This window comes from Ovis aries, chromosome 12, assembly GCF_016772045.2.
Source record: "Ovis aries strain OAR_USU_Benz2616 breed Rambouillet chromosome 12, ARS-UI_Ramb_v3.0, whole genome shotgun sequence".
Classification (NCBI taxonomy): Eukaryota; Metazoa; Chordata; class Mammalia; order Artiodactyla; family Bovidae; genus Ovis; species Ovis aries.
The window spans coordinates 39,263,472-39,395,269 of NC_056065.1; the positions used below are offsets into that span (position 1 = coordinate 39,263,472).

The window sequence follows — 131,798 nt, forward strand, 5'->3', positions numbered from 1 at the left end:
ATTGCCAACGTCTGCTGGATCATGGAAAAAGCAAGAGAGTTCCAGAAAAACATCTACTTCTGCTTTATTGACTATGCCAAAGCCTTTGACTGTGTGGATCACAATAACCTGTGGAAAATTCTGAAAGAGATGGGAATACCAGACCACCTGACCTGTCTCTTGAGAAACCTATATGCAGGTCAGGAAGCAACAGTTAGAACTGGACATGGAACAGCAGACTGGTTCCAAATAGGAAAAGGAGTATGTCAAGGCTGTATATTGTCACCCTGCTTATTTAACTTATATGCAGAGTACATGGTGAGAAACGCTGGGCTGGAAGAAGCACGAGCTGGAATCAAGATTGCCGGGAGAAATATCAATAACCTCAGATATGCAGATGACACCACCCTTATGGCAGAAAGTGAAGAGGAACTAAAAAGCCTCTTGATGAGAGTGAAAGAGGAGAGTGAAAAAGTTGGCTTAAAGCTCACCATTTAGAAAACGAAGATTATAGCATTTGTTCACTTCATGGGAAATAGATGGGGAAACAGTAGAAACAGTGTCAGACTTTATTCTTGAGGGCTCCAAAATCACTTCAGATGGTGACTGCAGCCATTAAATTAAAAGATGCTTACTCCTTGGAAGGAAAGTTATGACCAACCTAGATAGCATATTCAAAAGCAGAGGCATTACTTTGCCAACAAAGGTCCATCTAGTCAAGGCTATGGTTTTTCCTGTGGTCATGTATGGATGTGAGAGTTGGACTGTGAAGAAGGCTGCGTGCCTAAGAATTGATGCTTTTGAACTGAGTGGTTGGAGAAGACTCTTGAGAGTCCCTTGGACTGCAAGGAGATCCAACCAGTCCATTCTAAAGGAGATCAGTCCTGGGTGTTCTTTGGAAGGACTGATGCTAAAGCTGAAACTCCAGTACTTGGGCCACCTCATGGGAAGAGTTGACTCATTGGAAAAGACTCTGATGCTGGGAGGGATTGGGGGCAGGAGAAGGGGACGACAGAGGATGAGATGGCTGGATGGCATCATCAACTTGATGGACATGAGTTTGAGTGAACTCTGGGAGTTGGTGATGGACAGGGAAGCCTGGCGTGCTGCGATTCATGGGGTCGCAAAGAGTCGGACACGACTGAGTGACTGAACTGCAATGCCAAAAGGGCAGCACAGTGTATCAGGAAGAATGTGATCTCTGGAGTCCTGCTGGGTTTCCGGTTTTGCGGCATCTACTGGCTTCTCACTGTGGACTTGGCCTTTAGATGACCCTCTTTGAATCTCAGTACACTGCTTTAGTCTTTCCCTTCAGTGCCTAGCAGAGACCTAGACTCAAAGTACATCCAGGTGAGTTCTGGTCCATTTGATGTAACTGGCCTGCCTATAACATTGTAGCAAGCTTAAAGCTTCTCCTTCTCCCAAGCTGTAGCTCAGTCAAGGTCATCAAAGAGCTAAAGAGACACTGGCCATTGGAATGGTTTCTGCAGCAGCTGAACACTGCTTGATACTTTCTTTCCTCTTCTTTCTCTCAGGACTTTTTCCTACCTGTTGGAGCACTCTCTGCTCTGGTGTTGGAGGGGGGGTCACACTCTCAGGGAAACTCCCGAAGTTTATACCAGAGGCCGACTCCTTCCTATGACCTCAACAGCAAATGGAGTAGGAAGAAATGGAAAACTGAAAGAAGCACTATTATCTCTGAAGCTAAGACCAAGTGAGAATGCCCCTAGGGGACATGGTACCATCAGGTACTTATATGGGAGCAACGATGCAAAAGCAGCAAGAATGCTGTAAGAATGATGACATGTCCGACCCCCACCCCTGACCTCACTAACTCTCCCACAGCTTCCCCACATATGTGCCAAGATCCAGACATACTGGACTACGTGTAATTTCCTGAAATTGCCTGCTTTTTTTTGGCCTCTAGGCTTTTCTTTATGTTATTATTCTGTCTTCCTAGGTGCTCTTCCCAGTCCTTCCCATAAGTAGGACTTCCTCCTACTTATCCTTCTGGGTGTGACTAGGTATCAGTTTCCCTCCTCTTGTTCACCTTCTGCCTCATCACCATCCCAGACTATGCTTTTACAAGATTTTCTTCCTGTCTCCATACATCACAAGTGATATTGTAATTGTTGATTTATAATCACCCTTCAACATTTCCAGAATGATGACAGCAATGAAATCATAGATGCTATGTGCTGAGCACTGCCTATGTTCCGAGTACTATATTTTATGCCGTTAATTCTCACATCAACCTCGTGTGTAGGACTGTTATTCCCACTTTGTTGTTGTTATTGTTTAGTTGCTAAGTCGAGCTCAACTCTTTTGTGACGCTATGGACTGTAGCTCACCAGATTCCTCTGTCCATGGGATTTTCCAGGTAAGAATACCGGAGTAGGTTGCCATTTCCTTCTCCAGGGCATCTTCCCAATCCAGGGATCCAATCCTAGTCTCCTGTATTGGTAGGTGGATTCTTTACAGCCAAGCCACCAGGGTAGCCCTATTCCCACATTAGAGACGGGGAAAATGAAGCTTTAAAAGGCTTCCTCTGCACTAACACAGTTAATAAGAAGCAGGGTCAGGATGAGAACAGAGGTCTAGTTTTCACCCATTGGGCTGTGCACAACCTCAAAGCAGAGTGACATCTTTCATGACTGTAGCCTCAGCGTCTAGCACAGTGCCTGGAATGAAGAGCAGATGTGTTGCTCAATAATGTGTCTGATAAATCAGTAAATGAATGGTGATGAATTACTGTCACAGTCAGCCTTGATAATCTCAATATATATTTCCTGGTCCTGGATAACCATTTTAGAGGAACAGTTAAGTCTAAAATGGAGAAGGAAATGGCAACCCACTCCAGTACTCTTGCCTGGAAAATCCCATGGATGGAGGAGCTTGGTGCAGCCTACTGTCCATGGGGTTGCAAACAGTCGGGCATGACTGAGCGACTTCACTTCACTTAAGTCTAAAATAAAAAGATACTTCAAGGACAGCAGCAAGGAGTATTTTGTAACCTGACTTTGAGTACATTAGACGTGACTGAACTGAACTGAATTAACTGGGATAGACTGCTATACAAAACAGGTCAAGGGACTTTCCTGGTGGCCCAGTGAATAGGAGTCCACCTGCCAAAGCAGGGGACACATGTTTGTTTCCTGGTCCTGGAAGCTTTCACATGCCTAGGAGCAACTAAACCTGTACACCGGAGCTACTGAACCATTGCTCTGAAGGCCAGGGTCTGCAACTACTGAGCATGCATGCTGCAACTACTGAAGCCCACATGCCTAGAGTCTGTGCTCCGCAACAAAGAGTAGCCCCCATTCACTGCAACTAGAGAAAGCAAAGAAGAGCTAGTGAACTACAAATGAATAAACAAAATAGGTTAAGTATCCAATGAGGAAATGGATATAGATAAATTGTATTTACTCCCAGGAACTACTGCTGCTGCTGCTGCTAAGTCGCTTTAGTCATGTCCAACTCTGTGTGTCCCCATAGACGGCAGCCCACCAGGCTCTGCTGTCCCTGGGATTCTCCAGGCAAGAACACTGGAGTGGGGTGCCATTTCCTTCTCCAATGCATGAAAGTGAAAAGTGAGAGTGAAGTCACTGAGTCGTGTCCAACTCTCAGCGACCCCATGGACTGCAACCTACCAGGCTCCTCCATCCATGGGATTTTCCAGGCAAGAGTATTGGAGTGGGGTGCCATTGCCTTCTCCACCCAGGAACTACTACAAAGGGTTTAACAGAGTCTAACATTCTGCTGAGGCAGGGCCTTGAGCAAATAGCTAGGCTTTATTTGCACAATAAACAAATGGTCCCCAGTATGAGCTAAATTTCTCAGGAAGGCTGCTTGAAAAGCAGATCTGGGCTTAGAACAAGTCTGAAGCAGTTTTCTCTGTTGTAGGAGAATGAAAGAACAGATCATTTTTGGTGGAAATAATAAACCTGAAGAGAAGAGGCTTTGTCCTTAAACAAGTTCTCCCAGACTTGTAAAAGTAGGTAATTCCTGGAGATCTAATGCACAGTCATTATAGACAATACTGTATTTTAAACTTCAAAGTTGCTAAAAGGCTAGATTCCACTTGTTCCCACCTCAAAAGAAGTGATAATTATGTGACACAATAGAGATAATAACTGCTGCTAAGGTGGTGATCACACTGTAATATATATCTGTGTCAAATCAACACATTGAACACTTTAAACTCTTACAATGTTATATGTAAATCATATTTCAACTTTTAAAAAAGCCCTTTGGTTTCATTTCAAAGTAGAATACATTCCACCACTGAGGTTGCCTCCTTAGAGGATCAAATTGCTGCTATGGAGTTTAGATTTGAATATACTTATTCTAATTTTTTAAATCTCCTAAAACTTTAGGAAATTATAAAACAGTTACTGAGATGCAGAATGAATACATCACGTAAGCATGTCTATTTACTAGGAAAATCAATTCCTGAGCGATAGAGCTGATGGCAAGGAATCATGATAGTTTATTCCAGTTTTGACAGTTGATAATATATATGAAAGCACTTTTACATTTGTAAAGGGAAAATATAACTGTTGTAGTCACACAGTACTCTAAAAATCCATGACAATGGGATTTCATGTGATTGGATGTGAGTCTGGAAACCTGACCAATCAGCGACTAAGAATAGTATTATAGGATTTTTTTTAAAAAGTTATCTTTTTAAGCTTTAGACTTCTTTGCTTATGAAATATGGTTATGTTTAATCTACCTACCTCACTGGGTGGGATGTATGATCAAATGAGATCATGAGGATTGAAAATGTAGACACCGTCTTTCCCCCTTAACCAACAATCAACATCTTGTCTACTTCCAAGGGAGGAAAGTAAAGTAAAGGATACTGCTAATCTTCCTGTGAATCCCTTTGAAGAGAGAGGAGAAGTAGATAATGTGGTATCTTGGCTCACCATCCTCCCCGCCCCCAGTATGAGTCTCAGTGAATCATTAGCCTTTGATACAATAGAAACAGGTTTTTCAGAAACTTTGTAGCATATTTCCCTGCTTCTGCCTGCCCCTGCTAAGTCGCTTCAGTTGCGACCGACTCTGTGCAACCCCATAGATGGCAGCCCACACCAGGCTCCTCCACCCCTGGGATTCCCCAGGCAAGAATACTGGAGTGGGTTGCCATTTCCTTCTCCAATGCATGCATGCATGCTAAGTCGCTTCAGTTGTGTCTGACTCTGTGTGAGCCCACAAGGCTCCTGAGCCCACAAGGCTCCTCTGTCCACAGGATTCTCCAGGCAAGAATACTGGGGTGGGTTGCCATTTCCTTCTCCATTCTGCCCAGAACATCAAACATTTATTCTATCTACCTCATGAAAGACAATGGGCTTTAAAGGTGAAAAATCACAGTTCCTGCTCAGGAGTAAAATTGCACGGGGAAGTGACCCCTAGAAGTTTCAGACAAGAATAGTTCACAAGGCAGGCAATGGGAAGGAAGATCTTTCCAAGCTAATTGTATCAGGGTCAAGATTAATTCAGAAACTTTAGAAGATATGTTTAAACTAAGGTTGAATGATTGTTCTCATCACTGGACAAGATGCATGAGATCTCATTTTTTTATGAAGTAAAACAACAGATCCCCCAGAATGATGGAGCATCTTGCTTGCTTTGGAGATAACGTGGATTTCATTCCCAAGTTTTCTCAGATGTGAGGTTTCAATACTAAAGGTTCAGCAAGACACAGTGTTCATGCTCAGTCGCTCACTTGTGTCTAACTCTTTGTGACCCCATGGACTGTAGTTCGCTGGGCTCCTCTGTCCATGGAATTTTCTAGGCAAGAATACTGGAACAGATTGCCATTTCCTACTCCAGGGGACCCTCCCAACCCAGGGATCAAAACTGAGTCTCCTACGTCTCCTTCACTGGCAGGCAGATTCTTTAACACGGCGTCATGTGGGAAGACCCACTAAGACACAGAAAAGCAACAAAATGATAGAACTGGAAAATAACAGAAATGGGTAGGCGACTTCAGGGGAATTGAAATGGAAGAGGGATGGCAGATCATGGCATTAAATCCGCGAATAGACTATGTATTTACTTTGCATCAGTTACCTTACTAATTAGTGTGAAGGTAATCTAAATGAAAGATTTAAAAAAGTTAATGTCTAGATTCAAGTTTTTTATTAATGTGCTATTTAGTTTATTTAAATCTCCTTTTATAGTGTCTGATCGAAAGGTGCACCAAGACTTAAATCTTGTAACGTTGAATATTGAATGGATGAAGATTTGTCCTTGATCTTCTTCTTCTTTTAATCCTTTACTTTGGGCACCAAACAAAACCTGCCTACGTTGATGAGAACCCTGTGGTCCAGACCTCTCCCTGACCTGTATACTTCATCAGCATTTGGGTTCTGAATCAAATTTCAACATGACCCTGCTCTCCACTGAGAACAGAACCAGTTAGTCAACAGCAGTAGAACCTCCATTAAAGGAGAAAATAGAACTGGGAGATGATTTAGGAGAGATGATTTAGGGAGCTAGGAAGAGAAGCAGAGAAGCCAAAGGAGAAATGAGGTTAAAAAAGGAGATGGTGAAGAGCAGTCTTGGACAACTGAGAAGAATTGTATTTAATGATTTAGTGATTAGAATTGCTGAACTGAGTGAAATGAGAGGAGAAAAGAGAGAATGTAACATGTTAAGGAAAGAAATCAGCCCATGAAGAAGTGGAGACAAGGTTATAATAATGATGATAACCAGTGTTTATTTAGGAGCTTAGCTGTGTGTCTAGTAGTCCACTAAACACTTGGCACATATTATCTCCTTACAGAGACCCTATTAAGTAGGTACTCTCATTATCCTCATTTTAGATGAATATTTCAATACAGAGTAAACAGTAATTTATGTAAGTGGGCTTCCTTGATGACTCAGTGGGTAGAATATCTGCCTGCAGTGCAGGAGGCATAGGAGACGCAGGTTCAATCCCTGGGTTGGGAAAAAGCTCTGGAGAAGGAACTGGCAACCCACTCCAGTATTCTTGCCTGAAAAATCGCATGGACAGAGGAGCCTGGTGGGCTACCGTCCAAAGAGTCGGACACAACTGAGTGACTTAGCACTCATGAATTCACTACATTGTGTTACTGATAATCTGGAGCTGATGAAGCTCAGATTCAGACTCAGAACTGTTCAACTCTTGACTGCCAGGCTATTGTGCCTCTCTCTCTAGGTTTGGTTGATTCAGGGGAAAGAAATAATTTCATCTGTATCTCACGAGGAGAATGTGGTTTGGGGGAAGTTTCTGTCAAGATAAGGAGGATACAAGGATCTATGTGAGCAGATGGGAAAGGAGCAGTGGAGATGGAGGTCAAAGATACAAAGAGCTGAGTCTCCTAGATGGAAACTTGCAACTGATGGGATAAAATTTCCCCAGGATAGAAAGGACTCTGATTACAAACACAGCTAAATGAATTAAGACATAAGAAAAGGAAGAAAAGGCTTGCTGGGTTTGATGATTAGGAAATAATTTTGTTTGAAATAGCTTTAAAACTCAGATTTCACAGAGGAAGTCAGTTGTTAAGAAATATTCAGTTATTTCTCAGATGAGTTATGTACCCTGTCAAGTAGAGTCAACAACAGTACTGCTTGTCATTTCTAATTATTTTCTAGACATTGATTATAATGATGAAAAACAGTTTATCATTACTCTGCCACATAAAATATTTGTGTTGCTCCATTCATCTGAGAAATTATATTCTTCAGGTAATCTCTGGATAGATAGGGCATGTCAATTAGAATTCTTCTAATTGTAAGGATCAGGAACACAACTGGAGCTAGCTTAGGTAAAAGGATTGCCATGTCTCACACAACCAGACCCAGGAAGGCCAGGGTTGTAGCCAGCCTTGGGAGAACTGGAGCTGGGACTTGGTTATCAGCAGGGTTCTCTCTTCTCCCTGTTTCTCTGTACTGCTGACTTCATGTGCTCCTACTCCGGGCTACAGTCTCCATTCCTTCCCTACCAGAAAGAAAGGCATTTCTCCCAAACTCCAGTATGAAAATCTCAGGGAAACCCTCAGAGTGCACTATAACCCAGGTCACATGCCCAGTGATGTGGCTAATGACTGACCAGGGGAGTGGGGTCAGCTCCCATCCGAACCACGTGGGGCCAGGTGCAAGGTGAGGAGGTTCAGGTCTTCTAAAATAAGGAGATGCCGTTCCCAGAAGAAAGAAAGGGTGACATTCAGAAACAGATAAAACAGATCCACCGCCTGAGTGTGGTCAGCTCTTTTACTGATGGGGAAAGGGAAGCACAGAGGCATTAGAAAATCCACTCAAGAGTCCTTGAGTCAGAGCTGGCAATAGATGTGGTTCTTTTTCTTTTTAATTAGTTTATTTTTTATTGAAGGGTAATTGCTTTACAGAATTTTGTTGTTTTCTGTCAAATCTCAGCATGAATCAGCCATGGGTAAACACACATCCCCTCCTTTTGGAACCTTCCTCCCATCTCCCTCCCCAACCCCACCCCTCTAGGTTGATCTACTCATCTTCCTCATCTTCCTTCTGGCTACTGTGCTAAACGTTGGGTTCCGTTTTTTTTTTTTTTTTTTTAAATTTTTTTATTTTTTAAATTTTAAAATCTTTAATTCTTACATGCATTCCCAAACATGAACCCCCCTCCCACCTCCCTCCCCATAACATCTTTCTGGGTCATCCCCATGCACCAGCCCCAAGCATGCTGCATCCTGCGTCAGACATAGACTGGCGATTCAATTCACATGATAGTATACATGTTAGAATGTCATTCTCCCAAATCATCCCACCCTCTCCCTCTCCCTCTCCCTCCCTCTTCTCCAAAGAAAATAGTAGGAAAAGATTCATTACAAATTTCTCCTGGGTCAGCAAGACTCTGCTTGCTTCAGGCCTGTCTTCACCTGACTTATTCACAGTGATTTCAGAGAGAGCCCCACCTGCAGAGTCATAATGAGTGAGCTAAGAAATAGGCAACTTCAGCTCCACCCCTTCTGCTGACACAAGCCTTTGAGCTCCCATTTCACCTTTCACAGTTCATTTAGAGTGAGGATGTTTCCTTCCCAGTCCTAAGAATATAGACATTTAGGCCCTCTAGAGCATGGTCATCTTATGTCCAATTTGTGTCTTTTAACTTTAAATATTCTTAAGGAATTGGCATATTTTGCAAAGCTAAAGAATATTTTTTTCTCCACATTAATGAAAGGAATTTGCAAAAGCAATGATTGGATACTCATAAGTAGAGCAGAACACAAGGATTATCATTGTAGGCAGGGCTCTTGGAAATATACATACATGAAAAGAAGGCAACGTGGAATTGAATAATGCTTATGTCTCCTTAATAGTATGCAGATCTTAGACTGGAATGCTGAAAAGATTCATTGAGAAAAACCCAATTCATTGCTTCATTGTTGAGAAAATAAAAGGAACTTTTCTATTAACCTCCAGATTAGTAAGTATAGGCTTCCCGGGTGGCGCAGTGGTAAAGAATCTATCTGCCAATGCAGGAGATGCAAGAGACCTGGGTTCGATCCCTGGGTTGGGAAGATCCCCTGGAGGAGGAGGAAAGGGCAATCCACTCCAGTATTCTTGCCTGGAGAATTCCATGGACAGAGGAACCTGGCAGGCTATGGTTCATAGGGACACTACTGAGCAATTAGTAAATACAACGCAGAAAACATGGTCCTTGACTAGCAGAACGGCTTTTAAGACTAAAAATAGTCCCAATGGGTATTTTTCAAGTATTTGGTATTCTCTGCCACCACTGACTCAGACTCAGCTGATGTTTGTGACGGACTGCCCTGTTGTGGCACTTTGCTGTTTGCCTATGTTACCTCATTTGATTCCTGCTTCAACTTCAGAGGAGTATCAGCATTCTCATTGTACAGAGACTTAGGGAAATTCTGAGCCTAAGTAAGACCTCTTCATTGTGGAGTGAGGAGTTGGGGTTCTGGCATCAGAATCTGGTGTTTCCTGATACTACAACTCTGACCCATGTCTCCATTTTATCAGAGTCTGTGAGGTGTATCGACATGAAGACATCAAATAGAAATAGGAGTAGGAGTGAGCAGAAAAGTATTCTTTCTTTGCTAATCTTAATTTTATGAACAAAAAGTTAGTGATTTGCACAGAAATAGCAAAGAATAGAGCAAGCATAATTTGAGCAGTCATGAGGCATGATCTGAAACCATCTGTTCTTTCCCATGTCTTTGTGTGTGTGTGTTTGCTTTTTGTAGTGTCAACAAGTTCTGTGTGTGGCAGAAAGGCATGAAAGATGAAACAGCAGGTTTGAATCACAGAGTTGTATGGGTCTGGCCTGTCCCCCCACTCAGGGAATTTTATTTACTCATTGAAAGCCTTGTGCAACATGTGTTCAAAGACAGCTGGGTCTTGAACGAAGCGATATCACACCGGTGATATCAGAGGGTCACGGAGCCATGTGGGACCTTAAGATAAAAACACTCCTGCACAGCCTGTCCCAATCAATACACAATGTGCCAACTTCACATGAAATGTCCTTTGGCAAATAAAAAGGTTCTCTTAGAGAAATACAGGATGGATACATGCTGGGTTTTACCTCCAATTAAAATAAAGTTATCAAGTAGACTGTTAAGGAACAGAGGTCAATTATTCCTAAACACATCACCCTAATACTATAGCTGATTTCACCTCTGTATATTCCCTTCCGAGGGACATCACTGTCTTTAGGACGCATCGCTTTAGCTCCCATGATCTCTTTTGATAAATGACAGTTTGCTAGAGATGGAATGCCTGACCTTGTGGTTTATTTTGCAAGCCTGTGGCCCTCAGCAGCATGATTGCATGGTGTTTCTTTTCTTTCTTTTTTTTTTTTTATTCCCTGGTGGTATCTAGATGTTCAAACCCACATCCTAAGAACAAAGCGAGTGTGCTAAGTAACAACCATTTCTCTGTAGCCCAGCTCTGCCCAGTTATTTCTGGTACAAAAGGCAGATCCCGGCGAACTGCTTCCTGATCAAGCATTTTTAGTTTCTTAAGCAACTGCAACAGGAAGGTGTGAGACAAGGCCTTATTTCCTAAGAGGCATTATTTTTGTCAGCCCATTGCTCCTATCAGTATTCAGCTCTTAATTTTTACATTTTTAAATAAACCCCTTATTTTTTTCTTAAAAGAATCATACTCTAAACTGCACACTCATTGCTGCCAGTAAAAGCAATGAAAGAGGACAAAGGTATAGGAGCTTCCTTCGACAGTAGGTCAACACTTCCAAGCTTGTTTTTCTGGAAACACACAGGAGGAGAGAGAGATTGTTTCACAAAGGGGATCTTAATGCACGCAAAGTTGCAGTACTCACCCCCTTATATTTTTTTAAAATTATTTATTTATTCATTTGGCTGTAACATGTCGTAGGGGCAGTATGCAGAATCTTTGATCTTCATTGTAGCATGCAAGATCTTTAGTTGCAGCATGAGGGATCTAGTTCCCTGACCAGGAATCAAACCTGAGCCCCCCGCATTGGGAACACAGAGTCTTAATCACTGTACCACCAGGGAAGTCTCTTGCCCCCTTCTTAATCACTCCTTTCTCCTCTCTCCCAGCTTCCTCCCTCTTTGTCTGTTTTTCTTTCTCCCTGTCCTTGACCGTATTCTCCCTTCTCCCCTCTTTCCCTTGTATGTTTCTATCTGAACAGGTTTTTAATACTGTAAGAATGTTAAGATTAATGAAATAATATTTGACTGTTCTGATGCTCTCAGAGGAAGGTTCTTTGGATTTCCTTGTTCTCTCATAACTAATATCTTCTCTGGGAGTGAACTGTTCATCCATCAAGAATATTAGCTCTTCTCCAGCCAGATAACCATCTGCTGGTCTTTGAGAAGTAAGACATTCATTAGGTGATTTTTTTTTTAAGACTAAGGCCAAGGATCTGTATTGGCACCTCATTGGAAGGAAATGGGAACAGTTCCACCCAGGACTGCTGTCCAATGGGAAAAGAGGAGAACAGGACTATTGGAAGATTGAAGAGGCATTCAAGGCCTTCTATAATATGCCCCAAACTACCTTTACAGCCTATCACCTGTAGTCCCCTGACACACCTGTAGCCTTCTCTCAAGGTAGACTGAACTTCTTTCTTTTCCCTTAGTCTATGAGGCAGGCCCAGACCTTAGCTTATATGCTCTTCCCACTGCCTGGAAAACACCATCCCATTCCTCAAACACGACAGGCACACACATGGGACCTCATGTGCTCCTTCTGCCGGGGAAAGTGCATCTATCCATGAAGGCCCCATCCTAGGCCCACCTCTTCCTCTGCCTCCCTCGAGTATCTCACCTCGCTCCTTCTCTTCTTTTCTTCTCTGAACACCTGTGGCACTTACTTGTGTCAGGCAAAATCTCATCTCCATGAAGAAAGCATACTGACAGTGAACCTAAAGATGATGCTCTTGGTAAAATGTAGCATGCTTTAAAAAAGTGGCATGCGTGTGTCTTAGTGAAGAGAGGGTGAGGAAAGTAGATGATGGAAACAGACTAACTAGAGAGAAGTGATGAAAGTAAAACATCACCTTCTGGCCCTGACTGTGTACCTTACAGAACCCTTTTTCACTAGTCCTCTCGCATAGCCGTGCTAATTGTCTCTCTCTCTTTCTTCACTTTGGCCTTCATCCTGCAACTGTCAGTCGTACTGATGGTAGAAACTCAACAAGGCTTCTCAAACTCCAGTTCAAAATATTAGAAACATCTTTTCCATTAGGAGACACCACTATACATACCACACACACACACACACACACACATGCACACACACTCTATATCACACACACACACACACACACACACACACACACACTGTATATCCCAGTTGGCCAGATGTCCACTAAATTGCACTTAACTTCCTAAATGGTGCTGCTGATGTTGCTTTTGGCGCCTTCTGCATCCTCTTGGCCAAAACTAAAACCTGAATAGTTTATATTCTTCTCCCTTCCCTTCTCTAGCCTTTTCCTGAAAGTTCTAACTTGGTGTCAGAACAGCTTCAGGCAGTCTCCGTCTTGTCCTGCAATCTAGTCTGCACATACGCTGACGGCTTTGACGCATCAGACAAAACCACCTGGCACTTTTGTTCTCTAGTGTGTATGTACCCATATCCTTACAATTTGGGATCACATACTCTCAATAAGTTGTGAAAAATAAATTGTTAAAAAGCATTTTTCAATACCCTATTTTGCTTCTAGAGTAAAGACATATTTGTGAAAGATAATGGAAACTTTGTAGACCTTCAGATAAAATCCTAAAAAGCATTTATATATATATATTCATAGCCATACACATGTCAAACATGATCATTATAACTCATGTGGTTTACTTATTTTAATTGGAGGATAATTACTTTATAATATCGTTATGATTTTGCTATGCATCAATATGGGCTTCTCTGGTAGCTCAGATGGTTACAAATCTGCCTGCAGTGCAGGGGACTTGGCTTTGGTCCCTGAGTTGGGAAGGTCTTCTGGAGAAGAGAATGGCAACCCACTCCAGTATTTTTGCTTGGAGAATTCCATGGACAGACCATGGGGTCCCAATCGGACATGACTGAGTGACTAACACACTTCATAGGTATACATGTGTCCCCTCCATCCTAAATTGCCCTCCCACCTGCCTCCCCACCCTATCCCTCCAAGTTGTCCCAGAGCGCCAGTTTGAGTACCCTGTGTCATGCATCAAACTTCCACTGGTTATCTGTTTTACATATGGTAATATACATGTTTCAATGCTATCCTCTAAGATCATCCCGCCTTTGCCTTCTCCCACTAAGTCCAAATGTTTGTTATTCATGTAGTTTTGAGATGAAAGAACAATGAAACAAATATGTAAAATATCAGGAATAAATCTTTCCTTCCCTGGTGGCTCAGAGGTTAAAGTGTCTACCTGGAATGCGGGAGACCCGGGTCTGATCCCTGGGTCGGGAAGATCCTCTGGAGAAGAAAATGGCAACCCACTCCAGTACTCTTGCCTGGAGAATCCCATGGAGGGAGGAGCGTGGTAGGCTACTAGTCCATGGGGTCGCAAACAGTCGGACAGACTGAGCGACTTCACTTTCACTTTCCTTGCTTCCCACTTTTCCTTTCTTTCAACAAATATTTAATACCTACTGTGTATAATATCTAAGCTTTCCAGGTAGTACCATGGTAAAGAATCCACCTGCCAATGCAGGAGATGCAAGACACATGGGTTTGATCTCTGGGTCAGGAAGATCCCCTGGAGAAGGAAATGGCAACGCACTCCAGTATTCTTGCCTGGGAAACCCATGGACAGAGGAGCCTGGCGGACTACAGTCCATGGGGCTGCAGAATCGGACAAGACTGAGCTCAGCAGTACATACATACATGTATTTGCTGCTACAGGGAATGCTTATGCTCAGTGTCAGTCGCTCAGTTGTGTTCAACTCTTGCTTTCCTTTGGACTGTAGCCCACCAGGCTCCTCTGTGTGTGGTATTTTCAGGTAAGAAGCAGCTATATATGTATTCAGTACTATAGGGAATAGAAAGATTAAAATACTCATCTCTGTCCTAAAGTCACTTTTCAGTCTTGTTAGGAAGATAAGGAATGATGGAAAAGATTATATGATACAGATATTAAAAGATTAATACATAAAGTGTCATGAAGTAATATGTGATTGTGTAACAAATAAGTGTCATGGGAATTAGTACTATGATTTTGAGGTAGACATCTTTGTGGGTTAGGTGGTCCCAGCAGGCTTCCTAGACAAGGAAAAGTTTTAGCTGGGCAGAAAAGAGAAGTGCAGGACCATTTTGATGGTGGGAACTAAACTAAGTAGTGGAATAAAAGACTGTATGTGGGATTAAAATGTTGTATCAATAATGCGGTCTCAATGAGATTTTAAAAACAGATACTTAGAAAAAGGAAGGACAAGGAATACAGAAAAATTACTAGCTGGTTGACTTTGAGCAGTGAAACGATTGTTTTCTTGGTAGTATCTGTATTTTCCAAATTAACTGTCGTGAAACTTAAAAAAATAAGATGTGATGAAACGTTGGAAAATCATGCATCAACCTTTGTTGACTTTTTGATCATAGATCTTCTAGTGACAATACAGGAGTATCTCTCCTAGCTCATGTTTGCAATAGGCCACTCAATTGTTTTTCTCACAGAAATGTGTGTGTGTGTAGATTTCCATGACTGATGTTTAGTTTGATATGTTAGGTAACTTTTGTGTTCTCTTCCTTTAGCCATTGTTCCAGTTATCTTCTGAGTAATAAAATCATCTCCATACCTAGAGGAGTAAACAGGGCTTTATTGTGCTCATGGGTTCCATGAATCAGACATAAGTGTATGCAGGGAGGATTCATCTTTGCACCATGATGTCTGGGCCCTCTGCTGGAAGATGAAATCTTTGGGGTGACAACAGCTGAAGTCTGGAATTATCCGAAGGCTCCTTCACTCAGACGTCTGGCAGAGGATGCTGACTGTTGACTGGAATGTCAACATTCCAATAGCTGAGACTATCAGCCAGAACATCTCCATGTGACCTCTCTGTGTCTCCTGGGCTTCCTTATAATAGGAAGTCATTTTCTGAGGGTGTTTCCAAGTAAGAGAACTAGGCAGAATCCATAGCTCCTTATTTATTTATTTGCAAGAGGTATTAACTGTGGCATGTAGGTTCTAGTTCCTTGACTGGGGATCAAACCCAGGCCCCCAACATAGGGAGCACGGAATCTCAAAACTGGACCACCAGGGAATTCCCTGTGTCTTCTTTTCAGATCCTCGATGACACAACCCTGGAAATCACACTTTCACCACAGTGTATTGGTCCAGGCAGTCACAAAGCCCACCTCCTCCTCTAGTTTCAAGGGGAGGAGAGAGAGTCTCTGCCTCTTAATGGAGGAGTGACAAGGTTCCAGAAAAACATGGGGAACTAGATAAGTTTATGTGACAATTTTCAGTTCAGTTCAGTTCAGTTCAATCGCTTAGTTGTCTCTGATATTCATGACCCCATGGACTGCAGCACGCCACGCTTTCCTGTCCATCACCAGCTCCCAAAGCTTGCTCAAACTCATGTCCATCGAGTCAGTGATGCCATCCAACCATCTCATCCTCTGTTGTTCCCTCTTCCTCCTGTCCTCCTTCTAACAAGGACAATTTTGGGAAGATAAAATCTACTACAGCTGTTGTCATGCTTTTTCTTGCAGTTAAGTCAGTTGTACCCAATTGCTGCTGAAAAAGCCAGATGAGCCAGATTTTCAGGCCCAGATCTTTTTTTTGATAGCTGAGAGATCCCTTAGTGCAGTGATATCAAGTATCTGCTGCAAGTTGCTTTCCCGCTAAAGAAAGGCCTCACTTTCATCACTGAAATGGTTTGGTTTCTAGTCTGGGAACTGCTGCTTATTAATATGTTGACCAAGGCCAGAAAGTTCTGTTGAGAGATACCCTGTCTTATTGAAATTTATGTTCTGTGTTATGTTTATGTCAGATTTTTTGTTTTCTTTTGGCTATGCTGCATAGTACATAGGATCTTCGTTCCCCAGTCAGGGATCAAACCCTGTGCCCTCTTCATTGGAAGCTCAGAGTCTTCACCACTGAGGGACCACGGGAAGTCCCTTATGTTATATTTGTAAATACAGATATAAAGCCATTACTTGAGTATGGAAGGACAAAACAGACCCAGCAGAGGGAGCAGGGAAAGAAGGAAAGTTGAGTACGTGGGAGAGAGGATGAGCGGAAGGAGCTTTTTAAAAAAATATCATTGCCAAGTAGGAGATATAGGTTGATAGCAGTTGGGGCCTGGTCAGCAGAAGATTAGCAGAATGATCTCCAAACCATTCTGCTTAGGTCTGGGAGATGTAGAGGTAAAATTAAAAAATGGGACTCCAGCCTTAGGATGTTTACCTGTCTCAATGAGCGCGGCGAAGAGGAGGGCAAAGGAAACTCTCATCCATATATACTTCACTTGTTCACTCTACAGAGAGAATGGGAGTTGGCCACTAATCAGAGTGGTGGAACAACTCAGAAATGGACTGAAATTAGAATCAAGTCTATCACATTTCCCCACAGCCACACTTGTAGTCCAAAACAATGGAGATCCTTATAGACTCCTGTACAAATAATGGCTCAAGGAGATGAGGGAAGAATGTCTTAGAATAGTGTTTCCAAACTTATTTGACAGCAATAATCACCTCTTATGTATGGATTTCAGGGACTGTCTTCTGGAGATTCTGATTTTGTGTTTGTAGGGTGGGCTTAAGAAACTATACTTTTTACAGAGGATTCCATTACAAGGAAAATTTAGAAAATTGAGATCTAGGAGAAATTGCAGTTGACCAAAGAGGAGTGAAACCCAAAGGACTGCTTGTGCAAATAAAAAAACAGAAGCACAGCTCATTTCATGCTTTGTGCACCTTTCACAAGCTGACTGAATCTACATCAGCAGGATTGCAGATAAATATAGTAAAAATAAATTAATTCAAAATACATCTGTCAAGATATTTCCAACAAATATGAGTCTCTGACTAAAAAGTACATAGTTACTCACAACTGTGCAAATAAATGCATCACGTTAATTTTCTTAGCCTATAAGTAGTTTCTGAAGAAAGGTAAAATCAAAACCATACAATGTTTAAATTTAATCAAAGTCATTTTAAAGGATTCAAAATTTAAATTCTCCTCAGATGATCAAAAATCCCTTTCATCTTCATCCTTATTCTTTAGGAATAACCTTTCTTTTTTTCTCTCTTTTCAAATTTCTTAGAGTATTTTTTGTTTTCAATTGTATCTTGGAAGATGGGACTTTAACTACTGACAGTCCTAATAAAGTCCTATAAAGAATGAATATTTCTAAGCATTCTAAAAACATGAGACTTATGTTCTGTCTTATATAAGTAATAAAAGGAGGGTCATATTGCTTCACTGTAGCTTGAATTTTTTTTTAACATAGTTGTAATTTTAAATGAAAGAACACACACAAAAGCTCTAACTCTGAATATAAAAGATGCCCAATAAATTTAAGTGTCCCACTTTTCAGTCATTGTCAGCATCACCAGTGTCTTCCTCATAGTTCGACTCGTTTCAATGGCTCCTTTGTACCAAGACTCATGCTACGTGCTGTGGCAGTGACAGAGGTGAAATAAGATACTTCCCATCCCTCCAGTGAAGGACATACTAACTGTAGTGTATGTCAGAATGTAATAATCCACACTACGATGTTCACAAAGTGGAGGGATTGCGCAGCAAGATTCTGCCATACTTTATAAAGTGGCTTTTTAGCCTGTCTACAAAAAGTTTCTATATAAATGGAATAATCTCAACAACTTTCCCTAGAAGCATCCTTGTTACTCTTCATTAATTATTTGGCGATGTGGAATGATGAATGTATAATGCTTTCCTATGGAACAGACTTTCCCAATGAGTTCAATTAAATGGTTTGAGTCATTTCAGGGTCACGTATTGAAAGTTGTTTTGTGGAAGGACACTGCAAAGGCTCTTCAACGCTAGTTTACCTTGAGTATCGTTTCATGCAGATCCTTTAAATGTTTACTGACTGACATGCCTTAATATCCCATTATCTCCCTATGCAAAATGAAGAGGTGAAATTACTCGATCTATATAACAATCTTCACAGTTTAGGCCTCAAAACAGGATAATGACTGAACAAGGAGGCAAAGTAAGTATGCCTCAATTATCCAAGTAGTTGCTTCACTTCATGGGACAGTAGAAAGATGGTTTAAAAATAGGTGCAGATAACAGAGGGAAGCAGAACTTTTTAGGCCTGGAAAAAGTTACATTTTAAACACTAAATAGGTGGTTCTGAAAGCAGAAGTAGCCAGAACAGTTCTAATAACTGGCTTTCTTATTCTAAAGAGAAAAATAATCAATAGGAAAGTGTTCATTTGCTCCACATCTCCACTTATTGTCTTCTTATATTTGACTCAGATTTTTAAGTCTAGGCCCTGAATGAACAATTGTGAAATCTACACATCATAGCAGGTAGCTTACTTTGTTCCACAGATCCAGTACAGACAAATGGAGAAGGAGAAGAATATGAATACATGAAAAATAGGAACTTATTTTGCCACAAATCACAAACATTATAATAAAATATCTTAATTTGGGGGAGTACCCTCAGGGGAACTAGGATGGATCCTAGTGGCCAGCATTCCAAGCCTTTGTTTCTGTGGCCCAGGTTCAATCCCTGGTCAGGGAACTGAGATCCCACAAACCACGCAACATGGCCGAAAAAAGAGAAAAGAAATTAATTTTTTAAAAATCCGAAGTTTACATGCGTATAAGAATCAAACAATTGTAACAAAGTTCTGAAAAAAATCAATTCCCTACTGCTCGCCTTCTATTTCTTCCTGTTCAAAAATCAACTGCTTCTACTACTTATTGTCAGCTATTTTCATATTTGCCTTCATATCCTAAAAACCGTATTGTTATTTTTTGTTTCTACTTTTCCAAGTTTTAGGCATTATTGATTGACTTTCATTTATGGAAGCTGAGGATTTTGCTCTTGTTTCTTTTTCCTGACCAAGAACTCCTACCAGAAACCTATAATCTTTCCAATCCTCCCATCCTTCTCATGCAGTTATAATTTTGTTTGGATTTAATTTTACTGTTTGTTATTAAGATCATATAAATGTTCATCGCAGATGAAACTTCCTGCATGGCTGTTTTCTAAATTGTTATGTTTTAGTTTTCTAAGTGCTTCTCACTCATCAACTCTTTATTTCATGGACATCTAAGTTCCCACCAAATCACTCAGCTCCAGTAGATGTTCTACAGGTGCCATCTTCTCACCGAGGTCTCTCTCAGGGCCGCTGACCTGCGCCAGTCTGCATGGCTGCCTCCTTCCTATGTCTGGTTCTCAGCTGTCCTGCTGGGCTCTTTCTTCACTGTCACCCTGGGGATCCCTTTCACCTCTTTCCTCTGTACTGAATTTCCTGTTTCCTGTATCAAATGTCTTCTTCTTTTTGGTGTCCTCCCTGTTTTGGTAGAGCAAAATCTCTTTTCATGAGAAATTCTCAACAGGTAAATTTATTGAGATCTTGCCTGTCTCAAAATGTCTTTATTCCCCCTGGCACTTGGGGATTGATTAATGGCTTGAATGAGCAAAGAATCCTTGGTTGGAAATAACCTTCCTTCAGTATTTTGAACATGCTGCTCCACTGCCTTTCAGCTTTCCATGTAAACGTAGACAAGTCTGAAACTAGTATTAATTCCTGATTCTTTGTGCATGGTCTATTTTTCCCTCCTGTCTCTAAAACTTCTGTGATCTTCTCTTTGCCTGCATTGTTCTCAAATTTCACAGTGGGGCACCTTAGTGTTGGCCATTTTTATCCAGTATGCTGGTCACTTTGACTAGGGAACTTTCAATACAGAAACTCTGAACTCTAGGAAAATGTCTTGAAAATTGTTTATTATCTCATCTATGTCTTCTCTCTTCCTCTATTACAGATACATGTCTGGACTTCCTGGATGAGTCCTTTATCTTTTTGTCTACTTTCTAGATGATTTCCACAACTTTATCTTCCAGTTTTTTTCTGTAGGGTTTTTTTTTTTTTTTATTTCATAGCTTTACTTCCTAAGAGTTCTTGGAAGATGTTGACAGGTTCCTTCTTTTTAGTATCCTGCTCCTGTTTTATGGTGGCAATATCTGGCAATGTTAGAATTTCTTTCTTTTGTTTAAGATTTTTTCTCACTTCAGAGTCTCATTTCTTCTCACTTCAAGTTAACAGTTGCTCCTATTTGTTCTCCCTCTCTCTGAATCTTTGAAAGTAAGGTGCCGTCTGTTTATAATAGCCAGGACACGGAAGCAACCTAGATGTCCATCAGCAGACGAATGGATAAGAAAGCTGTGTACATATACACAATGGAGTATAATTCAACCATTAAAAAGAAGACATTTGAATCAGTTCTAATGAGGTGGATGAAACTGGAGCCTAATATACAGAGTGAAGTAAGCCAGAAAGAAGAACACCAATACAGTATACTAATGCCTTTGACTGTGTGGATCACAATCAACTGTGGAAAATTCTGAAAGAGATGGGAATACCAGACCACTTGACCTGTCTCTTGAGAAACCTATATGCAGGACAGGAAGCAACAGTTTGAACTGGACATGGAACAACAGACTGGTTCCAAATAGGAAAAGGAGTACGTCAAGGCTATATATTGTCACCCTGCTTATTTAACTTATATGCAGAGGACATCATGAGAAATGCTGGGCTGGAAGAAACACAAGCTGGAATCAAGATTGCCGGGAGAAATATCAATAACCTCAGATATGCAGATGACACCACCCTTATGGCAGAAAGTGAAGAGGAACTAAAAAGCCTCTTGATGAAAGTGAAAGAGGAGAGTGAAAAAGTTGGCTTAAAGCTCAACATTCAGAAAACGAAGATCATGGCATCTGGTCCCATCACTTCATGGGAAATAATGGGGAAACAGTAGAAACAGTGTCAGACTTTATTTTTTGGGACTCCAAAATCACTGCAAATGGTGATTGCAGCCATGAAGTTAAAAGATGCTTACTCCTTGGAAGAAAAGTTATGCCCAACCTAGACAGCATATTCAAAAGCAGAGACATTACTTTGCCAACAAAGGTCCATCTAGTCAAGGCTATGGTTTTTCCTGTGGTCATGTATGGATGTAAGAGTTGGACTGTGAAGAAGGCTCAGCACCAAAGAATTGATGCTTTTAAACTGTGGTGGAGAAGACCCTTGAAAGTCCCCTGGACTGCAAGGAGATCCAACCAGTCCATTGTAAAGGAGATCAGTCCTGGGTGTTCTTTGGAAGGAATGATGCTGAAGTTGAAACTCCAATACTTTGGCCACCTCATGCGAAGAGTTGACTCATTGGAAAAGACTCCGATTCTGGGAGGAATTGGGGGCAGGAGGAGAAGGGGATGATAGAGGATGAGATGGCTGGATGGCATCACCGACTCGATGGACGTGAGTCTGAGTGAACTCCGAGAGTTGGTGATGGATAGGGAGGCCTGGCGTGCTGCAATTCTTGGGGTTGCAAAGAGTTGGACACGACTGAGCAACTGAACTGAACTGACCTGAATGCATATATATGGAATTTAGAAAGATGGTAACGATAACCCTGTATGTGAGACAGCAAAAGAGACACAGATGTATAGAACAGTCTTATGGACTCTGGGAGAAGGCGAGGGTGGGATGATTTGGGAGAATGGCATTGAAACATGTATAATATCATATGTGAAATGAATTGCCAGTCTAGGTTCAATGCATGATGCAGGATGCTTGGGGCTGGTGCCCTGGGATGATCCAGAGGGATGGAACGGGGAGGGAGGTGGGAGGGGGGTTCAGGATGGGGAACACGTGTACACCTGTGGTGGATTCATGTTGATGTATGGCAAAACCAATACAATATTGTAATTAGCCTCCAATTAAAATAAATAAATTCATATTAAAAAATAGATAAATAAAATAAAAATAAAAAGTAAGGTGCTGTCACTATGACATTTCACTCTTTAATATTTCAGCATCTGTCTCCTTAATGTGAGGACATTTCCTACATAATGGCATTATCATATCTAAGAAAAAATAATGTATTAATTAATGACCAGTCCTCATTCAAGTTTTCCCAACTGACTGTCACAAAAAATACTCTTCTTTTTTTTGATTGTTTGCATGGTATTTTTGCTTTAAACTATGCTCAGTTCAGTTGCTCAGTTGTGTCCGACTCTGTGACCCCATGTACTGTAGCATGCCAGGCTTCCCTGTCCATCACCAACTCCTGGAGCTTGCTTAAACTATGATGGATGTTCCCAAATCCAAGCTTTACCTTCATCTTCCCCTGATAATAAATCTATAGGGTTTTTTTTCTTCCTTGCTGGTGGTAGGGGAAGGGCACTCATCTAGCCATGTAGAGCAGTGGAGCAGTCTCTATTTTTTAATTTGCAACCCCTTTCTACTACCACACTACCAAACACACAAACTATTAACCTTACTTCCCATGGTAGTTCGTGTATTGTTTCCTGAATGGGCTTTCTGGGGATTCTGTGTCACAAATCGAGTCAGTTTTTGCTATTTCCTGTTGCTAAATTAGGGTTCAGTTTTTTCATGTCTGCTATGTTGAACATTATTATTTATTGTTCAAACCAGAACATATTTGAAAGTAAAAGTTCCCACTATTATTAATTATGCCAGGACCATCAATAAGGGTAAACCAGAATTGTCCTTGGAAGGTCAAATTAGGAAGTTGTTTCCTTACCAATATAATTTTCAGCTTCAAAGTTTTGTTCTTTTGATTCTCTCACCTGACCTCTCCATCCTTGTGACTTTATGTACAAAGAACAAATAAAACTTTCCTGTTGTTTTATGGAGTTTTGTGAGTAAAGGTAATTGTGTGTGTTCAACTGTATTATTTTCACCCAGCTTAATGATCTTGAACTCACTGTGATCACTTTGTACTTGGCATCACTTTTTGGTATTTTAATGTTCTTGAATGTCTTGTTTCTTGTTCTTGAAGGCTATCAAAGGGTATAGCATCTCTAATACTTAGTCTTTAAAGTTATTGTATGACCTAACGTGAATTATTTTATGTAGATATTCAACAAATACCCGTTTCTTTATTTTTTGTTTAGAATTCACTATCACTGATTATGTCAAACACAGAGTACCAAATAAATGTCAGGCAAACCAAAATTATAAGGTACATGGTAAAAATTGTTAAGGTAGTTTTTAATTAAATTATAGAGTTTACTGTTCTCTCTACCTGAAATAGGTTCTCCTCACATCTCTATCTATTCAAATACTACTCATCTTTCAAAGCTCACCTTAAATCTACTACATTTTCAGGTCTTCCCTGATGATTTCCTTGAAAGAAAAAAATTTATCTTCTAAAATCTGTGACACATATGATTTGTATTGTTTATTGCATTTATTCCATAGGGCTTCCCTGGTGGCTCAGACGGTAAAGCGTCTGCCTACAATGTGGGGGACCCAGGTTCGATCCCTGGGTCAGGAAGATCCCCTGGAGAAGGAAATGGCAATCCACTCCAGTACTCTTGCCTGGAAAATCCCACGGACAGAGGAGCCTGGTAGGCCCCAGTCTACAGGGTCGCAAAGAGTCAGACAGGACTGAGCGACTTCACTTTCACTTTCACTTTATGTATCTTATTTCCCCTAGTGCAATGGCTTTCACTTGGCTTTTACTGCAGCCCACATTAAGACATATGTTTTACATTGCAACTCAATATGCATATACATATATAACAGAACACACGTAAATATACACACATGCACATGTGCATATATATACGACATTTATACCACTGAAACAGGAGTAACTGAGATATTACCCCTTACTGAGACACTGCTATTTTATAAATTATTACTTTTTGCTTTTTAAAAAGTTCTACTGATGTCCCTGAAAATTGATTACTTGACTCTCTAATGAGTTGTGACTCACAATTTAAAAAATAATGCCCAACTGCAGGGATTCTTGACTTAGAATCCAAATATAAATTCACTGGTCCATGAACTTGGACAAAAAATAATTATGTCTTTACTTTCACTAACCTTTTACTGAAATTTAGAATTCTCTCTTATTGCGAATAGAGGTAACTATCTCAGAAATTTGTCACTAATAGAAGGCTCCATGTCACATGATACATATTGTAGATATCTTAAAATACATTTTAAACTCATCACTCTTTTGATGATTGAAAATCACCACTAGCCATGGTGGTTTAGTCACTAAGTCGTGTCCAACCCTTGCGACCCCATGGACGGTAGCCACCAGGTTCCTCTGTCCATGGGAGTTTTCAGGCAGGAATACTGGAATGGGTTGCTGTTTACTTTTCCAAAGGATCTTCCTAATCCAAGGATAGAACCCACACCTCCTGCACCTCCTTCTTGGCAGGTAGATTCAATTACTAATCACAAATTTGCTTTGAAATATTTTCACAACTGTATTTCAGTTTAATTGGTTTCCTTTGTAATCTATTATTTTATTTTATTCCCTTACAAATACTCTGAGGGCTTCCCTGGTGATTCAGATGGTGAAGAAGCTGCCTGAAAACACTCTGAGAAGGGACTCATGTGTATCATGAGCCTGCCAAAAGGGTGCAGTCTGGAAGAAGATTAAGAAACTACAACACTGAGTTTCCTGGAGACAAATAATCTACTGCAGCACCTTTCATATAAAAAAAGCTCAATAAATATTTGTTGAACACATTATTTCTCCAGATTACTCAAGGATAATTTAAACCCAGAAAAGTTTGGTCACATACACGTCAAACAGTGTTATGCTAAAAAGCTAATTCGGCTACTTGTAGTGGAAGAGATAATCGGCTAGTATCTCTGCTGCTGCTAAGTCGCTTCAGTCGTGTCCGACTCTGTGCAACCCCATAGATGGCAGCCCACTAGGCTCCTCTGTCCCTGGGATTCTCCAGGCAAGAACACTGGAGTGGGTTGCCATTTCCTTCTCCAATGCATGAAAGTGAGAAGTGAAAGGGAAGTCGCTCAGTTTTGCCCGACTCTTAGCGACCCCATGGACTGGAGCCTATCAGGCTCCTCCGTCCATGGGATTTTCCAGGCAAGAGTACTGGAGTGGGGTGCCGTTGCCTTCTCCTAGTATCTCTAGTCAGTTGCTAAAATTTAGGGATTTGCTATTCCTGGGAATTGAAAATATTGGGCAGCTTGTAATTTGGCATGATTAGACAAATGAAATCGTAACTAAGTAAAAAATCATTTTTTTGGCTCCTGTAACAAAAAACACATTGTGTTTTGCATATATAACACATGACCTCTTTGCATAAGGAATTGATACACTGCTTGGGGAGATAGACATTACAAGAACTGAGAACACAGGAGTTTCAGAACTTGGCAAGCAGCATGGTCTGTGAGAAGGTTGAGTCCTGAAAGGAAACAGTGGAGGATATGTCTTATACTGTCAGCTGAGTTGGATCTTGAGAAGCTTTAAAAGCAGGACTTTATTCAACAAATATTTAAGTGCTATTGGAGATTTTCTTTCCTTTTTTTTTGCATCAAAGAAAGGATGTGATGGGCAAAGATGTTTGTGTTTGCAGGAGCTCTTTCCTTGGCCTGGAATTCTCCTTCCCTGAATCCCTGGGGAGACCTGCCCTGACCCTTGCCCACCCAAGACATCCACCCATCAGCACCCTCCACACCCCTCAGTCTATGCATCTTCTTCCTGGCATCTTCTCCTCTATGGGAGGTTCCTTGCCATCCTGAGGGCAGGCACTCTGGGCCTCGGATGTGCCTGGCCAGTGGCAGGTGGCCACGTGGACAGTACCATCCCCCATGTAGCTGCCAGTACTGCCACCCACAGGTCTTGAGAAAGCAGGTGGTGTGTTCCTCCCATAGGACGTGGGCACCATTAGGACCCATTATATCCTAGGTTCACATCCGAACTTTGATGCTTGGGTGACCTTGAAGAAGTTATTTAGTGTGCTCCTGCCCCAGTTTCTTTATCTGTACAATGGGGACAAGGCTGGTACCTATCACATAGCATTACAAGGATTAAATTAATTAATATGTGAAAACACTTAGCACAGCCCCAGCACATGGTAATACCACCATGAAGGGCCCTGCGGGGTTCCTGGGCACAAGGCCTCTCTGTGTCCCCCATTTCTTTGATTATAGGAAATAGCCTTCATTCAACCTCCATGAACTTCCATGAATTCCAATGGGCAGAGGCAAACAAGTAGTTGTTAATTACGGAAGAGAGACCAGGTAGAACAAACTGTTAAGAGCAGTGTTGGGCAAGGTCCTATTTCCCCATAAAAGGATACACACAACAATATCTTTGAATTATTTTGTAGATACTGAAACCCCTTCTAGATGCGAGAAGTTAACAATTAATGATGGTAGGCTGCCCACAAGCATGTAGACCCCAGACCAGTTGGACCTGAAGGTCAATGATGCTGACTCCTACTTCAGTTCAGTTCAGTTCAGTCGCTCAGTTGTGCCCGACTCCTTGCGACCCCATGAATTGCAGCATGCCAGGCCTCCCCATCACCAACTCCCGGAGTTCACTCAAACTCACGTCCATCGAGTCAGTGATGCCATCCAGCCATCTCATCCTCCGTCGTCCCCTTCTCCTCTTGCCCCCAATCCCTCCCAGCATGAGTCTTTTCCAATGAGTCAACTCTTCACATGAGGTGGCCCAAGTACTGGAGTTTCAGCTTTAGCATCATTCCTTCCAAAGAACACCCAGGGCTGATCTCCTTCAGAATGGACTGGTTGGATCTCCTTGCAGTCCAAGGGACTCTCAAGAGTCTTCTCCAACCACTCAGTTCAAAAGCATCAATTCTTTGGTGCTCAGCTTTCTTCATAGTCCAACTCTCACATCCATACATGACCGCTGGAAAAACCATGGCCTTGACTAGACGGATCTTTGTTGACAAAGTAATGTCTCTGCTTTTGAATATGCTCTCTAGGTTGGTCATAACTCTCCTTCCAGGGAGTAAGCGTCTTTCAATTTCATGGCTGCAATCACCATCTGCATTGATTTTGGAGCCCCCAAAATAAAGTCTGACACTGTTTCCACTTAGCTCACTGCTAACACATCAGAAGAATGTCCACGAGCTGATCCTGCCCTCTTTGGACAATTGATATAAAACTTTTCACTCTTTTCCATAAGTTAGGACCCACGGTTTTGAGGACATGAGCCCGTTGTGGCCCCCTTTGCCTGGCAAAGCAATAAAGCTATCCTTTTCTACTTCATCCAAAAAAAAAAAAAACGATGTGAATGAGGTAATATTTTAGGACATGTTTAGGACATGGACTTCCCTGGTGGCTCAGATAGTTAAGAATCTGCCTGCAATTCTGGAGACCTGGGCTCGATCCCCGGGTGGGGAAGATCTCCTGATGAAGGGAATGGTAACCCATTCCAGTATTCTTGCCTGAAGAATCCCATGGACTGAGGAGACTGGTGGGCTACAGTCCATGGAGTTGCATAGAATTGGACACAACTAAACTACTAGCACCCCGAAGGACATAGCAGTTAGAACTCTTAACACGTCATCATCAGTTGCTGTTTCTCTCCCTTTGGGGAAATATATGTTTGTAAATGCTTGCCAGATGCTTCCACCAGAACCTAAAGCTCAATACTACACTTCTAAAATCAAACTAATCTTCCCTATAAACCTGCACGTCCTGACTTTTCTATTCATGTCAAGACCACATGCCTTCTCAGAAATCCTCTTAGATTTCTCCCTCTCCATCACCCACTTCCTGAGTAATCCTTTCTCTGGCTGATTTCATTACTGCTAAACTCATGAACTTTCAAAGTAGACATTGAAAAGCCAATGTACCCAGTTGAGAAACCATGTTATAGCATGGTAAACCTTTTAAGAACAGGAGAACTCCTGTTCACCATGTGTCTTGTCCTTGGTGACTTCCTAAATAACCAAGGATCTGCAAGGCACATAAGTTATATGTGTGTAGTTTGTGCTTTATAGATTTTATAGAATTGGGTGATTCTGTTATAGGAGGGTTTCCCAAGCTGGGCACTTTTGACTTTTCAGGCCAAATCATTTTTTGTTGTGTAAGGCTGTCTTCTGCATTGTAGGATGTAGCATCCCTGGTCTCTACCTATTAGATATAGCACTTCCTCAGTTGTGATGACCAAAAACGTTTTTAGACATTGCCAATTTACCCTCAAGGGAAACAATTGCTGCTGGTTGACAATCACTGTAGCACAGTTAAGAGGTGGTAGATGGTGGTTAGTTAGCTTGTACTAAGATTAAATACACATTTTTCTTGCCATTTTCTGGCATATGGTATATAGTTGAGTATGAAAGCAGTTATCTATACTCAATTTATTCTATATGATACTTACTTATTTTATCACATTTATTGTGTTATAATAAAATTTCTTCCATTATTTTTTCTCATATTTAACAGCCATGCAGAAAAACATCTACTAGTTTTTCAAAGGTTAGCTCCATGGAACTCCTCTTATCCTCACTATCTGAGGCCTTAAAACAAAGAAGAATTAATGCAAATAAAAACTCAAGTGAAGAACTTAATTTATGGGGAAATTGAATTTATGCAGAAGCAAGTTTTATTTTATGTAGTGATGGTAGAATAAGTGTTATGTCCAGCCACTATTCGAAGAGAGGCTGGGATCTAGAGCTGACCTGGGAGTCAACTGTATAGCTGAGAACTGAAATTATGAAAAATCCTAGAGAAAAATGAAAAGCTAAAGGGACTGAAGATTAAACCTTAACATGAAGCTATGGACATGAAACTAGCAAAAAGAGAAAAGGATATTTATTGCTTGAAACAATAGCAGCCAGTGATTCATTAATAATAAGGGAATGACAACCCTACCACAGCAGCACCCTAAAGCCTCAACTGTAAGAAAAATGGAGAAAGAAAGGAAAGTAGGGAGGGAGGAAAAAAGGATGAAAAATTCTATCTATTAGTTGTATGTGGACTTGTGGGTTTGGAGTGAGAAGGACAGGATACAAGACTGGCACCTGATAACTTGTCAGGCTTGAGACGAGCATGTATTCTAACAGAACTTTTTGTTGGCTGTGATCTATGGAGAACCAGCTCAGGAACACCTGCTCTTCGTCCTGAATAACCTAGTTCCTGGAGTGAAAGGAAAAGGGTGCCCAACACGGTAAAGAATGTAAAATAATCCCCATACTTCTTTTGTCCCTACCTTCCTTTAAATTTACATATTAATCATTTGATACTGCTCTTGGGCTAGTTAAGTGCTTGCCTACTGCAGTGAGAGAGATAAAGAGACTTTGTTGTCATATGCCAAAAGGGCCATGAACAGATCATTCTAGATTTTGCAAGAAAAATTAGTTTAGGATGAATTCTTCTAAAACCAAATCATGCTTTGCAGAATTTTTTTAAATATCCAGTTGACTTATAGCAAGACTTTTAGAATGAGTCAAAACATTCAGTTTCCTGGAAATACAATTAACAAACAATTCAACCTAGAAGGTTTACAAGGAAATTACATGGCTCAAAATTAGATGGACATTTTATGGAGTCTTTTTTCCTTTAATCACATAAGCAATAAGTGCCTCATACTTTAATAACACTTGCTTTGACCATTGGACAAATCGGACAGTTGGAGTCTCCTTTCTCCCATTTGTCTGGATGCTTTCTGGAGAAGGTAGTTTCGAGTTTCTGATAGCCAAGACAAAAAGGGAAACACCATTGAGTTATATTTCTTATTTTATAAAAGAAAATAAGCGACTCGGTAGCGACTAACTTCCTTGGTAGTGTCAAGAGTCTGAAACAAACGTATCACCAGGGATAGAAGAAGGAACACGTTAGGCCAGAGACCAGATGTCTTCTTCCCAGATCAGAAGCTAATGCCTCTTCCCCTATACAATCTACAAGAAGAGAACTACGTTAAGAGGCGCTTGGGAAGAAGCTGCTGCTGCTGCTAAGTCGCTTCAGTCGGGTCCGACTCTGTGCGACCCCAGAGACGGCAGCCCACCAGGCTCCGCGTCACTGGGACTCTACAAGCAAGAACACTGGAGTGGGTTGCCATTTCCTTCTCCAATACATGAAAGTGAAAAGCGAAAGCGAAGTCGCTCAGTCATGTCCAACTCCTAGAGACCCCATGGACTGCCGCCTACCAGGCTCCTCCGTCCATGGGATTTTCCAGGCAAGAGTACTGGAGTGGGGTGCCATTGCCTTCTCCAGGGTGGTTAAGAATTGCGGACTTTCAGGCAGACGGTCCCTAATCTAGTTTCTGAGAGATCTTTAGAAGCCTCAGGAGCATAAACATCTCGGGTGGGTACATTGCTCGTTTTACAGATTGAGAAGGGGTAACTTTTTGGTCTCAGACGGTAACGAAAGACGTGTGAAGACGACCAATTCCCCCGCTTTCGGTGAACCCCAGAACTTGAAACTCCCCCAGAAGGAGCCGCAGTTTTCCTTTCTGGCCCCACCATAGCGAACCAAAGCATGAATCCAAAAGAATAGAGATGAATCGAGCCGATTCCAACAGAGGAATCTAGCCGGCTGCGAAATTCTCCCTGAGGCGGAAAAGATGAGAAAGTTGTCCCACTTCAACCAATCAGGTTAGAGGAAATCTTGACACACACACCCCTTTCCGCCAGCCAATCAGCATCTAGTTCGATGGGCCCGCCCACTGACACAGGGAAACTCCTTTTAAATTTTATTAGTATAGCTTCCCCCCTACCCCTCCACCGTCATTCTAGGCCTTTCCACAAATTGCGGTCAAAAAAGGAAAACTGCCTGTAATACTTCCAAAGCTGGTCAGTCTTGCGGTGAAAAGCGAAACCACAGATCTCTTAAAACAGTGATACTAAGAGGGACAGGGACAGGGAAACGAGGGTTCTGGAGAGAAAACTACAACTCCCAAGGGCCTTTGCGCGGACTACGCGCGCCCCGAGCAAGAGGGCGGGCCAGCGTAGGAAGGAGGCTGAGGGTCACGAGGCTGCTCTAGGACTTCCTGAAGTGGGCGGGACTTGAGGTGGGCGGGGCGGTGGCCACCTCGGCTCTCCGGCTTTGTGTCCTCCTCCCTCGGCGCCAGCCGCCAGAGACGTCGGAGGGGGCGTGGCTGGCGCGGAGGCTGGTGGGGGTGCGAACGCCGCGGGACGTGGGTGACGCGTCTTCTTCCAGCTCAGCGGTGTGTGAGGTGTCGCGGCTCCGCTGGCGATTGGCTGTTGAGAGGCGAGTGCGCAGCGGCCGTTGGTCGCCGGCAGCACGGAGCGAGAGCCGGGGCGGGCGGGGGGGATATGGGGCGGCAGCGGAGGTGGCGGCTGGAGAAGGCGGGCGCGGACGAGCCGGCGGCCGCGGCAGCAGCGGCGCTCCCCGGAGTCGTCCTGTGAAGCGCTCGGGTCGGCGCCGCCGTGGGCCCCTGGGAGAGGGCAGCCAGCGCGCGAGCCGCTCAGGAGCCGGTCCTCCAGCGCCGCAGCCCTTCGGACTCTCGGTCCCATCCTCACTCTCCAGCTCCGGCTCCTCCATCTTGGCCTCGGCAGTGGCAGCTGCAGGGAGGATGTGCCGCCTTCTGGCAGGGGGAAGAAGGAGGAGAAGATGAAGAAGTACCGGCGGGCCTTGGCCCTGGTCTCGTGCCTCTCTCTATGTTCCCTGGTCTGGTGAGTAGCCGCGACCATACGGGAGTTTCCCGTAAGGGGAGACGGGGCAGGGAGCGGCCCAGGTCACACCCCCAAATTATCCTGGCTTTTGGGGTGCGGGTCTCCGAGGCGCCTGTGAAGCAACAAATACATTATTCCGTGACTTCCCGGCGGACTGTCCTGGCAGCACTCTGTATGGAGGTTTTCATGGTGCGTTTTGGAATTTACAGTCTTAAGTAGCAGAGGAAGCGCCCGGGTGCCTTTGTACCCAGTTACCCTGGCCCTTGGCGATGGAGGGGTGTTTGGGTAGTGTTCAGATAGAGACTGGCTAAGTTGTTCGGGCTTAGTACCAGCCACTTGGTTTCATGGTTGTGCGAAGGGCAGAAAGCTTGTCGGATGTGGCGTGTTCCCGACAGGCGATTTTAAAAACGTGACTTCTGAAGGTGAAATGTACAAACAGTAGTTCTGGCCCTTTTCTCGCCTGGTCTTTGCCTCGGATACTCTTGGGGTTGCTGTTGTTGGAAACTTTGGGGGGCGTTATGTAGCCCTTTTTCAAGGGGTAGATGATAAGCTGTTCAGTAGAGTGTGTCTTAGGTGTAGTGTGCACGGGGGTTTCTGATAGTGTGCCTTGGATAATGTCCCTTAGTAATGGAAGGATAAGCCCTGCATTTTGAAGGCGGGAAGAGTGCTTTGTCTATAAGTTTATGTATGGAGCTTCTGTTAATCCCTGGCACATTTGGGTTTTTGGGGAGGAACAGAGAAAGCCAGCTTATCAATCAAAGGATCATTACCATTGCACTTGAAAATTCCCTTCTGTACTCCGAGGGGATTTCTTCAGAGCTGTGTGATGTTTGCTGATTGAACAGATGCTTCTTCGGTCAAAGTGATTTGCTGTTACATTAAAATCTAGGTAAACTAAGTTTCTTGTTTAGCTTATTTCTGCAAAACACCAACATTTTTCTTTTTCATTAATGTGGGGTGTCTGACGGATTCCAAAGACACTGAAGTTGTACCAGAAAATAATAGATAAATAAGAAGACACTTGCCTGGCTGAAGAATTTTGAGTGGTAGGTTGGTAGACGTTTTAGAGAACAAGAAATTTGACCTTTTTGACATTTACTCTCAACCCTTTAGTAAGACCAGTGTTACCTCACCTTAATACTTATCAGCATCACGTTGGGTACAAAAAGTGCTTGTAGGAAGTGAGTACACTCATCTCATTTTAAATTTAAATTTGTACGTGAGAGAGGGAAACCTTGTATTCATAACCATTTCTTTCTATTGGCTGTTTAGTTGTAGGTTATGTATCTTTTCTCTTTCTCCCTGATCTTGCCCATCTTTAGACCATGTTATTATTATTCATTACTGTCTGAAATGGTTTAAGGCAAAGAGGTTACACTTTTCATTCACATTTAAAACACACCAGAATCTCTGATTTTTGTTCTTTTTTAAGTTGAAATATACCCAAGTGAAGAGGAACTAAAAAGCCTCTTGAGGAAAGTGAAAGAGGAGTGAAAAAGTTGGCTTAAAGCTCAACATTCAGAAAACGAAGATCATGGCATCCGGTCCAATCACTTCATGGGAAATAGATGGGGAAACAGTGAAAACAGTGTCAGACTTTATTTTTCTGGGCTCCAAAATCACTGTAGATGGTGACTGCAGCCATGAAATTGAAAGACGCTTACTCCTTAGAAGAAAAGTTATGACCAACCTAGATAGCATATTCAAAAGCAGAGACATTACTTTGCCAACAAAGGTCCGTCTAGTCAAGGCTATGGTTTTCCAGTGGTCATGTATGGATGTGAGAGTTGGACTGTGAAGAAGGCTGAGCGCCGAAGAATTGATGCTTTTGAACTGAGTGGTTGGAGAAGACTCTTGAGAGTCCCTTGGACTGCAAGGAGATCCAACCAGCCCATTCTGAAGGAGATCAGCCCTGGGATTTCTTTGGAAGGAATGATGCTAAAGCTGAAACTCCAGTACTTTGGCCACCAGATGCGAAGAGTTGACTCATTGGGAAAGACTCTGTTGCTGGGAGGGATTGGGGGCAGGAGGAGAAGGGGACAACCGAGGATGAGATGGCTGGATGGCATCACTGACTCGATGGATGTGAGTTTGAGTGAACTCCGTGAATTGGTGATTGACAGGGAGGCCTGGCATGCTGCGATTCATGGGGTCACAAAGAGTTGGACATGACTGAGTGACTGAACTGAACTGTCTGACATATAACATTGTGTAAATTTCAGAACATATTGTGTAAATTGTAGAACATATTGATTTAATACATTTATATATTGTAATATGATTACCATTGTTGGAGTAGTTAAGCACCTGTATCATATTACATAGCCATTCCTTCTTGTGCTGGTAATAGTTAAGATCTAGTCTCAGCAAGTTTATAATTATCATAAAATAGTGTTGTTTATACTAACTATACAGTGGTCTTCAAGACTAACTTATCTACCAGTTCCAAGTTTCTACCCTCAAATGGAATTGAAAAAAATTTAATTGGTTGGTGGCAGTGAAATCAAGCATTTCAGTGTAGTTTTAAAAATCATTTCTGGATTTAAATTAACTGTGCTTCTATTACTTTGTTTAATTTCTGGCTGTCTTTTGCTTAAGCTAATCTCAGAATGGTTTCTCAACTTGATTCATTAGAAATAGTGATGAGCTCATAATTGGTTGTTCAGTTGCTCAGTTGTGTTTGATTCTTTGTGACCCCATGGACTGCCAGCACATCAGGCTTCTGTGCTTCACTGTCTCCTGGAATTTCCTCAGATTCAAGTCCATTGAGTCGATGATGCCGTGACCTGTTAGGGGAAAAGAAATCAGTTGGCCTATTGAAAATAATAGTCATAAAGTTCTGTAAAGTTTGTTGATTTTCACAATGAAAAGATGCAAAATTTAAGAAGTTTTTGTTTAAGAAACAGTTGGGTTAGTTTGTTTTGAGATTTGTTTGCACTGCCAAATTCAGAGAGATTTTAATTGCCCTCTACTGAAGCAGTGGGAAGGCATTAAAGTAGAATATTAAGGCTTGAGAATATTTTGGAAGGGTCATGATGAGATCAGGAAGAGGAGTGGTGTATGGTGTGATTGGTAAAGAGACACTTCTTCCTTGGGAAATTGGAATAATGAAATTTAGTTACTGACTCACCTGGCGATCTGGTCCTAACAGAGCTGCAGTCTGCTCTGTTAGGTCATTTCTCAACATCTCTGTTCTCCCTTAGCCTAATGCCATTTTAGGGTTCAGCAGGTTTGGCAAAAGAGTCATTTTTGTCTTTGTCATTCGTAAGGTGTTCCAAGATTTTGTGATTCATTTCTAAGTTGTATCATTTTGTCGATTTTTGAGTGCTATATGTTTATACTATAATACTCTAGTTTCTAAATTTCCAGCCTCCTCATCCTACCAATATTACTGCATTTTGTAACCACCTCATTTATATTGTCACATATTTACAGATCTTGATTATGTCTCCCCTCTCCTTTTGTCTTTCCAGCCTGGAGTCCTAACCTTAGATTACTTTCACAGAAGACCCATCCAATCTTTATTATTCATTCTGGTTGCTATTTTTTTCCTTTTTTCATACTTTTATGTGATTATCAAGTAGCATAGTATTTTAGGCATAAATGTACTATAGCTAACAGCAAGAATAATTATGATAGCTATTATTTATTGTTAGCTACATCTTTGCCAAACCTGTGGTGTGTGCTTTTTACATTTTAGCACCTTTAATCTTCAGCACCTTTAATCTTCACAACAACACTATGTGCATATGATAAATTAATTTTACATTTTACAGTTGAGGAAGTAGAGAAGAAACTTGGCTAAGGCAAAGCAGCTATTAAGCTCTGAAGCTTGGATTTGAACCTAGGCTGCCTGATTCATAGGATCCTGATTGCTGTAATCCTTTTGATTATGGGCCAGAAAGCCTATATTGTAGTTATGGCTCCATCACTTAGTAGATCTGTGTCCTTGGACATGTTTTGTGGTGTCTTGGAATCTTATTTCTTATATCCTAAAAGTGGGAAAACTAATTCATTCACAGCCCGCAGGGTTTTAGGATGATAATACAAGAGAGAATATATATGATAGATCTTTGTAACATAGTAAGGGTACATTATCTATATATTTCACCATAAACTCATTCAACAAAGGTTTTTTGCATGCTCATTGTGTACCAGATGTTGTTACTGTCATTGAAAACCTGAAAATAGGGTGACCAACTTATCCTGGTTTTAGCAGTAAAAGCCCCAAGTCCCAGGAGTCCTCTTTGTTAGTTTTCTATTGCTGCTGTAACAAGTTACCAAAAATTTAGTGACTTAAAACAACATACATTTATTATCAGTTTTGTGGGTCGAAAGTCCAAAATAAGTTTTAACTGGGCTAAAGTCAAGGTGTCAGCAGGCCTGGTTCCTTGAGACTCTAAGGGGAAGAATCTGCTTCTTGACTTTTTCAGCTTCTTTGGGGCTGCTTGCATTCTGTTGATCGCCATTCAAAAAAGGAAAAAAAAAAACCAAAAACCACTTGCCTTAAGTAGTAGACATTCAGATTTTTTTGTGTCCTCCCCTCATCAGAAATTAAAAGATGCTTACTCCTTGGAAGGAAAGTGATGACCACCTAGACAGCATATTAAAAAGCAGAGACATTACTTTGTCAACAAAGGTCTGTCTAGTCAAGGCTATGGTTTTTCCAGTGGTCATGTATGGATGTGAGAGTTGGACGATAAAGAAAGCTGAGCGCCGAAGAATTGATGCTTTTGAACTGTGGTGTTGGAAAAGACTCTTGACAGTCAAAGGAGATCAGTCCTGGGATTTCTTTGGAAGGATTGATGTTGAAGCTGAAACTCCCATACTTTGGCCACCTGATGCGAAGAGCTGACTCATTGGAAAAGACCCTGATGCTGGGAAAGATTGAGGGCAGGAGGAGAAGGGGACGACAGAGGATGAGATGGTTGGACGGCATCACCGAGTCAATGGACATGGGTTTGGCTGGACTCCAGGAGTTGGTGATGGACAGGAAGGCCTGGTGTGCTGCGATTGATGGGGTAGGAAAGAGTCGGACACAACTGAGCATCTGAACTGAGCTCATCAGAAAAACATTGTGTATGTAGCTTTATTATGTACTTAATTGTTTATAAGATTTATACATGTGCAAATGTGGTATTGGTGTATTTATATACTAATCACAGTGTATATAGTAAGTGACACAAATTAGGTAATTAAGAAAAGTAAGAAAGAAAATAATCTAATACTTTGTTAACACTTTTTGTTCTTATTTAAAAAGTAATAATTTGGTGAGAGGTGTGTAATTGACTAGATTATTTTACATTATAATGGGGATGAATAATAGCTTGTTCTTAGCCCTGCGATTTTATTGTTGGCTTTAGCTTTCCTTATTGTTATCTTTGTGGGAATTTTTTCAGAGCCACTTCTCCATGTTGTGAGAGTCAGTTTAGTTAAAACTAAATAAGTTAATCCCTGAATCTGCTTCATTGGGCACATGTAAATGATATTGTATCACAATATGCTGGAAGTAAAATATATTTTATGATTTACTGTTTATGGAACTTTCATTCTTTCCTTGACTTTCAGCCTGTATAGTCTCTGCTGTTATGACTGGCTGACCTTTAGATGGAGTGTGAATCCTTATATTAATCTTGGTAAAGCTAAATGAATGAAAAGTTAACTTTTTTTTAGAGTATTTTTAGGTTCATAGCAAGATTGAGCAGAAGGTACAGAGATTACCTTCAATACTTGATCTCTGCCTCCACCACATGCAAAAATTCTTCCATTATCAGCATCTCCCACAGAGTGGTTTAGTTTATTTAAGACTAAAAAAGTCTATTTTTTCTTTTTTGCACCGAAAAGGATCATCTTAGAGGAGCTCATATTTAGAGCTAATGAGAGAGGAGCCTGACATTTAAATGATTCTCATACATTTGAGAGATAGTTACTAAAAATAGTTTAAAAGGTCTTTAGGAACTCGAAGGGAAGACTTTGTATTCTATAATAGATATGGTCTATCTCTAGCTGTGTGTCCTGGGACAAGTTACCTCTGTGAGCTTCAGTTCTCATCCACAAAATGGTTTGAGAATGGTGAAGCGGCAGTCACACTAGGGGAGAGTTTGATAGATAACCTAATTCAGGGTAATCTGTTTTGTTGGCCTTTTTGGCCTTAGTATTAATAGTAATTTTTCTGAGGATATGTCACCTAGTTTTCATTGATTTAAGAGGTTTATTTCTTGGTTTGTAATTTTGTCTCTGTACCCTTTATTTTGCGTTTTCTCTGACAGTTTTGCTGGTATCTTGCTCATTTGTTAATATGCCTAAGTGAGCAGAAAAATAAGAAACTTGATTTTTTTTTTTTTTGCTTATATTTTTATAAGCAGTTCCCTCCCCCCACCCCCGCCCCCCCTTTTAAAGATAATGATTAGAAATTTCCTTGGGGGAAAAATTTTTCCTTGAAAAATCTCAACTCTATCTTTGATCTGGAGATTTTTTTCCCTATGTTTTGTTTCTATAACTTTTTAAAGACTCTAAATCTACTTCTTTTCTGAATCAAATAATATTCAAAATAAGTAAAATAATAAAATAACCCTTTTTCTCCAAATTATTTGATGACTTTAAAAAAAAGTCTGTGTTGTTATGGGAATGTAATGTTCAGCATGGCGAGTGTACATAACAATAGTGTATTGTATGTTTGAAAGTTGCTAAGAGAGTAGATCTTAAGAATTCTCATCACAAGAAAAAGCATTTGTACTGGTGATGGTGGATGTCAGCTAAACTTTTGTGGCAGTCGTATTGCAATAAATACTAATATTGAATCGTATTGTACACCTGAAACCAATAAAATGTTATATATCAATTATATCTCAGTAGAAAAAATTAAACACTTTCTTATGGAACTTTATGTGAGTTTGGGAAGAAAGTTTATTTTTAGTCTGGGATATACATTCCATAGACAATGTCTGGTACTTAAAAGAGGTTTTGGATTGTTAAAAACAGTGTCAGATCCTTCAGACAAATGAGATGAAACCAGATTGCCTAAATAGGAAAAAGTCTGTGAGAGAAGGTGTATGATGTCTTTGTGTAAAAGCTGAACACGTGTCTTCAGTAAAAAATGATAAATAATTTACTTATAATATCCTTTGGAATTATTTTTTAAAGAACTGGATGTATTTCAAAATAGCCTCTTTAGGTTATTAAACATTTGGGGATGTATTGGAATAGATGCAAGTAGTAGACAGTAAGAAATGTCTTGGCAGACATTGAGAAAAACAAGAGATGTCAGCTCCAAACTTACCTTTGGATGTTGGCTATTTCATTTTTCAACTGTTCATGAACTCTTTAAGTATTCTTTCACTTTTCTCAACAATCTGAATAGAGAAATGAATCTACATGTATACCTAATAGTCTAGTGCTTTTTAATGAAAGGAAAGAGATGTTTACTGAAAGTTTAAGTGCTATTCTCTCAAGTCATCTTTATGTAGAAACATTTGTGTATTTGAAATACGTTAGTGAGAAACTAAATACTCTTTGTTGGGAACATGTACATGTTGCAGCTGGTACTTCAGTGCCAAGTGTATGTTCACCTGTTTTGTTTTCAAGGCTGTATTTTAAGTAGTTTCAGAAAATAAAATTGTACATGTCTCAAGGGAATGAAAATTGCTTTTAAGTATTTGCAGTGTGTCAGTCCTTTGGTATATATTTGTTTTATAAATGCTAAGTTTTTTGAAATAAAATTTGATTTTATTTTTAGGACTTCGTTTTTGTAATGACTCAGTTAAAAATTATTTTATATTTTTCGTAAAAGTAACACTTCATTAGAAAATGTTTTGTAGCATTGACATAGCTCATAAATACTAAGTTTATGTTGTATTTCTTATTATGGAGTATCTGAAATCAGTAACAGGAGAAAATGTGTCAAGTGCTTAAAACAGTGCTTTGCTCTTAGTAAGCCCTGTTAGGTAAGTTCTTATTATTCACTCAGTCTGGATACTTGGGCAGAAGTTGGATCCTAGGCTGAGGTATCAGAGTTCAGAAACAGGAATCCATATGTTTGTTCTAAATATTATTTGGTGGCCAACAATATATTGGGTGTGGTGGGGGTTGCTGAAGAAGCAGGAGACTTGAGCTCTGCCCTGAGGAGTATACAAGTTGATGTCAGAATATACAAAGATACTGGTGTAGTGAAAATGGCAGGAAACCAAGTTAGACTTGATTGTAATCCTTTCTTTCCTGTATTAACAGTGAACCTTTTGGGTACTTATTTTTGTTCTAAGTGCTTTATACACACTAACTCATTTTGACTTTATTAAACTGTTTTTGAGATAGTCACATTTTAAAGAGACTACGAAAGGCACAGAAAAATTAACCAACTTGCCAAAATTATCAGTAAGCAATGAACTGGAATTCAAGTAGCCTTTGAATCTGAGCCTGTGCTCTTAACCACTACCCTGTGCTACCTTAGGCTGATAGGTGGCCTTAGGCAAGTTTCTCTACCTTTTCTTGGTCAGTTTTCTTATCTAGAAAATGAGGTTGACCGGATTGACTCAATGAGGAATGAATATTGGAATTATTCATTCATGAAGCTTAAAAAAAAACCGCCTAAGCCACTTACCTTGTAGGTTTGCTAAGTTTGGAATATTTTTTTGTGTGTTCCAGTAGTTACTACCAAATTAAATGAGTTCTGAGATTTTTCTTTCGCACTGTTAACATTCTAAGATACCTGATTTGAGCATTAGTGAACAGTACAAAAGGCTGAGTTGCTTAGAAGATGCTTGAAGAGAAAAACTGGACAGGAGTTGTCAGGTAAGACTTGGTTGTAAGAGAAATGATGTCTGTGGTTCATAAAACTTTGCTTCTGCGGAATACAGGCGCTTCACAGACTGAAAGAAGATATACTGGTGCTGCTAATATGAGTAGTGGCCTTTCCCTAGTTTGCATGTGTGTGTGTTTCTGCTTGCCTGCCTGCAGTGGGCAGACAGTACTTAATTGTCAGGAGAAATGAGAAAGAGTTACGGGTAAAGGAGACAGTGTACTGGATACGGGTGGAAATGATAGTAAGCAGACAAATCTGAGTAGGAAGTAAAGTCATTCCTTGGTATTTGTGGGGGATTGCTTCCAGCACCCCACCTCGATGTTTAAGTCTGCTTTGTAAAATGGCATAGTCACTTTGCCCTCTGTATAAATGGATTTGGAACATCTCCAAATGTTTTCTGGAGATTATGATGGGTTTTGCATGTTAAACCAGGGAGTTAGGCAGCCAAGATCCAGCAAGAGAAGTGGTGTTTGGAGACTATTATTTTGACATCATTGTACTAGATATTTCTCAGAGAAGAACGGCTGGAGGGATGAATACTAAATGAAAAGCAATTGGAATAGTTAAAGTTTGTCTTAACAAGGACTTTACTTGGCAGCAGAAATGAAGAGGGTGTGTTGAACAGAGGTTTTGAGCAAGTCAATGATAGGTTTGGTGATAGGTTGGCAGGTTGGCAGTGCAGTAGAAACAGCACTGGGCTGTGATTGAAAGGAACTGGGTTTTGGTTTGCCTCTGACCAGCTCTTGGTCTTTGACGTTGCCTTTCTGTCATCTATCTCAGTGTTTAAAGATGTTTACTGAGGCTTCTGTTTGCTATGTTCTATGCAGGATTCTGGTGGACAAAACAAAGTAGCTGCTTTCTTGGAGCTGATGATGGTTGAGAAAATAAATTCTAGGGTCTAAAATTAGGAATCTGAAATAAAGTTCAGAGAGGAGTGAACTTTTTTCTTTTAACTTGGGCAACTAGAGGAATTGGAGGTGTTAAAAAAGAATTAGAAGAGTTGCAAAGAGTGTTAAAAGAGAAGGAGCTTTTGGTTCAGTTGAGTAGAATATCTTGGTGGAGACGTTGTATGAGTGAAAGTTGCTCAGTCGTGTCTGACTCTTTGCGGGCCCATGGACGATACAGTCCATGGAATTCTCCAGGCCAGAATACTAGAGTGGGTAGTCTTTACTTTCTCCAGGGGATCTTCCCAACCCAGGGATCTAACTCAGGTCTCCTGCAGTGCAGGCGGATTCTTTACCAGCTGAGCCACAAAGGAAGCTACAAGGGAAATTTTATATAGGCACTTAAATGCAGACTTCAGTAAAGATGACACTTTGGCTGGAGCTGTTCTTGTAGAGGGGATCATTTAGGAAACAAAATCTTTTGACTGAACATGGAGTTGCTGCAGATACTTAGAACAAAGAAAGGTGACAAGCAAACTAAGGCTCTGAAGAGAAGGAAGAAACTAGGGAAAGAAGTTTAATGAGGTCAGAAATAGAAAAGTCTCAGATAGCCTGAGAAGCTTGAAAATTGAGAAAAGGACCTTGTTTTCAAAAGAGAGGTGATTGATAAACTTTTGTGAGCGGAAATAGAAAATATTTGGAGAGTGGTAGGTGTGAGTTCATACACATTTGTTTGGCAGCCAGAAGGAATGTAAGAGGTTGGAGTAGCCTCCTGTATGCTTCAAATTATCCAACCCATTTCCATCTGAGGTTGATTGAATCCAAAGATGCTGAGGGCCTTCTGCAAGGGATGTAAGCATCCATGGATTTTGGCTTCTAAAGAGGGTTGTGGAACCAATATACTTAGAAACAACTGTTGTCACTACTTTGGAATTCGATAAATCAAAGACGGTGAGAAGGACAGCAGCTGATAGCAACTGCTGCAATTTGAGTGCATATTCTATGCCAGACTAAGCATTGCACAAATAGATTCAAGGGATGAGGTTTGATAGACAGAGTGCCTGAAGAACTGTGGATGGAGGTTCATGACATTGTACAGGAGGCAGTGATCAAGACCATCCCCAAGAAAAAGAAATTCAAAAAGGCAAAATGGTTGTCTGAGGAGGTCTTACAAATAGCTGAGAAAAGAGAAGCGAAAGCCAAAGGAGAAAAAGAAAGATATACCCATTTGAATGCAGAGTTCCAAAGAATAGTGAGGAGAGATAAGAAAGCCTTCCTCAGCAATCAATGCAAAAAATAGAGGAAAACAATAGAATGGTAAAGACTAGAGATCTCTTCAAGAAAATCAGAGATACCAAGGGAACATTTCATGCAAAGATGGGCTCAATAAAGGACAGAAATGGTATGGATCTAACAGAAGCAGAAGGTATTAAGAAGAGGTGGCAAGGATACACAGAACTATACAAAAAAGATCTTCATGACCCAGATAACCACAATGGTGTGATCACTCACCTAGAGGCAGACATCCTGGAGTGCGAAGTCAAGTGAGCCTTGGGAAGCATCACTACGAACAAAGCTAGTGGAGGTGATGGAATTCCAGTTGAGCTATTTTAAATCCTAAAAGATGCTGCTGTGAAAGTGCTGTGTTCAATATGCCAGCAAATCTGGAAAACTCAGAAGTGGCCACAGGATTGGAAAAGGTCAATTTTCATTCCAATCACAAAGAAAGACAATACCAAAGAATGCTCAAACTACTACATAGTTGCACTCAACTCATGCTAGCAAAGTAACAGCGCTCAGAATTCTCCAAGCCAGGCTTCAACAGTACGTGAACTGAGAACTTTCAGATGTTCAAGCTGGATTTAGAAAAGGCAGAGGAACCAGAGATCAAATTGCAAACATCCGCTGGATCATAGAAAAACCAAGAGAATTCCAGAAAAACATCTACTTCTGCTTCATTGACTACGCTAAAGCCTTTTACTGTGGATCATGAGAAACTGTGGAAAATTCTTCAAGAGGTGGAAATTCCAGACCAACTTAGCTGTCTCCTGAGAAATCTGTATGGAGGTCAAGAAGCAACAGTTAAAACCGGATATGGAACAATGGACTGGTTCCAGATTGGGAAAGGAGTATACATCAAGGCTGTATATTGTCACCCTGCTTATTTAACTTATATGCAGAATAGAAAGTGAAAATGAAGTCACTCAGTCGTGTCTGACTCTTTGCGACCCCATGGACTGTAACCCACCAGGCTCCTCAGTCCATGGAATTTTCCAGGCAAGAGTACTGGAGTGGGTTGCCATTTCCTTCTCCAGGGGATCTTCCCAACCCAGGGATCGAACCCAGGTCTCCCACATGGCAGGCAGATGCTTTACCGTCTGAGCCACCAGGGAAGCAGAAGACATCATGTAAAATTCTGGGCTGGATGAAGCACAGGCTGGAATCAAGATTGCCAGGAGAAATATCAATAACCTCAGATATGCAGATGACACCACTTAATGGCAGAAAGCAAAGAGGAACTGAAGAGTCTCTTGATGAAAATGAAAGAGGAAAGTGAAAAAGCTGGCATAAACTCAACATTCAAAAAATGAAGATCATGGCATCCAGTCCCATCACTTAATGGCAAATAGATGGGCAAATTTATTTTCTCGGGCTCCAAAAATCACTGCAAATGGTGACTGTAGCCATGAAATTAAAAGACGCTTGCTTCTTGGAAGAAAAGCTATAAACCTAGACAGCATATTAAAAAGCAGAGACACTGCTTTGTCGGCAAGAGTTCATCTAATGAAAGCTATGTTTTTTCCATTAGTTGTGTATGCATGTGAGAGTTGGACTATGAAGAAAACTGAGCGCTGAAGAATTGATGCTTTTGAATTGTGGCGTTGGAGAAGACTTGAGAGTCCCTTGGACTGCAAGATCAAACCAGTCAGTCAATCCCAAAGGGAATCAGTCCTGAATATTCATTGGAAGGACTGATGCTGAAGCTCCATTAGGACTTTGGCCACCTGGTGTGAAGAACTGACTCATTAGAAAAGACCCTGATGCTGGGAAAGATTGAAGGGAGGAGAAGGGTCAACAAAGGATGAGATGGTTGGATGGCATGACCAACTCAGTGGATGTGAGTTTGAGTAAGCTCTGGGAGTTGGTGATGGACTGGGAAGCCTGGTGTGCTACAGTCCATGAGGTTGCAAAGAGTCGGACACAGCTGAGTAGCTGAACTGAAGCATTGCACGTGCATTATTTCATTTTCCTGTTTTACAGTGTTTATGTTGAGACTTACAGCTTTTGTAATTAGTTTGTTCAAGAGAATGCACATAATAAAAGGGGGAACCCAGGATGTAAGATTTGGTTTATAAAGAAGGCTGAGCACCAAAGAATCGATGCTTTTGAATTGTGGTGCTAGAGAAGGCTCTTGAGTCCCCAGGACTGCAAGGATATCAAGCCAGTAAATCCTAAAGGAAATTAACCCTGAATATGCCTTGGAAGGACTATTGCTAAAGCTCCAATACTTTGGCTACCTGATGCGAAGAACTGACTCTGGAAAAGACCGTGATGCTGGAAAAGACTGAAGGAAATGAAGGGGGTGGCAGAGGATGAGATGGTTAGATAGCATCACCATTTCAATGGGCATGAATTTGAACAAACTCTGGTAAATAGTAAAGGACAGGGAAGCCTGGAGTGCTGCAGTCCATGGGGTTGCAAAAAGTTGGACAGGCCTTAGTGACTGAACAATAACAAGTTTTGACTCTGAAGTCCATGCCCTAGTCACTACACTATAAAATTTGTCTCTTGGGGCTGGCATCTAAATCAAGGGGTAAACATTGCCCCTCCTTTATGATAGTTCTTATATTTGTATCTGCAGTAACTAGTCTTAATAACATGATCAGTTCTTAAGAGAATGGATGAATGTTATTTTCTCACCTTTCTTTTCATTTATCTGTTGACTAGAGAATATGCCATGGGAAATGTAGCAGGACAGAAAGATGATAGGCTTTGGAGAGATCTAGATTGGTTGAGTGACTTTTGACCAATTAACTTCTGAGGTTAATTTTCTTTATTTGTAAAAGTTAAATTAATATTTTAATGTAAACAGCTTGACACATTAAAGAGAGACTGTGTTCTCTTCTAGAGACATCAGATACTTAGAATCAGATTGGTCATACTCAGTTAATGCTACATTCTTTATCAGTTCAGTCGCTCAGTTGTGTCCGACTCTTTGCGACCCCATGAATCACAACATGCCCGGCCTCCCTGTCCATCACCAACTCCCGGAGTTCACTCAAACTCATGTCCATTGAGTCGGTGATGCCATCCAGCCATCTCATCCTCTGTTGTCCCCTTTTCCTCCTGCCCCCAATCCCTCCCAGCATAGGTCCCCCTTTTTCCCTCCACTTTACATCATTACTCTTTTATATTCTATCTTCATTTTCGCTTCTATCTCCCCCATGTTGGGCATTTGCCCTGGAGTATATTTGATGTGTTTTTCCAGTTAATCTTCATGTATTTACTTAGATTTCTGATTTCTTCCAAAAATAAGGTTTTGTTTATATGTTTTAAAATTTGCGTAAATGGTATAATGCTATTAATCTCATTCTTTTTCCTATTTCCTTCTACCTAACACTTAAAAAAAAAACAAAAACACTAACTTGTTTTAGTTACTGGAATCAATGTTGTTTGAATTCTGAGTAGTGTGACAGATGCCTCAGGAAGGGCTGTTGTCATGTATTCACTGAGTATTTATTGAGCCCTTTGCATGTATGCTGCTTCTAAAGAGAGACTTTATACCAACAAATGCATTTGGGAGTATTCTGTTCCATTTGTTTATCTTTTGCTGTCCTAATACTATAGGCTAATTAGAGTGGTTTTGCGATAAATCTTAATTATCTGGCAAGGTGAACCACTTGCCTTTGCTTTTTTTGTTAATATAGTTTTTCTTAGATCAGTTTTTCCATATTTAGAACATCCTTCAGGTTTTTTTCTCTAGGATTTTCTTTAAAAAATTTTTTTTAGTTTATATTGGAGTATATAGTAAATTCACAGTGTTGTGTCGGTTGCAGGCATACAGCAGAGTGATTGTTATATATATACATATATCTGTTCTTTCTCATTTTCTTTTCCCACATAGATTATTACAGTGTATTGAGTAGAGTTCCCTGTGCTATATGGTAAGGATCCTTCAGGTATTTTGATATTGGAGTGCTGAATTAGTTCGGGGAGAACTGCTGTCTTTACTTTGCTGTCAGCAGCACTCCATCCATGAACATACTAGATCTTCAGTTGTCTCTTCATTTTATGGTCTTTATTAGAGTTAACATTTTTTCCTCTGTAAATGGTTGTGTAGTTTTTAAGGTTAATTTCTAAATTATTTTAAAAAATTGTTACTGCTAATGGTTTATTTTCTATCTTGTTATTGCTGGGGAGGAAAATATTGACTTTTTTGCTTATTTTTTAAATTGAAATAATTTACATACAGCTAAGTGCATATGTTGTCAGCTGTATAGTTGGATCAGTTTTGACAAATGCATACATCTGTGTAACTCACACCCATCAAGATGTAGAGCATTTCTATCACTCCAGAGTGTTTTCTCATGTCACATTCTACAGAATTCCCTGAAGCAACTGGAGATTTGATTTCTATCACCATGGATTAGTTTTGCTACTTCTGGAAACCTATTTAAATAGAATTAATACAGTATTTATTCTTGTGTCTGACTTCTTTCACTCAGTGTAATGTTTCCAACATTTATCCGTCTTATTTCATTCATTTGTAATTCATTCCTTTTGATTGTGAGAACTAGTATAACACATTGTATGAGTATACAACAGTTTATTTATATTCTCCTGTTGTTGAGCATCTGGACAACTTTCAGGTTTTGGCTATTAGGAGTAAAAGCTATTGTGGGCATTTTTGTACACATAGTTTTCATTTCTCTTAAGAAGTATGTAAAAGTGGAATTGCAAGTACTGAAACAGATGGATATCCGATGCTTCTGGAGATGGTACCCTGAGAAAGACACATTGCTTAGGAAGGATTCCAGCTAGGAATATATAACCTGAATCTGGTCGTGATAAAACATAAGACAAACCTCAAAAAAAGGACCATGGTATTTAAAAATAAAAGGATTATGTCCTTCAAAAGTGTCAGTACCATATAAGATAAAGGCCAAGAACTGTTCCAGGTTAAAGGAGGCTAAAGACACAGGACATGGTCTTAGACTTGATTCTGTGCTTGGGGTTGAGGAGGGGAGGGGGAATGCTGATAGGACACCTCTGGGGACATAGATTATTGTGTCAATGTACCATTTACTCAGATTGTTAATTGTAGTGTGGTTGTGTAAGAAAATATCCTTTTTTCTGAGGAAACACGTACAGAGATACTTTGAGATAGATTACATGGAGTGGGGAAAGAGAGAGGGCCATGAACTTGCTGTGAGAATGGCAAATGATGGGACAAACGGTTCACAGCAGGTAGAGAGGGTTTGCAGTTGTTCTTTGTACTATGTTGGCATTTCTTCTGAAAGCTTCAAATTATTTCCAAATAAAAAGTAGGGGGAAAAAAGATTGGGATTTCCTTTTCTCTAGATAAGGTGTTGATTAATCCATTCAAAATTTTTACATTATTGTCAGTGAATTCCAATTTTTGTATACTTTGTCCCAATTTTGTTATTTTTCTAGAAACATCCATGTCTTCTGAGTTTTCAAATATATTAGTATATATAGCTGTTAATATTTTATAATTAAAAAAATATGTCTTGCCTGTGGTTATTTCATGCTTTTAGAACATATTTTGTTAATTCATATCACCAACTCTCCTTTACCAGTTTTTCCAGAGGTTTGTCTTTTTAATATTTTCCTTGGAGAACCAACTTTTGGTTTTAATCTTTTGGTTTGGTTTTTCTTTCAGTGATTTCTGTCCTTAAGAGTCCTTTTTCCCTTAGATTTAAACTGTCCTTTATCTTCTTGAGTTGAAAGAGTGGCTCTTTTGTATTCAATTTGTCTCCAGATGGGCTCAGAAGGATAGTTTTCCTGCTGCTGTTTTACCTGCATCCTACCTACCAGTTTTGACCTGTGGTCTTCTGCTCTAATATTTTGTAATGTGCCCTATATTTTCCTCTTTAATAAAAAAATTATTCTGCTTTATAACTTAGTTTACAGGTTTTAGAAGATGGTTAGCTTTTTGTATCCTAAATGACACTCAAATGCAAATTTTACAAGACTTTTAATTACACCTACTCTAAAAGTTGATACCTTTCCATGTGAATGGTGAATCCATGCCACATTAGTGGGGTGGCAGTGGAGAGGGGTGACAACAAGACACAAGTGTCCTCTTATTTTCCAGATTCTATGTTTTGTGTTTGTGTGAGGGGGTGGTGGATGGGTGGTTGAGTTGGGGAGGTGGTGGTAGTGGTCCAGGCAGGAGGTGGGGCTGATGGGAAGAGGAATGAAAAGTGATTGGATTTTGTTTCTGCTGTGTGCTACAAAACAGTTCCCCTAAGAACCCTCTTTAGTAAGTATTTGTTAAACACCTGATGTTTGCAGGTTTTGGCTATATGGGGAGGGGCTAAAGTAGTTAGGGATATGAAATTGATTCTCAAAGAGTTTAAGTGTAAGAGGATATACTTGGCTCACAATCGATTTAATCAATAGTAATAGAGTCTGAGGGGAGAGTGTCAGGGGCTCCATTTATCTTGCTTGTTGTGATTTCTGGTGCTGAATTTCTAAAAAATTTTGAAAGTAATTTCATCAGGCTTGGGGTTTTCACAGTACAGTTTTTGAAAGTTGCTTCAGTAGTATGGAATCAGATCCATTTAGTCATGTAGCAAAGTGCCCTCAGCTGTTTTAATGTGACCCAGTGATTCGTAATGATGGGGCATGCATGTCTAATTCACCTGGGAGAACTTGTTGACGGTAAAGACTGTATTATAGAGATTCATTCTTCTTCAGTGTAGTTGGTGTGGGTTTGTGTTATTTCATTTTACTTTGGTGATTTAAAATTTCTTGACAGTTCCTAGTTGGTGATCATTTTTATCTATTTTAGGCTTTTTTCTTATACACAAAATTAAGGATATCTTTGCAGGTCTGTCTTTAATTAGCATCTGTCTTTATATAGGGACTGATATATTAGAGGTAAACAGTGATACTATTGATAAAGCTATAGGGTAGCTTTATCAATAGGGTAAATATGCTAATAATGTAGTACATACTAATGTCAGGTGTACTAGGGTTCTTCAGAGAAATAGAAGCCACTATATGTAAAATGAGATGTTGAGTCACACGATTATGGAATCTGAGAAATTCTGCTGTCTTAAAGCTGGAGACTGAGGAAACCCAGTGGTATAATTCAGATCAAGTCTGAACGCCTATTAACCAGTGAAGCAGAAGATATAATCCCAGGAAAAAGGCTAGAGAACATGAGATGCCACAGCTCAGATAGTGAGGCAGGGGAAAAAAAGGGCAAACTCTTCAGTCGTGTCCGACTCTGTGCGACCCCATAGACAGCTGTCCACCAGGCTTCCCCATCCCTGGGATTCTCCAGGCAAGAATACTGGAGTGGGTTGCCATTTCCTTCTCCAGTGCGTGAAAGTGAAAAGTGAAGTCGCTCAGTCATGTCTTGACTCATAGCGACCTCATGAACTGCAGCCTACCAGCCTCCTCAGTGGGATTTTCCAGGCAAGAGTACTGGAGTGGGTTAGGAATATTATTTTATACCCAAGCCTTCTTATAACACTTTTTAGCTTTCCAACCATATAAACTCATCTGCAATTATTGGTAATTTTACTGTATCCTTTCCTGTTTTTATGCTGCCTTTGTCCTCATTTTATGTAATACTAGTGATAATGGACATTCTTGTTTCAGATCTAAATAGGGATATTTTGGTTTCTTCACTGATTATGATAGTGACTCTTAGGCTTATGTGTTATGCATGTACTATGTATTTCTCATGTTAAATATCTACGTATTACTATTTTATTGACTTTTAAAATCTGGATGGCTGCATAAATTTATCAGATGTCCTTTGGTGATGATAATGAGATTTCTTTTCCTTGATATTTTTGCATAGCAAAGTAAATATATTCTAAACCATTTTGGAATATCAGAGCTAAACTCTACTTGACCATAACAGTGGTGTGTTGCATCTTGGGTATGTTAATGGAGATTTTTTCTTTTTTATTTTCTTCAGAACTTTTGTGTCTGATTTCATATGTATTATTAACCTATAGTATTTATATATATGTACTGTTTCCATTAATTTTTGATATCATTGTTTTGTTCCCTATAAAATAATTTGGAAGCTTTACTTCTATACTTTGAAATAGTTCAGGTAGCTTTAGCATTATTTGTTCTTAAATATTTGGTAGAATTTAGAATATCAGTGGCATCTGGTGCTTTTGAGGTTAGCTGTTCGTCAACTTTCTCTGTTCCTTCTGTGATAATTGTCAGATACTCTTATTATTGTGAAGTATTTCCTGTTTTACCTTTGTGAGATTAATGATGTCTTACTTGGAGTGCTGATAACGCTTTATATTTTTCTTAGGGTATTAAATAAAAAGCCTTTGTCTTATGTACATTTGTCTTCATCGTTAAATGGTCAGATTGTCAAGAACATTAGGATAAGAACCATCTGTTTGTCTCTTGCCTCAAATTCTAGTTCATGGTATGGAATATGTTGATTTAACAACCTTACCTTTTTTTTTTCTGGATGGTGACGGTGGATGTTTTACAGGCTTCCAAGTTGGCATGTGTGTTGTAAAGAGAGTTCTTCAGCTTCATTGTATTACTCTCAAGATGACAATTGTGCACTAGAAAATGAAGATGTACAATCCCAGAAAAAGGTACCTTAAATAAAGATGAAGTTGTAATTTGTGTATTAGCTTTCTGTCTTCTCAAAACATTTGGAGTAAAAATATTTCAAAAATACTGTGACATTATTTTTGATGGAGGTTTGTAATTTTCTTTGCTATACTTTGAGGAGTTACTTAGGTAATTCTGAAATTAACCTAAATATTTATTTATTTATTCTTACTGCTTGTATTATAAGGAGAAAAATAGTACCTGTTCAGAGAACTGAAAACTAGGACTCTCTTTTTAATACTTTAACTACTTAAAGTGTCTCTAAAGAAACCTGAGTCTTATAAATTAAGAACTATTAGAAATGAGAATTGTAGGGAGAACCTGAAATGATTGGCTATGTACTTTGTTTCATATAATTGGGTAGAGTGAATAGACAGAGGCAAAAAAATCTGATGGTCTCTAAATAGTTTGTTATCATTTTAAATCGTAAAAGGTGATTATTGACTTCAGCTAGATTTGGCTCCCTCTCACACCCTCCCCCGAAAATCAACGTTCTTATTTTAACTTAGAGGAATAATTTATACACACTGTAAGATATTCATCTTTGTATCCCCTTCCCATCCCCAAAGGAACCATAATTTGCTGTTTCTTATTAAAACACTCAGACCATTGTCTTTGGGTGTAGATACATCATAGCTCACAAATTAATGTTTTAATTTTTAGTAAAATGCCATAAATATTGCACAAGTTGACTTGCCCTCTTCCCCAGCAGTATCTTGTGGATACCTTTGTATGTTACTGTGTTATTTTGAATAGCTACATTTTTATTCCATTGTATGGATATGTTAAATTTATCTAAGCACTTTTTTGATTGAGAGGCTCTCAGCTGTGTTTATACATGCGTGTTTGTGTCTGCATTTGTGTGTGTGTGTGTATGCATAAACTTTTAATTATATGCTTGGGTGCTTTCTTTTTTTGGCATGATGTTTAGAATGGATTTAAATTTCTGAGTTATACAGGATCGGTTTCAAGGATAGAGCAGTTAAAATTTTGAAGACTCTTGCTGGATACCTCTCCAAAAAAAGTATAATTGTATGCCTCTATGCACAATCTGTAAGACTTAAAGCTAATCTCTTCTTTGATGAGAAATAAGACTTAAATGTTGTTAAAAATGAATTTAAGCAAAGTGTTAAGGAAGGGGAAATAGACATTATTTCAGTAAACATTTGGTTACCTATTATGTTCTTTATAGGGTTAGAATATGATGGATATGAACTTTGCTTTTATGAAACTTATATGCCAGAATATACATTTAAAGAAAATATATCTGAAATTCTAACTTAACAGTAAGAGATGACACAAAAAGCTATAAGCATATATATTTACCAGATATTTACTGATCTTCCTGTGTGTCTAACATATAGTGCTGGGTGGTAGGACTAAAGTGCTTATTAAGAAATCAAATGTAGTGTATATTTGGAAGGCAGCTATGCTCATTACTGTACTGCTAGTGTACACATGTAGTATACATTTGAAGTGAAGCAGTAAGGAGAGTAATGCATGAAGGTAGACAATAAGCATGGAAACAAAATTATTAAAATCACAATAAAGTGTTTTGGTTGTATGGAAAGACAGTCTTAATATTGCTTCAGGACTGTTTTGTGAAGCAATTTTATCAGTCGGCCTTTTCTTTGTTGCAATATAGGATGAAAGAGGGGGACCTGTCAATGCTGAATTATCGGGAAAAGTAGATTCAAGCTTACCTGTTCCTCCAGAAGAAAACAAATTAAAAGATGACTACAATGTGAATGTACAGGTAAGATTTGTTCCTTTGATTTTTTAATGATACGGCTTTTCAAACCACTTCACAACATAGAATACATTTATTTGGTCAACATATTGTATATTTTTTTTTCCCCTTTCTTTTTGTGATACCGTGCAACTAGCTTTAATACTAGTCACCTGTTAGGTACTGTTTTGGAGAAAATTCAAAATTACTGATGTAATAGTAAATGTGACCATTTTCCTTGTAGTATAGGTTTGGTTGTAAATCTTTCTTTTTAGGTTCCATTTTGGCTCAGTATAATTACTTATCTTCTGTCAGGTTTTCAGATATCAGGGGACATTTTTTCTGACTTAAAGTATTTGTATGTAGAATACAGAGTATTTTGACACCAAAATTTTATCACTTAGTATGGAATATTAATAAATAATCATTAATAGATTATGTTTTTTCCCCTTTTCTCTCATATTATATCCTAAATGTTATTTTTCACTTTGTATACCAGCTTTTATGAAATATGTAAAACTAGACCAGAGTGTAAGTTGATCAGAATGCTGATGTATCTGGAAACCATTTAATATCAGGAATAACTGAAGAAACTGGGGATATTTGATCTGGAAGGAAGAAGGACTAAGGAAAAACTAAATCTCTTAAATATTAACAAAAATAAATTTCAGCTTTAAAGAAGGGGAAATGCTTTTTAAAGAAACATAGCCGGAGTTATTTTATGATTTAATTGGGTTATCTAGGGAGAGATAGTACATTTCATTTTAATGAATTTTGGAGGACATTTGGAAAAGATTTATGCATCAGAGTAAGGGAAAAGTGATCTCTGTAGCTCTTCAGTTATACAAGTATCCCAAACAGTCTTGCCATTTTTCATTTTCCTGAATTTTTCTCATGGTATTCTCTTGTTCAAGTACATTGAAGCGCTTACTGCATCTTTAGAGACTTGTGCTGTTCAGTACAGTAGCCACTAGCTACCTGTGGCTTTTGCACATTGGAAATGTGGATAGTCTTAGTTGAGATTAGCTGTTAAGTATAAGATTCACATCGATTTTGGAGACTTTAGTATTAATAAAAGAAAAAAAATAGTGTAAAATATCATTAATTTTTTATGTCAAATGATAATGCAATATTTGATAATAATGTGATGGTTCTTTTCTCAAAGCCTCCGTCATAAATTATGCAAACTATTTGTATTCCTTTGCCAACTTTTCATTCCAGTGTAAATTCCTCAAATGATCACATTTTATTTTATTTTCTTATTTTATAAAGAATTTTTGTTTTATATCACATTGTTAATTTTATATTCTTTTATATTTTATATTGTTTTATATTTATTGTCTTTTATGTTTTAATTTTATATCACAGTCCTTACTTTATATTCTTCTGACTCTGCCTCTTATTTTCTTTCTGTTGCTGTACTGGCTTGTCCTTTTCTTCAAAGTCCTAGTTCTTCTAGTTCATCGTAGTCCTTAGTTTCTCTTTTCTTTGAACTGAGCATGAGTACCTCTCTCTCATTTGATACTCACTTAGTAAGTATTGTCTACTGTGTGCTAGGTACTAGTACTTGCTAGGCACTAAGAACATGAAGATCAAAAAAACATAGTCTGTACTCAAGACATTTATAATGGAATTGAAGAAGAGAAATAAATAAATAAGGGCAATTAAGGTGTGATTAAAGTCTATACAGATAACAGTGGAGGCATAGAAGAAGGGGAATGGCTAATTCTATATGGAGTTGGTTGGTGGAGGGAAGTACTTATAAGAGGTTTTCAAAGATAAGTAGGTGTTAAGTACATTTCAGATTATATTTTGGAAGAGTGAAACAGCATACAGGCCTTAAAAGAGCAGCCAGAATTGTGTATTGCCTTGTAATGTTATTTATACATGCCTTGTATTGTTACTTCTTGATACACATTATCTTCTAAACCACTCAGGGACAAAAAACTATGTGGTACACTATTTTATACTATTTTAATTTATACTATTATATATTAAATACTAGTATATAGTTTTATACTAATAAATAGTAATGCTATTTAATAGATACTGTTTCATGTATTTACATAGGATTTCGGTGTTGCTGTAGGATACATTAAGGTGTAATTATAGTAAGAGAGAAATTTTGTAGGTCCTGATACAAAATAGGAAAGAAGAAAGACAAGCTGCTTTGTCCTGGCTTATGAAATGCTATGACAAATCTGTAGAGCCTGTATTGTAATATGAGATGTATTCCTTAGGATGGTCATGTTAGAAGAAGGGACTTTTATAAAAGTAATTTTTAGTGAACATTATATTGTTACTTTTGAGACATACTTTTTATAATATCCTCTTCAAATAGAGAATTTGTTAATCCCAGCATTAAATATAACTGACTTTTTTAGAAACAGGATGCGGAGTCAAAAAAGTTAAGTCCATCTGTGACTGAAACACTCCCTACAGTTGATCTTCATGAAGATTCTTCCAGTGTAGTTGTGGACAGTGAAAATAATGAAAATATTTCCAGTTCATCTACCTCAGAGGTCACTCCAATCTCAAAACTTGAGTAAGTCATTACAAAGAAAAAAAGAACATCATTAGATAATGACAGAAAAATTTCTTTAATACTTAAATTTGACCTTTAGTCTATATAGTAGACCTATATAATAATGCACCTGTTTTGTGTTTTTAATTTTTTTATTTTTAAATGTAATGATCTTATGGCATAATGAGTATTTATTCTTCTGTCTAACTCAGGGAAGTTGATTGTATCCCAGGCATGAATTATCTGCATAATATAGGTAAAGTGAGATTCTTGTTTAAGAAACATGAAACTTAACTGAATAATCTTTCCTATAATTATCAAAAATTCCAGTGTCAGAGTGTTCATTTCCATTAAGTATTACCATGTCATTCCATTCATAATATGTCTTTGTATGATAGCTAACTTTTTCAAGCTTGATAATAAATATTCAGCATATTTAGATAAATTTGGAATATTTTGGTTTCTTTTTCTCTCTTTTAAAAATGTTTTACACCATTTTTAAAGGCTACTTTCCATTTTCAGTTATTACAAAGTATTGACTCTATTCTCCATGTTTTATGCGACATACTTGAGCCTGTCTTATACCCAGTACTTTGTGCCTCCCACTTCCCCACCCCTGTATTGCTCCTTCCTACACAAAAGGAAAGATATACCCATTTGAATGCAGAGTTCCAAGGAATAGCAAAGAGAGAGAAAAAAGCCTTCCTTAGCAATCAGTGCAAAGAATTAGAGGAAAACAATACAATGGGAAAAACTAGAGATCTCTTCAAGAAAGTTCGAGATACCAAGGGAACATTTCATGCAAAGATGAGCACAATAAAGGACAGAAATGGTATGGACCTAACAGAAGCAGAAGATATGAAGAAGAGGTGGCAAGAATACATAGAAGAACTGTACAGAAAAAGATCTTCATGACCCAGATGATCATGATGGTGTGATCACTCACCTAGAACCAGACATCCTGGCGTGTGAAGTCAAATGGCCTTAGGAGGCATCACTACGAACAAAGCTAGTGGAGGTGATAGAATTCCAGTTGAGCTATTTCAAATCCTAAAAGATAATGCTGTGTAACTGCTGCACTTAATATGCCAGCAAATTTGGAAAACTCAGTTGCCACAAGACTGGAAAGTGTCAGTTTTCATTCCAATCCCAAAGAAAGGCAATGTGAAAGAATGTTCAAACTATTGCACAATTGCACTCATCTCACGTGCTAGCAAAATAATGTTCAAAATTCTCCAAGCCAGGCTTCAATTGTACATGAACTGTGACCTTCCAGATGTTCAAGCTGGATTTAGAAAAGGCAGAAGAACCAGAGATTAAATTGCCAACATCCGCTGGATCATTGAAAACACAAGAGAATTCCAGAGAAACGTCTATTTTTGCTTTATTGACTACACCAAAGCCTTTGTGTGGATCACAGCAAACTGTGGAAAGTTCTGAAAGAGATGGGAATACCAGACCACCTTACCTGCCTTCTATGAAATGTGTATGCAAGTCAGGAAGCAACAGGTAGAACTAGACATGGAACAACAGACTGGTTCCAAATAGGAAAAGGAGTACGTCAAAGCTGTATATTGTCACCCTGATTATTTAACTTATATGCAGAGTACATCATGCGAAATGCTGGGCTGGAAGAAGCACAAGCTGGAATCAAGATTGCTGGGAGAAATATCACGAACCTCAGATACGCAGATGATACACCCTATGGCAGAAAGTGAGAAAGAACTAAAGAGCCTCTTGATGAAAGTGAAAGAGGAGAGTGAACAAGTTGGCTTAAAGTTCAACATTCAGAAAACTAAGGTAATGGCAGGTGGTCCCATCACTTCATGGCAAATAGATGGAGAAACAGTGGAAACAGTGACAGATTTTAGTTTTGGGGGCTCCAAAATCACTGGTGATGGTGACTGCAACCATGAAAATAAAAGATGCTTGCCCCTTGAAAGAAATGCTATGACCAACCTAGACAGCATATTGAAAAGCAGAGACATTACTTTGCCAACAAAGGTCTATCTAGTCAAAGCTGTGGTTTTTCCAGTAGTCATGTATGGATGTGAGAGTTGGACTATAAAGAAAAGTGAGCATTGAAGAATTGATGCTTTTGAACTGAGTGGTTGGAGAAGACTGTTGAGAGTCCCTTGGACTGCAAGGAGGTCCAACCAGTCAATCCTAAAGGAAATCGGTCCTGAATCTTCATTGCAAGGACTGATGCTGAGGCTGAAACTCCAATTCTTTGGCCACCTGATGCAAAGAACCAACTCTTGGAAAGACGCTGATGCTGGGAAAGATTGAAGGCAGGAGGAGCAAGAGACGACAGAGGATAAGATGGTTGGATGGCATCACCGAATCAATGGACGTGGTTTGAGTAGGCTTCAGGAGTTGGTGATGTGGGATAGGGAAGCCTGGTGTGCTGCAGTATGTGGGGTCACAAAGAGTTGGACACGACTGAGTGACTGAACTGAACTGAACCGTCCCCATTGGTAGCCACTAGTTTGGTCTCTATATCTGTGCGTCTGCTTTTTTTTTTGTTACGTTCACTAATTTGTTGTAGTTTTTAGATTTCACATATAAGCTATCTCATACAGTATTTATCTTTCTCTGACTTATTTCACTTTTAGCATAATGCCCTCCAAGTCCATCCTTGTTGCTGCAAATGGCAAGATTTCATTCTTTTTTTTTTGCTGGGTAGTATTCCATTGCACGTGTGGGTATATATATGACAGCTTCTTTATCCATTCATCTGTTGGTGAACACTTAGGTTGTTTCCATGAGTTGGGAATTGTAAATAATGCTGTTGTGAACATTGAGTACATGTATCTTTTCAAATTAGAGTTCTGTTTTTTTTTGAGTACATACTCCAAGGGAAATTGCTGGGTCATAGTTTTAATTTTTTTGAGAAACTTCCATACTGTTTTCTACAGTGGATGCACCTATTCACATCTCCACCAACAGTGTGCATGGGTTCTCTTTTCTCCACATCCTTGGCCAACATTTGTTACTTAGTCCTTTTTTTTTTTTTTGAATTTATTTAGTTTTGGCTGCACTGGATCTTCATTGCTGTGCATGGGCTTTCTTTCAGTTGTGACGAGTGGGGATTATTCTCTAGTTGCAGTGCACAGGCTTAGGTGCCCCACAGCATAGGGAATCTTAGTTCCCAGGCAAGAGATTGAACCCAGGTCCCTCCATTGGGAAGTGGATTCTTAACCACTGTACCACCAGAGAAATCCCTGTAAACTTTTCGATAATAGCCATTTGACAGATATCTCTTTGTGGTCTTGATTTTCCTTTTCCCTGATGATTAGTGATGTTTAAAGTTTCCTTAATTTAGAAAGTCTCTTTTGTACGCCTAGCTTCAGCAACAGTACAAAGAACAAAACCCCTTTCTTTTAATAGTATCTTAAACATGTCCTTTGTCAAATGAGTCAGCTTATATAAAATGTATAGGACAGTATCTGGCATACAGTAAGAGTATATGCATGAGTTAGTATAATTTTTATCATTACTACTATTTTTCTGCCTCAGGCACTTTTTAGATACATGCTCTTTTCTAGAATATGAGGGACTGGGTTGAAGGAGTTGTACACAAAGATGGTACAGTTACCATTTAGGAGTTCACCCTGGTAAGGGACGAGGGAACAGAAGACATGCTTAGAAATAATGACAGATTTTAAATTTTTTTAATATTAAACACTTAGTATTTAAGTCTAGATACTATATATCTGAACAGTACATCTCATTTTCTCACTATATTGAACATGATTGTCTAGTGAAATGAAAGTAAGTTAGGGAAAAATACTAAGATATATATTTTTTAAATGAAATTATAAAAGTGCTTTAGGAACTTTAGTGAAGCATTTTGAGATAATAGATGATTTCTTGATACTGTAGGCAATAACTCTAATATTGGCTCTGTTCAGTTGCTCAGTCGTGTCCGACTCTTTGTGACCCCATGAATTGCAGCACGCCAGGCCTCCCTGTCCATCACCAACTCCTGGAGTCCACTCAAACTCATGTCCATCGAGTCAGTGATGCCATCCAGCCATCTCATCCTCTGTTGTCCCCTTCTCCTGCCCCCAGTCCCTCCCACCATCTGTCTTTTCCAGTGAGTCAACTCCTCACATGAGGTGGCCAAAGTACTGGAGTTTCAGCTTTAGCATCATTCCTTCCAAAGAACACCTAGGACTGATCTCCTTCAGAATGGACTGGTTGGATCTCCTTGCAGTCCAAGGGACTCTCAAGAGTCTTCTCCAACACCACAGTTCGAAAGTATCAATTCTTTGGTGCTCAGCCTTCTTCATAGTCCAACTCTCACATCCATATATGACCACTGGAAAAACCATAGCCTTGACTAGGTGGACCTTTGTTGGCAAAGTAATGTCTCTGCTTTGTAATATGCTATCTAGGTTGGTCATAATTTTTCTTCCAAGGAGTAAGCATCTTTTAATTTCATGGCTGCAGTCACCATCTGCAGTGATTTTGGAGCCCCCCAAAATGAAGTCTGACACTGTTACCACTGTTTCCCCATCTATTTCCCATGAACTAATGGGACCAGATGCCATGATCTTAGTTTTCTGAATGTTGAGCTTTAATGACTTTTTCACTCTCCCCTTTCACTTTCATCAAGAGGCTTTCTAGTTCCTTTTCACTTTCTGCCATAAGGGTGGTGTCATCTGCCTATCTGAAGTTACTGATATTTCTCCCAGCAATCTTGATTCCAGCTTGTGTTTCTTCCAGCCCAGTGTTTCACATGATGTACTCTGCATAGAAGTTAAATAAGCAGGGTGACAGTATACAGCCTTGACATACTCCTTTTCCTATTTGGAACCAGTCTGTTATTCCATGTTCAGTTCTAACTGTTGCTTCCTGACCTGCATATAGGTTTCTCAAGAGACAGGTCAGGTGGTCTGGTATTCCCATCTCTTTCAGAATTTTCCACAGTTGATTGTGATCCACACAGTCAAAGGCTTTGGCATAGTCAATAAAGCAAAAACAGATGTTTTTCTGGAACTCTCTTGCTTTTTCTATGATCCAGCAGATGTTGGCAATTTGATCTCTAGTTCCTCTGCCTTTTCTAAAACCAGCTTGAACATCAGGAAGTTCACGGTTCACATATTGCTGAAGCCTGGCTTGTGGAATTTTGAGCATTACTTTACTAGCATGTGAGATGAGTGCAATTGTGCGGTCGTTTGAGCATTCTTTGGCATTGCCTTTCTTTGGGATTGGAATGAAAACTGACCTTTTCCAGTCCTGTGGCCACTGCTGAGTTTTCCAAATTTGCTGGCATATTGAGTGCAGCACTTTCACAGCATCATCTTTCAGGATTTGAAACAGCTCAACTGGAATTCCATCACCTCCACTAGCTTTGTTTGTAGTGATGCTTTCTAAGGCCCGCTTGACTTCACATTCCAGGATGTCTGGCTCTAGGTGAGTGATCACACCATCGTGATTATCTTGGTCGTGAAGATCTTTTTTATACAGTTCTTCTGTGTATTCTTGCCACGTCGTCTTCATATCTTCTGCTTCTGTTAGGTCCAGACCATTTCTGTCCTTTATCGAGCCCATCTTTGCATGAAATAGTCCCTTGGTATGTCTCAGTTTCTTGAAGAGATCTCTAGTCTTTCCCATTCTGTTGTTTTCCTCTATTTCTTTGCATTGATCGCTGAAGAAGGCTTTCTTATCTCCTTTTGCTATTCTTTGGAACTCTGCATTCCGATGCTTATATCTTTCCTTTTCTTCTTTTCTTTTCGCTTCTCTTCTTTTCACAGCTATTTGTAAGGCCTTCCTAGACAGCCGTTTTGCTTTTTTGCGTTTCTTTTCCATGGGGATGGTCTTGATCCCTGTCTCCTGTACAATATCACGAACTTCCGTCCATATTTCATCAGGCACTCCATCTATCAGATCTAGTCCCTTAAATCTATTTCTCACTTCCACTGTATAATCATAAGGGATTTGATTTAGGTCATACCTCAATGGTCTAGTGATTTTCCCTACTTTCTTCAATTTAAGTCTGAATTTGGCAATAAGGAGTTCATGATCTGAGCCATAGTCAGCTCCCGGTCTTGTTTTTGCTGACTGTATAGAGCTTCTCCATCCTTGGCTGCAAAGAATATAATCAGTCTGATTTCAGTGTTGACCATCTGGTGATGTCCATGTGTAGAGTCTTCTCTTATGTTGTTGGAAGAGGGTGTTTACTATGACCAGTGCGTTCTCTTGGCAAAACTCTCTTAGCCTTTGCCCCGCTTCATTCTGTATTCCAAGGCCAAATTTGCCTGTTACTCCAGGTGTTTCTTGACTTCCTACATTTGCATTCCAGTCCCCGATAATGAAAAGGACATCTTTTTTGGGTGTTAGTTCTAAAAGGTTGTGTAGGTCTTCATAAAACCGTTCAACTTCTTCAGCGATGCTGGTTGGGGCATAGACTTGGTGTGATATTGAATGGTGTGCCTGTGCTGGGGTCCAGCCCCCGCAGGATCCAGGGGAACCTGAAGGAAAAACAGCATCGGCGGATGATTTAGAGAGAGATAAGGAAAGAATATTGTAGATAAGAAAATAGAGGAGAGAAAGAGGCTGATATTCCTTGGTTTACATAGAAAGCCAATAAAACTTCGAGACAAGAAGTTTGCCCTGTTCATGGAGGCCACAGGTGCCTTCCCGGTCTTTCGAGGGAGTGAAGACGCAGAGCGTCTTCCCGTTCAGGTCTAAGAAACCTGGGCAGATAAGTGAACGCAGGGAGCCTCTGTGCTCCAAGGGATCAGCCTGAAAAAGAAAGAGAAAAAAGGAAAAAAAAGAAAAACATGGGGTGACCAAGCTTCTTCAAGCGAGGCCCATTGTTTCTATTTTTAAAAGGGTCTTTTATACCTTTACTTGTACATAGAGGGAAATGAAAGATGCAAAGTCATACAGAGTCAGCCCAAACATTATATCTGTTTTGGCTTTATCGAAACCAGGATTTTTCTGCAAACCTTTCCCATAAACAATATTGTGTACATTATCTTCTGGCCTTGGTGGTCTGTGAACATTTTATGACCCTCTTTTGATAAAGGCTTCTCAACCAGAAAACTTATTTTCCCTTGAAATGTTTTTTCTTATATTTCTAATCTATGTCAGCCTCAAAAAGTATTAAACAGAGTTACATTCTCAGGAAGCAAAGGCGTAATGAGTTACAAGAAAGAATCAATTAGCTCAAAAGTCTGATGTGGTTAATTTCAAGGCTACACTTGTTGTTTTTACTTTCCAACTGTGTTAACTAATGCACTCCCAGGTGCACAGTGGATAAGAGATATGGTAACTTAGCAACAAGCATTGGCCTAATAATGAAATCCTATGCCTACACTACTCTAATAACTTTTAACTCTTTGAAAGGCTCTATGTTTTAGGCTTTCCGTGCCTCTCACAGTTGGGAGGCTGTAAATAATCACATGTGTAGCTGCAAGAGTCTGGGTATATCTGCCAAGCAAGCTAAAATGCTAACAGAGGGGTTTTGATTGGAAATATTGTTCTCATGTCCAGGAGACTTATTAGCTATAGTCCTAAGCTGATTTTCTCCAGAGAAAGGTGGTCAGGAATAGCCCCCTGTTAATGTCGGAGGAGTTGGTGAAAGTCATGAAATAGTAAAACAGACAGATTCTGGTTTTGGGGTAGATGTTCGAGAAAGCCTAGGGAGCCCGTTGAGTTCTGAAGCCTTGCTTAACAGTTCTCTTTCACATGACCTTGTCATGGGTGGGATCTCCCGTGGTGGCTCCCGGCAGCCTTGGAAACGAACTGAGATAATTCTGTCCTTTTTGAGATTGCATCCAAGTACTGCATTTCAGACTCTCTTGTTGACCATGATGGCTACTCCATTTCTTCTAAGGGATTCCTGCCCACAGTAGTAGATATAATGGTCATCTGAGTTAAATTCACCCATTCCAGTCCATTTTAGTTCTCTGATTCCTAGAATGTTGACGTTCACTCTTGCCATCTCCTGTTTGACCCTTCCAGTTTGCCTTGATTCATGGACCTAACATTCCAGGTTCCTATGCAATATTGCTCTTTACAGCATCAGACCTTGCTTCTATCTGCAGTTATATCCACAACTGGGTGTTGTTTTTGCTTTGGCTCCATCCCTTCATTCTTTCTGGAGTTATTTCTCCACTGATTTCCAGTAGCATATTGGGCACCTACCAACCTGGGAAGTTCCTCTTTCAGTATCCTATCATTTTGCCTTTTCCTACTGTTCATGGGGTTCTCAAGGCAAGAATACTGAAGTGGTTTGCCATTCCCTTCTCCAGTGGACCACATTCTGTCGGATGTACTAATAGAAGTGAAACATGAGAGAAGATGCATTTAGAATAAATAAAGATCTTATTTTTGACAATATTAAATATTAACCTATAATATTTTGTTTTAAATTTTGGTACTTAGCTATTTAGAGGCCAGGCAAGGGCACCAGCACACCAGGGGTCTACAGTTCACATGTTTTAAATCTTTCCACAACTTACAGTATGTGAATTCTTGAAAACCCTCCGTAGAACTATAAAGCATTTTTTCCTGGCTTGGATTTTTTTGGAAATCACTAATATCACTTTTAACTTATGCTGCATTATGTCCATTAAATTGTCAGATCGTCTTTTTTGTTTCTGTTTTAGTGAAATAGAAGACTCTGGTACTATCCCTGTAGCCAACCCAGGGGAAACTGAGCAGTCTGAAACTGATTGTGATGTTGGTGAGGCCCTTGATGCAAATGCTCCAGTTGACCAACCTTCCTTTGTCAGTTCCCCTGAAAGGTGAGCATGAGCTGTTGTTTGTCTTTATATGATTCTATGATAAATGGCAGTGTCACCTTTGAGTAGACTTTGGTGTATACTTAATTCAAGTTTATGATTGAGAGAAAACTTACTTCTTTGTGCTCCTTTCTTGGTTTACTTTTTATTCATGTATACTTTTTATAGTTTGGATTTGTGTGTACTTGTTATTCAGCTGAAATTTATTGATTTAATATGCCTTTTGATTTCAAATAGCCTTGTCGGCCAACATATAGAAAATGTGTCATCTTCACACGGCAAAGGAAAGATAACAAAGTCAGAATTTGAATCAAAAGTTTCATCAAGTGATCAGGGTGGTAGTGATCCAAAATCTGCATTGAATGCTTCTTCAGATAATTTAAAAAATGAGGTAGGTAAATAACATGCACTGTCTCCTACAATTCATTATACAATTCATTTTTGTTTTTAACCAGTCTTGTAATTTGTTAATCATATTTGCCGTAAAGTTAGGGGGTCAATAGTTAGTGATCAGTGTGGAACTGAGGTGAAGTGTGCTCCCAGAGAGCAAGTGGTTACTTCGTGAAACTATTGCCAATGTAATGTTCATACATAAAGTTGTCCCAAGTGTGACCTCTCTTTGGTTATGTTTACATATAAATGGTTTTCTGCCACCATAGACTGTTTGGTACCAGATGCATAAAGTCCTTTTTTAAGCAATTTTTAAAGAGAGCCTTATAGAAGTTATGATTGTTATAAGTATCTTCAGACTATAATTCAGTAATACAGGATTAAATTTAGGCTCTTCAACTAGAATTATTTTAAAGGGACATTCTACTCTTTGTTATTTGTATGCAAAATACAACTAGACCAGCTTATATTAACAAATATGATTCTTAAAGGCAAGGCTCATCCCTGTATAAGAGCTTTATTTTCTTTTCTCCTTTTGAGTTTTACTTTGACTTCATGTAGAGGCCAATACACAGGCCAGTATAGAATTTCCTGAAAGAATGTTGGCAGAGAAGTATATTCCCTTCATCTAAGAAATAACTAAATAAAGAGAGAAAGGCCACTCAATGAACTTAACAAAAACAAAACGTGGAATTGGAGTTCAAAATACTGAGTGCCACGTCTGTATTTGTTTGTTTCTCATTCAACTGTTCTGTTCTCCACTTTTTCCTTTACATATTTTCTGTGAATCTGCATTCATCACTAACTAAACTTCATTCTGGAGACCTGACTATCATTGGGCTAACTGTTTCTACAATGCTGCTTATAAATGTAGGAAATCAACATTTCATAGTCTGAGATCTTGTAGGAACAATTTTCCAGTGAAACCAAGTCAAGTATGTGTTACAGTTCAGTTGTCAAATATCACAGGCATAAATAAAATTAGACAAACATTACAAAAATGTCTTCTTTAAGCTATTTAAGTGCCAAATGTAGAATTCAAGCATGGCAGCTAGTTTTGTCCAAGATTTGCTTGTTCGCCTTGACCATTCACAGCAGTGTCTTGCAGATCCTTGAGGTAATAGGGATAAGCTCTTCCACTCACACAGACTTAATTGGGCAGAACTATTCTGAACTGGATAGTGTATAGAACTACTGGACACTTTGTGATAAAATTCATTCTCTGATAGTTTTTCTGGAGTATTAAATAATTTAGGAAGTAATTAATTCAAAATTCCATTCCTTTGCTTGTTATAATGCTTTGCAAAATAATTTTATTGTGTTATTTAGTTTTTATATTTGTTGCTAAGAGGTGAGAGTGATTGCTCTGCCTGGCTCTCAAAGAGTGTGTGTGTGTATTCTTACTTTTTATTGTATTTCTTTTAGTATTTGGGCTTTACTCTCAAGCATCTCAACTAGATTAATTTTTATAAATATTTGTTTATTTTCTCACTTAAACTAAATTTTTGTTTAATTTTTAAATTAGTATAATGTTGGTTTTTTAGTTTTATTTTCTGTATACTTTTTTAAAAATAGCTACATACTTTTATAAGCTTGTGTGTTCTACAAAACACTCCCAACATGAAGGTTGTGGAGGAACCAGTTTGCTAGTTTGTCTTCCTAAAGCGAGATTATGGAAATTTGTGTTGGTGTGTTATACTAATATACAAATTAGCATCAGTACTCAAAAATGTACCCTAATATGAGATTTGTGCCATTTACTGAAGTGAGTGAGTGAATGAGTGATAGTCTGTCAGTCATGTCCGACTCTGCGACCCCCATGGACTGGAGCCCACCAGGCCCCTCTGTCCATGGAATTCTTCAGGCAAGAAGACTGGAGTGGGTTGCCATTTCCTTCTCCAAGATTTATGGTCTTTTTTTTTGTATACTTCTCAAGGCACTATTAGCTTTCCTGGTGGCTCAGACGGTAAAGCGTCTGTCTGCCTGTGAGGTGGGAGACCCAGGTTCGATCCCTGGGTGGGGAAGATCTCTTGGGAGAAGGAAATGGCAAACCACTCTAATACCCTTGCCTGGAAAACTCCATGGATGGGGGAGCCTGGAAAGCTGTACAGTCCATGGGGTTGCACAGGGTTGGACATGACTGAGCTACTTCACTTTCACTTTCAAGGCACTATTAACAAATGCATTATGTATTGTTTTAGGGAGACAGAAATAATGTTAAAATGAAATGAACATCCTTGCATACATTCTTCCAATTAAGGCTAAAATGACAGATTGAATTGTATGCCCTCTCCAGTTACATTTCTTCTCTCCGCTTCAGATTTAACCACTATCTTGAATTTGTTTTTTTTGTTTTTTTTTTTTTTTACATTTTAGAGCATATTTTTAAGCTTATTCAAATATTCATTGCTATAAACAATATATACTATTACTTGGCAAATTTTGAAACATAAAATGATGTCATTTTAAATATCATTTTACTCAACATTGTTTTTGAGTTTTATTTATTCTTTGTTTTCACTGTTATATTTGATTCTACCACAATTTACCTGTTCTTCAATTCGTAGATATTTAGATTATTTCCAATTTTTTTGACATTATGAATAGTGCTGTAATAAATGTCCTTATGCATATTTTCTTAGGCACATATGTATGTTTTTCATTGATAATTATACTTAGGAATTAAATTATTGGGTCATAGAGTATGCATATCTTTAATATTGCTAAATGTCACACTCATTTTGGCAGTCTCATAGATGTCCATGGCTCAACAGGCTATCACATTTTAACCTCCGTCAGATTGGTATAATTTATTATCTTTAGTTTTCATTTGCATTCCCTGATTTTACTGAGAGTGAGCCTTTTGTATTTTCTCTTTACTCAGTTGGCTGTACCTCTTCCACTTTTCCCCATTATTGATTTGTAGGCAGTATTTATGGTTAGTAACAATCCTTTGTTGTCTGAATGTGTTTCATATATTTCTGTCTGTGGCTTATTGAACTGTGTGGTTTATGGTCTTTTGATATATTTAATTTTCAAATTTTAATCTAGCCAGATGTATCAGCCTTTTAAAAAATGATTTCCTTCATCTTGCTGAATCCTGGTATAGCCTGAATCATGAAGATATCTTTTCAATACTTTCTTTAAAGCTTTGCTTTTCACATTTAAGTTTTTACAGCTGCCTTAAAATTTTATATAAATGATACTTTTATTTTTAAATTTTTTATTAAAATCTTTGGTGGCTCAGCGGTAAAGAACCCACCTGCCTAAGCAGGAGTTGCATGTTCAGTCCCTGGGTCCGGAAGATACCTTGGAGAAGGCAACCCAGTCCAGTTTTCTTGCCTGAGAAATCCCATAGACAGAGGGGCCTGGCAGGTACAGTCCATGGGATTGCAAAGGGTTGGATACCACTTAGTGACTAAATAACAACAGCAACAATAGCTGATTGATAGTGCTGTATAAGAGTTGGACACTACTGAAGTGGTTGAGCACGTTGTGTTACTTTCTGTTGTATGGAAAAGTGAATCAGTTGTATATATATGTATATCAACTTTTTCGTCAGATTTTTTTCCATATAGGTTATTGCAGTGTTCCATGTGTGATACTGTAGGTCTTTATTAGTTATATAAATGGTACTTGTTATTAAAGATTTAGGAGAAACAGTATGCATGCTTAGTTGCTCAGTACTACATCTAAAGTTAGCTTGCTTTAATATATATATTATTTTAATGTAGATTTTAAGGTGGGTTCACGACAGTTATAGTCTCTGTACAGTTTTTGTTTCGGTAATTGTTGGCTTATGAAATTATATAGAGTTTTTTAGAACCCATGCTAATATTGCTAACATATGAAGGGATTCATCCTGTGATACTCAGGTAGAGAAGGTTTTAATTCTTCAAAGAGAAACTCAGCTTTTAAGTTAAACCAAAACTTTCCTTTGTATGTTTTTGTTTTTTTCCAGAATACTATCATTCATTATAAAATTGGACTTCTAGTTTAATTTGACAGAAACATTTGTATTTACTACTATAATTTATTCTATTTCCTCTGTATTCTTTGAAACCTGAAATCTATTTATTTTTGACATTTCTTTCAGAGTTCTGATTATACAAAGCCAGGAGAAATTGACCCTACACCTGTTACAAATTCCAAAGACCCAGAGGATATACCAACATTTGATGAATGGAAGAAGAAAGTTATGGAAGTAGAAAAAGAAAAAAGTAAGGAAGCACTATAATGGAATTTTTTTTAAGGGATTGGTTTAAATATACAGTTTCTCTTCTTGTTAAAATAAAGTAAAACTTCTGAAAACTTTTTAAAGGTGAAACTTAACAAATATGCTTTTGGTTACCCACATGGAATTTATCTGTGTCTGTCTTATTAATCTTAATTAAAATCCATTATTGTAAATTATTAAACAAGGCTAAAGTAAGATAAAGTGGGCAAAAGCAGTGATTTTCCATCTCAGTTTATAGGAGGAAAGTTGAAGCATGGAAAGTTCTCAGTCATAAACTGTAAACAGAATTGGACTAAAGTATTACACTTTCTCTTTGTCATTGTAAAAGTCTCAGAGTTAAAAATTATTGTTGGGGTTAGTGATGGATAAACTTCTATCCTTAATACAATAAAATGTATATGCAAAAGTTTTGATTCTCATAGTAAACTTCGTTTTGTGAATTACACTAAGCATAAGGCAAGTAATGTGGATTTTTGTAGTTAATTTGTTTACTAAGGATATAAAGCTATTTCATATGGGTTTTTATTAAAACTTGGACTCTAGATGGCAGCCTGTTGTTCTTGAGATTGTTTGCTGTGGGTATTTTCAATCATAATCATCATAGATATGTGTTCATAATAAGGTTTGTCTGCAGGTCAGTCAATGCATCCATCTTCTAATGGAGGTCTACATGCCACAAAAAAGGTCCAGAAAAATCGAAATAATTACGCTTCAGTAGAATGTGGTGCCAAAATTTTGGCAGCTAACCCAGAAGCCAAGGTACTTAAGTGTAAAATTCTTCTATACATATAGGAAGCTAGAGATTTTATTAAATATAAGCAGTGGTTTCCTGGAAACTGTATTTTAACATGAGCTATTTTCCTAATCCACTAATAAGTGCAAGATTATGCTTTAAAAGACATACTTTCTTACATGAATTCTTAGTGTATTGGTTGATGCATTGCACCATTTTTTTTTTTTTAAGAGTAATTATAAGTTCCCAGCCAAATTGAGAGGAAGGTCCAGAGATCTGCCATATACCCACTGTCCCCACATGTGTTAGTCTACTCCATTACCAATATCTCCCACCAGAGTGGTACATTTGTTATAGTTGATGAATTTATATTGACAGATTTTTATCCCCTGAAATCCATAGTTTATGTTAGAGCTCACTCTTACACATTCTGTGGGTTTGGATAAATGTATAATGACATGTATCTGTCATTATAGTATCATATAGAGTATTTTTACTGTCCCAAAACTCCTCTGTGCTCTACCTATTCACTTCTTTCCTCCAACTTTTGACAGCCACTGATCTTTTCACTGTCTCCCTAGTTTTATCTTTTCCAGAATATCATATTGTTGAAATCATACCATATGTAGCTTTTTCAGACTGACTTCTTTCACTTAGTAATATGCATTTAAGTTTCATCCGTGTCTTTCCATGACTTGATAGCTCCTTTCTTTTTAGTATTGAATAATACTCTATTGTCTGGATGTACCATAGTTCATCCATTCACCTGCTGAAGGGCATATACTTGGTTTTTGAACTTTTAAAACCTGTGTTTTAAAAGGAAATAGCTAATAGGAAAAATCATTTTGCTTCTATAGCAACAGATGTTTAATTTTAGTTGTTTTATTACAAGCCTTGCTTAGCATAGTATAGACAAAACTTGTAAATTTTAGCCGCTGTTATGTTTTCTTCCCAGGTATTTCAGTCTCTTAGGTATATTTTAAGATCTAAAAATAAAGAAAACCTAGAAAACTTGAGAGTTGAAATAAGTATTTTTCTTTAAGTAATTTATTCCCTTCCCCCTTTTTGAAAATAGAGCACATCTGCTATTCTTATAGAAAATATGGATCTTTATATGTTGAATCCTTGCAGCACTAAAATTTGGTAAGTAATATAAAATTTAATAAAGTATGCTTTATATATATATAAACCATTTATGTTAGGGTTAGATTGATTTGTTCATATAGTCTCTTAATAAGCATTTATGGTTTATTTATATGTCACTTAATAAACATTTATGATTGGTGCTGGTACTATAGTTTCCTTAGGTCCTGGGGTCTAAGGACCTAAAATGTCTTTCCTTTTAAGGATGTCACTCAAAATTGACAGATCTAGTTCAACAGTTATCAAATAGTATGAAAAGTATGCCTGAAAAGATACTATAGAAAGAGAGATGATATATAACTGCAGAAGAGAATGAGCTTGCTAGAAGAGGTGATTTATGAGCTGAATCTTGAAGAATTAATTCCTTGAATTCATAAGTAAGTCACAGATAAGGGAGACAGAGGTATTCAGGAATTGTAAGAAGAAGGGGCCAGCACTAATAGGAGCGAATGTCTTCTGGGCAGCTGTAAGTAGGAGCAAACTGAAGAAGCTGTTTTAGTGATTACAAGAATAGAGGTAAAACTAGAGTAATCATGAAACATGAGCCAGGAGACTCAGTTTCGCAGCAGTTAGGCCATTCATGCTATGTATAATACAGCTTAAAAGTTTCTGAGGTTTATCTTAAAGACCATGGAGGGTAGTTTTAAGTAAGGTAGTTTTCAGTAAGTTTGTTTTAAGTAAGGAAATTATATGACCTCACTGGCATTTTGGAAAGGGTTATCCTCAAAAGATGGCCTACAGCATAATGCAGTTAGAAGCAGTGAAACCAGTTAGGAATCTACTGTCATAGCTCATGTGGAAAATAAGGGCTTTAATTAAGGCATGGCAATTTGGGTAAAGAAGAGAGAGGAAATCTGAAAAATGGTTATAACAGTTAAAATTGACAGCTTTTGCTTACAAATCGGATGTGAAGAAGACAGAGGCATCCGGTAAATCTCCCTGGATTTTGGCTTCATTGCTTCAATCTAATTCTTCCATTAACTAATAATATAAACAAAGAAACTTATGGGGGATATATGGGGAAAATAATGTTTAATATGCCAACAGTTTTATTAGATTACTTGATTTCGTTGATCAAAAGCAGCTGTTTTAAAAAAGAATTGAGGTAAATCACCACCATTTTACTGACTGATTAATGATATAGTGTAGTCACTAAGTCGTGTCCAGCTGTTTGCAACCCCATGGACTGTAGCCTGCCAGGCTCCTCTGTCCGTGGGATTTCCCAGCCAAGAATACTGGAGTGGGTTGCCGGTTCCTTCTCCAGGGGATCTTCCCAACCCAGAGATTGAACCTGCATCTCCTCCTTGGCAGGTGGATTCTTAACCACTGAGCCTCCTGGGAAGCCTGTTTTCCTCTTTTAGATAATTGTTTATTCACACTTTTCCCTCTGATTTACAATAATACATTTATCATAAAATTCTCTTCTATATGGGAATTTGTTTCTATACTCTTTGTCCTGTTCCTTTGGTCAGTTTATCATTACCTGCAGAAACACCACACTCTTTAGCTTTATAAATCTTAATACCTGGTAGGGCAGGTTTTTGTACCATATTCTTCAGGACTGACTGGGCTGTTCTGCCACTGCTTTCTTTCTTTTTTTTCTTTTTTCTGTTAAATCTTAGACTTATTATATTGAGTTCCCCAGGTGTCCCATTGGATTTTGTTTGTGATTGCATTGCATCTTTTGCTGACTTTTAGATATTGAGTTTACTTATCCTATATAGGGCATATCTTTGAATTGTTTTTAATATCTTTTAATTATTTTTTTTTAACTTTTCATGAGTATTGTGTATCTTTTCTTAAATTCATTTGTTGGTATCAGCAGGAAACTAACACAACATTGAACTACAGTAAAAATTAATAAAATGATGTTTTTTTGTGTTTAGATATCCAGTTATTTTTAATATATGAGTCTTAGATCCAGCTTTTTTATAGTCTCTTATTTTAATAGTTTATATGTAGAATCTTTGAGGATTTCTGTATAGAAAATTATAGCTTCCCTACATATTTTTCTCCTTTTTAAAATTTTATAATCCTTTTTATTATATTTTACTTTCTTTTTGTCATCACATGCTGGCTAGATCATTGAGAAAATTGTATGTAGTGATAGTAAGCAGTTTCATCTTATTCCTTATTTTGAAGGCAGTGCATCTAACCTAATACTTATAAGATATGTGTTTTGTGTTTTTTTTTTTTTTAAACTGAAGTGTAGGTGATGCTAGTGGTAAAAAAACCCATCTGTGAGTGCAGGAGATGTAGAGATGCGGGTGCAATCCCTGGGTTGGGAAGATCCCCTGGAGAAGGGCATGGCAACCCACTCCAGTGTTCTTGGCCAGAGAATCCCATGGACAGAGGAGCCTGACAGGCTACAGCCCATAGCGTCACAAAGAGTCAGACAAGACTGAAGCGACTTAAAGCACAGAGCTGATTTCCAAAATTATATTAGTTTCAGGTGTACAAAATAGTGCTTCAGTATTTTTCTTGATTATATTCTATTTAAAGTAATTACAAAATAATGAGTATATTTTCCCATGCTGTACAATATATCGTTGTTGCTTATTTAGTCTGTGTATAGTATTTTGTGTCTCTTAATTCTGTACCCCTATCTTGTCCTTCCCCTTCCCTCTGCCTCCTGTTAGCCACGAGTTTGTTTTGTTTTCTTCTTGTCTTCTTTGTCATGGGTGGATCGACCCTAAGTTCATGGGGTCATTTCTGGGCTCTCTGTCCTGAGCCGCTGATCTGTGTGTCTGTTTCTGTATCTACCATGCTGTTGTGATTACTGTAGGGTTGTTGTATAATCTGCAGTTAGGGAGCATGATATCTCAAGCTTCTTTTTTCTCAAGATATTCTAAGTTTGAATCTCAACTGTAAAGCCTTCCATGCCTCAGGGAAGATGTTAATTTTAAATTAAATATGTGATTTCAAAAATAGCACATTCATGTGGCTCAAACTCAAAAAGGTGTTTAAAAGAGGTAGAGGAGCTACAATGAGAAATATACTTCCAATCTGTCATCTGTCTTCCTATTCAGTGTTAAATTTTTAGATACCTTTTAATTTTCTTTATGCAGAAACAGATTTTATTTATCTCTCTGTTTTCACAGCAGCATATTATACATAATATTTATCACCTTGAATTAAGTTTTAACTTAAAATTTTCTGGTCATGTTTCTATTTCATTCATACATAAAACTTTTTCTTTTTTTTTTTGATAACTTCGTGAAATTCCATTATATGATTGTACCAAGATTTAACTAGTCTTATGTTGATAGTATTTGGGCTGTTTATAGTAATCTTTTGCCATAACAGACAGTTATTATAAATAAGCTTGTGCATGCCGTGTTTTATACTTGTGTGATAGATGACAAGGTTTAATTATATTAGAAAAAAAGAAAAAAACATATTTAAAAGAAGTAATTATGAGACTGCGTGCTAAGTTGCTTTAGTCATCTCCGACTTTTTGCAACCCCATGGACTGTATAGCCCACCAGGCTTCTCTGTACATGGGATTCTCTAGACAAGAATACTGGAGTGGTTTGTCATGCCCTCCTCCAGGGGGTCTTCCTGACCCAGGGATCAAACCCTTGTCTCTTAAGTCTCCTTCATTGGTAGGTGGGTTCTTTACCACTAGCGCCACCTGGGAAGCCCATACATGAGACTGTAGAGGTTTTCTGTTTCTTCTCAACTTAGTTTTAGTAAATTAGTTTGGTTAATTACATTTTTCTAGAACTTTATCTTTAATCCATTTTGAAGGTTTTTGTAATGAAGTTGTTTATGGTATTCTCTCACAGTTAAAAAATCTTTTCTTTGTACCTTTGCAGATAAGTCTAAGGTCAGCTTTGTTCTTTCTCAAGATTATTTTGGCTATTTGGGGTATTTTGTGTTTCCACATAAATTTTAGAGTTATGCATTCTAGTTTTGTAAAAATGTCATTGGTATTTTGATAGGGATTGCATTGCATTTGCAGATTACCTTGTGTAATATGTTCATATCATCTAAATTTTGACACGTGGTATTTTATCAGTGTACTCTTACATTTAGGTCTGCTACTTTACTGATCTTTTAAAATTTCTGACCTATTAAGAGAAGTATGTTGAAATTAGATGTGTCAGCTTTTATACGTAGGTTTTACTAAAGATGAGGCTTAGATGAAAAAGCATTTTAAAATCAACCTTTATGAGGCACAATTACATATGTACTATTAATTTTATATATATTATGAGTGTTTACTACTTTAATATAAGTTTTAGAAATGTTAAATCTTCTTGGTGGATTGACTGTACACCTGGTAATACATTTGTCTAAAAATTTATTTTAATAGTATCAATAATATAGCTCATATCTCCTTAGAAATTGAGAACTTTGTATGCAAAAGAGGTAGAGAAGAATTTGCCTTTTCTTCTTAGTGCTCTTTTAGATTTGTAAATAAAAAGCAAAATCTGAGTCTGATTTTCTTTAGTTTCCTCTCCCTGGGATAGTAGTACAGTGTTTAGGCTTTGGAGCCAGATAGATGTGTCTTTTAACTTTTAACTTTGTTACTTACTGGCTAAATAACTCTTTAGTTAGGGCTCTTGATTCTGCCTTTTTAACAGAGATGAATGAACTGTGGTTTGAAAAAGATAGTTAATTTTCTCTGACACAAAAACCTCAAGTTGATATGTGGGGCAGGGGTATAATAGAAAACAATTAAAGGACACATTTACCTTCTGTCATGTTTCTCTACCACTCCCGAGATGTTGTCCCTGCCTGCATTGCTGTGATGATTTCTTCCTATCACATCCTCATTGTGACCTGTCAGGTGAGAGAAAGCAGAAGTAGAGGTAGCAGCTTCCTTTTGAAGGCTTAACCTGAAAGTTGCACTGGAGACTTCTACCCACATCCCATCACTATAATTAAGTAACATTGCCAAGACTGGGAAAAACAGTCTTTGATTATGACTGTATGCTTGGCTACATCTTTGGAGAGGGGAGCAAGTTCTGTTTTAAAAAGGCAGAAAGGAAAAATGTGAAGTAACCAATTGAATGATTCTGTAAAATAGAGATAATCTCTTATGCATTTTGGTTGTAAGAATTAAATCAGAGCATGGACATAAATCATCTAAAATGGTATCTGACACAGACTAAGCATTTAGCAACTGTTTACTTTTTATCAGGAGCTGTTCTCTGAATTGTGGCTGTTCTTACCATCTTCTGGAATTCAGTTCTGTTGCTCCCCAAACACAATATATTAATTGTAATGCTTTTGATTTAACATTTACTTGTTAGTGTATATAATCTCATTTGATATAATAATTAGTTTATTAAAGTATTGATTAGAGTCCTAGATATCATGAGTATTTCTTTCCTCAAATGCCATGCTGGATGTAGTTTTATGTTATACATGTAGAAACATACTGTTAATGTTTTCCTAAATAGCAATATTTTGTGGCATCTTTTCCAGGTCCATGATACATATCTCAAATATCATTTTCTTTTCAAAAATTTCACACACATGATTTCATATAGTTCCATAATAATACCTGCTTTTCTTTCCTTACCCCTGTTTGCCATCCCCTGTTCCACCTCCCCACTGGTAACCGCCAGTTTGTTCTCTATACTTGTGAGTCTGCTGCTTTTTTGTTTTATTCACTAGTGTGTTGTTATTTTTAAAAAGTTTTATTGAAGCGTGACTGATGTATAAAAAACTACATGTAAAATAAATTGTAAAATGTTAAAGTGTACAATTTGATAAGTTTTGATATTTATTCATCTATGAAGCCATCACCACAGTGAAGATAATAATCTGTCTCCCCCCAAATTTTCTTCATGCTCCTTTATAATTTTTCCCTCCCGCCCCTTACCCCCATAGCAATTACAGATCTGTAATTTCTGTCACTATACATTAGTCTGTATTTTCTATGTTTTTATATAAATGCAATATATAGTTTCTAGTATTATTTTTAATAGCTCTTTGGTATTTCATTCTGAATGGGGCCATAGTTTGTTATAGTTTCTAGTACCATTTTTAATAGCTGTTTGGTATTTCATTGTCTGAATGGGGCCATAATTTGTCAATCAATCCTCTATATTAAACATTTAGATTGACTTCCCTCCCCACTAGCCCTCACTTTTATAAACTGTGCTTTGATATATTTATTAAGATGCATATACAAGGGTGATGATTTGGAGCTGTGTGTCCATAGATTAAATTTCTAAGAGTATATTGCTGAATCAACAGCTGTGGTACCTTTTGAGGTAATATGGCCAAACTGCCCTCTAGGCTAGTCAGGTTACACTCTTACTAGTTGTTCTTTGTCAAATCATTCCTCCAAGAATGAACTTTGTTATTAGAAAAGAATCTTTATTAAAAAAATACTGTAGGACAAAATCAGTATTTTTTTCCTACTAATGCTATGCTTGGGGAATACTTACGGGTGTTCTTTCTCAAATCCTCTTCCTTCCTTACATTTTTTTAATGAATAACTTAATAGAGGTCTAGTTTATATAAGTTGTTAATGTCATGTTTAATATGAATTGTTATTCTAGTTGGTTTATCTAAATAATTGTCTTGTGCTCTTTTTAAAGGTTTGTTATTGAACTCTGTGAACCAATTCAAGTAAAACAGTTTGATATTGCAAATTATGAATTATTTTCTTCTACTCCTAAAGACTTTCTGGTTTCTATCAGTGACAGGTAAATTCTAAAGCTGGTTTCTGCAGAGTTAATATTGGATTTTCAGAATAAAAATTTTAAAGTGGGTCATGTTTTAAAACTTTAATTATTTTATTTTTTGTTTTAATCAACTTGTACCCATTTGTAAGAACAGTAATAATACTGTTGTAGGGTAGTCATTTGTTATTTTACATTCATTAGCTTATATAGTGCTTATAACAACCCTCTGATATTATTCCCTTATGAGACGAAACAGAGAGAGATTAAATAGCCTATCTACGTCACGTGATTTGTGAGTTGGACAACCAAGATTCAAACATAGATCTCTATGATTTTGAAGTCCTTACTTTGAATTATTACGCTGTGTTGCTTCCAAACATTTCTTTACAAAGTTATTAACATATATGAGAAAAAGAAAAAAAAATATATGAGTATTTCATTTTACATCATTTTATAGCATATGTTTTTGTTAAAGTATATTTTAAAAACTTTGGTATATATGTGTGATTATAAGAGAAACATACATTCTAAGGAATTTGGTAGAGAATCCCAGTTCTATCAACCAAAGATACCTGTGTTAACATTTTAATATGTTCCCTTCCAGTCTTTTATACACACTTGTATGTTTATAGTTCTATCAAAAATCAGTTTCGATGCTTACATCTTGAGAATATCCTTTTTTTTTGTTTTAAACACATTATTTTTAATAAATACTTGATATTTTCCTCCAGATGAAGGTATTAGTTCATTCCATAAATGCTTTTTGAGTGCCCGCAATGTACCATGTAGGATGCTGTTATTTAATCCTTCTTTTATTATTGACTGTTAAGAATTTTCTGTGGTGTTTCTTCCCCTACCCTACATTTAGCATTGCCTATATACAGTTTTCAAAATGGTTTCTCAAGATCTCTTACTCATTTTTCTTTAGCTAACTTTGCTCAAGTCATTTCCTTTTTCCCTAAGCTGTAATTTTCTTACCTGTCAAATGAACGTGTTCGGCTATGACAAGTAAAGTGTATTTTTTTTAATGTGATAAGAGAATACTCGTTACTTTGAGGGATTCTCTAAATGCTGTAGTAAAGAAAAACAGTAGTTTGGGACTTTTACATTAGATTTCCTTTAAAATCAGAAAAGCTATGTAAGTGCTGTGAAATTCAAATATGATATTAAAGGATTTTTTCTGTTTCCCTTTCAACTAGTACTTATGCTTTATATCATCGCACACTTCAGTTCAGTCACTTAGTCGTGTCCAACTCTTTGCAACCCCGTGAACCGCAGCACACAGGCTTCCCTGTCCATCACCAACTCCCGGAGTCCACCCAGACCCATGTCCGTTGAGTCAGTGATGCCATCCAGCCATCTCATCCTCTGTGTTCCCCTTCTCCTCCTGCCCTCAATCTTTGCCAGCATCAGGGTCTTTCCAGATGAATCAGCTCTTCACCTCAGGTGGCCAGAGTATTGGAGTTTCAGCTTCAACATCAGTCCTTCCAATGAACACCCAGGACTAATCTTTAGGATGGACTGGTTGGATCTCCTTGCAGTCCAAGGGACTCTCGAGAGTCTTCTCCAGCACCACAGTTCAAAAGCACCAGCCTGATCACATACTTACTTGTACATAAAGAGTAGTACCTCATCCTTCCAAAACACTCTCTTGGCTACTTTCTGTTTTAAAGCCTCTAGTTTACTTGGAAGCCCTCTAAAACTCCAAGAGGCAATCCTTGTCCTTTTTGTCTTCTTCTTATCTTCTATTTGATAGTGTGATTTTTCAAGATAGTCTTTCTTCATAAGGAGAAACCTGTCAGAGTTTAGTTGGAAAAGAAAATGTATTTATTGACCTTGATGCTTAACTCATATTTAAACTATGTTAAGTGAATGTGTTACCTGGAGAGGGGAAAAAAAAAGTACAAGATCTCATTTGGAAATGATAGGACCTCTCAATGTGTGATTTATGATTTTCTAAAAAGGAATGTTAATTTTTTTTAATTGTCTAGATACCCCACGAATAAATGGATTAAGCTGGGTACTTTCCATGGTAGAGATGAGAGGAATGTCCAGAGTTTCCCTTTAGATGAACAGATGTATGCAAAATATGTGAAGGTAATGTTTATCTTTACAGAACTATATTCTATAATTAAACATACCTGTTATTCATACTTGGTACCTCGCCTGTTTAGAAATAAGGAAAATTAAGAGGAGATATATTGCTGTATTCCTTTTAATAAAACAATTCTTTCTTGAAAATATTATTTTATGGGACAAATACTAATACATTCCCTTTTATGTAACTGGAAACCTAAGCTAGTTTTTTGATATCTGTGGCTTTGATGAAATTCCAAATTATAACTCTTAATATTTTTGAAGTCTTGATATAAAATGTCATCTTTATAATATTATATTTCTTTATATTTTAAAACCTGAATCAGTTACTCACTGCTGTCTTTAAAGCAGGTCTGGTTTCTTATTAGAATCTGATTCTGAGATTTCTATTTTAATGCCCAGTTATTTTTCATTATAGCTTTTTGTCTTTTGTATATTCAGGTGAAATATTATATGTTTAAGTAACAATTTCAAATAAAATCTTAACCATTTAAATTCCTGCTGCAACCTAAATGTCCTTGGACAGAAGAATGGATAAAAAAGCTATGGTACATATATACGAGGGAATATTATTCAGCCATAAGAGAGAACAAAATAATGCCATTTGCAGCGACATGGATGGACCTAGAAATTGTACTGAGTGAAATAAGACAGAGAAAGATAAATATGTCATATTGCTTATATGTAGAATCTAAAAAATGGCACAAATGAACTACTTATAAGCAGAAATAGAACTACAGATGTAGAAAGTAAACTTATGGTCACCAGAGGGTAAGGTAGGGTAGGAGGAGAGAGAAACTGGGAGACTGGTACTGATACTGACAAATGCACACTACTATACGTAAAGTAGGTAACCAGTAAGAACTTACCGTATAGCACAGGGAACTCTTCTCAGTACTCTGTAATGACCTATATGGGTGAAGAATCCGAAAGAGTGTGTGTGTGTGTGTCTGATAAATTTTGCTGTACAGCGGAAACTAACGCAACATTGTAAATCAACTACACTCTAATAAAAGCCATAAATAAATTCCTACTGCCTCCCTTACCAGTCTTGAGGTGGAATTATCTACCACAATAGAATTAGTATCACTCACAATAGAATTAGTATCACTCTTGAATTTAGACAAAATATGGGAATTTCTTACTCCTTTTTATTTCCTCCTTTTTTTTTCTTTATGATACTATAGCCATACCTTTAAGTACAACTGTGTTGTTAATAAGACCTTTTGGAATGACAGCGGCTCTAATTTTCTTCCTAATTATTTCTTCTTTAAATGTGAAAACTTATACTTGCCTACTCATCTCTTGGGATTTTACTTTCTGTGTCTTTTGTAAGCATGTTTTAAATTGGCTTCTGTAAATGGGTAAACTTGTAGTATTCCTACTCTCCATATAAAAATATATTTATAAAAATGCTGTTTTTAAAGTACAGTTGATATTTTCAGTTAATGAGTCAACAGTGTTCAGAAAAATGATGATACATTTTCAGTTTCTTTTTAAAGTGAATTCCGAACCAGCTTAATGACCTTTTTATGTAGCTGTTTCTACACTGTGATGCCGAAAAAAATATATAAAATATTTTGGCAGATGATACAATTGTACCTGATTTTGCAATTAAAACAGCTCACATGTTATGAAATAGTTCCAAGAATCAGTTTTTATAGAGTCTACTTTGTTAATAACAGAGCATTTTATTGGTGATACAGAAAAATTCTATATAAAGCTCCCTACTTTGCCCTCTTTATAATGGGAGACTATAGAGCATTTTAATGCCTGGTTTTCTTAAAAGCCCTTTTTGGTAGATTTAAACCTAAAAGCAAAAAACATTTACTTCTGATTCTTATTTTATACTGACAAATGTTTTATAAGTTTACCTGAGTTTTGCTCATCACAAAAGAATTAAAACCCATATTTAAAAAATGCTTTTTAATAGCTTATATTTTAAAAATGAATTGATAAATATCCTCTAGTTCTATAAGTTATACTTAAAATAGCAGCATATCAGAAATCCAAGTTTTTCCCAAATAGTTTGTATACAGTATTGTGCAAGAATAAATATTATTTTTTATTATGTTAATCTTTTAATCAATATGTATGTTCATAGATATGTATAGCCACATATAGGTATCAATGTATTAATATATAGGTATATACATGATAAAATTTATAATATTTAGTGTAATATATGACAGGTTATTTCTAGATATACTTTAATTACTTTTAGAATGCTTTCAGATCTAATGAATAAATAAAACAGCAGCAGTGGATTTAGGTTAAAGTTAATTTATTTCATTACAGTTGCACTATATTTTCTAGTTGTGATGGTAAAAATAAATGCAAATCATTGCTTTGGTTTCTGCAAAGAAATGAGTACTACAATGTTATCCATCACAGTATATTGCTTTCTATACTTTAATTATACAATATAATTTACAAATATTGAATGTTGCTTATGGCATGTTATTCAGACTTTGCAACTGATTTCTTTTTCTTTTCCTTTCTCTTGCTTCAGATGTTCATCAAGTACATAAAGGTTAGCAACCTTCTCTTTTGCAATATTGAATAATAGGGCATGACATATTATTGCATGGCAAAGCAAAACTTTACAAGTACTAGTTTTGGGGAAAATTAGGACTTTATTTTTAGAAATGTTATAATGAAAAAAACAATGTTTTGTTAGATAATTTCACATACACTGTGCTGGCTTGTCATTTTGTGTGCTTTTGTTCTTTAGGTGGAGTTGGTATCACATTTTGGATCAGAGCACTTTTGTCCATTAAGCCTTATAAGGTAATACAGAGCAAAAAAATTTACTGAGTGGTTTAAAAAGAAAAAAAGGCAACATAAAAATCCCAGTATATTTAAAGTGAAAAATAAAATTTGGTATTACATGAGATAACACCATAAAAAATATACTGCTAAACCTTTCTTCCTTTTGCATACGGTTTAGAAAAGTGTAAAAATTTAGATAGGAATTTGGCATGTATCATTTCTAATTTTTTTGAGAATTTATATTCATAATTATATCCTTGAAAAAAGTATTTAAAATTTTTTATGCTAAACTATATATATTTTGCAGTTTCATTTTATATCTATCAATATGATTTGATAATGACCATAATAGTATATTTCTGATTTCTTTAAACTGCTATGTAAGTTTCACAATCTGAATAAACCACAATTTGTGAATCCTAAAAATTTTTTTTTTTCCTTTGTTAGGAAAAAAGAACCTTCATTTTATGTGTTCAATTTAGCTTGCTTGATATGATGATAATAAATGGAAACATTTTAGGCCAATAAGTCATTGGCCTATTATTATATTTTTAAATGCCGTAAATAGATTAACATTCTAATGAAAACAGTGGATTGGGAAAGTCATTATTTTTGAGTTCAGAAGTTAATGACGCTCAAAACAACCAAAATTATTATAGTTTGTCATTTATTATGAAGAGATGAGTCTTAACACGACATTAGTGAAAAACTTCAATGAAATTGTTGTTAACAGGGTATTTGGCACTAGCATGGTGGAAGAATATGAAGAGATTGCTGATTCCCAGTATCAGTCAGAACGTCAAGAACTATTTGATGAGGACTATGGTGAGTGATTTTTTAAAAGTAACTATTTGGGACTTCCCAGGTGGTCCAGTGGCTGAGACTCCGCATTCTCAATGCAGGGGGCCCCAGGTTCCAGCTCTGGTCAGGGAACTAGATCCCACATGCCACAACTAAAAGATCCTGTGTGCTGGAACAAAGACCCAGCGCAGCCAAATAAATAAATAAGTATTAAAAAAAGTATTTATGTATTTTTTTTGTTTTTTAAATGGGTAAATGTAGGTCACTTAAAAAGATCGCCATGATGATTAGTCTTTAGTTTTTTTCCTTGTTTTTAACCCTAGTAACTAATTTTCTCCTAGACCTATTTTCTAAAATATTTTTCTGCTTGTCGATCAGTTATTTGTGACTTGAAACTCAGTGCTAATAAATTATGGTTATATCCCTATGCCAGGCCTCAAAGCCTATTACTCAAAGGCAACTGACATAGTAGAATTGTGCATGAATTTCTTTGATTTGCCTTTAGCCTAAGAGCAAGCAAGCAAGCATATTGAGGCATGAGTTTTTGAAATTCCCATGAGCCTGCAGAGGTCAGAGAACATTTTATGACACCTTCCATTTCTATTTTATTAAGTTCTTGTTTTAAGATGTCTTAAACTGTAGTCTGAAAAATCTAATTTTTGCATTCCCTAGTTTTCCCATAAGTGAAGTGAAGTCATTTACTAGGGGTTGGTAAACTACATTGAAAGCTTGAGTAAAAGTCTTATAAATGTGATTAAAATTTTTGTAAGCAGTAGAAATATTCTTTGGCTTTTATATGTTTAATAAATGGCTATGAATTTCCTTTGTTGTGAATGTGCTTTGGATGTATACTGAAAACTGTAAAATTGTTTTGTCAACTGACTTGACAGGATATAATTTGTACTTTTAAACATATCATCTGAGATAGTTCTCAGCATAATTAACCTTCATTTTCTCTTTGAACAGATTATCCACTGGATTATAATACTGGGGAGGATAAATCCTCAAAAAACCTTCTTGGTTCTGCTACAAGTGAGTATTTGGAGGGGGCGGGGTTTCTAGTCACTATTATTAAAGTATATCTTAACTTGTATTTCCTGGCATATGTGAACATTTTGTTTTGAAGTTTAGGGGGCTCCTTCTGTCCTAGTGTTGAACTTTGAGTTGAAATCAAAGAATACTTTTCAAAAGTATTTTCATAGGAATAAAATAGAATATATGTAAACAAAGAAGAGAGGTGAAATGCAAGCATAGGTCAGTTCTTTTACAAAAATGAAGTAGTTATATTTTTAGGCAAGTTCCTTAGAGTGAAGAATGGGATATGAATTTACTTGGGGAAAGAATTATTAAAGAGGTCCTAGACCATATAAATAAGAGCATCTAGGTAATCATACTTGGTAGGAAAAGAGTTTATTTTACAAGTGGTACTCATCAGTGAAATCCTACCAAATGAGGATTTGTTAATGTATGGGTATGGTTAGTTTCCTGATTAATGATAAAGAATAAAGGCTGTTCTTATTCATGATAATGATGATTCCCAAGCAGTAACAATAATAGTAATAATAATACACTCTTTGTAAACTGAAAAAAAAAAATGACTAAGATACTAGTTGTTTAGCTTGTCTTGCCAACCTATTATCTGAACTTATAGACAGGCTAGCCAAGTAGACTCCTGGAAAGACCTTTACTGACTGACACTTTATTTTTACTGTTAGAATGCAGGTAGGTATATTTTACATTTGTTAGTTTTGGTTAGTCCCCCAAGTAAGAACTTTTTATTTGGAGGTTAATAATTAAATGTAATGAAAGTAAATCTTAGTAACATAGAAGACGATTTGTGCATTTTTCTTATACTCTTGTGTTGTTTGAATCCCAGTCTCACTGTGTATATTGTCCTTGTAGCTTTTTAAGGTACTCAACCAGTAGTACCTTAGGACTTCCCTGGTGGCTCAGACAGTAAAGCATCTGCCTACAATGCAGGAGACCCGAGTTCAATCCCTGGGTCGGGAAGATCTCCTGGAGAAGGAAATGGCAACCCACTCCAGTATTCTTGCCTGGAAAATTCCATGGACAGAGAAGCCTGGTAGTCTGTAGTCCATGGGGTCGCAAAGAGTCGGACACGACTGAGCAACTTAACTTTCACCAGTAGTACCTATACCTAGGTAGATATTTGGGTGGCTGCACTGTATGGAATTAAGAGTCACTTGTCTTTCTTTTCATCTTTTATCTTTTTCCCTTTCTTCCCTTCTTGTCCTCTCCCTCTCCATAGAAGACTGTAGATTTCAGTGGACTATTTTAGGGAATAGGGAAAAGAATGTTAAAAAATAACTGCATAAAGGGAATGCTTTTATGTAATATTTAACTTTGTTATAGATTAGCTTAATATATTTTTACTCTGTTGCTGGTCAACTGACTTTTTAGATATTATTGATCACTTTCAAGTGTATCCTTTGCAATTTCTGCTGATGATAGCATTAAAAACAGGTGCCTCATTCACTGCTATGGAATAGTGTTTTAGGAGTGAGACAGTGATGCTGTTTTATTTAATTGGATGTTAATATGTTTGTTCGTGTCCTTAAATTTGTAGTTTAAAAACTATATTATGTAATAGTCATCATTCATAATTCAGTAATGCTGATTTAGCTGTGAGGTGGCATTGTTATTTTATGGGGTCAGAAAATAGCCCCAGACTAAAAGTTCTCTAGTTTTTGGTGGTTACTGGGAACGAAGGGGCACCTTCCAGAAGTAATGATTTACTATAGTTTTAGATAAGGGAAAATTTTGTTGATATTTTGCTTTCTTTCTCTATCTTCCTATGGGATTAACTCCAAGACAGCATTAAAATGTTTTCAGTAGAGGACATTTCCCTATTCGTAATCACTGCTCTGACTGATGTATTATTTTAATTAATCAGACATAGAATTTTTTTAGACCCTATTTTCTGGATCTTTTTCCTTGAAGACAGTTAACACAGTTCATTTTTGTTTTTATGGCTTTCTGGAAGAGCAGTCCATTTATGTTCCAGTGTTCCTAGGTGTTGAAAAGTTTAGTGTAGTGAGACAAGGTGGATGGGAAGATATCAGCTGAGCCTAAGTATGAGAGGCTTAAAAAGATACCCATTTCTTGATGTTTCAGAACAAGAGAGGCAGTAGTAGCTGAGTGATGAGACTTTGCTGTTATTAAGTTAATAAGCATGACCTAATACTGCTGCCTTCGATACCTATATCCTTCTAGTTTTCTGTGAATAGTCTAGACTGGTTTTGAGCTTGACCTAGTTACTTCCTCCAATGTAATATAATGTTAGGAAAAAATAACAAGGTGGAATCAGGCCAAACAGTTCGTCTCTAGCAGTGGAATGTCTGAATTTGACTATAATCATCACCACTTCCTAAATTAGCTTGAAATTGGCCAATTTTGCACCTAATTTATCTTTAATATTTATATAATGTCTCCAAAACAGAATTCTGTGCCTTTGACTTAAAAGAGAAGCTCTTTTTTCTTTTGCTATTGAGTAATTGGTAGTCATAGGAAATATATGTTACCAGAGTATGTTGCTTCTAATGGGACTTGGTTGTCAAAGAGCATGCATGCTGCTTATTTAGATGTTTTTGATATTATATAATTTACTGAACTTCCAGAAAGGGAGAGACTACTATAGAGCAGCATTCTTGGCTTTGTATGTTTGCCAGTTCTGGGACTCTTCTGCCTGAATCTTTTGTTTACATTCAGTTCAGTTCAGTTCAGTCGCTCAGTCATGTCTTTGTGACCCCATGAATCGCAGCACACCAGAGCATATAAATACTTTACATCAACAGAAATTCTTTGTATTAATCTACTCTGCTTGTGCTTGGTCATGTGGGTCTTCCAGGCCACTCTCTACTTTGATATTCTTGCAAGTCTGCCTTTACTCCTAAATATGATCTGTATTTTATTAGAGTCATCAGATTTGCTAAGGGCCAGATTTCTGCTTCTCTTTCTGTATAAGTTTAAGACGAACTGTAGTTTTTGTTTTAAGTCAGAATACTTTTTTTGAATGTATTTATTTTAAGATCCTGGAAGAAGGAACAGAGAAGGAAGGTAGGCATGTTGCAGAGTTAGTAGCTCAGTACACATAGGAGGAAGTAGTTTTTTTACTGGTTTGTCTTCTTGTGTTGTAGCATAGGCATTTGGTTTTCTATATCAAAAAGAGCCACTGGTGTGTTGGGAGGGACTAGGTGTATATAACATGTTGATATCTGGTCCCTAGGAGAGAGTTTCATTCCTAAAGTAATGGGATGGGATGAATAAGTTAATCAATTCAAGAGAAAGGAGTTGGCAAATCCATGAGAAATTGAGAGCAGGTGTCTAGTATGGCACTATATGCCAAATTGTTGCTTTTACCCTTTAGCCTTTCTGAAGGCTTTTCAGTGATTAGATTATGATCACGACGAGAAGTCATGTGTTTAGATGCACAGTGAGACTGGTAAGAAATTCACAAAGCTGCTTTCTCTCAAAAGAAAAAAACTGTATTTGACAGCATTCTGTGAATATAGCAAGATTATTTCTTATAGGTTAGGTGGGCTGAGAAAGAAGAATCTGCCAGATTTTGCTTTTATTACCAAATGGCCCTCTGAAATAATAAACAATATTTTTAAATGATCAGTAGTATGTATAAATCTTCCTTATTTTAGGTACCAGTATAAAAATTTACATTAAAAAGTAATACTCTAAAACTTCTTTCTCTACACAGATTAACAGATACAGATTTTTAAAGCTTTTAATAATAATACTCCAAAATTTAAATGCAAAAATTTGAAATCTGAAGTAAGATTGCCCTTTGAAGCAAGCACAAGGGACTTAGAACATAAACTTAATTTCAGAATTTGGGTTCTGTGAGCAGCCAGTTTTGATTGATTGAACTTCAGCTGTCAGGCTAAGTAGAGGATCAGATACTACTGTTGCAATATTCAGTGCAGTTCAGTCTCTCAGTCATGTCCCGACCCTTTGCGACCCCATGGACTGCGGCATGCCAAGCTTCCCTGGCCGTTACCAACGCCAGGAGCTTGCTCAAACTCACGTCCATAGAGCCATCCAGCCATCTCATCCTCTGTTGTCCCCTTCTCCTCCTGCCTTCAGTCTTTCCCAGCACCACTGTCTTTTCTAATCAGTCGGTCTTCACATCAAGTGGCCAAAGTATTGGAGCTTCAGCATCAGTCCTTCCACTGAATCTTCAGGACTGATTTCCTTTAGGATTGACTGGTTTGATCTCCTTGCAGTACTGGTTGACATTAAAATTTGATTTATGAGGAAATACAGAGTTTCTATTGCTTCTTTAGTTTTGTTTATAAGGGAATGGAGTTTCCATTTCCTGTTTTTATGCTGAGGTGTCCTTTAGCCTAAGATCTAAGACTGCTTCACTGTTTTAACCATTTCCCAGGTGAAAGGACAGGGTTGACCTATAATCCTAGATATTTCAAAAGCAAATATAAAGCTTTTGTGTGTTAAAGTAATGATTAGAAACAAGTACCAGTTCTTTTTGTCTTTCAGATTATAGAATCATTGTTATATAAAGTTTAAAAGTAATAATTATGTACTACTAGTTATCACATTTAAAAGTCTAAAATCTCCTATTTTACCTGTCACAAATCATGTGTTTACAGTATCAGCACCAAGTGACAGTGCTCGGCTTGTTCCCAACCTTCTGGATATGCTAGCTTTTCCTTCTTTAGATCCTTTCCTACTTCTCGCATCTCTGGTTTTCATGAAAGTGTGATGAAAACTCGGATCTGTTTTAGGAAAGGAAACCAAGATGGAAAAAAGTGATGAGGTTTAATATGTAGCCCCTGCCAGATGTTAGTATTTTAATGGTAGAAAAACCTTCTAGTAGAATTTCAGAGATTAGATTGGAGTTAGAATTTAATATCCTGTGAAATTACATTAAATTACTAGAAAGAAGTCTTCTGTTCCAAGCCAGCTTTTTATGGAGTTATGATATTTCGTGGTTAAATTACTAGAAAGAAGTCTTCTGTTCCAAGCCAGCTTTTTATGGAGTTACGATATTTCGTGGTCCTCATGTATCTTCAGCCATTTATGTAGATATTAAGGTTTGTAGCACTTTACTCATCATTGAGATAACCACTTTGGAAAGAGAGGAAGAATTAGAAAGTATGCAGATTGTTTTACCTATAGCACTTAAGTTTTATAACTTTGACTTTTAATTCATCTTCCCATGCCCATATTCACCCAGTTCACAAAAGAATTTGTCATTTATTGTCCATAAAACATTGTTACAAGTCATCAAAGGCATGATTCTATGCAGTGTCAATTTGGGATTTAACCATATTACTTAGATATTTTATATTCATAGTTGAAAACAGTCTTTCTGCTGTCCTTTGAAGAATAATCTTCCCATTTTATTTATTTTTACCTATGAGAGTCATATGTTTAGGAAAAGGATTTTTTGTTTGTTTTTGGTTTAAACTGTAGAACCTTTTCTTTTAAAAAAAAAAAAAAAACAAGGCTTTTCTGTAAATTATGGGTTTTGGTTGTCACATTTTTTTCCTCAGTGCAGGCTATATGCTGAATTATACTTGAATCTTGTGATATGCTGAAGATAGTATTTGCTGAAAGGTTTGGGGAGGTTTTGTAAAAAAAAGTATAATTAGATTTTAAAATCCTTCTAAACATAAAAGTTCAGATTTATATATAATACTTTTTGCCTGAAATTTGTATCCTGTATTGGACTAATAGTAAGGTGAGTGAAAAGGTAATTAGGCCAAAAAATGCAAAAGACCATTACAAATGGTTTTTTACTATCTGATATCAGTTATATGAAAATATTTAGGTATATTAGTATCTTTTTCTGATTGAATTTTGTTTTAGATGCCATTCTAAATATGGTGAATATTGCCGCTAATATTCTGGGAGCAAAAACTGAAGACCTGACAGAAGGTACCTAAATCATTTTATGGGTCTTTTAAATATATGATATTTCAGGGGTCTTCCTAGTTAGTTAAATTAATTAATAAGCCAAGCAGTTTGATTTTTTTATTTAGAAATACAGAAACCATTGAAAGGAACTTGCCAATCTTCTATTATTCATTGTTTATTTGAATTTCACAAGTTCTCTTTAATAAATAGGATCTTGTCTATATAAAAATCATTAATTTGATTTTTCACTCTTAACCTGCTGTAGAAGTAATGATTTTATCCCTAGTTCTTTCCTGAGGTTTTGATGCTCTAATGGTTACTTGAAGTATGCTTTTATTTGTCAAATAGCAATTCAATTTAGAAAGTAATAGAAATATGAATATTATGAACAAGGAGAAACAATCTTGCCCTTTTATTGTTTTCAAAAATACTTCATTCTGTTTATAAAATAAGTTGTCATAAGGTTGTAATATATAACATGGGGAATGCAATGTGGTGGCAGATGGCAACTAGACTTATGGTGGTGATTATTTTGTAGTGCATTATAAATGTCAAATCACTACGTTATACACATGAAAATGAATATAGTGTTGTATGTCAAATATACTTCAATAAAATTTAGTTCTAAGTACAAACTTAAAATGTCCCATTTATTTCTTCTTATTCTCTTTAGTAACTCTGGTGTCTTATTAATCACGTAAGATTACACAAAACTCATAGTTACTTGCTTTAATTTTCTGAGAAGTTGAGAAAGAATATGCACTACTTATAGTTGTGACTTTCAGTGATTATTTCTTTTTAAAAGAACTTGATGAAAAAAAAAAGCAGAGTCTGCAGTAGAAAACCTGTTTGCCTTTTTTCTTCTCCCTTGAGAATCTAAAGTTCCTTATTTGTTATAGTGAAATATTTTCATGGTATAGCTTTTTAAAACTAAACTCAATATGGACATCTTTCTTAAAATAGGAAATAAAACTATATCTGAGAATGCTTCTGCCACAGCTGCATCCAAAATGCCTGAATCAGCTCCTGTTTCAGCTCCTGTTCCATCACATGAGTAAGTTATATTGGGATATTAGAGTTCTATTAAAAGGGAGATATACTTGTACATAAAAAGGTACTTGTGATTGTGGAAAATGAAAAACTCTGAATCATGGGACAGACATTCCACAGCCACTTTCAACATCTTTGAGTTGCTTTTTGTATACTGGCAGTTCACTGTAGATAGACCAAATGTGCGTTATTTTGATATAGTGTTACTTTTATTATTTGCAGTACTTAATCTTTTCCTTATTGCAAATAATTAACTCTGCAGGTATAAGTTTAAGGACAAATTTTAAAGGCCTGTTTTTATTAAGTTCGGATTTAAAAGCCTTGATTATTTATGTATCTGTGCTATGCCCAGAAAGCTATACAGGGTACCTGAAATACTTAGAGCAGTGGTTTTTAAATGATGTGTTGGTCACACAGCCCACTCTTAGAGTGTTCAGTTTCTGAAATTGAATGATACAGGTCTTTCCCCAGGTTGCAGTGGTTACTTTGGGCAGGGATATACATGCATCAGTCAGTCAGTGAGTTCAGTCGTTCAGTAGTGTCTGACTCCTTGTGACCCCATGGACTGCAGCACACCAGGCTTCCCTGTCTATCACCAACTTGGAGCTTACTCAAATTCTGATCTTTTCTAGACCAGAGGTAGAGGTGATTAAGGTTTGTACCTCAGCCTCTGATCTAAAATAGATAGGTTCATTAATGATTCGGGTTATTGGGATGATCTGGTTATAGTTATTATAAATTTAGCTCTGTATATTTCATTAGATACACTCCCTGTAAACTTTGACAGACATTTCTTTCAGAGGAACTCTACGTAATGAGATAAGATATTTACATAAAACAGTTCAAGATAATAAGTAATGAAACCTGCAGTGAATATGCTTTTGAGCTGTAATTTCAAGGTACTATGTTAATTTAAAAATGAGATTTTGTCCTTTGAAGGGCACAGTGTCAAATTTGTGTTTTCCTGAAATATAACATTATATGTTACTGATTCCTAGATGGTCCTAAGAAATCTCTTTGGGATAGAAATTCTTGACGTTTCTAATTATCTGTATCTGTCTCGGTTTTGTAACTAGGTTCTTCAGTGACTAACACATAGTATGTCTTTATTTTTCAAAATGAAATTAATTTTATTTTACACACACACACACACACACACACACACATATATATTTACCCCCTCGTGTGTGTGTGTAAATATTTATTGAAAGATACCACATCTGGCTAATGTAGCAGTTTTTACTCTTCTGCTTTAGAGTTTTGTTTTTTAGTAGATATTCTTACATAACTTTCTTAATGTTTCTCCAAGTATGTTTGTTTTAAATTCTTTTTGATGATTATATGGCAGTTCTCTGAAAAAAATAAAAGAATCCATGACGCGGTATCACTCAAAAGTTTTTATGAAATGATGACTTACTTTCTTTTCCCAGGTTTGAATTTCTTAAAGTGTAACTCTGATTAGAGTGTATACATAGTTGATAGGGCTTCCCTGGTGACTCAGATGATAAAGAATCTGCCTTCAATGTGGGAGACCTGAATTCAATCCCTGATCTTCCCTGGTTGGGAAGATTCCCTGGAGAAGGGCGTGGCAACCCATTCCAGTATTCTTGCCTGGAGAATCCCCATGGACACAGGAGCCTGGCAGGCTACAGTCCATGGGGTCGCAAAGAGAACACTGAGCGACTAAGCACAGCACATCACAAAGACTATAACTTAATTTTTACCAAATTAATTCAATTTAGTTGTAAGAAATATTGTGTAGAGACTATATACAGCTGTCTATATCTGTATCATCTGTTAAGGGAAGCTTAGCCTAATTATGTTTTAATTTAGTCTGTTTACTATTTTATTGTCAACAAAATGAAAGTCCAGCTTTTAGATATTGTCTTTAAAAAAAATTTCTGTAGAAAAATATATTTTTTTAAAAAATGTGGACTATTTTTAAAGCCTTCATTGAATTTGTCATGATATTACTTCTGTTTTATGTTTTGGTTTTTTGACTCTGAGCATCTGTTATCTTAGCCTCCTGACCAGGGATTACACTCATACCCCCCTGCATTGTAAGGCAAAGTTCCAGTCAGTAGACTGCAAAGGAAGTCCCTAGATGGTGTTTTTTTTTTATTCCTACTTTTGCTGTTGTGATATTAGACTTCATTTAAAGACATTTCCTGGCAATTTTAGTAGTGTTTCACAGTAGGAAAATTTGCATATGAAGATTTCTTTTTGGTATTCAAATTACTTTGTTTTTTCAAATTACACCTTTGTTGCTACAAAGCCCGCACCTGGAAATTCATTACCTTTATGTTGGAAGGGACCACATATTATAATTTTCAACACTGTTACCACCAGCTTGAATTCTCCACTCTTCCCTATTGGACATACATATTCCAGAGACCAAAGATAAAACTAAGTTAGTGACACTAGTAGTATATTATTAGCCAGGATTTTATTACAGTGGTTAAGTATTTAGCTTCAATAGCTGAAAATTAGCCTAGATGATACTGAAATTATTTGGGGGGAGTAGGGATATTTTCTTTTTTCTAGAGCAGATAATCGTGTGTGTGTGTGTGTGTGTGTGTGTAATGCCACATTGAAATTCCTCAAATCTCCATAGAGACATGATCTTTGAGAAATCTGCAGTTGACCCTTGAATAATGGGTTTGAACTGTACAGATCTACTTACACGTGGATTTTTTCATTAGTAAATACTGCAGTACAGATGATCTCCGTTGGTTGAATCTGTGGATGCAGAACTAAAGTATAGAGGAACTGTGGATATGGAGAACAGGCTGTAACTCTGACTCGCTGCATAAAGTTCAAGGGTCAACTGTACGATGACTCTTGAAAGTAGGATACTCAGGCACAAAGTGCATTTGTAGTAAGAGTCCTGGCTTCTTGTTCTAACTAGGACTTTCATAGCCCTTGGGTAGCTCAGTTTCTGATATAAGGGGTGATAAAGCTTGTGATATTGGTGAATATGGGAGGAAGGGTACTATATTCACTAAGTGGAAATATTCAGTAAGGGTACTATGTTCAGTAAATGGAAATATTCACGTAACAAACTGTTCTTAAATAGGGATTAAAGAAAAACTTAATTTGGTAAATACGGTGATTTGAATCATCTGGCTTGTCACTTGATAGGTTATCTTTCTGTTACCATTCCTGAATAATACTGTTTTTATAATGAAAGTGATTTGAAGGATAGTAATTCATTCAAAGTAAATTTGAGTGTTTTCTGTACTTCCCCTTCTTTTTATCTTATGTGTGATACATTTATTTTCCTTAAGCATAATTATGGATATGTATTTCTAGGTTTGGAACCACTGAAGGACACGTACATGACACCGAGTCATTGTCACCAGATACTACAAAAGAAAGTCCCATTGTACAGCTAGTTCAAGAAGAAGAAGAGGAGGCAGGTCCTTCTACAGTGACCCTTCTGGGTAGTGGTGAACAAGAGGATGAAACATCACCTTGGTTTGAGTCAGAGACACAAATATTTTGCAGTGAACTCACCACAATTTGTTGTATTTCTAGTTTTTCGGAATATGTATATAAATGGTGTTCAGTTAGAGTTGCTCGTTATCGGCAACTCAGCAGAACTGCTCTGAGTAAAGAAAAAGAGTATCTTATGTCAGCTGAACCACCACGAGTATTTCCTGAAGAACCAGTAGGTGTTTCATTATTGCAGCCTCCAGGTGGAGAGCCAGACAGTAAGAATAAGGAAAAGGAAGCTGAAACCATTGTTCTAGATGATTTAAGTGGTGTGCTTCAGGAAGATTTGATTAATCACACTTTAGATGCAATTGAACTTGAACCAAGCCATCCTCAAACTCTTTCTCAGTCTGTTCTCTTAGATGTTACTCCAGAAATCAACTCATTAACTAAAATAGAAGTATCTGAGCCTATTAAATATGAGGCAGGGCATTCACCATCACAAGTGATTCCCCAAGACAGTTCTGTTGAGGTTGATAATGAAACAGAAAAAAGATCTGAGAGTTTTAGTTCTATAGAGAAACCAACTGTGATCTATGAAACAAAAATACTTGATAAAGTAATGGATAATGTTGTAAAAGAAGACATAAACTCCATGCGAATTACCACAAAGCTATCTGAAACAATAGTGCCACCTGTAAACACAGCTGCTATGCCAGATATTGAAGATGGGGAAGCCAAAATGAATATAGCTGACACACCAAAGCAAATTTCCACTCCTGTTGTGGATTCTTCTTCATTACCTGAAGTAAAAGAAGATGAACAGTCTCCAGAAGATGTCCTTTTAAGAGGGTTACAGAGGACAGCTACAGATTTTTATGCTGAATTGCAAAACTCCTCAGATCTAGGATATGCTAATGGGAATCTTGTACATGGATCAAACCAAAAGGAATCAGTATTTATGAGACTTAATAACCGTATTAAAGCCTTAGAAGTTAACATGTCTCTCAGTGGTCGCTACCTGGAGGAACTTAGTCAAAGGTAAGCTTTCTTATGAATTAGCACAATCCACTTTGCACAGTGAGTTAAGTAGCAGAGTCTAATCTGACTAAAGGAGAGGATTTAATTATCTCATGATTCCTTGGTGGCTCAACGGTTAAGAACTTGCCTCCAATGCAGGAGACATGGGTTTAATCCCTGGGTCAGGAAGATACCCTGGAGAAGGAAATGGCAACCCATTCCAGTATTCTTGCCTGGGAAATCCCATGGAAAGAGGAGCCTGGCAGGCTATAGTCCATGGGGTCACGGAGATCAGACATAGCTTAGCGGCTAAACAATGAATGCAATAGTAATAAGCAGCATTTTAGCTGGAGAGAGAAAGTTATTTGGATGTCAGTAATTTTAAGAAGTAATTTCCATTTTTGGAAATACTAAGTGACATAATGAATTTGAATTATCTATATTAGTTTCTCCTTTTTCCTGTTGCTTAACTTTAGCTACTTTTGTTGTTTGATTCCCAGAGCAGTCATGGAAAAATTAAAGTTCATAGACCTTAAAGCTCTTTGTGGAACTTGACTAGGTATTATTTAAGAATTTAAATAAGTGAATACTGGAATAGACTAAACTAGATGATTAGGCAACATTTGAACTCTCACCAAGTATCCAGAATCCTAGTCCTAGCTGTAATAATTTATCTTCTTGTGCTTATAAAATGCCAGAGGCAATGTCAGTTTGCTTATGCAGTGATGGAGACCCCTGGCATAGTTCTCCACTTTTTAAGCCAATTTTGTTATTGTTGTTCCTTAAGTGTCATTGTTCCTTAGGACTTTTCCAACATTTTGTAACCACAAGGAGCTCAGTGCCCAGAATTTCTGAAATACTACCTTTTCCTAATCCTCCTAAATTAAAATGCTACTAATGAAATGTCCCTAAAGTCATTCAGTTCAGTTCAGTTCAGTCGCTCAGTCGTGTCCGACTCTTTGCCACCCCATGAACCGCAACAGGCAGCCCTCCCTGTCCATCACCAATTTCCGGAGTCCACCCAAACCCATGTCCATTGAGTCGATGATGTGTCATCCAACCATCTCATCCTCTGTCATCCGCTTCTCCTCCTGCCCTCAATCTTTCCCAGCATCAAGGTCTTTTCAGATGAGTCAGCTCTTCGCATCAGGTGGTCAAAGTATTAGAGTTTCAGCCTCAAAATCATTATTATATGCTAAAAGATATTACTTCTTAATTCATACATATAATTTATTGGCAAATTATATGTGGGTGTGTGCGCATGCTTGCATCATACTTGCTCAGGCCTCTCCTCACTCCCACCCTTTTTGCCCCCACTACAGGAACCACTGAAATCATGCATGGTAAACCTGTTTTTTTAATTGAGATGTAATTGATGTGTAACATTATATTATTTCAGGTATAACAATGATTTGCTATTTGTATATATTCTAAATGATTACCACAGTAAATCTGTTAATATGATCACCATGTAGTTACAGGTTTATTTTCCTAGTGATAAGTTTTATGATCTACTCTATTAACAACTTTGAAATAGACAATCCAGTATTATCAATGGTAGTCAACATGCTATACATTATATTCTTATTCAGTTCAGTTCAGTTGCTCAGTTGTGTCCGACTCTTTGTGACCCCGTGGACTGCAGCATGCCAAGCCTCCCTGTCTATCACCAACTCCTGGAGCTTACCCAAACTCATGTCCATTGAGTCAGTGAGGCCATCCAACCATCTCATCCTCTGTCGTCCCTCTCCTCCTGCCCTCAATCTTTCCCAGCATCAGGGTCTTTTCCAATGAGTCAGCTCTTCGCCTCAGGTAGCCAAAGTATTGGAGTTTCAGCTTCAACATCAGTCCTTCCAATGAACACCCAGGACTGTTCTCCTTTAGGATAAACTGATTGGATCTCCTTGCAGTCCAAGGGACTCTCAAGAGTCTCCTCCAGCAGTGCAGTTCAAAATCATCAGTTCTTCGGCACTCAGCTTTCTTTATAGTCCAACTCTCACATCCATACATGACCACTGGAGAAGCTATAGACTTGACTAGATGGACCTTTGTTGACAAAGTAATGTCTCTGCTTTTTAATGTGATGTCTAGGTTGGTCATAAATTTCCTTCCAAGGAGCAAGTGTCGTTTAATTTAATGGCTGCGGTCACCATCTGCAGTGATTTTGAAGCCTCCAAAAATAAAGTCAGCCACTGTTTCCATGTTTCCCCGTCTGATTGCCATGAAGTGATAGGACCAGCAGCCATGAAATTAAAAGATGCTTACTCCTTGGAAGGAAAGTTATGACCAACCTAGACAGCATATTAAAAAGCAGAGACATTACTTTGTCAACAAAGATCCATCGAGTCAAGGCTATGGTTTTCCAGTGGTCATGTATGGATGTGAGAGTTGGACTGTGAAGAAAGCTGAGCACTGAAGAATTGATGCTTTTGAACTGTGGCATTGGAGAAGACTCTTGAGAGTTCCTTGGACTTCAGGGAGATCCAACCAGTCCATCTTGAAGGAGATCAGTCCTCGGTGTTCATTGGAAGGACTGATGTTGAAGCTGAAACTCCAGTACTTTGGCCACCTGAGGCGAAGAGCTGACTCTTTGAAAAGACCCTGACGCTGGGAAAGATTGACAGCAGGAGGAGAAGGGGATGACAGACGATGAGGTGGTTGGATGGCATCATCGACTCAATGGACATGGGTTTAGGTGGACTCCGGGAGTTGGTGATGGACAGGAAGGCCTGGCATACTGCAGTTCATGGGGTACCAAGGAATCAGACACAACTGAGCGACTGAAAGGAACTGAACTGGTGGGACTGGATACCATGATCTCAGTTTTCTGAATGTTGAGCTTTAAGCCAACTTTTTCACTCTCCTCTTTCACTTGAATCAAGAGGCTAAGCAGAGTGACAGTATACAGCCTTGACGTACTCCTTTTCCTATTTGGAACCAGTCTGTTGTACCATGTCCAGTTCTAACTGTTGCTTCCTGACTGCATATAGGTTTCTCAAGAGGCAGGTGAGGTGGTCTGGCATGCCCATCTCTTTCAGAATTTTCCACAGTTGATTGTGATCCACACAGTCAAAGGCTTTGGCATAGTCAGTAAAGCAGATCTGGAACTCTCTTGCTTTTTCAGTGATCCGGTGAATGTTGGCAATTTGATCTCTGGTTCCTCTGCCTTTTCTAAAACCAGCTTGAACATCTGTAAGTTCATGGTTCATGAATTGCTGAAGCCTGGCTTGGAGAATTTTGAGCATTACTTTACTAGCGTGTGAGATGAATACAGTTGTGTGGTAGTTTGAGCATTCTTTGGCATTGCCTTTCTTTGGGATTGGAATGAAAACTGACCCTTTTCCAGTCCCGTGGCCACTGATGAGTTTTCCAGATTTGCTGACATATTGAGTGTAGCACTTTCACAGCATCATGTTTTAGGATTTGAAATAGCTCAACTGGAATTCCATCACCTCCACTAGCTTTATTTGTAGTGATGCTTTCTAAGGCCCACTTGACTTCACATTCCAGGATGTCTGGTTCTAGGTGAGTAGTCGCACCATCGTGATCATCTGGGTCATGAAGATCTTTTTTGTACAGTTTTTCTGTGTATTCTTGCCACCTCTTCTTAATATCTTCTGCTTCTGTTAGGTCCAGACCATTTCTGTCCTTTATCAAGCCCATCTTTGCATGAAATGTTCCCTTGGATCTCTAATTTTCTTGAAGAGATCTCTAGTCTTTCCCATTCTATTATTTTCCTCTATTTCTTTACACTGATCACTGAGGAAGGCTTTCTTATCTCTTCTTGCTATTCTTTGGAACTCTGCATTCAAATGGGTGTATCTTTCCTTTTCTCCTTTGCTTTGCTTTGTACTTCTCTTCTTTTCACAGCTATTTGTAAGGCCTCCCCAGACAGCCATTTTGCTTTTTCGCATTTCTTTTTCTTAGGAGTGGTCTTGTTCCCTGTCTCCTGTACAGTGTCACGAACTTCCGTCCATAGTTCATCAGGCACTCTATCTATCAGATCTAGTCCCTTAAATCTATTTCTCACTTCCACTGTATAATCTTGAGAGATTTGATTTAGGTCATACTTGAATGATCTAGTGATTTTCCCCATTTTCTTCAATTTAAGTCTGAATTTGGCAATAAGGAGTTCATGATCTGAGCCACAGTCAGCTCCTGGTCTTGTTTTTGTTGATTGTATAGAATTTCTCCATCTTTGGCTGTAAAGAATATAATCAATCTGATTTCAATGTTGACCATCTGGTGATGTCCATGTGTAGAGTCTTCTCTTGTGTTGTTGGAAGAGGGTATTTGCTATGACCAGTGCATTCTCTTGGCAAAACTCTATTAGTCTTTGCCCTGCTTCATTCTGTACTCCAAGGCCAAATTTTCCTGTTACTCCAGGTGTTTCTTGACTTTCTACTGTTGTATTCCATTCCCCAGTAATGAAAAGGACATCTTTTTTGCATGTTAGTTCTATAAGGTCTTGTAGGTCTTCATAGAACCATTCAACTTCAGCTTCTTCAGCTTTACTGTTTGGGGCATAGACTTGGAGGATCACCATGATATTGAATGGTGTGCCTTGGAATCGAAAAGAGATCATTCTGTCCTTTTTGAGATTGCATCCAAGTACTGCATTCTGGACTCTCTTGTCGACTATGATGACTACGCCATTTCTTCTAAGGGATTCTTGCCTACAGTAGTAGACATAATGGTCATCTGAGTTAAATTCACCCATTCCAGTCCATCTTAGTTCACTGATTCCTAGTATGTCGATGTTCACTCTTGGCGTCTCCTGTTTGACTACTTCCAATTTGCCTTGATTCATAGACCTGACATTCCAGGTTCCTATGCAGTATTGCTCTTTACAGCATTGGACCTTGCTTCTGTCTCCAGTCTCATCCACAACTGGGTGTTGTTTTTGCTTTGACTCTGTCCCTTCATTCTTTCTGGAGTTATTTCTCCACTGATCTCCAGTAGCATGTTGGGCATCTACCTGCCTGGGGAGTTCATCATTCAGTGTCCCATCTTTTTGCTTTTTCATGTATTCTTATTACTTCATCATTTTAAGTTGTACCCTTTGCCCACCTCTTGCCTCTGCAGTTGACAATTACCAGTCTGTTCTCTGTATCTATGAGTTTAAGATTTTTAATTCCACATGTAAGTGAGATCATATGATATTTGTCCATCTCTGACTTGTTTCACGTAGCATAATGCCCTCAAGGTCCATCCGTGTCGTCACAAATGGCAAAACTTCCTTCTTTTTTATGGTTGTATAATATTCCATGGTATACACATACCGTGTTTCTCTATCCATTCTTTTGTTGATTAGTTTGCTTCCACTTCAGGGCTATTGTACACAATGCTGCATTGAATATGGGGATGGAGGTATCTTTGCAGGATAGTGTTTTTTGTTTCCTTCAGATAAATGCTCTAAAGTGGAATGGCTAAGTCATATGGTTCCTGTTTTAAATTGTTTGAGATACCACGATACTGTTTCCTGTAGAGTCTATACCTGTTTACATTCCTACCAACTGTACAAGGGTTCTTGTTTCTCTACATCCTCTCCACCATGTTATTTTTTGTCTTTTTGATAATAGCTATTTTAATAGTTGGGGGGTGATAACTCATTGTAATTTTGATTTTCATGTCCCTTATAATGTTGAGTGTCTTTTCATCTTCTTCCATCTATTTGTTTTCTTTGGGAAAATATTCAGATTCTCTGTCAATTTTTAAATGGGTTTTTTTTTTTGCTGTTGGGTTGTATGAATTCTGTATGTACTCAATATATTGGATACTAACCCCTTATAAGATTAATTAATGGCTTGCATATATTTTCTCCCATTTGGTAGGTAGCCTTTTCATCTTGTTGATGGTTTCTTTTACTGTGTAGCTTTTCAGTTTGATATAGTTCAACCTGTTTTTGTTTTTGGTGTTAAATCCAAAAAACATTTCTATGACGGAATTCAAGGAACTTACTGCCTGTTTTCTTCTAGGAGTTCTGTTGTTTCAGTTTTTACATGTAAGTCTTATATACATTTTGAGTTTTTTGTGTATGGTGTAAGATAAGGGTCCAATTTCTGTTGCTTGTGGGTGTTTGGTTTTCCTAGCACCATTTATTGAAGTGACTGTCCTTTCCCCATTGTGTATTCATAGACCTTTTGTTATAAATTGACTGTGTATTTGACTAGTAAATCTTCTGTAGCAACAAGGAGCATAGAATTGTTGTTGAGGTAGCAAATACCTCAAGGGACCTGTTTATTTTACCTTTATAAGTTTTCCTTTATTGCACAGAATTCAGTAAGAGTCATTTTCAGAAATATGGCTTTATCTCATATGTTGAAATCAGAAGTATATTTCTGATAATAAATTAGTAAATAAGAAATTAAAACCAATTTAAATCAATTCTTACTCCATAGGTACCGAAAACAAATGGAAGAAATGCAAAAGGCTTTCAATAAAACAATAGTGAAACTTCAGAATACTTCAAGAATAGCGGAGGAGCAGGTTGGTCATCTTCATGGCTTACTTTTTACATAAAGTTCCATTGAATTTTATAGGCTCTGTCTGGTTAGAAGGATCAGTAATGTTCGTTCACCTTTTCCCTGATAGTTGATGATTACTCTGTAATACAGTGCTTTCTAGCCCTTAGTATATAACCTAAGAGAAAATTTTCTTGAGCATTATTCATGTTACATTTCAAGATTTGTATGTATATATATGTGGGTAGAAGTGTCGTGGACTTTTTTGAAATTTTGTTAAACTCTAAAATCATTGTGGGTTTCTATATAGACAATATTTTTGTTTGTAAGTGAAAACAGCTCTAGTTCATTTTAATCCTTGTACTTTTTTCTTCTTGTTTTCTCTTATCTCTTATTTAGAGCTATATAGTGATGCAATAGGACTGGTGATAGTAGCCGTTTTTCCCTGTCTTGTTGATTTTAAGGGATTGATTTCTGTATTTTATCATTAAGTGTGACGTTCATGAATAATTTTTTTATGGTTTGTTACCATGATGAGATTTTTTACTTTTCTAAAGAAATTTTGGGACTAAAGGATGATGAAATGAGGTAAAGAAGTCTCAAGTTGCAGAGTTGCATCTGACTCTGAATTTGTGACACATAATTGTGGTTCCAAGTAAAGTTCTTCCAACTTGCCTTTTTTTTTGTTAGTTGAGGTTTGAAAGTTATTTGCGTATTCTAACTACAAGTTCTTTATCAGAGACAGGCTTTGCAAATATTTTCTCCCAATCCATTACTTGTTTTCTCATTCTCTTAAAAAAGATACCTTTTAAAGAGCAGAATTTGTTAAAGCCCTGTTTACCTGTTTTTTCTTTGCTACAGAAACTTTGCCTAACCCAGAGTCACAAAGATTGTTTGTCTATGTTTTCTTTTGAAATTTCTATATTTTTAGTTTTACATTTGGTTTATGATCTATTGTAAATCCTATGTGTTGCAGTGCTATAAATTATGGATTAAAGTGCTTTTTCGTGAGGGCTAGGGGATTGAGAAACATGAATATTCATTCCTTTCTTCCAGCATCATTTGTTGAGAAGACTATCTTTTCTCCCCTGAATTTTCTTTGCACTTATTTTAAGTCAGTTTGCCATATACACGTGGCTGTGTTTCTGGGCTTCTCTTTTGTTTTGTTCATCTACTTGTCTATCTTTTTGGTTATACTAACTACACTGTTGTGATGGCTAGCTATATAGGAACTCTTGAAACCAGATAGCGTGAATCCTCCAACTTTGCACTTCCTTTCCAAAATTGTTTTGGCTAATCTGGATTTGACTAACACAGATTTTAGAATCAATTTTTCAGTTGCTACCAGAAACAAAAACCTGTTTGGATATTGATTGGGATTATGTTGAATTTATAGATCAGTTTGGAGAGTTGACGTTTTAATAGTCTTAAGTCCTCTGTCCCATGAACACAGTATTTATTTAGTTCTTTATTAATTTTAATATTTCCCTCTATATTTGCTGTTTGCTTTCTATGTAAATCTATGTTTTATGAAAGATTGTTTAAGTACTTTTAAAATAATCTTGTTTACCATTAGCACTATTGGAAGTAAATCTTGATTAGAAGTGTTAACCAGTATCATAAATTTAATAATTTGTCCTTTAAAACTGTCTACAGTTTATCAGTGTTTATCAAATGTGAGTCAAAAGAAATAGTTTAATGACTCACATTCAGCATTTTAAAAAGATGAAATAGGATAGAAAGTACCACAGTGGATCACAGTGAGGAAAGTAAGTGAAATGTTTTGTTACAGTTTTATACATCCACCTACTCTCCACCCCCACTCACCCCCATACATAGTCGAGACTTAAAACTTATTTAAATGTAAAGTTGAAATATTTAACTTGAGAATCATAAATGGCTATGTAGATATTTCATGTAAGATCCTAAATTAAAGTGTTAGATTTCCTTGACTTCCTGCTGCCTTCTTTTCCTTCTTCCAAAATCTGCTAGTAAGTACACATTTTCAGTAGTATGCTTAGTGTAGGTTCATGACCATGAGCATATTGCAAGCTTCTATAATATGCATGTAAGTGATATTTTAAATAAAGACATGTTTGTTCATTATAAGTTTTCTAAAATTCTGATAGATGGATGTTCTTGATGAATTTCTTTTCACTGGTGATAACCTAGCTTTGATTAGATGATCCATTGTCGTTTTTTGACTGTGTGACTTCCTGAGTTTCAACCTGTCATGCTCTGAAATAGAGTTTTAAAACCTTCTTGATATGAGCCTGCTTTGTATCCAGAAACATTCTTGAAAAAATTTGCAATGTGTCTTTGTATTGACTGCTTTGGTTTAGAAAAATCACACTTGACAAAATGACAATTTTGCAGATAGCTGGTTATATACTGTTTTACACATATAGAGCCCACATTAACTTGAGAAGTAGTTTATTAGAATTTGCTAGGCAGTATTCTACATGGTAGTAGTGAATGGCAAAAGGTGTTTTTGTTTGCTCAGGTCAAGGAGGAAGGTTGAATAGTCTTAATTAGATTCTTAAGGGTTTTAGATGTTTTTAAAATTTTTGGTCCAGATTTATAATATTCATTCATTAAGAGCTACCTATTAATATGTCACTCTGCCTTGAGGAATTTACAGTTTTTCTAGGTTATTTTATTTGAATTTATAATGAAGCTAATGTGTACATGAAACAAAAAGGAAAATATTTATTTCTTCCTTTATTATAGGATCAGCGGCAAACTGAAGCCATCCAGTTGCTGCAAGCACAGCTGACCAACATGACACAGCTTGTTTCAAATTTATCGACAACAGTAGCAGAATTAAAGCATGAGGTAATTGTTATTGATGGTACTGTAGGAAACAGGGTCATAAAGGTTGGCTTCATAGCTAAGAACTCATTTGTAGAGAACTTTTTCAGAAAACCAGAATATGGTAGTTTAAAGTTATGGAAATACATTAATTATTATAATACTTTGGAAAACATGGCTTTCATAGCTTAGGTCTTACCTACAATACAGTTATAAAGCAATTCTATTAGGCCTTTTGAAAACCATTGGTAGTTGTAATATATACTTCATGTTCAGTTCAGAAAGGCTTATTATTACATTGCTTGCTGCTGCTCAGTTGTGTCCAGCTCTGCGACTCCATGAACTAGAGCCCACTAGGCTCCTCTGTCCATGGGATTTTCTAGACTAGACTGGAGTGAGTTGCCGTATCCTCCTCCAGGGGATCTTCCCAACCCAGGGATTGAACCTGTGTCTTGCGTTTCCTGCATTGGCAGGTGGATTCTTTTATTTACCACTGAGCCACCTGGGAAGCCCTATTAAGCTGCTTAATGAAACAAACTTTTCATTGATTTAGGAAGCATTTATTGCAACACAAGTGTGTGTCAGGCATGAACTGTCCAACCCTTGGTTTAGGCATACAGCAGTCAGTAGCCCCTGGTAGAGAATGACACGTTTATGTGTGGACTGGTGGCACTCTAAGTGTTGCTGCTTTAGCTCAAGTGGTGTTGGAAGGCTTGCCTGAGGAAGTGGTGTTAGAACTGAGTGCTCAAGAGAAGTTAGCATCCACACAGAGCTTGGGGTCAGAACAAGCCTGTTAGTAGCAGAAGTAGGACAAAGGGCCTGTGCTTAAAAACAGTGTGATGTTTTTGGGGTCGGAAAGAAGGCTGGTGTGCAATACATGACAGACACCATTCCACGTTCATTCATGGAGAGCTACCTCATCCCCGGATTCTGTAATTTGCACTGTGGCCTAGCATTCTTGTGGGTTTATGCACTTAGCCCGTGTAGCCAAGTGCATAGTTTCTAATGTTTTGCTTGATAATTAATTTTGCAACCAAGATCTTAATTCACCAAAAAAAAAAAGGAAGAATAAAGCTGGTGTAGCTGGACCAGAGTTAATGTGAGAGGTGAGGGTAAGAAATGAGTTCAGGAAATTGGCAGAGACCTGATCATGTAGCCCTTTGTAGGCAGCTTAGAGTTTGAATTTTATTCTCATCATTGCAAGTCTTTGGAAAGTATTAAGTAAAGAAGTAACATGGATCATTTCATCAACAACACTTTGGGAAATCCCTGCTTGTTGTTCTGTGGAAAATTGCTTCTTAGAGACCATCTAGACCACAAGTAGGGAGGAGACCAATTAAGGAAGTGATTGAAATAACCTGAATGAGGTGATGTTGGCTTGGTTTAGGATTTTAGGAGTGGGGAATAGTGTGGAGTTGCTAAACTTAGGATATATTTAAGAGAGAGAAGGACAAGCTTGTTGGGAATTTGGATGTAGGTCATAAGGAATTAAGGGTGATCCTTAGGCTTAAATCACTGGGTAATGGGTGGTTTAGTTTTGTATGAGAAAGACAGGTGGGAGCATTTTTTTTCCTCACTCAAAAGGATAGTACAAATGATAAAAAATGAAATATATGTGGCAGAATGTAAGATTGGAGAACATAGGTGAAAGGCATACGTGTGTTCATCGTACTATTTTTAAAACTTTCATGGGTTTGAAAATTTTTAAAGAATGAGAGGGGGAAAGAAGAAAAAGGAAAACGTTGCCTTTGTAGTACATTTTCAAAGGACTTGCCTTGCATTTATGATTTTGAAGAACTTTGAAAAAAATGTTTAAATGGTTTGTCCTTTGAACTTTAGATTTCTGTGTTTTTCCCTAATAAGATTTTCAAAGTATTATTAAGCTCTCTTCTCATCTCAGGTTTCAGATCGACAGAGCTATCTTGTCATATCTTTGGTTCTCTGTGTTATCTTGGGACTGATGCTTTGTATGCAGCGTTGTCGAAACAATTCTCAATTTGATGGAGATTATATTTCAAAACTTCCTAAAAGTAATCAGTATCCAAGCCCTAAAAGGTAAGTCAGCATTATTTCACAATTTTCCTCTTATTTGAGAAACTTGAGCAAGTGAAAGATGCTGAGATAATTTCTTTCCCCATATGATTATCTTGAAACCAAAATGTTAAAAACTTGGAACTAGTGAGAGGGTCCTATGCCTAGAAGGTTCTGTAGACTCTCATAGAGAAAACACTAAGTACATAAAAAACCCATGTAATGGTTGTGAAAGATACTTCAGTGTGGAATTCAAAGGGGGAGGAGGAGAATAGGTATTTTAATATAGCACCTTTTAGAGAATAATTGGTGAATTTTTTTTACATGTGTTATCTATAACTGGAGTGTTACCTTAGAGATAAGTCCTATATGGCATGTACAGTTTTCTAGCATTCACCTAACCCCAAATACAGAGTAAATTATATGTATTTTACTCATCATTCCCAATGTTGATTTTTCTTAATGTTAGGTGTTTTTCTTCCTATGATGATATGAGTTTGAAAAGGAGAACTTCATTTCCACTCATCAGATCCAAGTCTCTGCAGTTAACTGGGAAAGAAGGTAGATTTTTGTGCATATGTAACATGTATATAGAAAAGTGAATCTAGCTTCCTTCTAGAACAAGTATAATGTCAATGTTGTGTTGGAGACCGTCCGCAACCGAACAGTGGGTGTGAGTGGCCTTTGTTTGTGCAGTGTCGAAGCCACTACCATTTCCACACTTTATCTTTGTTCCTAAAAGCCCAGAGGGTGGAGCGGAGGGGGGCTTAGTTTAATTAGCCATTAATTAGCCATTGATAGCCTGTTTGCACATGCTCCTGTTTAGAAGTATTTCTTTTTAGAAAGGGGTGTTTGAGAAAGTTCAGCAGATATGGAAAACCTGAATGCTTCCATAGTATCCTGTGCTTATCTGCCTCCTCTTCCTATACAGGTAGGACCCCTTTTGTCTCTAGGAGTGTGAGGCACTTTATGAAAAATAAATCTTTTTCTTTTTTACAGTCCAAGGTCTATAATAGTATTCTATAGTCTAATACTTGATGAATACTTAAATTTAATAAATGAATGAATGTGTACTGAGTGGCTTTCATGTATCAATACTTTTTAATAATTAGTACTATAATTAGTGCTTACTGAGATATATCTTCATAGCAGTATTAAAATAACTAAATTAATTGTATATTTCAGCTAATGCTTTCTTAATAATCATTGGATTCTCTTTCTTTAGGATTTAGTAGCTGAGCAGTGTGTTTTGATTGATTAAATCATTCAGGGAATCATTCCTGTGCTGCTCTGGTTTACTGTTACCATGAAACTTTGTGGACTTAATCTATTACATGTGTGTTTACTTAAAACTAGTAAATTTCTTCCTACTTCCTGCTCTTTTCTTTTTTTTTTTTTTCTTTTGGCTGATATGTCTTTTTGTAATTGAGTTTTTTTAATAAAGTATAATTTGTACAGGATTTTATACTTAATCGTTTATAAAGTTTGGTGGATTTTCACAAACCACACATAACTGTGTGACCATCCCCCAGATAAAGAAGTACAGCATTATCTAGCACCCCAGAAACTTCCTTGTGCTCCTTAGTCATTACCCATTTCCTCTCAGTAGAGTCACTGCATATTTTGATATTGTGAGAGTCACCATGTCGTTGAGTATAGTTGTAGTTAGTGTTGCCTTATGCAAACATACTATTCATTATTCGTTTCCATTGGATTATTTTCCTGCATACACACATCTGTTGGGTATATAGCAGAAATGGAATTGCTGGATCATAAGATTCTGTCTATTCCACTTTAGTAAATACTACCACACAGTTTGCCAAGAATGTTGTGTGATCATTCAGCTGTTTTTTAGAGTTCCATTTGTTCCACAGCCATATTAAGATTTAACATTTAGTATTGTTGATCTTTTAGCTGTATTTGTGTGATTATGAAATACCAATATGTTGAGGTGTTTTTCCTTCTCAGCATTTCTAATCCCATTCTGAATTAGTTGAAAGCCTGACTGTTTCTCTTCTTTTGTACCTGATAGTAATATTACTTATATTTTAAACAACTGTATCATCTTGGTTCATCTTTATAATTTAAAAAGTTGAGTACAATAGTCAGGAAACTAATTCTGATTCTGCTATTCATTAATTCATTTATTTCTTCTCCTAATTTGAATTAAATATCTTCTTATGACATTTACTATTGTCTACTTTGATTTTAGCCATCTTTGTACTTGCCTTATTTTTAATTCCAAAATCTATAAGAAGGGTCCATTTCTTATTTTGTTTTCTTATTGTAGTAAAAAAAAACATACAACATAAAATTTACCATCTTGAAATTTAAGTTTCTCTTAGAAATTTAATTACTATATATATTATATACTTTAGTAATGTTTAGTATGTTCACAGTGATGTGAAACAAGTCTCCAGAAGTTTTTCATTTTGTAAATCTGGAACACTATATATTAAACAACTACCTTTTTTCCCCTTCCTCCCAGCCTCTGGTCACCATCAGTGTGTTTTCTGTTCTTGTGAATTTGAATACTTCAGATACCTTATATAAGTGAGATCATATGTTATTCATCTTTCTCTGACTGACTTATTTCACTTAGCATAATGTCCTCAAGTTTCATCTATGTTGTAACATGTGACAGGATTTCTGTTTAAAGACTGAATAATATTATGTTGTACAGATAGATACTATACTTTGTTTATTCATCTGTTGATGGGCACTTGGGTTGCTTCTGCCTCTTGGCTATTGTGAAATAATGCTGCTGTGAACATGAGTGTGCAAATATGTCTTTAAGTCCTTGCTTTCAGTTCTGGATATGTAGTTGACCCTTGAACAGTGCTGGAGTTAGGGCCACCGAATCTGTACAGTTGAAAATACATGTATAATTTATAGTTAGCTCTCCATAGCCATGGTTCCTCCATTTTCGAGGATCTGCATCCCTGGAGTCAGCCAACCACATATTATGTAGTACTGTGGTATTTACTGTTGAAAAAAACCCCACATATAAATAGACTCACATATCCATGTATAAGTAGACTTCAAACCCATGTTGTTAGAGGGTCAGCTGTGTACTCAAGCGTGATTGCTGAATCTTAAGGTAGTTCTGTTTTTTGAGGTACCTTTACAGTGTTTTCCATAGTGCTTGCACCATTTTACAATTCCACCAACAGTGCATAGTGGTTCCAGATTTCTTCACATCCTCACCAATACTTGTTTTCTGTTTTGATAGTAGCCATCCTGATGGGTGTGGTGATACCTTGTTTTGCTTTTGATTTGTGTTTCTCTGACGATTAGTGATGTTGATCATCTTTTCATATGCTTGTTGGCCATTTGTAAATCATCTTTGAGGAAATGGCTATTCAAATCCTTTGCTCATTTTTAAACCAGGTTATTTTTGGCCTAATTGTAGGAGTTCTGTATATTCTGGATATTAATCCTGCATCAAGTATATGATTCACAGATACATTCTTCCATTTTGTAGGTTGCATTTTCACTCAGATGATTTTGTCCTATGATGGACAAAAACTTTTTAAGTTTGATGTAGTCCTCTTTGTCTGTTTTTGCTTTTGTTGCTTATACTTTAACTAACACATCCAAGAAATCATTGCCAAGGCCAGTGTTATAAAGTTTTTATAACTTTTTGGAAAAAGAAACTTTGTAACACTGTGGCCTTGGATGTGACATTTAAAGTACAAGCAACAAAAGCAAAAACAAAGAGGACCGCATCTATTTTGAGTTAATTTTTGTATATGATGTAGGATAAGGGTTCAACTTCATTCTTTCACATGTGGCTATCCAGCTTTCTAGCACTGTTTGTTGAAGAGACTGTTCATTCCCCGTTGAATGGTCTAGGCACCCTTGTTGAAGGTTATTTGACCATTTGTGTGAAGGTTTATTTCTGGACTGTTTCCCGCCCCCCCCCCCCCCCCCCCCCCCCCGTTGTTCTGTATATCTGTCTTTATACCAGTACTGTTTTGACTACTGTATTTGAAATCAGGCAGTGTGAGTCCTATAACTTTTTCTTTTTCACAATTGCTTTGCCTGTTTAAGGTACTTGGGATTTGATATGAATTTTAAGATGCATTTCATTAAAAAAAGAAAGCTATTGGAATTTTGATAGGGCTTATGCTTAATCTGTAGATCGTTTTGGTAGTATATGGACATCTTGACAATATGAAGTCTTCCAGTCATGAACATGAGATATTGTTCAGCTTGTTTGTACCTTCTTTAATTTCTTCCATCAGTGTTTTACGATTATACTTAGATTTGCATCTCTGACTTTTGTTGACCATCCAAGTAGACCTAAACTGTTTTGATTTTTGTAATACATTTTTGTTGTGAAATATGTGAAATACCAAAACGTGCATAAAACTGAAATGTACAACATGCAGAGTAATTATAAAGTGAACACCTGTGTAGCTAACACCCAGATCAAGAAATAGAGCAAGACCAGCACTTTTGGTATTGCTTTTTGTAGAAGTAACTATCTTGATTTTTTTAATTAGTTGTCATCTTCATTTTCATAAGTTTTACCATCAGTGTTTGTGTTCCTCAGCAATATAATTGGATTTTTGTCTGGTTTTGAGCTTTTGATAAATGAAATTATACCATATATACTCTTTTTGCCTTCTTTCCTTCAGCATTCTATTTGTAAGGTTCATGTACATAATTGTACTTCATTTTCAATATTGTATAGTATTTCAGTAACTGACTAAATTACAATGTAAGTTATCCATTCTGCTGTGTTATTTACAGTTTGGGGCTATTACATATAATGCTGGTGTAAACATTCCCTTTGTTTGTATATAGGCAGAGAGTTGCATAAGTTTCTCTAGGAATATTTTTGTTGTTGTGTTGCTAAGTCATTTCCTATACTTTTGCAAGCCCATGGATTCTTGCAAGCCTACCAGTCTCCTCTGCCCATGGGACTTCCCAGACAAGAGTACTGGAGTGGGTTACCATTTCCATCTTGGGTGGGAGGGAGTGGGGGATGGAATCTTTCTGCCCCAGGAGTTGAAGCTGCCTGCTTGGCAGGCTTATTCTTTACCGCTGAGCCACCTGGGAAGCCCCCTCTAGGAATATTACCTAGATGTAAAATTGCTGGATTGTATGCTAATCTATAAGTTACAAGATAATGGTATACTTTTCCAAAGTGGTCATATCAGTTTATCCTTCCACCAGTACCATGAGAATTTCCATTTTCTACACTTTTGCCAGCGCACAGTCAGAATGTCAAGTTTTAAAGTGTTTGTTAAGCTCATTTAAGTTATAATTTGCATTTACCTGATTACTATTGAAGTTGAGCATGCTAACTTAGGCCTTTTAATCATTTGACTTTCCTGGACATTGAAATTTTTGCCTGTTCTTTTATGTGGTTATTTATCTCTTTCCTGTTGGCTTACAGTTATTTTTAAAATTTGTATCCTAATTGTTAGTTCGTTAATGTTGCAGATAATCTTATTTCACTCTTGAGGCTATTTATTTTCTTTTACATGGAGTCTTTTTAAATAAGAAAAAGAAGCTCTTAATTTTAATTTAATCAGACTTATGGAATTTTTTTCCTGGTGTGGTTAGTGCTTCTTCGGTGTTGTTTAAACAGATTTTTTTTTTTTACTGTTTATGGATGATATTCTCTTATAGTTTTAGTGTTTGGTTTTTATTTTTAGATTCTAAGATACCTGGAATTGATTTTTTTTTTTTTTGTATGTGGTTTTTAGGTAGGGAATTGATTATAAAATATGTATGAAATTCAGTTGTTTTAGGTTGCTCGGCCATTACTGGGTCTTTGTTTCCATGTAAATTTAGAATCATTTATTAAGTATTTCATTGAAAAATTATTAGGCTTTTGGTTGATTACATTGACTCTACATACCAATTTGGGAAGAACATAGCATCTCTGTATACTTCAAAAAGTCAAACTTTTGAAAGTTTTATTTCTAGAATATTTTTTGATGCTGTTGAAAATTGCGTTTTGTGTGTGTTTGTGTTTATTGCTGGTATGTAGAAACGCAGTGGATTTTGGTGCTATTGACATCTGCCATATTCTTTGATTCTCTGCTTGCTGGATCTTAAGATAGAGGAGTGTTAAAGTCTCCAGCTATAATAGTAGGTTCATCTGTTTCTCCTTGTAGTTCTACCAGTTTTGCCTCATGTATTCTGCCATTCTGTGAGATGCATGCGCATTAAAGATTGTTATGCTTTTTGGATAATGGACCCTTTTATCATCATGAAATATCCCTTTTTATCCTGAATAAATTTCCTTGCTCTGAAGTTTGCTCTCTCTGAAATTAATATGCTATTCCTGCTTTCTTTTGATTTGTGTTAGCATGGTATATCTTTTTTCATCCCTGTACCTTTAATCTATATGTATCTTTATATTTAAAGTGGACTTCTTATGAGCAACATATGGTTGAATCTTGTTTGGACCACTTTTACAGTCTTATAAATTGGTGAATTTAGGCCATTAAAGTTTAAAATGATTGGATATTTATCCAACTATATTTGCTATATTTGTTACTGTTTTCTGTTTGTTGCTCTCATTCTTTATTCCTGTTATTGTCTTCCACGTTTTTTCTGTCTTTTGTGGTTTTAACTGAGCATGTTTTATGGTTTCATTTTTTTCCTTTCATAGCATATGTTAAAAAATTATGACTTTTTTTTAGGGTCCCAGAGATTACAGTATACATTTACAGCTAATACAAGTCCACTTTCAAATAGTACTATATTACTCTAGAGGTAGTACATACATATATTTTATAATAACAGAATATTTCTGATTCCTCCCTTCCATCTCTTGTATCAGTGCTGTCATTCTTTTTATTTTTACCTAATCTTGTCTATTTACATAAGCATACTCAATTACTTTGTTGCCATTATTTTTGTGAACAAATTGTTATGTTATGGATTAAGAATAAGAAAAGCGAAAGTTTTTATCGTCCCTTCTTTTATTCCTTCTCTGGTGCTTTTCCTTTCTTTATGCAGAGCTGGGTTTCTGACCTACCTTATTTTCCTCCTTTCTAAAGAACTGCTTTTTAACATTACTTGTAAAGCAGGTCTGTTGGCAATTTTAGGTCCTCAGTTTTAGCTTATATCTTTGATTTTTTTGAAATTTGTATATGATATGCCTGGTTGTAGTATTTTGGGCATTTTTCCTGCTTGTTGTTCTCAGTTTCCTAGAGCTGTGGTTTCTGTCTGATGTCAATGTGAGAAGATTCTGTCATTATTACTGAAAATATTGCATCTATTCCTTTCTCCTGTCCTTATCCTCCTGTATTCTCAGTACTTGTATGCTACACCTTTTGTAGTCGTCCCATGGTTTTTGAATAGTCTGTTCTTTTTTTTTTTTTTTAAGTCTTTTTTCTCTTTGTATTTTAGATTTGGAAATTTCTATTGTCATATTCTCAAGTTTAGTGATTCTTTACTCAGTCTATTAATGAACCCAGAGGCATTCTTCACTTTTGTTCCTGTGTTTGATCTCTATCTAGCATTTTTTAAACTCCTTTTTAGAATTTTTCTGCTTATATTATCTATCTGTTCTTGCATGTTGTCTGCTTTTTTTCAATTTACATCCTTAATGTCATGTATTTTTTAAAAATTCCTGATCTAATAATAATGTCAACATTTCTATCATATCTAACTCTGGTTCTGATGCTTGTTTAGTCTTTTCAAGCTGTGTTTACCCTTTTTTAAATGCCTTGTAATTTTCTGTTGAAAGAGGAATATAATGTACAGGTCAGCTCTAATTTATGATGATTTGACTTAATTTTTCAACTTTATGATCGTGTGAAAACAACGTGCATTCAGTAGAAACTGTACTTCGGTTGTTGGTGTCTCCCTGGCTAATAATATGCAGTATGAGTCCATGTTTCTAGACAGTGGTGGCAAGGTCTCTGGGCAAAAATGAATTGTGTTTCACTTGACGGGTCTGGATTACTGCTTTTCCTTCAGTTGTGGCCTGGGATTACTTACTTACTTAGTCTTGACAGCCTAATTAAGTGCTGTTGATGCTGCTGCTAAGTTGCTTCCGTCATGTCCGACTCTGTGTGACCCCATAGATGGCAGCCCACCAGGCTCCCCTGTCCCTGGGATTCTCCAGGCAAGAACACTGGAGTGGGTTGCCATTTCCTTCTCCAATGCATAAAAGTGAAAGTGAAGTCGCTCAGTCATGTCCAACTCTTCATGACCCCATGGACTGCAGCCTACCAGGCTCCTCTGTCCATGGGATTTTCCAGGCAGGAGTACTGGAGTGGGAAGTGCTGTTAGTGACTTACAAAAAACACTCATATTTAATTGCTTTTAGTGGAAAATTTGATCTGAAAACCATTAGCAATCATTCCTAGAAGTAGACATCGTGTTTTTTTAAAAAAACAATTTGAATGAGATTAGTAATCTAGTAGAAATGACTGTTTAAAGGAATCATTGGATATTTTTGTTTATTTGATGACTTTCTCAACAAGTTTCTAAGACATAATGTGAAAAATGATAATTCATTGAATCATGTTGTTAGTAAATTTCTGGCACATGAAGTTTATTATACATTTGTTACTTACAGACTTCACCTGCATCAAACCATAAATCATTTACTTTTAGTGGGTTGAATAGGATTAAAATCTCATAGCCCCTCTTTTATATGTACATTTATCTTGTCAGTAAAGCTGTCTTGAATGTGCTTAAAGTAATGAAACATTAGAAACTTAATATTTCTGATTTTCTTATCGTGCCAGAGTGTCCTGGTATTGATCACAATAAATCATAGTTTTGATCACAGTAAATCATAGTAATAAACTATTAGGAAACACTTGTTAAACTTCTTTTGTGTGTATGTTCCTTGAACTGAATTTCATACTATGTGCTTGTTGCACATAATTAACCCATAACTGCAACACAGTGTGGAGTTTAGTCTTTTAGAAAAATATTCATATGATCTGTAAGTTTGGTATTAGCTTATCTGGTAATGTTATTTTTCTTATCAAGTTCAGAGGGTAGAGGCTTCCCAGGTGGCTCAGTGGTAAAGAATCCACCCACAAATGCAGGAAACACTGATTCTGTCCCCAAGATAGAAGATCCACTCTAGTATTCTTGCCTGGGAAGTCCCATGGACAGAGAAACCTGGTGAGCTATAGTCCATGGGGTTGCAAAAAAGTCGGACACGATTTAGCGACTAAACAAGAGGGTAGAGCTGGTCCAAACAAGGATCTTTACTATGTTGGCTGATAGCCAGCTGTTAGTTAAAAACTTAAGGTATTCCATGATGACCAGTCAAGCCCAGGATAAGAATGGTGCCCTCTTCTACCTTATTGCTTTAGGCTTACTAATTTCAAATGCATAAATATATGTTTTAGTCTGTTACAAATATAAATTCATCGGTTCTGTTATGAAAATAATCATATATGGATAAGATAGTATTTAATCATAGTATAATCTACTTTACATTTTATATCTGCCTTTTTTTTTCTCTTACAGTAGATCCAAGTGATTTGTACATTGTAGAACCCCTCAAGTTTTCTCCAGAAAAAAAGGTAATCCTTTGTTTCCTTTCAAGTGTATTGGTGTGTTATGTGGATGTAGATGAAGAAATAGGTGAAAGTTTTACTATTACCTTTACTGGTCCTTAAACTTATTATTTTCAGTAATGATAATGATTTGTTTACAGGGTCTGCAAACTGTGGCCCATAGGCCATATATGGCCTGTTTTATTATGATCCTGGAACCATTTTTAAAGGGTTATGAAATAAAAGTGAATATGTAGGAGAGAGAGTATGTGACCTGAAAAGCCTAAAATACTTATTGTCTGGGTTTTACAGAAAAAACTTGCTGACCCCTTGTTGATACTCATTCCTATTATCAGTGCATGTCAGGCAGTGTGTATACCTATTCCTGTAATCCTCTTATCAACCTAAAAATGATACTTTCCCCATTTTTTAAGTGAGAAAACTGAAACTCAGAATTTGTATCTTCTTTAAATGACCCATTAAAGAGGTGGCAAAAATCAAAATATACTTAGACTTTTTTGGTTACAAAGTGTGGGCTTTTCTCATTTTACCTCTGAAAGTAAGTTGTATTTACTAGAGGTCCAGGTAGCTCAGTGGTAAAGAATCTGCCTTCCAATGCAGGAGACGCAGGTTCTATCCCTAGGTCTGGAAGATTCCTTGGAGAAGGAAATGGCCACCCACTACAGTATTCTTGCCTGGAAAATCTCATGGAGTGAGGAGTCCATGATGTCACAAAAGAGTCGGGCACAACTTAGCAACTAAGCAAACAACGTTTGTCTCTAGGCTAAAGAACTTGACCATTAAAACCAAATAGCCTAGGATTCAATCCTAACTTGGCCACTTACTGCCATGTAACTTGGACAGGGAATCAAACTTATGAACCTTGGTTTTCTCATTTGGTAGTCAAGGACAAAATGCTCACCTTTCAGGGTTAGTAAGATATACATGAAAGCAACTGGAAGAATATATGGCATATAATAAGCATTCAGATGCCTAATCTATATTCAGAGGTGACAGATAAATGAAGAATTTGGTTGAGTAGTATTACAAAGTGGAAAGGTAGTTATGGTAGTACCTGTATAGAACATAACAGTGTGTTTTGCTGTCTATAATACTTTCACTTTCCACCAGGAGGTGGCACTTTATTCCAGCAGCTCAGCTGTCTGAATGTTTGATTACGTAACTATCAGTGGTCTAATTCCTACCCTTTCTTTTACTTGTGTTAAAGAAGAAACGCTGCAAGTACAAAACTGAAAAAATTGAGACCATAAAGCCAGCTGATCCACTGCACCCTGTAGCCAATGGAGACATAAAAGGAAGAAAACCTTTTACAAACCAGAGAGATTTTTCTAATATGGGAGAAGTTTATCACTCTTCTTATAAGGGTCCTCCATCTGAAGGAAGCTCAGAAACTTCATCACAGTCAGAAGAGTCTTATTTTTGTGGCATTTCAGCTTGCACAAGTCTGTGCAATGGACAGTCCCAAAAGACAAAAACTGAGAAGAGGGCTTTGAAACGAAGGCGATCTAAAGTCCAAGACCAAGGAAAATTGATAAAAACTTTGATACAGACTAAGTCAGGATCACTGCCGAGCCTGCATGACATAATCAAAGGAAACAAAGAGATCACCGTGGGAACATTTGGTGTTACAGCAGTCTCGGGACATATCTAAAATTAATCGAACTTTTCATATTGGAGACTTTTCGTTGTTCTTTGAAGAACAGTCTGTGGTATTTGAAGGGTATGGGGAGGGAGAACATATAAATGGGAAAAGTATTCAGAAATTATGGTTTCTGCCTTTTTAAAAAGTAGGTGGGATTATGTCAATCTTGGTTAATGAGCTGCAGTTTTATAAGACTGCAAGGACAATGATAGACATTTTATAAAGATGTTTTTTCACAGATTAATTAATTACTGGGACAAAAGTAATTTGGAAGCCCAGTTCCTTGGGTGGGATAGGAATGAAAGCCTAAACCTCTTCCGTTAGCTTTGTTCCTATTTCTTGCACCTTCCCATATTTATGTGCCTTTGTCTATTTATAATGCCACTGGAAGAGGAGGGAGAACTTTTTCTGTCATTTGATTTCTTTTATAACTTTGTTAGTTTTTGAAGCTGCAAACACTACAAGGCTTTAAAGTGATCTGCGCCTGGCGTTCAGTAAAGATCAGTAAAGAGAGTGTAAAGATCCTAAAGACTTGGCCAGGTAGACTTTTGTTTAGCAAACTCACCTGAAACAGACACTTGATGGAATTTTTAGGTCTATTCTTTTAGGTAAGCGGTGATACTTTTAATATTATTTTCAGTTAACTTATTCACACTAGTTTCCTTTGGTTGCTAATTCAGTGAGAGGAAAAAGCAACTACATAATTTTTTTCTTCAAATGATTGGTATTTGCAAATATTTTTTTTAAATAAATTCACGTGTTAAACACATTTAGCCACTTTTAAGGGTTTCCTTTAGCTATGTTACATTTTAAACAATCACAATAAGCACTAATCCTCGTGACTTTGAGATCGTTGTTTTCTCTTACAAATGGAAAATTTGAAAGTTTGTCCAGTGAGTCCAGGCCTCATAATCACTGCCTATATACATATGCACAGAACAAGCTAGTGAGTTTGTCAAGCCTTGTCTAATTGGTCAAGTCTAAAGGGATTATTACTCCTTGGTGTTTGCTTTGTATTGGCTACAAATGTGCAGATATACATGTGTGTTGTCAATGTGTTTGTATTCATTTTGTCTCTTTTCTTTAAAAATAATTGGCAGTGACTTTGAATCAAATGATTTCTAAGTATGTGTTTATACAGCAATGGAGTAAAAGTGGAAAGTTTCTTTTTGAAAGGGAGAGAATTCACTGTTCTGTGTTGTAAGATTTAAGTTATAAGTTATTGAGCACTTTTAGTAATAACTGTTTTAAACTTGTCTAATACCTTATGTGGGTATTGTTCGTAATGTGACTTATTTAAAGCCTCTTTTGTTTGTTTAAGTTGCTGCTTTACGTTAACAGTATGTTTTAGATGATTTACATTTTTTTCCAATCTGTACAATTAGCCATTCAGAGCAAGAGGGCCTGATTGTATAGAAACCCATTGAAAAAAGGTCCAGATGAGAGCAGAGGTAGAGCGGGGAGTTACACCGTCTGTGTGCAGCATCCAGGGTTGTGGAAAGAAGACTTTTAATAATGTAACTACGGAGCTGTAGTGCCATTAGAAACTGTGAATTTCCAAATAAATCTGAACACTTGTCTTTATTAATTACTGGCTCTTCTGTTCTTTGAAGGAGAACTTACAAACTTAATACTCTGAACATGAATTTAAATGAATTTTTAAAAATAAGTACAGCAGCATCTTGTTAAATACTTGGTTACATTCAGCCAACTACAAACTGATTGAACTTTCACATAAATGTTTTGTTCCCAATACAGTCAGAATTTCACCATTTCAAACACTGAAAGAGAGTTTTAAATATTCAGTGGATTACACATATTGTGCCTTTCTTTACTAGGTGCCATCTCTAAAACTAATAATTTTTAAATTTTTTACATATATAAATATAGCACATTTTTACAATTTGGGGTTTGTTTTTCCTCTCTGAGATTATACTTACCTGAGGGATAAAAGCAAAAAGTCTTGCCAATAATAGATTTGTGCCTGGTGAGAAGCAAATTATATGTGTGTGTGTGTCTATAAAATAGGCTTTCAATGTTCCTTGGTAATCAGCTTCATTTTATTTCTTCTGATATTAAGAAAAGTTTTAAAACAGTAAGAAGACACCGAGGGATCTGTAAGAGCAAGAATACAAAATAAAGAAGTCCTTTTAATTGGATGTTTTTCAGATAGAGTTATAAAATTTGAGGAATGAAATCATTCTATTAGGTAAGCCTTGCACAGAAAGGTGGCAGTTCTCTGTTCTCTGCCACTACACCCCCCAACACTCCCATGTTGCACCCTGACCTTTGCCAAGCATTTCTTTCTCCCTAGCAGCAGCTGTTTTCAGCACTACATCGCCAGTCACTGTGCTTATTTTGCTACTTACTTACTTGCCAGTTTTTGATGTGCCCCTAATTTGAATATGTCAACTTGTCAGCATGAATATAAAGTAGATATAAATGTATATTTGTTACCCTAGTCAAATTTAAAATCATAGAATAATAAGCAACATGTCCATTTGGAATTGTTTTAATTCTCCATTTTATAGAACAAAACTATGCAACAGAAGCATGAGACATGCCTCCAAACGATACAATAATGATGGCTTTCTTAAGCTCCCTTTACACCCTGATATTTCTTATCCCATTCCCGAATCACTTTTCTTTCACTAAAAGGAAAGTTCTCTTTGCTGTAGGGGAGGGGAAAAACTAACACTCTCCAAACAATATTTGGAGAAAGGAATCGAGACAGGACTTGCACCCCAGGGAGGGAGATGTGGAAGAAAGGTTTCCCCACCCTGGGAAGTCCCCTCACCTGCAGGGAGATCAACCTAGATGGAGGGGGAGCTTCAGAGCCTTGGAGGAAGAGTGCAACAACTGGTTATAGTGGAAGGACCCGCACAGATGGTTCATACCTCTGCCCTGTGTACCCTGGCTGACATGCTCATCTCTTGGTGTGGTGAGGCTAGGTGCCAAAGCTCAGCCTTCAGAGTCAGACCCAGAGAGGGATTGGCGGTGTAGAGACAGCCTGAAGAGGCTGGAGAGTGGCAACTAAGCGTGCACTCAGAAGAGGCGGGGGCCTGCCAGAGGCAAGACACCATTGTTGGGTACGGGGGGGGGGACGTTAGAAGAGGGGCAAGACCACCATAGGAGCTTTGTTTCCTGAACCTGGGCTCTCGGGCAACAAGACACCACCTAACATGAGCTCTGGGGGTAGGTGCAAGCTGCTGTCACCGTTATGGGCTCCAGAGATGGGCACAGGTCACTCCCATAACTAGGGACCCATGAGCAGGCACCAGTTGCTCTCCTTGGGAGTAGGCAGGCTGTCACTGCTACTGAGAGAGACAGGAGCAAGTGCCAACTGCTAGCCCTGCTGTCCCGGGACATCATGGACCACTGCTGCCCCTGGGAGGCGGTCCTGATCATGGTGCCTGCTTACTGGGAGTGTGCATGGGAGTGTGCGTTGTGCTTGCACACCAGATACCAAGGCGATAGCAGCCGGCACACACTGCCAAAAAAGGCAGCAAGCATCCAAACTAAAAACAGTCCTTCAATTCCAGACAAGGTGGCAGGAGTAGGACTTGAACTTACCTCCTGTCATAAAAACACCAAAATCACAAATAACTGCTTAAAGACCGTTGGTAAAAAGACTGGAACCTACCAAAAAAGATACTTCACATCCAAAGATGAGGTCTCCATGTGATGGTAGGAGGGGCCCTTTCACTGTGTAAATCAAATCCCATACCTGGCAGTTGACCAACTCACAGACTAGAAAGTAATTTTATCACAGAGGTTCTCCCCAGGAGTGAGATCTGAGCCCCATATAAGTAACCCTAGCCTGAGGGCCTGGCATCAGGAGGAGGAGCCCCCAGAGCCTCGGCTTTGCAGGCCAGTGGGGCTTGAGTGCAGGAGCTCCACAGGACTGGGGGAAACACTCCACTCCTGGAGGGCACACACGATTTCACACACACGGGGACCCAGGGCAAAGCAGTGACTCTGTAGGAGCCAGAACTGTATATATAGGGGCTTCCCTGGTAGCGCAGTGGTAATCTGCCCACCAGTGCTAGAGATGTGGGTTCGATTACTGGGTCAGAAAGATCCCCTGGAGAAAGAAATGGAAATCCACCTCAGTATTCTTCCCTGGGAATTCCCATGGACAGAGAAGCCTGGCAGGCCACAAAGAGTTGGACACGAACAAGTTTGGCCTTGGAGTACAAAATGACGCAAGGCAAAGGCTCACAGTTTTGCCAGGAGAACACACTGGTCATAGCAAACACCCTCTTTCAACAACACAAGAGGCTACACATGGATAACAACATGGTCAACACCAGATTGATTATATTCTTTACAACAGAATATGGAGAAGCTCTGTACACTCTGCAAAAAAGCAAGAACAAGACCTGTGGAGCAGACTGTGGCTCAGATCATGAGCTGCTTATTGCAAAATTCAGGCTTAAACTGAAGAAACTAGGGAAAATTCTGGGCCATTCAAGTATGACCTAAATCAAATCCTTTATTATACAGTGGGGGTGGTGAATAGAGTGCCTGAAGAACTATGAATGGAGGTTTCTAACTTATAGGATGTGGTGACCAAAACCATCCCAGAGAGAAAGAAATGCAAGAAGGCAAAGTGTTTGTCTGAGGAGGCTTTACAAATAGCTGAGAAAAGATGTGAAAGGCAAGGGGAAAGATATACCCATTTGAATGCAAAGTCCCAGGGAATAGCAAGGAGAGAGAAAGCCTTTCTAAGTGAACAATGTAAAGAAATAGAGGAAAACAATAGAACAGGAAAGACCAGAGATCTCTTCAAGAAAATTGGAGATATCAAAGGAACATTTCATGCAAGGATGTGCACAATAAAGGACAGAAACAGTAAGGGCCTCACAGAAACAGAAGAGATTAAGAAGTAGCAGCAAGAATACACAGCTACAAAAAAACAACGACCCAGATAACCAAAATGATGTGGTCACTCACCTAGAGTCAGACATCCTGGAGTGTGAAGTCAAGTGGGCCTTAAGAAGCATTACTATGAACAAAGCTAATGGAGGTGATTCAGTTCTATCTGTTATTTAAAATCCTAAAGGATGATGCTGTTAAAGTGCTGTACTCCTATCTGTCAGCAAATTTGGAAAACAACAGTGGCCACAGGACTGGAAAAGGTCAGTTTTCATTCCAATCCCAAAGAAGGGCAATGCCAAAGAATGTTCAAACTACCATAAAATTACTCTGATTTCCTATACTAGCATGGTAATGCTCTAAATCCTTCAATCTAGGCTTCAAAAGTACATGAACTGATAACTTCCAGATAGATGTACAAACTGGGTTTAGAAAAGCAGAGAAACCAGAGATCAAAGTGTCAGCATTGGTTGGATCATAGAGGAAGCAAAGGAATGTCAGAAAAACATACACTGCTTCATTGACTACTCTAAAGCCTTTGACTGTGTGGATCACAACAAACTGGGAAACTCTTCAAGAGATGCGAATACTGGACCACCTTACCTGTCTCCTGAGAAACCTTTATGCAGATTAAGAAGCAACAGTTAGAATCAGGCATGGAACAACAGACTAGTTCAAAATTGGGAAAAGAGTACATCAAGGCTGTGTATTGTCACCCTGTTTATTTAACTTACATGCAGAGTACATCATGTGAAAGGCTGAGCTGGAGAAATGCAAGCTGGAATCAGGATTGCCAGGAGAAATATCAACAACCTCAGATATGCAGATAACACCACCCTTATGGCAGAAAGCAAAGAGAAACTAAAGAGTACTGTAATGAGGGTGAAAGAGGAGAGTGAAAAAGTTGGTTTAAAACTCAACATTTAATATGCTGTCTAGGTTTGTCATAACTTTCTTCCAAGGAGTAAGCATCTTTTAATTTCATGGCTACAATCACCATCTGCAGTCATTTTACAGCCCAGAAAAATAAAGTCAGCCACTGTTTCCACTGTTTCCCATCTATTTCCCATGAAATGATGGGACCAGATGCCATGGTCTTCATTTTCTGAATGTTGAGCTTTAAGCCAACTTTTTCACTCTGCTCTTTCACTTTCATCAAGAGGCTCTTTAGTTCCTCTTCACTTTCTGCCATAAAGGTGGTGTCATCTGCATATCTGAGTTTATTGATATTTCTCCCAGCAATCTTGATTCCAGCTTGTGCTTCCTCCAGCCCAGCATATTAAACTTAGACAGCATATTAAAAAGCCAAGGAAGGCATCATTTTGCTCAACAAAGTTCTGTCTAGTCAAAGCTATGATTTTTTCCAGTAGTCATGCATGGATGTGAGAATTGAACCAAAAAGAAGGCTGAGCACCAAAGAGATGATGCTGTCAAATTGCGGTGTCAGGGAAGACTTGAGAGTCACTTGGACTGCAAGGAGATCCAACCAGTCAATCCTAAAGGAAATCAACCCTGAATATTCATTGGAAGGACTGATGGTGAAGTTGAATCTCTGATACTTTGGCCACCTGATGTGAAGAGTCAGCTTATCAGAAAAGACTCTGATGCTGAGAAGGATAGGGCAGGAGGGCAGGAATAGAAGGGGACAATAGAGAATGAGTTGACTGGATAGCATCACCAACTCAATGGACTAGTTTGAGCAAACTCCAATAAATAGTCCAGGACAGGAAAGCCTAGAGTGCTGTAGTCTATGAAGTCACAAAGAATCAGACATGACTGACTGACTGAACAACTATATATATATGTATATTTGTATATACATACATATATATATAATATTATTTAGCCTTAAAAGAGAATGAAGTAATGCCTTTTGCAGCAATATGGATGGACCTGGAGATTATCTGACTAAGTGAAGAAAGTCAAACAGAGAAAGACAAACTGTGTGATATGATACCACTTAAATGTGAAATGTGAAAAATGATACAAGTAAACCATAGAAAACATAAGTAGAATCATGACATGGAAAACCAGCTTATGGTTTCCAAAGGGGAAGTAGAGAGAGGGATGAACTGTGAATCTGGGATTAAGAAATGCACACTGCTATAAAGAAAATAAACAAGGACCTACTGTATAGCAAGGGAGTTATATTCACTATTTCATAATATGAGAAGAGTATGAAAAAGAAATATATGTATAACTGGACTATACACCGGAAACTAATACAACACGGCAAATCAACTATACTTCAGTAAAAAGAAAAAGGATGAGTCTTTCTTTCAAGAGAAATTTTATTCAATGAGGCAAAATATTTTGTGATCTTTATGTATTCGGGATGCACCACCACAACCCTAACTTTAAGGGATAAGGAAGTTTGCACAATCCAATTCTAAGACCCAGGCAACATTCAGTAGAAATGAACAGTATTTTTATCACTGGTCACGAAAGGTCTGCTCTCCCCAGGAGCAGGCAATCAGAATTCTTATCTATTATGGTTTATGGGACTTTAAAGAGTAAGTATAAAAATGACTCAAAATCCCCACATGAAAAAGAATATTGATTTGAGGGAGTGTGAAATGTTAATGTGTCTCACATCAAAGAGGCTCAGCTTAAATATAACAACTAGTAATACAGCAGAGAACGGAAATTGTGGCTCTTCTTTTCTCCCCCAAGAGTCTCTGATCTCCCCCTAAAGCCCCAGAGCACCCTTCACATGAATCGCATGAGCCTCACTAGGGTTTTGATCTGCATGCTTCTATGAATCCCAGAGTGACCAAGTTTATCAAATCACTCAGAAATACCTGAAGAATTTATCATAGGGCCATATTGCCTATCCCAGGCTAACTCTGGCCATTGTTTTTCCCAATTATGTGTGCTCCGTTGCTCAGTCATGTCCGACTCTTTGCGACCCCATGGACTGTAGCCCACCAGGCTGTTCTGTCCCTGGAATTTACAGGCAAGAATACTGGAGTGGATTGCCATTTCCTCCTCCAGGGGACCCAGGGTTCAAACTAGTGTCTCTTGCATCTCCTGCATTGACAGGCGGGTTCTTTACCACTAGTGCTGTCTGGAAATCCCTGGCCATTGTTTGCCTAAGTATAGTTGGAGCAAATAAAGAACCCTAGGCATTTTAGAGTGGTATTGTGTTGTGTTGTTTTGTTTTCAAACTATAGTATGGATCAGTTTAGAGCTATCTCTGACAGCTTCTCTGATGGCTCAATGATAAAGAATACACTTTGCAATGCAGGACACGCGGGTTTGGTCCCTGGGTCAGGAAGATCCCCTGGGGGAGGAAATGGCAAACCACTCCAGTATTCTTGCCTGGAAATCCTATGGACAGAGGAGCCTGGCAGACTACAGTCCATGGGGTCGCAAAGAGTCAGACACTGCTACACAGACACACACAGACACATACACACAGTCCATGGGGTCACAAGAGTCAGACACTGCTACACAGACACACACACACAGTCCATGGGGTCGCAAAAGAGTCAGACACTGCTACACACATACACACACACACACTGTCAGCTGTTTCATTGTAAAAATAAGTAATCCTCTTTGCATGTTATCAGGAGTGAGAGTCTGAACTGTAAACTGATTCAGAGACTCTTATTTACAGTAAAGAAATGATCAATTCACCTATTTTTGAAAAGTGGCTGTGGGTTGGTATTTCTATTCTGCAATATTCATGAAGGAGGAGTCACATAACTGAAAGACAGTTAAATGAAATTTAAGGGAAAGATTTGCCCTCAAGATTGCCACTGGGGAACATTAATTGCTAATATATTTCAACTTCCTATAAGAAGAATTACAGATGCAAACTTCCACTGGTAGTTTGATGAACTTATTTCCCCCTCATCACAAGTTTTATAGGTCTAGGACTCTTTCTGTGGAATCAAGTAACTTAACTGATTTATTACCCTTAGTTCAAAAAGGATCCAACAGATGACCCTTTATTGCCCGACCCATTTCAAAACTTTTCCCTATTCAAAACTTTTCCCTATTCAAAACTTTTCCTGAGTAATACAGCACCCAGTACTTTGTGTTTTTTTTTAATTTAAATAAAATTTTAATTTAATCAAATATATATCCAAAATATTAACATTTCAGCATGCCACCCAGTACTTGAAAATCCTCATAGACCAAGAATACATTCTCCTAATGTAAGGAGCCCTTTAGAAGGGCCAAGCAGACCCAATCCAGGTGCTGCCGGGCTATGTCAAGGCTTGTCTCATTTTCTTTCATGGCATAACCACCGAAGAAGAGAAAGTCAGGTCCACCTGACCTCCTGCCTTAGTCTGGACCTTCTCCTGTCTCTCATGGGCACAGCTTGGACAAGTCCATGTGGGCATCCACACACTTGCCTGCACACATACATGTGACTTCCATGAAACAAATATCATAACTTTCAGAAGAAGACTGTGTACGTACTCATTTAGAAAAAGATGTTTCAACAACATTCGTCCTTTCACGTATCCCTGTACTATTTGATCATTATAGTATAATGATAAAAATTTTCTTAGATATGTGTCTCCTCTCCCTCACTAGAATTGTGAGGTTTCTGAGATTAAATACTTAAAAGGATATGCCTTGTTCAGTTATATCTTAACTCATGTATTCCTAGTTATATTCTGTCTAAAACATCATTTGGGTTACTTTGCAATTTTGAAGTTTCCCCAAGAAAAAATGCAGAGGCCTCAGACAGGGCTGTTTTAAGACAGTCCCTAAACTTAGGAACTTCAGTCTAGTAAGCAGGGGTTGACAAGAGAAATGCAAAGAGACAGCCATTAATAGTATATCATGTTTAAGTGCTCTAGTAGTGGTATGATGAAAAGTTATAGGAAGACAGAGGGTGTACCACTGTCTGGGCAGAGCAGATTTCAGAGAGAAATTGAATGAATAGGAGTTTCCCAGGCAATGGAAGCAGTCGTGGTGGACATTGTTGGGCAAGGGTAGGACTGGGGGCTACCCTGAATGGCCATCAGGAGGGTATTTTACCCACAAAAAGCCCTGAAAAGCTCAGAGGCATAAAGTACAATGAGCTTCATGACCATAGCTGGTCACTAACCAGATGGACTTCAGTTTCTCTCCCAAGGCAAAGATCATCAGATTCTTACCTCTCATCTTGGCTTTCTCTTATTATATGAAGATGCCATTATTGAAACACCACATGGGTTTTTCTGTTTATGGAGATTAATTAGTAGTTGTGGGGCCTCCAAATATTATCTCTTCTCTGCTGTTACCAAACCAAGCTTGGGTCTGCTTGCCTGTGGCAGTAAAGCCAGTCTCCAGACACCAGGTTGTAGTGAAAGAAAGTGCAACATTGGTTGCAGGGTGCCAAGTAGGGAGTTCGGGACAGCTAGTGCTCAAAACCTCTTTGGTGGCTCAGGAGGTAAAGAATCTGCCTGCAATGCAGGAGATCCGGGTTCGATCCCTGGTTTGGGAAGATCCCTTGTAGACGAGAATGGCAACCCACTCCAGTATTCTTGCCTGGAGAATCCCATGGGCCAAGGAGTCTGGCAGGGTGCAGTCCATGGGGTAATAAGAGTTGGACACGGCTGAGCAACCTTCACTTCACTTCAGTGCTCAAAAAGCTTGAACTCCCCAGTGGATTTCAGCAAGGCATTTTGCATCTCAGGACATGGAATCAGCTCATGGACAATTCTCTGATTGGCTGATGGTGAGGTAATAGGGTGGAGTCACAGGGTTAACATCGTTAATCCTCAGGCTCCAGTAGGTCGGAGCCTCTGTGCTCCTGCATATCAAGTAATTTCTTCCATTTGGTGGTATATTTTCCCTGGCTTGGAAAGATCCCCCAAAGAAGGGAAAGCAACCCACTCCAATATTCCTGCCAGGAGAATTCCATGGCAGGCTACAGTCTGTGGGGTCACAAAGAGTCAGACACAACTTAGCAATTAACACTTTCACTTTAGCATCTGTAAAACAACTCGGGAAATGTGCATCAGATAATGTTATCTAGGTACTTCCGAGAGGAGCTAAAGCAGAGGACATGGGGTCCCCCATAGAGTCCCGCTCAGTTACACTGAGACTGGAGGCTTATGTTTGAGATAACGGCCAACAGGGATTAAGAAAGTAGCCTTTGCTGTGATTATGGATCCTTACAGGTCCTTTCTATTCTGGGTTAATCAGCTGACTGTATATATCTATAATCTGTGATACTTTAGGAATTTTTAATCTCTTTCAGGCAAGGAGTGGGGAAAAGTGTCACTTCCTCATTTTCTTCATTGCATTTCTCCATGAAGAACATAGAAAAAAATTCCCAAGTCAAATAAGAGAAAAATCTAAATTTTAAAATTGGCATGTGCTGTGCTCAGTTGTTTCTGACTCTGCAACCCTGTGGACTGTAGCCTTCAAGGCTCTGCTGTCCATGGGATTTCCCAGGCAAGAATACTGGAGTGGGGTGCCATGTCCTTCTCCAGGGGATCATTCTGACCCAGGGATGGAACCCATGTCTCTTGTGTCTCCTGCTTTGCAGGCAGATTCTTTACCACTGAGCTACCAGGGAAGTCCCAGTAACTGGCCTGGAAAAAAACTAAAGACACAAATGACCAGGAAGATTGAGTTCAGAAGTCTGGATCAAAACCAAGATAAATCCTGACACGTATTTTATTTGAGGAAAATTTCCCTCTTCCATAATGACTCTCCTTTATGGAAGAATTACTTCACATCAAAGAGGTGGCCCACCTGGAGGAAGGATTTTCCTTGAGCAACTCAAAGATTGAGGACACATGTGGGATCCACTTCTAATTATTCAAAAGGTTTCTCAGATAGTGGTTCCAGGTGTGTGCCTTACAGTAGGCGGGAGTGTGGTATACAGTGTGACTGTCTCTGCCTAGGGATCTGATGGGTCTCCCTGGACCCCCAACCTTTGAGAAGCAAGGGTCTGGGATGGAAGTTCATCTGAGCTTGGAGAAGGTATCTAAGGAACCTGAAAGTCCCTGCAGAATTTCAAGCTAATTCTTATTTGTCTTTGGGTTTTATCAGTTTCTCAAAGGACTCTTTCACCCTCAAATAAGTTTAAAATCCCAAGTTTGATACACTATATTTTAAGTCCTTTCTGCCCCTGCCCCTGCCCCTCCCCTATTTAGGGTCAGGGTCGGTGGTGGGAACAAATCTGGTGAAGTTTGTTTCTTTTTTTATTAAGAAAGTGATTTCCTTAAAAAAATTCATTTATTTATTTGGCTGTGCCAGGTCTTTGTTGTGGCACGCAGGATCTTCATTTCAGGATATGATGACAGAGCCGGCAGAAGTAAAACTGCATCTTGTCTCAGCCTGGAGAGGTAAGAAAAGACATTCTTACACAAAGTAGGGAATGGGGGCTGCTTGCCAGAAAGACACCCCCAATTTCTGAGGAGGGTAGAGGGGCTGGAGATTGAATTAGTCAGCAGTGGTCAGTGCTTTAGCTGATCACACCTACATAATGAAACTTCCATTAAAACCCCCTAATCAATGGTGTTTGGAGAGTCTGAGGTTGGTAAGCACACGTGTGCTAGGAGGGTAGTGTGACCTGAAACAGCATGGAAGCTTGAACCCTGTTTTGTAGCCAGTCAGCCAGAAGTATGGGAGGCCAGGACTTTCGACTGGCACCTGAAGTGGAACACAGTCTGTGAGATTGAGCCCTTAAATGCTGAGGCACTCTGGGAAGTTAGTGTCAGAACTGCATTGAGTTGTTGGTGGTGGAAATCAGAGAATTGGTTGTTGGTGGTGGAAAATACTCCAGAGTGAGACTTTCATCATAGTGATTCTCAAAGCACATTCCCATGGAACAGTGGTGTTTGTGGAGCTGACTGAGGTTTTCTGTGGTGATTGATACTTGAATAATGATAGTTTTTAAAATTTGCTGGAAAAAAAGTGTAGAGGTTCTCAAATTGTGCTTCATGAAAACAAAATTCAGAGATCCACTTAACACCTAGTCAGAGAGGCACATTCAGTGCCTGACCTGATATGAAATAACATCTGACTTGTTATCAGAGAACTCTGTTCAGCAGCAGGGAGACCAGGTACTCTTGTCTCTAAGACTAGTATGAAAAAGCGAGTAGAATTTGGTTCTGATTTTGATTTGGCTATTTATAAACATTTTCACCATGTGCAAATGTTTGGCCATTTCTAAGCCTCAGTTTTCCTTTCTTTTACCTAGTTTTTCTTTTCTTTCTCTCTCTCTTTCCTCCTTTCCTTTTTCCTTCTTTCTCCCTCTGTCCCTTCCTCCCTTCCATCAGTTATTACTTACTATCATCTATCATTTCCATCTGTCCATCTATGGTGGACAAACTACTCATCAGTATCTATCTTCTTTTCCTTCCAGGCATTTAGAACATATACACACACACCCTCCCTCTCGCTGCCCCTCCTTCCCTCCGTCACTGAGGAGAGGTGATGACTTGTGTTCTGAAAAGCAGAAACACTGACGAGCTGGTGACAGTGTTCCATCTTTCCTTCTCCCTGCTGACAGTGTAAATGTGATGCCTCAGCTGACTAGGGTCCCTGAATGAAGACACAGTGGAGCCCAGCCATTGTGGACCTTCTGTGCATGAGAAATATGTTGTTGTGTTAGGACAGTGAGACTTGGGGGTTATTCGTTGCTTAACCCACCTTCACCTGACTAACACATCAT

General features: G+C 37.9%; 1 protein-coding gene and 1 long non-coding RNA gene across 10 annotated transcripts in view; one reads left to right on the forward strand and one right to left on the reverse strand.

Annotated features, from left to right (window-relative positions):
- The first annotated feature begins 31,674 nt into the window (after positions 1–31,674).
- On the forward strand, positions 31,675–119,873 carry SUCO (SUN domain containing ossification factor). 9 transcript variants are annotated; one of them, XR_006061466.2, is made up of 24 exons: positions 31,675–32,043; positions 51,449–51,557; positions 53,222–53,332; positions 55,690–55,850; positions 64,454–64,591; positions 64,826–64,979; positions 69,075–69,198; positions 69,838–69,974; positions 71,024–71,091; positions 77,652–77,759; positions 79,730–79,835; positions 82,348–82,368; positions 82,570–82,625; positions 83,341–83,432; positions 84,375–84,440; positions 90,270–90,338; positions 91,281–91,371; positions 94,680–95,843; positions 102,224–102,311; positions 105,017–105,121; positions 106,998–107,152; positions 107,598–107,689; positions 107,971–108,059; positions 116,594–116,645. XR_006061466.2 is itself a non-coding variant. In XM_027975617.3 (24 exons), the coding sequence occupies exons 1-24, from the start codon at positions 31,982–31,984 to the stop codon at positions 118,292–118,294; spliced, it is 3,777 nt and encodes a 1,258-aa protein (XP_027831418.1). In that variant the 5' UTR covers positions 31,675–31,981; the 3' UTR covers positions 118,295–119,873. The 9 variants fall into 9 exon arrangements, 8 of the variants coding, with proteins under 8 accessions (XP_027831418.1, XP_027831419.1, XP_027831420.1 ...); XM_027975617.3 differs by lacking the exon at positions 107,971–108,059 and adding an exon at positions 117,851–119,873 and having other exon boundaries at positions 116,594–116,649; XM_027975618.3 differs by lacking the exon at positions 107,971–108,059 and adding an exon at positions 117,854–119,873 and having other exon boundaries at positions 116,594–116,649.
- Positions 119,874–130,305: 10,432 nt separating this feature from the next.
- Positions 130,306–131,798, reverse strand: part of LOC132657508 (uncharacterized) — a 10,701-nt gene continuing 9,208 nt past the window's right edge. Inside the window, exon 2 of the long non-coding RNA XR_009595817.1 lies at positions 130,306–130,459. This is a non-coding gene — a long non-coding RNA (uncharacterized LOC132657508). The remainder of the gene's footprint in view (positions 130,460–131,798) is intronic.

Bases quoted from the DNA above. Each gene is read 5' to 3' on its own strand.
- SUCO (XM_027975617.3), top strand. From the start codon at position 31,982: ATGAAGAAGTACCGGCGGGCCTTGGCCCTGGTCTCGTGCCTCTCTCTA. The intron at 84,441-90,269 runs GTGAGTATTTGG...ATTTTGTTTTAG, and splicing joins CCTTCTTGGTTCTGCTACAA to ATGCCATTCTAAATATGGTG. The intron at 105,122-106,997 runs GTAATTGTTATT...TTCTCATCTCAG, and splicing joins TAGCAGAATTAAAGCATGAG to GTTTCAGATCGACAGAGCTA.